Genomic DNA, 116,224 nt, shown 5'->3' with positions numbered 1-116,224 from the left:
TAGTTTGCGATTGATAGAATTTCATAAGTTTGTGAAAAAAAAATCATGAGATAGCTAGTAAATTCTAGACCTCATCTTTCGTTTTATTGTTTTTTTTTTTTCTTTTGCTTTGCAGAGGTGAGGCTGTGTGGAAGTGTCAACAGGTGAGTATCGGTTTGGTGCCTGCTGAGAGCAGAAATAGGCTTTAAAGTGGTGAAAATGGATAACATGTTTTTCTGCCTTGCAGTGGTCAACTTGGGAGCCAGCCTCCTTCCTCGAACCAGCTGTGCGACTTGGCATCTCTGATTATGCCTGCTCTTGATAAGTCTCCCTTGAACGGTGCACCTGAATGCCTGTCTTTGCAAAGAGTCCTGGTTCACTGACTGCACAAATCTGTCCGCTTCTTTCAAGGTCGCATCATCTCTTTCCTCTGACAACCTCGTCACACTGCTGACTTGCAAGGCGCCGAGCAGCATGAACAGCAGCGCAGGGACGTGGAAGCTTTTCTTCCAGAAAGTCGCGGGAGTTCTGGAGGCTGCTCTGTCAGCGTACTCCAACAAAGTGAGTGACAGCCCTGCTTTCTGGAACAGGAGATGAAGTGCTGCCTCTGAGCTCTACGTTGAGATATGTCCCTTTGCTTTCACAGAACCTCAGTGACCATCAGCCTGAGTCCCACGTTCTCGATGCCATTGGAGAGGTGAAAGTCAACAACTTCAGCGTCGCACAGCTGACAGATGTCAACCGTTACCGACTGGTTCCGGGGAAAGCTGAGACCATTCTTGCCAGCAGTCTCCAGAGACTTCCTTTCCTGTCTTAGCTCCAAGAACTTCAGTTGCGACACGTACCAAGTTGTGTAAGTATTCTCAGGAAATCCTGAAGCGGTAGTCAGGGGAGCGAAGTTGAGCATTCTTTAACGGTCGACGATCTTTTCCGAATTAGGGTGCAGGCTCTCAGCCGTCAAGCGTCCCTCATGGAGGTGGGGAAACAACAGGTCGTCTTGACTGATTTTATCCAACCCTTCCTCTCGAGAGATGACCTAACAGGTACTTAAAGTCCTATCACTGTCCTGAGTTGCCATCCGTCATGCTGTAGTTCCCTAGGCATCCTTCAACGTCTCGGCTTGTCACGGGTGTTTCGCCAGTTCAGTGGTGCTCTGTTTAATTCCCCCATTGTTCATTCCAGATCCTGCCTGTCTTGCCAAAACTACGAGCACCGCTGACTGGCTGGAGAAGAACTTTGGCAACTTCTCAGTCTACGCTACCTTGAAGGATTTGCAAAAGCTGAATGAAAATGTCTCCAGCGTGAGTAAACTTTGGCTTGCTCCAGCTGCCCATGTAAACTGTCATCATTTTACGAATGTATTTTTTGGTTTTGAGTGAACGGCCTCATCTGTGATATAACATCTGCTGTCCATGTTGTGCTTCAGTTTGAATCGTTGGAACTGCTGAGCCCTACCCAAGTAGCTGAACTGACACTGAGCTCCGGAGCGCTGAACGACACCAATCAGATCCACGCTGTGTTCGACCGCCTGGAGGATGGCGGCGCTTTCAAGAACGTGGAGGAGTTTCTGGAGCTAACAGCAACTTCTCAGGCAAGTCAATGAGTCAACGGGTCTGACAGAGGCCGCGTGGAAACCGCGAGGACCGCTATTTTAATGCATTGCCATTCACACTTCCGGTGTTGTGTCCCTGCAGATTCCCGATATCACCCCTGCTGTGAGAGACGTGATGATGAACCGAACCTTCGTAATCATTGAACTGAAGTTCCAGCAATTTGTGGCTCATGACTGGGAAGTGTGGTTCACCGTGAAGCTCATCCCTATCCTCCCCAGTTTCACCGCCGAAATGCTGCTTAAGGTCACAGCTGGCGTCAACTGCACCAACTACCATGTGATGTGAGTGATTCTAGATAATAGTTCTTTAAATGTTTTGATTTAAAACTAGCTCTTTCAGTACTATATTAGCATTTATTTGTTGATTAATTTCTCAGGCCTAAGAGTAGTTTGTTTGACAGGTTAAGTATATATTAAGAACGTATCTTAGATTTCTTCTCATTCAGATATTCCTTTTTTTTTTAATGGTTTTGGTCACAAATTGCATTTCAGTTTGTTTGCTTTTCTGTTTTCATTTTCCTGCCCCCACCACATTTTTATTTAAAGATGGTTTGATGTCTAAAATGGTTCAATTATATGTTGGATGGTAAATATTTATCAAAGAGTTGTCAAAAGAATCAGGTTGTTAGTGACTTTCACGTTTTTCACAGTGTTAAAGGACTAAATGGGGCTTATTTACAAATGCCTGTCAAAAGAAGAGAGGATGTTGCTGCAAATCTAGTTGTTTACCTCAAGCAGTCTGTGCAGCAGATCAGTCAGCCTGGTATGTCTCCTTTTTTCATTCAGATTTGTAATTTGCTTTGAATAATAGTGCCTGCTAAATGAATGAATCTAAATAAATGTCAACACTTAGCTTTGATGTTTTCATAATAAGTTAAACAATGCAACATTTTCAACTGAATTCTTCACTAGATGCAATTGTACTTTTTCTAAATGTTGTAGCCTGCAAGCAGGGTGTCCAAAATGACACTGACTGGCTGGTTCTGAACCTTGGTCAGTTTTTCACCTATGTGCCTCATTCTGACGTGGCCGAATTCAACATATCTAGGGTAAAAGAGAATTCAAATTATTCTTGCTACTAGACATTCTGTGTGCAGTGATGATGTTAAATACAGTGTGGAGGTTTCCTTCCCTAATAGAAGTAACAGTGCATTTTCTTACTGCGCAGGAAGTAATGTTTGGCTCTCTAACTGGTGAACAGAAGGTGGAGCGAATCTTGACACCAGGTCTGGTGGAGGATGAGTCTGCTGTTAGAGAATTGTTTGGATCTGTTGTGAAGTCTTCCGACCAGAACCAGTTGGATGCATTTTTTGAGAAACTCATCAGCATGTCTGCAGAGGTGGGAATGTCTTGTGCTGACTTTGGTGTTCATATCATGTTTAGTTGTTTGTTTTTTTGCCAAATAAATGGTGTTTCAGATATTCTAAATAAATGTATTATTTTGTAGTTTTCTCTACATTGATCATGACGATTAGCCTTACATTATAAATGTACTTTATTCTTATGAAAATACCTGAGATGGCTTGAAGAACACAGATAAATCATATATTGTTGCAGTCATGTGTTTATTGTCTTCATGTTTCCTCTTTCAAAATGTCTCTGTTAAGCTACAGAGATAGCTGAATTTATTTGTCCATATAAGGGTTTTCCTGTAACATCATAAGTTGGTAACACTTTAGAAAACTGTTCCATCATTAATGAATAACTACACAAGAACACATGAGTAATGCAATATTAGCACTCTAGTAACTACTAGTAACTAACAAGCAACTCTGATTAATGAATTAGTAAGTAATAGTGCTTAGTCGAATGTGATTAGTTCATTATTAGTTAATCAGTAACTATTTTTTTCATACCTCCCCAAAAACTACTAAGAACTACTGTATACAGGTTGATAATTAATATGAATAATGCATAATGTATAATTCATTCTAAAGTAAAGGTCATGGTAACCCACTAGTAATTACTCAAGTATTACCAGATTCTTCTGAAGGAATTACTAATTATTTGGATCAGTATTCTAAAGTGAAGATCATGATAACTCTCTAGTAATGACTGAAATCATTGTAAGCTTTTGAGGATTTTGTAAAGTATTCAATAGTAATTATTCAGGTGTTACTACATCCTTCTAAAGGAATTAGTCATTATTTGGATCAGTATTCTAAAGTGAAGATTGTGATAACTCCCTAGTAATGACTGAAGTCACTGTACTTTTGAGGTTTTTGTAAGGTCCTGGTTAGTAATTTATTTAGCTAGATTTGGTAACACTTAAATCATTACTAGTGGGTTACCGTGATCTTCACTTTAGAATACTGATCCAAATAATTAGTAGATTCTTCAGAAGGATGTAGTAACACTTGAGTCATTACTATCCAAAACCTTACATATATCTCAAAAGCTCACAATGACGTCAGTCAATATTAGGAAGTTATGATGATTTTCACTTTAGAATACTGATCCAAGTAATTAGTAGTTCATTTAGAAGGATTTGGTAATACTTGAGTCATTACTAGTGGGTTACTATGATCTTCATTTTAGAATTAATTATTCATTATGCATAATTCACATTAATTATGAACCTGTATAAAGTAGTTCTTAGGAGTTCTCAGGATATATGAAAAAAAAAAAATAGTAGTTATTGGTTAGCTAATAGTGAACTACCCCTCTCCGGGGATTGCCACCTTGTTGTGGTGGAGAGGCTTGCGTGGTCCTGTGATCCCAAGAGCGATACTGTCCGGAGCTATGCTCCTGGTAGGGTCACCCATGGCGGTAAGGTCAAGGGAGAGGTTCCCTGACAAAGAGCAATCCAACCAAGACCTCAACGGCAACACAGGCGGAGAATGATGGCTGGCCTTATGGGAGCATCACAACGGCTGGGAAGGCGGATGAAGGCTGCAGCAGAAAGATGCCCCCAGTTGTCTTGGACCCCATGCCATTGGATTCTGACCCCTTTCTGTCAAGGATCGTGTGGTGACTGTCTGTGCACCAGTCTCCCCACGTTAAACAAATTCACGCACAGACGTCCTCCTTGGGAAACCACCTTAACATCCTGGTCAAAGTCCTATGGTGACCAGAGAGTGGCGACGGGGGCAGGATTGTGAGATCTGGAAGCCCCTAGTCATAAACTGGCACATTAGGCGGTGAGTGTTAGACTCAGTCGCTGGGCTCTTGGAATGAGGCAGAAAGAGTCCTTCGGCAGCTGCACCCACGACTGAGCAGTCCTCTTTAGGATCCACTCTGCTCACCCCACATGGGGAAGGGGCTAGAAAAGGTGCCCTAAAAATAGCCTGCCTCAAACCTCCTGACTGGATTACCGCATCCAGAGGGATCACCATTTGCGGTCAGAAACACAAAACCATGGATTTTGGAGCCTGGAATGTGCGCACACTGATGGATAGTGCAACCAGTGATAGACCGGAGAGGAGAACCGCAATCATCGCTAGAGAACTGAAAAGATACCAGATTGACCTAGCCTCCCTCTCTGAAACCAGGCTAGCAGGCGAAGGCCAACTGAAAGAGGAGAAGGGTGGCTACACTTTCTTTTGGAAAGGAAAAGCTGCTGTTGAGCCTAGGATCCATGGTGTTGGAATTGCCATTAGGAACCAGCTCATCAGCCACCTCTATGAACTTCCTGTTGGGATTAGTGAGCGTCTCATGACCATCCGTCTGGTGCTTGCCAACAACCAGATAGCAACAGTTGTGAGCGCCTACGCCCCTACCTTAGACTCTGAAGAGGAAGTAAAAGAGACCTTCTATGCCTGCCTAGACGAGACACTGTCGAGAATCCCCAAGGAAGACAAGATTATTCTCCTTGGAGACTTCAATGCCAGGGTTGGCAGGGATCAACACCTCTGGAAGGGCACTATAGGAAAGGAAGGCATCGGAAACATCAACACTTGTGGAGTTATGCTTCTCAACAATTGTGTTAAACACGATCTCATCATTACTAATACTCTCGTTCGTCAAAAAAACAAATTCAAGGCATCTTGGAGACATCCCCGCTCCAAACAGTGGCATCTCATTGACTATGTCATTGTACGAGCTAGGGATGGTCGTAATGTGAATATCACAAGGGCCATGGTTGGTGCAGATGACTGCTGGACAGATCATCGCCTCATCCGCTCCACAATGTCAATCCAACTTAACAGGAAGAGGAGAATTTTTAAAAAAGCAGATCTGACTAAAACTGAACCTTGACAGCCTTGAAGAAACTGCCACTCTGCAGAAACTTCAGCCCTCTCTTGGGGAAAGCCTCCAACAAGAATACCCTGATGACATCGAAGGGCACTGGAGTCTGTTAAAGTCTACCATTCTTGCTACCTGCAAAACCATTTTTGGGTACAAGTCCAGAAAACACCAGGACTGGTTTGATGAGAATGACACAGAAATAGAACAACTCATCTCCAAGAAAAGGAAAGCCTTCTGTGCCTGGCGAAATCATGTAACCTGCAAGGCCAAAAGGCTGGCCCACTCCAGAGCCAAGGCAGATGTCCAAAGACGGGTAAGGGAGCTAAAAAACTCTTGGTGGACAGAAAGGGCTCTTGAAATCCAGAAGCTAGCAGACTCTGGTGATACCAGGGGCTTTTTCAGTGCTACCAAAGCCGTCTATGGTCCAAGCTATCGTGGCCTATACCCTCTGCGCTCAAAGGACGGTCAGGAATTGCTGAAGGACAATGAGGCCATTAATGCCCGATGGAAAGAGTATTTCCAAGAACTCCTCAACAGTGACAGCTCTACTGAAACTGATATTACCAAACATATCCCCCAGGGTCCCATCAGAGAAGACATGGGGGAACCTCCAACTATAATAGAGGTTCAAGATGCCATCAGGAGCCTTAAGAACAACAAGGCCGCCGGACCGGATGGGATTCCAGCCGAGATCCTAACGGAAGGTGGATTAGAGCTCCTGTACCACATCCACGCCCTACTCCTCAAAGTCTGGGAAAAAGAAGAACTTCCCTCAGAGCTCAGGGATGCTCTAATAGTAACCATATTTAAGAAGGGAGATAAGGCTGAATGTGGAAATTACAGAGGCATCTCGCTCCTGTCAACAACAGGTAAAGTTCTTGCTCGTGTTCTTGCAAACCGACTACTACCACTGTCTGAGGAAGTACTCCCAGAATCACAATGTGGCTTCCGCCCATCCAAAGGTACAGCAGAAACAATATTCACAGCACGGCAACTCCAAAAAAAATGCCGTGAACAAAGGCAGCCTTTGTATATGGCTTTTATAGACCTGACAAAGGCTTTTGACATGGTAGACCGCCAGGCCCTGTGGAGTATACTATCAAGGTACGGCTGTCATGACAAGTATATCAGAATACTGAGGCTTTTATATGACGGCATGGCAGTCACAGTACTTAGCAATGGCGGCTCCAAGTCTGGGCTTTTTACAGTGGAAACAGGGGTCAAACAGGGATGCGGCACCCACACTGTTTGCCATTTTCATTGCAGCCATACTCCACCTCATTGGCGAAGAGCTGCCACAGGGGATTCCAATCATGTACAGAACTGATGGCAGACTCTTCAGCCTTAACAGGTTTAAGGCCAAGAGTAAAGTCAACTACACCACAATTACAGAGTTACAGTGTGCAGACGATAATGTTATCGCCGCACACTCTGCAGAAGACCTCCAGGGCATTCTGAATGCTTTTGCCAAGGCGTACAGAGCCCTGGGTCTAAAATTAAACGTTAAGAAGACTCAGGTCTTACATCAATCTCCACCTAATCAGTTAGCCATCCAGCCAAACATAAAAGTGGACAACACCACTCTTGAATACGTGGACCACTTCCCTTACCTTGGCAGCATTCTTTCCTCAAAAGCTGACATAGACTCTGAGGTTAACCATCGCCTGAGTTGTGCCAGTGGAGCCTATGCCAGGCTCAGGAGAAGAGTCTTCGAAGATCGAGATTCATCAGCCCAAACAAAACTTATGGTCTACAGAGCTGTTGTCCTCCCCACCCTGCTTTATGGAGCCGAGTCATGGACCACCTACAGCAGGCATCTGAGAGCCATGGAACAATACCACCAAAGATCCTTACGAACGATTCTGAGGATCAGCTGGAAAGACAGACGCACTAACATCAGCATTTATACTACTATAATGCAGTATAAAACTTCAAAATTCCATATCACTTCGAGCAACTGGGAACACATTGCACTGGACAGAAGTTCCTGGAAGAAATGTGTGCAGGATGGTGCAGCAAATCATGAAATAGAACTCCGCCGTGTGGCAGAGACAAAGCGACAGCTTCGCAAGGAGAAAGATAAAAAGGCTCAACCATTGTCAACAATTACCACTCTTTCCTGTCCACATTGCACCAAAGTATGCGGATCGCGGATTGGCCTCTACAGCCATCTGAAGTCCCACAAGTAGACCCAAAAGAGAGGACAGTCATACTCGTTTCGAGTGACCGCTGAAGAAGGAGAAGGAAGAATAGTGAACTACCAGTTTCAACTTAGCGCTATTACTTAATAAATCGTTAATCAGATTTTCTTGTTAGTTAATAGTAGTTACTGCAATGTTAACAGTGCATTAGCCATGTGTTCCTGTGTAGTTATTCATTAACGACGGAACAGTATTCTAAAGTGTTACCCATAAGTTTTGTCTTTTCCATATTCAGCTATTCAAGAGTATATGTGACGTTTCAGTGTTGTGCTATGTTTTCAGAGAAACCTGTCAAGCATCAGCACTGCTGTGAGCAGCATCATTCTGAACATGACATTGATGGACCTGGCAAACAGATTTGAAACCTTCGAGCCGCAGATGTTTGCTTTATGGTTCCAGACGTACCTGCTCGTTTTCCTCCCTGGCATTGGTCCAGATAGTCTTTCTGTCATCCCCAGGACCATTGGCTGCGATTCTTACAGAGAAATGTGAGCACTGGTTGCTTTTGTATAGCAGACACCTTTCATACACCAAAATCTGCATCTAAATTTAGCTTGCACTGATTTTAGGGCAGTGTTGAGTAGCTACTTTGAACCCAGGTGTGTCTCAGTCTAGTTCAGTTGCCTGTGCGATGGCCAGGGTCAGTCAATAATTTCTAGGGATTTCACTTTGTGAGAATCATTACAGTGTGCATTTGCTCCTTGATATGACATGATAAAACAAACCAGATCAACTGAGTCATCAGTGTACCAATGTTTAGTGAATTTTGACCTTTCCAGCACATGGACTAGTGTCCACGATGAACTGTGGAATGAATTAAAAAAAAGAAACCCAGATTATGAAACACTACTTAATTCACTAGCCACATTAATGCTTTTTAAGTGACTACACTTTTTAATATGCTATACTGGTCATGTTATTTGTTGAATTTCAGTTTAGTGTTTAGTAATGTTTGTTTGGAAAAAGGTCTAATTTTAATAAGACATTTTCCACTTTGTCTTTGAGCTTGTGACTGAAACACTTCATTTTGGATTCCCTTGCCTTCAAAGTAAATGCCCACTGTTTTGATTGGCTGATGTCTCTGCAAAGGAAATGATCCAATGAAATGACTATAGTAAATAAGATTAAATTTGCTAGTTTCTAAAAGATAATTAAGCATAATTTGGCAAGAACCATATTTATAACCTATCTTAAGTGACTACAGTGGGGAAAAATGGACACTATCTACAAACATGTAAGGTTTATAAATCTGTCTCCAGATGATTATATTATACCATAACTAATATTATTTAGTGTTTATTTGATACGTGTGTACCTCTGATGGAGAGAGTGTCTGTTCTGGGTTATACAGAGATGTAGTTTTTCCACTCTGAACTTTGTGTTTGACAAAATGTTTGTAGTTCATCCAGTCATTGATTTATTCCTGTGTTTGCAGCGTGAAAGGCTGTGATAATGTTTTCAGCAGTCTCACACCGATTCAGATTGAGTACGTCTACAGTTTCACACAGGACTATCTCTCCCATCAGCCCAGCCAAGGTAACATGTGTGTGTGTGTGTGCGTGTGGGATTGTATGTTCGCATAAACAAGTATTAAATAATGTGTCTATGATATTGTCAGGAAACTCCTGCGTGCAGAGTACTAACAGTGACTCTGACTGGCTGCTGAAAAACTTCGGACAGTTCCGCATCATCGCCAACTTCACTGACTTTATCAACCTGAAAAGAGACTTTAATGGGGTAAGCAGAGAGACGACAGTTTGTGTGCTGTTATAACTCTCTTATACACTCAGATGCACAATGTTTACTACATTTTCAAATGAATACTTTTTTGCCAAAGCATTATAGCTAAAACATGTAATGACACGAAAAATCAACACGCAGTGTAACACTTTACTTGAAACCTTTATGTATAAAGCATTAGAAAGGGATTCATAATGTTCATTAATGTATTATGTCTTTTCATAAATAACTGTAACCAGAGTTAAAATGCATTGTAATGTTTGCAGATTCCTTGTGACATCTGAAGATGGTTGTTTATCATGCATTTTAATGAATTACATTAATAAAGGCATAATGAATAGATAAATATTCTAATGTAATATAACTGGGGTTACAGTTACTCGTGAGATCATATACCGAGTGCATTACGATGTTTAATTGATACATGAAAATAATTGTATAATATTTTGGTATATTTGGTTTTACATATATGGTTTTATAATGTATTAAAATAAGAATATACTATGTATAAAATGTATTAAAATAAGATAAGAAAAAAAGAATAAATACATAAATAACATAACTATATATAAAACATTATGAAAAAACCCTGAAAAAAAATATACATGGATAGTTTTGATTATATTGATTAGTAGTTAGTTTCTAAAAGATGAATTTTGTTGTAACTCATGGGTGAGTGTTTTCCTACAGTAACGTCTTCATTTGATCTGTTCTCTCTCTCAATTCCTTTCTCTGTCAGGTCGAGGCTGCAGAGTTTCTGACTCTGTCCCAGCTGGCTGAGCTTTGCTCCGAGCCGTCACGTCTCAGTGGACCAGCGGATGTTCAGACTGTGATGAATGCAGTTCAAACGCAGCAGCTTTCAGAGTTTTTTGATGTTCTTTCTCCAAACATCCAAGTATGTTGTGGAATTTGTTCTCTGCAGCTGTGAATATCCTCATCATTTGTTTTGTTATTTTAATCTGCATCTGTCCAGCTGCCTCAGTCTTGTCTTGTCTTGGTCTTCTGTGCAGGTGAATGAACAGGGCTACTCTGCGGAGGTGAAGCGGGTCTTCCTGCAGGCGGTGTTTGTGCGAGGCGATCTGTCGTCTGCTTCAGTCAGTGATTCAGAGCTGTCAGTCTGGCTCACGGTTCGACTCAGGCCGCTGCTGTCTGCCTTGAGCTCAGCAGACGTTCCGGTGTATTTTGGCATGGTCAGGGCTCGAGGCTGCAGCGTCAAACAGGAGGCGTAAGAGACTGTGTTTTTACATAACCTCCGTACATATAGCTCAGATGTTGAGAGAATATATTTATGCGGTTTACAAACAGTGAAAGTCAACTTTGTTTTTAGCATATTTCATGGCAGTGGATAAAAGACGGAAACTACAGTGGCACATAGTAGAAAAAAAACATGTAAAAATGGGCAATAAACACAGGCAATAGCATATACACAGAGTAAACACAATGTGTGTGTGTTTGTGACGCAGTGTCAGTGTGCTGGACTCTCAAAGAACTGCTCTGGATGAAAACACACAACGTCAGATCTATAACAACATCCAACAGCTACTCACAGGTAAAACACACACACATCAAACCGACTCACACACACACATCTATGCGTTTCTATTTATGTCATATTTGTTTATTATTTTAAGATTGCTATGGCTTTTTAAAAGTATTTTTATGATATGAGCCCTAAAAGTTCTTCATGTTTTGTGTTCATGCAGACGCTCCTCTTCGCTGTTATGTCAGTGGCAGTTTCTTCCTCTTCCTCAAGTCTTTCTTCCTCCAGTTTGGATTTCCAGACCTCAGCACCTTCCAGTCTCTGATCCCTGTGGACAGGAGGCCCGAGGTACATCAGCGTTCCTCTGTTGCTCGATCTTTCCATCGCAGCCCTTCTGATCTGTGCGTTTCCTCCCGCAGCTGCTGGGCTCCATCTCTACGGCCGAGCTGAGCGAGTTTCTGAACGCACCCCAAACCCTGGGAAACGGGTCAGGACTCTGCGATCTGCTCAGCCAGTACAGCCAGACCGCACGCTATCTGGAGACGGTAGGTCTCTCAGATGCCCTTGAGCTGTGTTCCAGCACGCACTAGCTGTCTACCTAGTGTGCTTACATCGTAGACACACTCCTGACATGAAGACAACACAGTTATGTTGCCATCCAAGATCTACGATGGCATTGCACATTTCCTTTGGATACGGCTGTAAATCATTGCAACAAGCTCAGTGGGGAGAAAATCAAGATGCTAGATAGAGTTGAGAGAGATTTTAAGAATCTTATTCATGTTATTCAGTGCTAAAAATGTGTAAAAAAGATTTCATATAATTTTGTAGAGGTTTGAATCTCCTCCCATTTCCCCTCGCTTTCTTCTGTGTTAGTCTTCTGAAACTGTGAGTGTAAAGGCTGGAAAACACTACATGACTTAAAATCTGAACAAATTTGAAAACACTAGACATCTTACACTTTCAGTATGAAAGGCTACAGAGGAAAACTGCTCATCACACACTAAATGACACAACAAACAAGTGACATGAAAAAAATGTGTTTTTAAATTGGCTCAAATGTTTTCGATATCCGAAATGAATGACTGAATGGAATCAGTCTAAATCTAAAATCTATCATACACTACACGGTTCTCTTTGTTAACTTAAACCTGCAGACTGCCTCTGACTTTTTTCAACTAGATTGCAAATCGGAGCAAAAGTCTGAGAGGTAGCCATATAGTGTATTCCAGCCTATAATCAGATCCCATGTGATGCTACCGTTTGGGGAAACACGTGTCTAGAGACATGTTTTTTAACAGTTTAAAATCTTTTAACATCACCGCTTTGCCATGTGCAAAAGACTGGAGCCCAACAGTTAAATGGAAAATCACGTGCTGTGAAGGTAGCTGCTTATTGTGCAGAATCATAATGAGTTGCCTGACGAGTATCCTCGGTGCAGTAGCACATATATGCTGTATTTACAGTTTTGAAGGAAGTTTAGAATTCTTCCTGGAAGACGAAGATTGCTCTCTGCAGTGCTCTCTGCGTCTCTATGTCCCGCAGGAGCCGCTGGGGTCTGTGGCTTTGGCCCGGCAGGTGTTGGCCTGCGTCTGGCCTGGAGTTCTGAAGCTGGAGATCCGGTCTGAGGTGGATCAGTGGTTTGACCGTCGGCTCGTGAGATACCTGCCTCTGCTCAGCTCCGCGCTCATCAGCCCTGCACAGCTCCGCGGCGCCGCCTGTCTGCCTTATAGGAAACTGTGAGTGCTTACACATCACTAAATACCTCCACAGAAACGCCTCGCTTTACACTAAACAATCGTCTGTGTGTGTAGTGTTTCAGTTCTCGGAAACAATTACAACTTCTCCAGAACTGACTTCACCCCAGAGGATGTTTACAGCTCCGTGAAGGTGTATCTCACAAATGGTAAGAACATGTACTTTGTATTTGTGTTTCAGAGGTGTAGAGCTGTGTGTGTGTGTGTGTGTGTGTGTTTGACAAGTACAATCACACCGGAACATGTAAATCTGCTGACCCAGAGAGAGCAGTTGTCATGTACAGATGTGAAACAGCTTCACAAACAGTCTTTTTGCACACAGTATTTTTATTTCTGTGTTACAAACATTCAAATAATCACAGAAGTACTGGGATAAGTGTATAGTTTGAATAAAAATACTGATGTTTAAATACAGTAAATCACCTTCTTTGAAGAGTAACTTGAGGCGTCTTTTAAAGATTATATTCATTACATTGTTAAGCCAGTGAGTGGTGATGTTAAAACATGTGTTTGTCATTGAATCATTTGTTCAAAAATCAGATTCATCCAGTAATGAAACAACTGAAATCTTTACGAATGAATCATTGAATTGTTCATTCAAACAGCTTTTTTATTTATATTGATTTGTTCAAATGAATGTAATTTTAAAACAAAAATAGAATTGTGGGAGAATTATGATCTCTGTTTTAAAAAAAAAAAGGTGATTCTCAATTTATCCAGACTCGTTCAGCTGTAGTACGTGAGTATGTTTAACTGTGTGTGTGTGTGTGTGTGTGTGTGTGTGTGTGTGTGTGCAGGTGGCTCACCGCGCTGCTACAACGCCTCCGATCCTCAGCTCAACTCCACAAACTGGCTTGTGAGCTACATTGGTGTCTTCATCAGATACGTCAATCTGTCTGATCTCGACTCCTTCGTGTCACCTGACCAGGTAACAGATGCACCACTTCTGTCACCTGCTGGAGTTTAGCTTCCCCGCCACTGTCACCTTTGACTTGCTTTGTTGGAGTTTAAAAGAAACCTATTATTCAGTCATATTGATAGATGTGATGCTGGCCCTGACAGTATTGGGTGAGATGAAAACTTAAACAGACCTGATCTTAATAATGGCATACTTGTTTTCTGTGGAGCTTTTTACAGCTGAAATCCCTGAGAATATTTAAACAACAGCTGAATACTCATCTCCTCCATCAGCATTTGACTGCATCCTACGAAGAAGAAAATCATTGCTTTCACTTTTCCTTAAGTCCTCCGTGTTCTAGCTTGTACTAATCTGAACGATGTCTGAAGCTTTACAAGCACTTGAGTTTATTTGCCTCTTTATGAAGATTTGCATGCTGTAATCTTCACTTATAAGTCTCTGTGGATAAAAGCATGTTCTAAATGAATTATAATTGATGAATTGTGCAACATTGACAACATTGGCTTGACACACACAAACATGCATATCTGAGCTTTCCAGTGACAGCGCTCTTGTGTTGTTCTGCAGATCGGTGTCTTCTTGGAAAACCCGGAGAACCTTCAGCTGCTCAACAGCACAGTGACAATCCAGTCCAGTATAGTCAGCTACTACACAACACAGCTGTACAGTCGGAACCCGTCCTTCAACCCCATCAGGTGCGCAGCTGGCCTAAGTCACCAACATGAACCACACTGCAAGAAAAGCTCATCTTACTTAGAAGTTTTGTCTTGGTTCTAGTCAAAATATCCAAAAATTCTTAATTTAGGATTTATTAGATAAGCAAAATAACAAGATATTTAGTCTTGTTTCCAAAACTAAATTAAGTGAATTTTACTTAAAATAAGTAAAATGATCTGCCAGTGGGGCAAGTAAAATACTCTTGTTTTACAAATATTTCACTTACCCCACTGGCAGATAGTTTTACTTGTTTTAAACAAAATGCACTTAATTTAGTTTTAGTTAATTTAGTTATTTTCCCTGGAAACAAAGACTAAATATCTTATGTCATTTTGCTTATCTAGTAAATGCATCCTAATTTAAGAATCTTTAGACATTTTGACTAGCAAGACTAGTAAATACTGAGTAAGATAAGCTTTTTTTTTTTTGCAGTGCATGTCTAAATCTCAGCAAATTCACATGTTCACATGTGTGTTTGTGTGTGTGTCTACAGTCTCCCAGGCCAGTTCCTGTGTGGAATCCCTTCATTTGCATTCGAGACTCTCGGAGCAGCAGACAGTTTGGTGCTCATCCAGCGGATCAACGTGTTCTGTAATGGAACCGAGAGCCCTGAGGTGATCAGTCAGTCTATTAATCAATCAATCAATCAATCAATCAATCAGTCAGTCAGTCAGTCAGTCAGTTGACCTCATTTGACCCACATCATCTTTGTTTCAGATCACGTCTGCTCTCACTGCCAATCTCCCTTCGCTCTCCTCCTCCACCATCCAGCTGCTGGGCAGTCAGAGCGTGGGCCTGACGGAGGCTCAGATAAGCTCCGCCTCCTCTGATGTCATCAAGGGTGCGCTCTCGACCCTCAGCGCCGTCGATGGCTGGAATCAGGGCCAAGCCAACGCAGTCATACAGGCTCTCATCAAGTCTGACTTTCCAGTGAGTCTGGAGCTGAATATCACAAGAACAGAAAAGCTATATAAAAACTGTTAACTGACATAAAATATGAAAGTAGTTAAGTATGAGTAGTTAAACCAGTGAACTTCGGGGTGTTTTTCAGATCAACACCGGCTCCTCGCTGCTGTCTCTCGGGACGCTCATCAAGGGCGTTCCGGCGGAAACCATCTCCAGCATTGAACCTTCTGAGCTCCTGGCCATATCCCAAAATCCCACATTCATCAGCAACATCCTCTCAGCGCCAGAAATCCTGCAGCTGGTTTATGTCATGAAGGTATGTGTTTAGCCAAGTAACGGTCACCTCTACATCTGAACCTTCTCTTAGATTCTCTCAACCTTTTCCTTCTCAGATCGCGTCTGTAGATGAAACTAAAGTCATCGAGAACGTTCCGGACGCGTTGGCTGGCTCGATCCCGCGCATTTTGTTGATCCCTCAGGAGTCTGTGAACGTCACCCTGATCAACCAGAAGCAGTGGACACAGGAGCAGGTGCTGACACTTCTCCTCTTCTTCTGTGTTTATTTCATATGACCTTGTTTTTACACTGTTTTAATGATGATGGAAGAGGAAAAACCATGTAAAATCCCAGAGCTCTGAACCCTTCTGCTGTGTTTGTTCCTACGATGGTGTTCGGGTCAAGTTGATCTCAGTTGGTTCCCATGCAATTCACCATCATGAAAAATCATGTAACAACAGAAAACCCGGTAACACATTGCAGTAAGGTTGTGTTTGTTAACATTAGTTGTCTAAATTAGTTAACATGAACTAACAATACATGAAAAATACATCTAAAGCATGTATTAAACTTCATGTCAATTTTAACATTTACTAATACATTAAAATCAAGGCTGTATCTGTTATTGATTGATTTAAAACATGAAAAAATAGTAGAAATGTGAAATTAAAACCGCCTGTAAGTGGCAGACTGTTAATTAGTGAGTCACTGAGATTCAACTGATTCGTTCAGAAACAAAGCATTTGACTGTGTTAATGAGTGAATCACCGAATCATTTATTCAACCGATTCTTTCAAATAGCTGATTCATTCAATAAGTAAACACCGTCCATTGCTCAGAGACGCAAAACAGTGCTGTGATCTTTGTTTGGAACTATTTTCATTGGCAAAATTGAGCCAAAACGAGCAATATGTCTAAAATGTAAGTCACTTATTGCTTCACGGAACTTAAATGAATATTAAATGTGTTATGCTGATATCTGGGGAAAAACGGTAGTCTTTGTGTGATATAGATTAAGGTAACTGTATTAAATTATATAAATATAAAAAGCATACAGAAGCATGTTTGCTGTCTACAATTTAGAATACCTTGAATTCTGAGTTTAGACTAATAAATCACGTACTTGCACTCTGTGTGTGATTTGGTGATATATCCTACTCGATAATATCAGATCGCACATCATTACAACAACACTTACCATATTATCACCGAAGATATACTGTATATCTGTTACGGGGCTGACGAGACGTGAGACGTATGGATCCATTTGCAGACTTTATTAGGCAGAGACGTGGTCGTACAGGCAGGGTCAAACAATGGCAAACAGGTATGGCAGAGACAAAACAAAGAGTAATCCTAGGGCAAGCTAAGGTCGACGATCGGCGAACAGAATCCAGTGGGCAAGGCAGAGAGATAATCCAGGGAACACGGGCGAGAATCAAACACGGGAAAACAAAGGCAAGGCTAGGCTAGGCAAGGAAAACTAACGGGACTTCGTAGAGCAGCGAAAATGCATACAATACTCGGCAACTGGGGAGAGAATGTCCAGGGTGAAATAGTGTGTGTGATCAGGTGTGCATGTGATTGGTGCAATGAGATATTGGTGACAGCTGTGATCAGAGTGGGATGATGGGAATTGGAGTCCATGTGATGTGTGGTGTGAAAGTCCATGTGGTGAGCGGGTGACCTCTAGTGGTGAGTGACCGGGAGTGCAGACCAGATTCATGACAATATCACACCCCAGACTCGACTTGAGTGGAAAATGAATCATTTGTTGTGCGCGCACTTGTTTGCTCATCATGAGCAAAGGTGTTTTAGGAGTCTAACTAACAAGAACCAGATTCGACAAACCTGCTTTCCTGCCGTCCGTGTTCTTCTGACTATTTTGTAGTAAGTATCAAATATGCTTCGGGGAAATGTATCGGAGTAAAAGTAAAAAGTTACAGTACTTTACTCAAGTAAAGTACAGATACTCCAAAAAAATACTTAAGTACTGTAACGAAGTATTATTACTTCGTTACATTACACCACTGTTTATATAAGTACTAGTAAACAGCTAAAATGCTAGTATTTTGCATGCTACTAACAACTAGATAATAGTGTTCCCGATTCTGAAGAGTTACTGTATTACTTAATCGACCTGAACATGAACTTACAAAGAACATATTGTTATTACCTAACTTTAACAAAGATCAATAAATAGTGTAACAAATGTATCGCTCATAGTTAGTTAATGCATTAACTAAGTTTACTCAATTGGAGCTTACTATTAAGTGTCTCTGAAAACCCGTATTGTAACTTGTCAGGGACTGAAAAATAAAAAATATGTGAGAAATGATTGATTTTTGACAAATTGCATGGAAACCTTTCTAGTCTTTCTAAAACAGTAGAAACTTTGCGTGCACGTTCACAACCCTGAATGAGAAGAAGTCACAATATTTCAAGAAGAAATGAATAGTTTAACCAGTGTTTCAGTCAGTTTAATGTGGATGAACGTGACCCCAACACAACAGGAGGGTTAAGAGTCTGTGTGTGTGTTTATACCTCGGGCTGATTTTCTGTGTGTCGCAGGCCGTGATGCTGTTCAGCTCCGTGGCGAGTGCCAGTAAGGACACTGAGGAGTAAGTCACTCATCACACTTCTGCTCATACACACACGGTACACATGCAGCAGGTGCTTTATGAGCGTTTGTCTCCCTCTGCAGGCTGTCTGAGGAGCTGCTGCAGGGTTTCACCTGCACGTCTGTCCGGTCGCTCGCCGAGACGAAGGTCAAGCAGCTGGTCAAAGCCTGCAGACGACGGCCGGGACGGCAGAAGGTCCAGCTGAAGGAGAGTCAGGTACACACCTTACTCACGTCCGCTCAGTGTTTACATCTGCATCTGTGAGGTTCACCATTAACGTCTCTAACTGTTGTGTTCTAGCTGATGTGCATGTACAACTACATGAAAGAGGAGACTTCAACAAGCTTCACAGATTTACCTTCTGACGTGCTGCTTTACTACAGGTGAGTACCTTGCTAATGAAAGTAATAATTGAATTATCCAAGGCAGAAAACAAACGAGTATTGCTATCGTACCAAATCTCAGCTGAGCAGAAGAATATCTCTCACATCTGTTTCACTCTTTCGCCATACTCCCGTCATTCAGATAAAATACTGAAAAGATGATTTTCTGGTCATCTGTGCTTTGGTTTGTCCATCTATTCGTTTGTGGTAATTTGTTGATGTTTGTCGGTCAGCTATGAGAAGGTGGAGAAGGTGAACTGCCGCTCGTATTTCAGCGCCGTGGGCACGGCAGATTACTCCATTCTCTCCAGCGTCCTTGACAAACAGAAGACTCTGTTCAACAACGCACGAAACTGTCTGGTGAGCAGCTCACACACACACACACACACACACACAGCACTTCCACCCCAGACTCTTGTAAACATGTGTATGTTGTCGTAGGGTATTTCGGGTCAGAGGCTAAGCAGAGATCACGTGGGGGTTCTGGGTAACCTGACCTGCACCCTCGACCCTGTCTACATCCAAAACTCTGATCCAGCCATCATTGAGAGCCTGAAGAACTGCCACGATCTCTCCGACGCTCAGATCAGCGCTGTGCAAACACTGCTGCTCTCAGGAGGAACTGTCTATGGGTGAGAAAAATCATGCAAAGAGCTCTTTATTTACAGATCAGTCATTCAACAAACTTTAGTTGACTGCAATCATTAGAGTTACTGAACTGCATATAAAACAAATATCAGAAAACTGTACTACTGAAAAGGGTTTGTTATGAGTGTTACTGACAATGAATTAAATAATGCATTTATGAAACAGTGCGTTTATGACTGTAAGGCTGTCTGTTTAGAGTAAAGCGCTATATAAATGAACTCTGCTGTGTTTCAGGAGCTCTTCTGGTTGGGATCAGCAGATACTGGAGCGCCTCGACACCCTGCCGCTGTACTTCACTGAAGACTTCTGGAGCCGCTTCAGCGCGGTACGGACACTTATTCTCTGACTTGCTCCTTCCCTCATTGGTTCCATATGTGTGAACTGCTGCTTTATTTATGTTTGTGTGTGTGTGTGTGTCTGTGTGTGTGTGTGTGTGTGTGTGTGTGACAGCCTGTGAAGAGGAAGTACATGAAGGCGTTCATGCCGTTTCTGAGGACGAGAAACACAGAGAAGCCGAAACTAAAGAAACTCTTTAAAAACTGCAACGCTGCGTTAGACGCTCGAAGCAGAATCGGGCGCTCTGCAGGTAAAACACACAAAAACAGTGTCTTATACGAATGATAACATATTGCAAGTTGTGCACTTTGTCATTACGATATTATGTGTAATTAAATTGAAAGTACATTATATATTTAAAGAATAATAGCTGCAAGCAGCAATGATGGAGTCGACCAGAAAATAGAATCAGAATCAGAAAGAGCTTTTATTACCAAGTGTGCTTGCGCATACAAGAAATGTGTTTTAGTGTCAAAAGCTTCCATTTCACAGAGACAACAACGACACACAGACAATAAAATGGTGTATAAATGGCAAAATGTTGTATAATATTGCGTCTAAGTTTTGACCATTGTGTGATCAAAAGACTTTGGAAAAGAAATTTGGTGAATAATTAAAGAGCATGGAGACAATGACAGGTTTCAAGTTTGGTTTAATACATCAAATCATTGCGAAGATACCGCCGGACCTCCTGCCTGCCATTTACGTCACCAGTTTTGGTATTTGATTGGCATTTTACAGTCAAATCCAAGATAAATTAAATAAATCACTGTGGATAAAACCTTAGAAAGGCATATGAAGTTCAGACGATCATAAGAATACATAGAGGAATGAAGCTGCTGTTGATTATTGCTTCAGGAAGCCGATCGGAGGAAGAAGTAGAAGAAGAAGAATAACCCTGAAAGAGCACAAACATCACGGAGACGTCTATTTGACGTCTGCATTTTCATCTGCAAGATGTATTTTTAGAGTGTTTGTTCATCTGCAGTACGTCTACAGGACGTTTCCTATCAGATGTCAAATAGATGTTTGTTAGACGTCCTTAAAATGTTTATGATTTAGAATGTATGTAAAACATACGTCCGATGCTTCCCAGATCAAGCGTTCTTTAACAGAGATCGCAGACGTACGTTAATAATAATAACCTCTGTGACATAAAGAGGAGTGTTTTCATAGCTGTCACACGGTTGTTTAAGGTGTTGATGTTTGTGTTGGTCAGACTGCACCGCGGGAAACATCACGGAAGCCACGATCGCAGACGGCTCGTTCCCCTTCGGCTACACCGCGGCCCAGTTCGACGCCTGTCTGACCGCCAGGGTCCTCGACGGTAACCTGGCCGCCGTCACGGAGAAGGTGGATGACAACAACTTCCAGAGAATCATTCTGAACAAGCTGAAGCAGGTGAGTGAGCTGGGGTCTCCGGCGGGTCTCGGCCGGATCGCTGTGTGATGCTGATGACCGCTGATGAATGTTGATGTGTTCCAGGTGTATCCGGCCGGACTCTCCGACAGCACGCTGCAGCTGCTCGCCTCTGTCTCACGGCAAGCCACGCTCGACGAGATCAGGACATGGAGCGTCACCAGGATCGACACGCTGTCCGCGCTGATGAGCAGAAACAACGGAGAATGGGACAAAGACAAGGTGTGTGTGTGTGTGTGTGTGTGTGTATTCGGTGACAAAATAGACATGGTTTGTGAAGTAAATTTGGGAACACTGTACAATATAGTTCCATATGAATTAACATGAACCAACAAGTCAAGTCAGCGTTATTTATATAGCACTTTTTTCAATGCAAATTGTATCAAAGCAGTTTTACAGTATTAAATGGGGAAATAGTGTGTCGTTCTCCTCTGGCCAGACAAAACCAGCAGTTTAAATCTATGCTGCAGCAGAGTCAGATTGAGCAGAGGACTCATTTGATTCCATTCTAATAATGGAAAACACTTTATTTTAAGGTGTCCTTGTTACACATTACATGTACGTACTATTATAATAACAATAAATTATGCATCATTACATGCAAGTAACCCGAAGCCAACCCCTAACCATATAGTAAGTACATGTGGTTAATTAATATTACTCAGTACTTAAATGTATAAATACACTGTAACAAAATAAAATGTAACTGAAAATGCTTCTTATGTTGGTTCACAATAATCTCAACCTTTACAAAGACATTATTAAACTCAAAAGTTAACAGTAGTTGATGCACTGTGAACTATGAATTATGAACCAACATTAACAAAGGTTAATGACTGCTGTAAAACATATTGCTCATAGCTAGTTCATGTTAACTAATGCATTAACTAATAAGATGTAATGTCAACAAATGAGACCTTATTTCAACGTGTTACATTTTTAATTTTCAATGTTTCATTTGTTAATATTAAATAGCATATAACTAAGATTGTTAAATGGTTTGGAATGTTTTTTTCTTTATTAGTTCATTTTAATTTCTACATTCTGCTAAATGCATAAATGTAAATGATTTAATGGACCTGCACTGACGTGAACTAACAATGAACAGTTATATATATAAATGTTAAATGTTATCAGTATATTAATAGCTAAGGCTATACAACTGTTATATATATAACAGCAGTTAATGTTATCATATATGGATAAATCCTGTAACAAATATAATACTAATTGTTAGTGTTAGTTAAGTGAAGTGTTGTTGTTAATGTTATTTTGTGCTTCATTTTGTTAGACATTCTGTAGACATTATAGTGAGCTTAATGTATGAAATGTTGGAAGTGATGAGCGGAGCTGGATAACCTCTGTGTGTGTGTGTGTGTGTGTTGTAGAGTAAGGAGGTGATCCTCAGGTATCTGAGTGTGGCTGATCACACTTTAGACACTAATGAGCTGAACATCATCGGCTCGAACATCTGCGCACTGAACATCTCAACACTTCAGAGCATCACAGCAAGAGCCCTGAGGTACTGCACACACTCAAACCCTCGCTCACACTCGTTTACCAGCTCACTTCATTCACTCATTCATGTCTCTCTCTCCTTGTGTGCAGCAATGCAGAAGGTCTGGATCTGTCCTCTTGTTCATATGAGCAGAAATCAGTTATGTACAGCACTGCCAACTCCTCGTTCAGAGCTCAACGCAGCAATGGCCCTATTTACTTCCACCTCATCGGCCCCTACCTCGGTAACACATACGCACGCACACACACACACACACACACGTGCACACACACACACACACACACACACACACACTCTCTCTCTCACACACACACACACAAACACACACTCACGCGCACACGCACACACACACACTGTCTCACACACACACGCACACACACTGTCTCACACACACACGCACGCGCACATACACACACACACACACACACACACACACACACACACACACAGATATCTCGTAGACTCAGTGGGTTTGAACAGAAGTCAACTCCTAACTCTAACCCACCCTTAATGTGTTAACTCTTAGTCCCACTTTTTATTCGTTGAACTGAAAATGACTTTTCCAACTTAAGCTATTATAAATCTTACATTCTTTGGAACACAGACTTAAGGCTTTACTTATAAAAACTTAAGACTTTACATACTGTATACTGCACTACATTTTAAATTTATTTTACAAAATGAGTGAAATCTAAAGTTGCTAGAAAATCAAAGCTACAAAACTAAAGATGTGTTCCAAATTTGAGGTTGATATCTTGGTAACACTTTATTTTAGGGTCTCTTAACTAGTTGCTTATTACTAGCATGCATATTGCTAGAATATTAGCCATTTATTAGTACTAATTAAGTACATACTAATGCCTTATTCTACATGACCGTATTCTACATCCCTAATCCTACCCAATACCTAAACCTAACAACTAACTTACTAACTATTAATAAGCAGCACATTAGGAATTTATTGAGGGAAAAGTCGTAGTTAATAGTGAATAAGTGTTCCCTATTCTAAAGTGTTACCGATATCATTATCTTTAAAATGAGCTTTCAGTAAGATTCTGATTGGGTGCAGTACCAAACATTTCCACCATATGAGCTGAGCAATCTGAACCATACATTTCAGTTTTTTTAGAAATAATATTGCAGTATTTGATTTGAATTCAACCTCAAACAGCATAAAGAACATGCGGAAAGCAGCCAGATGTGCGTTATACAGCAGTGATATTACGCAGCGCCTCAAAGTAGTCCCCAGCTAGGTAACTAGTTATGATATAGGTGGGGACTACTTTCAGGCGCTGCGTAATATCACTAGATTATTACGCCGGAATGAGAGTATAGTTCCTAGCCAAATCGGCCTAGAAAATGTTCATTTTCCGTCAGTCTTAGTACACGATTTAACTACAGAAGAGTCAAGCTTTAAATAGGACAAATATTGAAACTCTTTGGTCATTTTTGAGCGAGATGCTAATGGTCTAATCCGATTCAATGATCTAAGCTAAGCTAAAAGTGCCATCGCCAGACCCGGAGATCGGCTGAATGGATTCAAAAACGGTAAAACTCAACTGTTTAACTCTAGGGGAGTTGTAAAATTTAAGTGTTCCTTTAAGACATGATGCATCATAAATGGATAATCTGTCTTTATTTTAAACATTTTAGACAGAAAACGAGAATGGATATCATCCTTAGCACTATTACATGAAACCTAACCAAAGGATCTATTGAGGTTCGCATGATTTTACATGTGCATTGCTTTTTCATAATAAAGTGTATGTGTGTGTGTGTGTGTAGGTGGCGCTCCGGTTGAGGACGTGAGGGCTTTGGCCTCTTCTAACATCACTCTGGACATCAGCACCTTCAGGAGCCTCAGCATACCTGTTGCCACGGTAACACACGCTCTCTGTCTCTCTCACACACTCATGTTTATGCTCCTCTCAGTGTGGATGTGAGTGTAACTGTATACCGCGTGTGTTTCAGGGGCTGAGCGTGTCTGACGTACGAGCTCTCATGGGTTCGGATGTGGCCGAGCTGAAGGTGTTTGAGGAAGACTCTGTGGTCCAGGCCTGGATCTCCTCACAGCTGCAGTCTCAGTTAGACACGCTGAACGTGGGTCTGCTTGGAGGCCGAGCCGATCCGAGCACATCTGCACCCGTCACTGTCCAAAACAACAACAGCAGCACGGCTAACAGCAGCGGCAGCGGCACGCACTCAACGGCTCCCAGCCAATCAGCTGCAGCCACTGTCACCGCACAGGGTAAAGCCACACCCACTCTCTCTGATCCACTCAGCATCAGACCCGTGTGTGATCACTAATGACGTGTGTGTGTGTGTGTGTGTTTCAGGATCTGCATCAGCTCTTCGTCTCGGTCCAGGCCTCTGGCTCCTCGTGTCCTGCGTCTGGCTTCTGATCTTCACATGATACATAATACAACATCTGTAATCAAAAATCTATGAAATCATCATCAGAAATCTGTTAAATCAACACAAGTGCTCCATTAGATCAATATCACTATATCAATAATGTAATATCAGAAATGAATGAGAGCAATATTCTATTAATATCAGTACTTACTAATAGTTGATTTTTGTGTCTCTCTTGTCTTTATAATCATATTTGCTCTGAAGTTATTTTTAATTGAATTTGATAAAAAAAACAATCTGTGAACTTATTTAAAACATTTCTAGTCTAATAAGAATATTTATGCATTATCTGACAAAAATGAAGGAAATTACAATTTTGTTAAATTAATGTGATAGAATATCAAATTATTTTCTGCCTTGATAGTAAAATATAATTTTCACATTCACTGTTACTGTAAAATTGTTATTTTTTGTCTTCAATAAAATTAACATGCATCTTATGATTCCTGATAGATCTGTGAGTGTACATAGGTATATTGATATTCCGCTCATACGTGTGTGTGTGTGTGTGTGTGTGTTTTGTGTGTGTACATACTTAACCATATTTTGTGGACAAATCGGTACATAAAAGTGAGATGAACCTGACAAAACCTATTGGCTCGTTTTCACTGAGAGGTACGGTTCAATCTTGCCTTTCATCGGTTTCCCAAAGACCCTGACAGGTGATTATTCACAAAAGTGTAAAAATATTGTATGTTTTGAAGTGAGGCGTTGCGCTGTCTTATGCACCTGCTAACTTTAACTGTTCTTAGTCTAGTAGTAAACCGAAATCCTTTTAGGAACCGCAGGTCATATAGAAAACATAATAATGATTTATATGGATGACACTAAGTTATAATGCGCTTATGCAACTTTACACATTTACTATTCCAGTAACTTAGGTCTGAAATATATACTGTACGTTTTAATCCCCTGGAACACACTGCAAACATGATGATCTAGAACATGATGCATTGCTGTGTGTACGTTATTGTTGTCATCGTTCAGGCTGTATTTCAGCTTTAATGCACGTTTTTTTTAAACAAAGCAGCTGATATTTGGCACAGCGACAGCTAGAATCTAGAGGACTGCGAGTCGCTTTCACCCCAGAATGGGCCGCTGCTGCAATGGAACGTTTTATTGGCTTTCACTTCTTACAGCACCGCTGATGCTAAAGTCGCTGTGCAGTCGACCGGAAATGACTGCGCTGAGCTTATCTAAAACCAGGAGGTAACTGTGCATGTGGTCAACAAAAGTCGGGAAGAAAGGGGTTCACTTTTTGTCACTTTAAACAGATCTTGACATTTTATCCCTCCAGGTCTTACCAAGAATAACCATCTAGTGTGAAAGGCACTTAGCTCTTTATATCTGTGGGTCAGTGCCAAGTTAAAGACTCGTGAACATCTCTGCTGTGGGTAGTCCAGCATTCAGCGCAAGGACACGGCCTTGTTTCACACCTCAATTTATGGAGAATTCATCTGATAGATCACCTTCAAATCATACACGGCCCAAGTGAAGGGTGGCAGGACTGTAAAAGAGCTTCTCTGTCGACGGAGTCAAAAGCTTTAGTCAGATCAATAAAAGCTGCTTCTGTTCTCGGGACTTTTCTCGTAACTGACTTTCTGCAAAAGTCATGTCTGTTGTAGAGCTTTGGGTCGGAAGCCACATTGAGACAGCTAACAGATGACGACGAGTCAAAATGACACAGGCCAAGACTATATATATATATATATATATATATATATATATAAAGCATGATTGTGCAGAAATGCTGCTCAGTAAAGTCATGAAAGTCTTCAGCTCTTCCTGCTGCGGTGTTTCTGTAGAATCAGAAGAGGGCGCCGCATGTTCATGCTCTTATCAGAGTATATTTACATTACATTTAATCATTCATCAGAGGCTCTTATCCACAGAAGACAGTAGAATCGTGAGGTGACAAGTCCAAGTTACTCTAACACTGGATTTTTTAATGAACAGAAAAAAATGGAGTAGAGATGGAATAGAAAGTGCTAGTATTAATTGTTGTTGTTAAAGATGTGTCTTTAGCATCTTTTGTAAATTATAGTGAAGAAATGTGTGTTAAAGGACTTACATGGATTATTCAGTAACAAAGAGTGTTTGGCCAGTGAAGTGCTTCACCTCTGGCTGATCGTTCAGTGTAATGAAATACATATTATTTATGAAATAAAGACTATTTTCAGCTGTTCTTAATCAGGTTCAGTTAGACAACAGATGTCAAATATCTTCATATCTTCAGCATCAGCTGCATGATCTCAGCACAGATCCCTGTTTCTCCGCTTCTCGTTCAGTTTTGTCCTTCCAGGTCGTCTGTGTTATTCCTCCTTCTGCAGTCCACACAGAAAGATCCTCAACAACTCTCACAAGCTGATTTTATGAACCGTGACCTATTTATAAATATGAGGTGAAACACAGGCCAAATTCATAAAATCATATTTGACTGTGGTTAAACATGAGATTGCGGTAATGGTGCGTGCCAGAAGATTGCTGATCCGCACCAATCAGGAAACACTGTGAGAAAATAACTGGAGCACTGGCCTGAAGCTATATGAAAACACACCCTGAATGCAACATAACACGCTTGAGATTAAACTTCTGCCACATGCAGAAAAATACCAACAGCACGCATGAAATTCAACCGAAGCTGTTTTGACTCGTCATTTCAATGGCAGGGTTTGTCAACCAGACGGCTGTTCTTGACCAGGTTAACCGCACATTTCAACACCAGTCAAAGGCTTTCAAACAGGAAGATTTTTATGTTTTTAAAGTCTCGTCTGCTCACCAAGCCTGCATTTATTTGATCCAAAGTACAGCAAAAACTAAGATTTTGAAATATTTTTATTATATAAAAAAAAAATTTCTATTTGAATATCTACATATATTCGTCGACATATTTTAATGTGTAATTTATTTCTGTGATGCGCAGCTGTATTTTCAGCATCATTACTCCAGTCTTCAGTGTCACATGATCTTCAGAAATCATTCTAATATGCTGATTTACTGCTAAAAAACATTATTATTATTATTATTTTTATTATCATGTTGAAAACAGCTGAGTAGATTGTTTTAGGTTTCTTTGATGAATAAAAACTTCAGAAGAACAGCATTTATTTGAAATAGAAATATTTTGTAACATTATAGATGTCTTTATCATCACTTTTGATCAATTTAAAGCATCTTTGCTTAATAAAAATATTAATTATTATGACCCCCCCAAAAAAATAAATAAATAAAATAAATAAAAAATAAATGAATAAAATCATTCTGACTCCAAGTTTTGAATGTTATGTTGTATAATGTTACAAAAGCTTTTTATTTCAGATAAATGCTGATCTTTGGATCTCTCTATTCATCAAATAATCCTGAAATGAACTGTTTTAAATACTGATAATAATAATAATGTTTTTTAGCAGCAAATCAGCATATTAGAATGATTTCTGAAGATCATGTGACACTGAAGACTGCAGTAATGATGCTGAAAATACAGCTGCGTATCACAGAAATAAATTACAGATTAACAGATTATTACACAGAAAGCAGTTACTTTAAATAGTAAAAATATTTCACAATATTACTGCTTTTGCTGTATTTTGGATGCAGGCTTAGTGAACAGAAGAGACTTCTTTAAAAAAAACAAAAACATTAAAAATCTTACTGCCCAAAAAGGAATCTATTATTGTACCCGTGCCTAAGAATAATGTACCACAATGTTTAAATGAGTTCAGGCCAGTAGCACTTACCTCTGATTATGAAAACATCTGAGAGGGTTGTGAAGGATAAGCTTTTGACCGTGATACAGGACAATGTAGATCCGTTTCAGGTCGCCTACAGGCCCGGTAGGGGTGTTGATGGTGCAATAAGTACTCTATTAAATATGATTTTAGCACATCTTGAGGGTGCAAAGACTTTTGTACGATTAGTTTTTATTGATTTTTAATTGTATCCAGCTTCATATCTTAGCAGAAAGGTTAAATAGGGTTTATAATATTGATTCTGGGCTGATATGTTGGCTGCTGGATTTTTTAACTGATAGGTCTCAACATGTGAAAGTAAACGGGGTTCTATCTTCGACCGGGTCACTGCAAGGATGCGTTCTTTCACCTCTTTTATTTGTGCTTTATACTAATGAGTGTCAAACGCAACTGGAGAGGCGTCATATCATTATGTTTGCGGATGATTCAGTGATTGTTTCCCTTTTAAACAGTGAGGATCTTGATCATGGTCCTGTACTGACAGATTTTATCATTTGGTGTAAATGGTCCTTTTTGGACATCAATGTATTTAAAACTAAAGAGATGATTAAAGATTTTAGGAAGGATCTCTTCTGTGGTTATTAATGATCATGTTGTTGGGGTTGTACATCAATTTAAATACCTTGGTCCTGTAATAGATGGAAAGCTGACCTCTGAGGCTCGTGTGGATGCTGTGTGTAAGAAAGCCCACCAGCGTATGGTCTATCTGCGGAAGCTTTGTAGTTTTAAAGTGGACAGTACTTTCATGGAGATGTTTTACTCTTGTTGTATTGAATCTGTCATTACTTTCTCATTTGTGTGTTGGTATGGGTCACTTAATGTTAAAAACAGAATCAGACCGCAGGTATTGTTAAAGTGTGTGGTAAGATTGTTAGCCAGGCCAGGACTTTGAAGAAGGCTGAGTTAATTATGAATGATCCCAGCCATCCCTTGCAGAATGTTTTTAAGTGGCTTCCTTCCTTCCTTCTCTGGGTTCGGGCTATATTCCGAGCTTGGAGCCCTCCCTCTGGACAGCAGGCCAGATATGCTTACTAATTGCTCAGTCATATTATGTGTTAGTGTGAACTCGTGAATTGCCCTTCGGGGATAATAAACTTGACCTTGAACCTTGAACTTTTGACTTGTAGTGAATGTGAATTAAAATCATACGCATATTGCAAACCATATGTGTACATAGTTGATGATTGATTAATATACTTGCTGACAATAGGTTATTTTTAAAATATTGAACAAATGAGAGCAGCATTGGCATTGCATTCTTCAGATTGTGGTGTTGTGTGCAAATCAGCTGCATCTTTGTGTGTGTCCTGAGACAGAAAACACCAGCAAACCAACAGAAGCGGTAAATACTTGAGTCTTTCTATTTAACTTTAGGACAGACAACTGTTCACACACATCTCAGTGATAGAGTCTCTACAGCAGACGTCCGAGTGAAGCTGCAGTGCAAACGAGTGTGTTTTCACAGAACACGAGAAGGTCTGAAAGCATCGGCCTCATTTCCACACAGCCTTCTGTAGCTGGTTAAACCAGCCTGCTAGTGGTTAATAAATGTGACCCTGCAGCACAGAAGCAGTCATAAGCAGCACAGGTATATTTGTAGCAATAGCCAACAATACACTGTATGAGTCAAAATTATCCATTTTTATTTTATGCCAAAAATCATTTGGATATTAAGGTCATGTTCCATGAAGATATTTTGTAAATTTCCTGCAATAAATATATAAAAACTTCATTTTTGATTTGTAATATGCATTGCTAAGAACTTCATTTGGACAACTTTAAAGGTGATTTATTCAATATTTAGATTTTTTTGCACCCTCAGATTCCAGATTTTCCAAATATTGTCCGATCCTAACAAACCATACATCAATGGAAAGATCATTTATTCAGCTTTCGTGTGATGTATAAATCTTAATTTCGAAAAATTGACACTTAAGACTGGTTTTGTGGTCCAGGGTCACAAATAAGGATTTAGTGAAATACTTCCTCATTTCAGGACGTCCTATCACATGATCTGCCACGCAGTTTCTCATTTCTTTCAATTCCAATTCCATTTTCTTTTGGGATTCAGAGGTGGTACTTGTATATATATGTGTGTGTGTGTGTGTGTGTACACATGGGATGGTGTATACAGTATGTGTGTATGCTAAAGTGAAATGTTGAGTCTGATTTTATTTTTAGATTATTATTATTATTGTTCTTGTGCAATTTTTTTTTTACTGTGTTGGATTTGTTATGATGTGTTGTGAAGCCAAGACAGATTTACAAATGTGGACAATAAAGAGGCTAACTAACTAACTTGTTAATTAATGGGCCAGATGTCTTGCAGTTACCTGTTGTCTCTCTCTTTCTGTGTCTGTCTGTGTCTGTGTGTGTGTGTGTGTGTGTGTGTGTGTTCATATCTCTCTCTCTCTGCTGTGGGTGGAGTCTGGTGAATGGTAGTGTCTGCAGGCTTTAACACACACTCACTCAGTGTAACGTCTTCATGACAAACACACCTGGCAGGTAAGCTCTGTGATTTCTCTTTATGTAAAGTGTGTGTTCTGAGGTTTACTGCGCTGAAGCTGGTGTGTTACCTGTGTGTGTTGTGTGTTGTGCTGTTACTCTGGTAATACTCCTCTGAGAGTGTAGTGTGAGTTTTAATGATTCTGACTCAGCTGCTTAAAACCTGTAAAAAAAATCTCTTCTTGATCGAATCTGATCTGATATCTTTGTTGACTGTGATGTAGATATTTTATATGAGATGAGCTTTGAACATTTCAGTAACACTTCACAATAAAACCCCATTAGTTAATATTAGTTAATGCATTCAGCGAGCAATTCATTTCTTACAGAATTTATTCATCTTTGTTAACATAGTTAATGAAAACACAACTACTCACTGTTAGTTCGTTAGCTCAGGTCAATTAAATAATATTAAATGATACAACCTTTGATTTTAAGAATGTATTAGTAAACATTTATATTAACATTAACTGTTTTGTAAGTATTGTTCAGTGTGAGTTCATGTAATTTAAAGTACATTTTCATTTAGTCATTTAGCAGATGCTTTTATCCAGAGTGACTTACAAATGAGGACAACAGAAGCAATCAGAATCAACTAAAGAGCAATGATACGCAAGTGCTATAACGAGTCTCAGTTAGCTCAACGCAGAACACATAGCAAGGTTCCTTTTTTAAAATGACATAATAAATAAAAAGAAAACAGATAGAATAGAAAAAGAATAGAGCAAGCTAGTGTTACAGGCCTTTTTGTTTGCTTTCTGTTAATTGTAAAATAAATAAAAGGAAAACATAGAATACGACAAGAATAGGATGGCACAATAACACAAGCTTCTAGAGGGCACATAAATAATACAATAAAGTGCATAATACATAAAGTACTTAACTAAAGTAGTGTAACTACGAACGTTTCGTATGGCTCACTTGATATTTGCACAGATTTAGGTTGAAAATCATGTGAGAGTTTGGCCTGGGAAAGATCAAGTCAAACATTAGCAGAGTTTTCCGTCATGAGCCGATCGTGATTTAGATCTGGAATCAGGAGAACTGAGACGTGACCGAGACGTCTCAGAAGTGTTTTGTAATCTTTCACATGTTATATCGTGGGAATAAGCACTGACATCTCATGCATATGAAGCAAATGGAAATTATATTTGAATCAAGAGCACTTTTGAAACTTACATTTTATTAATAGTTTACAGATTTACAGAAGTAGAAACGTATTACACTTATCAAAACGATCCAAGTTTAGAGCAATTACTAGATATTGGTTCCTGTTGCCAAAGTACATTGCTGAACATCCTTTTGTGATCATACAGTGCCTATAAAATGTATTCATAACCCTTCATTTTTTTTCAAAATGAAAATGTTGCTGCCTTATATTAAACTGGTTTAAATTACTTTTTTCCACATCAATCTACACTCCATACACTATAATGATAAAGTAAAAACCAGGTTTTTAACATCTTTGCTAAAATGATTCCATTGCACAAGTATTCATACCCTTATCTGGGACAATTGAAATTAAGCTCAAGTAGATGTTACTACACTTCGAGTGAAGTTAACCTGTGGCAAATTTAATTGAATGGGTATGATTTGGAAAGGCACACATGTCTTAATAAAAGGTCTAACAGCTGATAATGCGTATCAGAGCAAAAACCAAGCCCTGAGGTCAAAAGAACTGCGTGTAGAGCTCAGAGACAGCATCAGGACCGCTGCTGGACAGATGGGTGCCCTAAGCAGAAGAGTATTGTTGTGTACCATCCCTCGAGAAAGAAAGAAACTACTATAAGCGGTCTAAATAGAACTTTAATCAAATTTAAAAGTGAATGAATAAATGTTATTTTATTTTATTTTATTATTTATAAATTACAGTTGTAGCTCTAGACAGTTAACAATGGCTATGGTTTTATTAATACAGTTGTATGGTCTCAAGCATTTAGAAATCACACAAAATGAAATTAAGCAGTTTCAGTACGATAACCATGGGTAATATTGGTAAGTGATGTCCACATGTTTTTGTTGAAGAAATTAAAGAGGCTGTAGCATTTCTATCGCTAAAAGGTGGCCAAACAATAAAAAAAAAAAATAAGTGGATATTTGAATTAAATGTTTGGTTGATATTAAACAAGGATTTGATATCCTGTAAGTGTAACAACAGCAATTACCAGGCCTTCGGTGCCCTTTGCAGGCATTTATAATAATGTAAATTGTTTATTTTGAATTACATTATGTATTTTAACAGTGCTATTCAGTGAAACCGTATGATTATTATTAATTAACCAATCACTTTGTTGTTTTTATATAATACATTTTAAGTTATGGAAACTAGAATATTAAGTAAGATGTGTTGTTGGTGGTGGAGAAATTGTTACTGACATTAAAACACATTATTAATGTCAACAGCCAAAAATGTTTCACAGGATTATGAAAGCATAGTTACCTGAAAGTGATGCACGAACTTCATCTCTGCGCCGGACTGCACTGATGTCTTTTCTCCCAGGTATAGCCTAGTTGTCCATCGATTATGATGATCATTTGTATTCAGCCGCAAACATGAGGCGAGCGCGAGCGCAGATGTGGGAATGGTGCGTCACCTGTGCTTATACTGCCTACTGCGTTCACCAACAAATTCATTATTATATATATATATATATATATATATATATATATATATATTTATATAATGTTCATGTTTAGATTATTATTTATGTATATGTATATGTTAATATTAATATAGAACGAAAGCAACTGTGATGGTGCCCCCCTGGAGTTGGTGCCCAACACAAACTGTGTACTCTGCGTATAGGGAGAACAGGATTAATCTGAACAGGATTATGCCAAGCCACACTTTTGGGGAAGAGTTCAGAAAAAAAAAATCTGCAGCATTGAAGGTTCACAGAAGCATGTAGTCTCTGTTACCCTTAATGGAAGAAGCTTGAAACAACCAGGACTCTTCCTAGAGCTGGCCTCCTGGACAAACTGAGCAACTGATGGAGAAGCCTTGTCTAGACTGGTGACAAAGAACCTGATGGTCACTCTAGTTGAGCTCCATGATCATATACACAGATGGGAGAAACCTACAGAAGGACAAACATCACTGCAACACCCCACCGATCTGGGCTTTATGGCAGTGTGGCCAGACTCAATCCTCTCCTCAGTTAAGACACATGTGACAACACACTTGGAATTTACAAAACAGCACCTAAAGGACCCTCAGACTGTGAGAAACAAGATTCTCTGGTCTGATGAACCTCAATTCCATGCATCATGTTTGAAGGAAACCAGCTCTGCTCATCACCTGCAGAGTACCATCCCAAAAGTACAGTGTGCTGTGGGCAGTTCTTCAGCGGCAGGGACTGAGGGACTCGTCAGAATAGAAGAAAAGCTCAATACACCAAAATATTAAGATAGCGTTAATGAAAACCCAGTCCAGAGCATTCACAACCTCAGACTGGGCAGAAGGTTCACCTTCCAACAGGACAATGACCCTAAGCACAGCAAGAGTGGCTTATAGACAACTCTGTGAATGCCTTTGAGTGACCCAACCACAGCCTGGGCTTGAACCCAAACAAATATTTCTGGAGAAACCTGAAGATGTGCGTCTGCCCCAATCCAACCTGACAGAGCTTGAGAGGTGAAGAGGTGAGGAGAAGAATGGCAGATAATTGCCAAATGATGATGTGCACAGCTTATCGCATCATACCCAAAAAGTACAAGCTTTCCTCAGACAAGTACTGAGTTAAGGGTATGAATACTAATACAATGCACTTTTTTCAGTTTTTGATTTTTAACAAATTTACGAAGTTGTGACAATTCTGTTGGAGTGTAGATTGTTGTGAGGAAAAAAGTAATTTAAAGCAGTTTAACATGCAACATAAAAAAATGAATACTTTTTTTTATAGGCCCTGTGTGTCACTCTCAATTCAATCACACAGTTCATATCCATTCACACACACACACACACATATATATATATATATATATATATATATACACACACACACACAATACACAAGTAAATATAAGTAAAGTTTCTTATACTTCATGGTTTCCTTCCTTCCCGATACACACAGGCTTGTATTTGCACTTCATGTTTCATGAGTCAATCACGAGCATGAGAGACAGAATGTCATTATTTTTGTGTTTGATTGTTCTGTTTTATGGGATGACATTTGTCTTAAAGTGTGACTCAGGAGTGTGTTGTTGAACCTCTTCAGTATGAATGGCTGCGGTGATCACCTCGCTCGACCGGTTTAACCAGCTGTGGCTCTGTTGTGTTCTGAGTGGAATGACAGAGATGTGTGAGAGAATGTGCTGCTGTTTTGTGTTTGTAATCCAACACACGACGCCACGCCACCCGCAGATAACACCTGACACATTCAGCCTTTGATTTCTGTCTGCATTCACATTAACAGCTGAACTACATTCTGAGGTCCCGTGTTTTATTTAGAATTAATAAATTATATTATATTATATTATATTATTAAAGATTGTAATATATTTTAACATTTTTGAAAGAACTGTCTTTTGAAAAAAAAAAAATAATAAAAAAATACAGCAAAAACAGTAATATTGTGAAATAATATTACAGTTTAAAACAGCTGTTTTCTGTGTGAATATGTGTGAAACTGTAATTTATTTCTGTGATGCGCAGCTGTATTTTCAGCATCATTACTGCAGTCTTCAGAGTCACATGATCTTCAGAAATCATTCTAATATACTGATCTGCTTCTCAAGAAACATTTCTGATTAATTGTCTGATTAATCTTTGATGAATAGAAAGATCCAAAGATCAGCGTTTATCTGAAATAAAAAGCTTTTGTAACATAATAATAATAATAATAATAATAATAATTCCTTACATTTACAAAGTGCTTTACATTGTGGGTGGGGGGGGGGGGGGTATTCTTATCCATATTACATATATACTCCTTATTATATACTATACCATTGAAAAGCTTGGATTTCTGATTATCAGTGTTAAAAATAGTTGTTTGTTTTTATTTTTATTATTACTGTTTTTACTGTATTTTTAAACAAATACATGTAGTCTTGGTGAACAGAAGAAACTTACTGGAATGTTGATACATGTTTGAAAAATACTTTTAAAAAAAAGGTATTAAACCACATATGCAAGTGTGTGTGTGTGTGTGTGTGTGTGTGTGTCATTTCAGTGTTGTTTTTATCCCTTCTTCATACGGCTGTAAAATCTTTCTTCTACTGTATGTCGTAAGATGAAAGCTTAAGACTAATGAAACTCCTGCTTTCAGTCATTAGGTTTAGCGGTCATCTGAGAAATAAGCATTTCATTCATCTGGTGTTGTGTCTGTTTGTCTAAGAGCTGAATTTCACAGGAGCGTCTACGGGAAGCAGATCAGTCCTCATGAGAAAGCCTCTTATTTTGCTGCTCCTGTACGTCGGAGCGATGGGTTTCGGTGAGTCCACAATTGTCATTTATGTTTAAACTGATTAATGAAAAACAGCACTCCAAACAACAAAGAGTCCATGATATGAGTGTGTGAGAAAATGCACAGGACGGTTATTTTATTGAAACACTCTTAGTTCATGCTCTGGAATACCTGATTGTGATCAGTGGTGTCTTTCAAATACTTGTCTATAATGATGTTAATAAATTAGTTTATAATTTTCTCACTCAATGTGCTAGTTTCACGTCTGACTGTGCTTCTTCTCACAGAACTGAATCATAAGACTCTGATTAATATGTGTGGACTTTATTTGGTAATAGCTGTGTAATACACAGGTTAAATGCAGGCTTGATCTCTCTCTGTCAGAGTTCATTTAGCCACAATGTCCAGCTTACTGTACATTACGACAGATGTGAGACGTGACTCTGTCTGTCTCTGTTTTCAGGCAGCGTTTGTTCAGCAGTGCAGAAGTGAGTGAAGCCCTTCAGATCTTTACATTATGTAACCTACAGAAACTTTTGAGACAAAAGAACCCATCCAGAATGCAGTCTTTCTTGTGTTTTATGCTGTTGTTGTGAAATGACTTAACATTTCTTACTTTCATTCATCATCGTGACCTATAGCTCACTTTCCATTCAGCTCCATCTCCTCCCTCTGCCCACATTAATCTCATCTCATTTCATGATTTACAGTCAAACCAGTGGAACGAGTGCTGGACTTACAGCAGAACAATGCACTGATGTGAGCACGCACACACACACATACATACACACGCACGCACACACACACACAGACTCACACACACACACACACAGGATATTTTTAGATTGTTCATTGTTGAGCTAAACACACAAATTCACAATGAACTAAACAATAATGCAAGGTGAGCGAAATGTTATAAAGAAATCTAATGCCATTTTATAACATTAAAATAAATAAAATGACAGATATTTCAGAGGTGACAGAATCACTAACCAAAGCATTAACAAGACAATAGCAGAACAACACTGGACATAGACACAAACAGACTGATTAGACACCAATCCTCCAGACAGAAACATGAAACCAAAGGCAACATGATCACTCTTTCTGAATAAAAGTAGCCTAGACAAAAACAAGATCATAGACACAATGAAAGCCCACCACTCCCACCAGTCACTAGAGAACGCCTGTGGAACATGTTAATTACTGTATAGACAAAACAAAAAACAGTGTTAATGTTCAATTAATCTGTAATGAAACAAATTCAATTTTTAGCTGTAAAGTAGCTCTACAAAAGAGAATAGTGTCGTTATTCAGATCAATTCAGTTCTGTTCTGATAGTGTCAGTGCTGTTAAATCAATAACATGACTGGAAATTAAGTATCTTTTAAAAGCTGCTGTCCAAGCAAGGAACCCAAACTCCAGCCTGAAATATAAGCTTTTTCAATGCTATTTGAGCATTCGTTGCTGGTTTTAAATATGTAAGTTAAACATGAGTGTGGGAAGCAGTATTGCAATTTACGGTCGCAGAGTGAACAGACTTCCTTTGAATGGGACTTGAACCCACATTTGATGCTGTCATGTCACACTCTCATTCTCAATCTGTGCTGTGTTTAGTTGGACGGTCCCACGCGGAGCTTCCTGACGTGTGCCGGCGTCCCATCAGAGCCTGACACAGACCACATCCTTCACCTGAAGGCACTCATCAGCGCCGCACTGGACGTCTACTCCTTCATGGTACACACACAAACACACACAGACACACATATCCCATGAGCCTTCACTGCTGTGGCCCCGCCTTGACACTGTCTGTCTCGCAGCGCTCCAGTGTGGCCGGCGTGCCGGTCGTGGATCTGTCGGGAGGCATCAGTCTGAACGAGGATCACGTGATCAGAGCGTGGCTGGACATCAAACTCACTCCTCTGCTGTCGTCCGTCTCCAGAAACTTCCTCACATGCCTCAGCAACAGAAACTTCAGCTGCAGCGCCTACCAGACTGTGTACGGCAGCATTTAAGAAACTGAGGTCTTTATTTCCTTGTGCATGTGTGTGCCGTATCTGTGACTGCTTGTATGTTTTGTTGTGTATAGTGTAAAGGAGTTGAGTCAGCATTTCTCCGGTCTGGATCCAGTGCGACAGAAGTGGATCTATTCTTTCTTCATGTACCCGTTTCTCTCTAGAAACACATCCTCAGGTATCGCTTCACCTCTAGCACTGGTCATGTTTGTGTTCTGTGAGGGTTTTGGGCAGGTTTGAGTAGTCTGATTGTATGTTGTTGTAGGCTGTGTAGATCCAGAGGACAGCACTGAGGACTGGCTCTTGAAGAACTTCGGCTCGTTCTCGGTCATGGCTCAAGTGCGTGACTTCACGTCCATCAACATGCTCTTCAGCGGGGTAGGAACACTCACTCTCGCATCTGATGTTATCCTGATGGTCATTCGATGGCATCCTTAGCTCTGTGCTGATGTCCTGGAGATGTTCTGAGGTTCTTCCCTGTCTTGTCAGCTGGAGGTTTTGCACCTCTTGAGTCCAGAACAGAAGGCAGAGCTTCTCCTTCATCCGGAGGTGGTGGGCTTGACAGACGGCTCCCTCGGCCTAGTGTTTCAGAGTTTGCGTTCCACTCTGATACCCTCTGAGGATCCATGGCCTTCACATAACGGCACAGCGTATTATATGAACACCGTTCCATCCGCCTCACTTCAAGACCCTCTTGGACAGGTAAGAATCATGCCAGTCACAGTCTCACAGACGCAGATCAGGGCTCGAGATCCATTTTCCTGCAGAGCTCAGCTCCAACCCCAATCAAACACACTGGAATGAGCTAATTAAGGTCTCCAGGATTACTAGAAAGCTACAGACGGGTGATTTTCATCAGGGTTAACCCTCAATCATCCTTCGGGACAAATTTGGGCAAAATCATTTTATTTTGTTTTCTTAAAAATTGTTTCCTTAATCTGAGCGGTTCAAGACTTGGCTACTTTTCCTAAGTTTGCCACCTGAACACACACACACACTCACACACTCACAAATAGAGGAGTTGATTCAACAAAGTTAAGTGGTTGAAAAAAAAAAAAAAACTCCTAAATTTCTCCCATAGGAAATTAATGGAAAATACTAAAATTCAAAGCATTGTTCTTATTTGTTCAATAAATCCAACACAATGCAGATCAAACACATGTATAAATGAAAGGGTGAGCCTATACAACATTCTCAATGTGTCAAACAATCTCTCTCTCTCACATGCCCACAAAAAAACCATTGAAAACTACTGCCAACTAGTGTCTATTGATATTTTTGATATTTTGATATTTTTTATATCATCATAAGAAGACTACCAGATGTCACCAAAGTCACCAAATTTTTAGGTTTTGGCTGTCTGAAATTATGGAATTATTTTTTTTTTACTGAAGTAAAAGAAATATTAAATATAACATAAAAATAAGCATATTTTACATAAAATATGGTACTTTTAGATGTAAATAAATAATTAAAAAAACACACTAAAAATCACAAAAAAATGCATAAATTGATAGATTTTATTTTATTAAAGATGCTGATCTTACATTTATTGGGGGGGAAAATGGGATCAATGAGTTGCCCAGCCCTGATGTAGATGAGCAAATAAGTAGATGTTTAAGAGACCATAATATGCAAATCTCCTGAGATACTGAATGATTAATCCAGTCTGATGTGTGGCTTCAGGCGCTGAATGGATTCATGACGGCATTCAGTCCTGTCGGGAGTTTTGTTAGACAGTTTGTGTCCTTGACGAAGCAGGTAACAGCACACTCGCACATTTAGTAAGGCATCATAAACCAAAAACCCACCTCCTGAATTCTGCTGTCTGTATCTGCTCTCTTCCTCAAGCAAAACTTGAGCAGCATGCGGAGCACCACACTGGTGCAGGCCATGATCAACCTGACGCTCGCCGAGCTCGCCGCTCCCTTCAAGCAGAATTCCAGCCAGCAGCTGGTCACGTTTGACCCTGTGAACATTAACGACTGGTACACGCACGTGGTTTCTCCCATACTCCGGCGATTCCTTCCTCCTGGCCAGATAGAAATCCACCCCAACCTCACGGCTGTCTTCCATAACCAGTTGTGAGTTTACTATGCGAGTACTGTCATAGTTATCCAGAAGATTTCTCTGATGGAGTAATGAGAATGCTCTGATGTGGTTTGGCGTGTTTTCTTTAGCTACATTGAGACGGGAATGGGAACTGGAGCCCAGAATGAAAATCAGGACATCTGCAGCGTCTTTATTGATAACAGAACGTGTGGGGTAAGCTAAATGCTTGCTGGAAACATACACATTATTCCAAGCATGTTCTGTGCTGGCATGGCATTATGATTTCATGTCTTTCTAGCTGACGGACCTGGTGGAACATGTGGCCACGGTCCTGCACTGCGCAGCACGCTCAAACCTCACGCTCAACGAGGAGACGCTCTCGAGTGTCCTCCTGCATCTCTCCCAGAACCTCAACGCTCTCCTGCAGCAGCTATCCATGACCGTAAGTCCTGCCAGATCTCACATCAGCTGTGTAGAAACCAGTATTTGATATAATTCCTGTTTGCATGTTGTTTCTTGCCCAGAACTTCAGTTCCCAGAGTTCCCCCTTCAGTGACATCCTGGACCAAATGGTTCATGACACCTTCACGATGAGCAACTTGCAGGATGAGTCGTTTGTGAGATTATGGTTCCAGATCAAGTTAAAGCCTCTTCTCTCCACACTCACTCCAGAATATCTCACGTGCCTCAGTCAAAAAGAGTTCAGCTGTCAAACCTTCCAGATACTGTACGTCCACTGAAGGCATTGCTAATCCCACCTGATTAACTCTGTTCTCAGCTGACCTCCACGCTCACCTGACATTCATGTTGAACTTCAGTGTTTCAGAACTCAGCGACAACATGTTCCTGATGTCAGAAGAAGGTTTGCAGGATGTTTACCAGCATTTCATCTCATCCTTCCTGAGCCGACAAAATGTTTCAGGTACATCTGTCTATCTATATGTTTATCCATCCATCCATCCATCTATAAAAATATGTTGTCAACATGTTTTCAGGTGGCTGCCCTGCGGAGAACAGCAGCATCTGGGTTACTCTGAATCTTGGTGGATTTTCACATTTTGCTACGTTGAGGGAAATGTACCAGCTGAACCGAGACTTCAACGCTGTGAGTTATACCCACAGTCCCACTGACAAGAATATCTGCTGCATTTCAGCTTGTTTTATTCTGTTTCTCTGTTTAAAATTTAGCTCTATTCATGACCTTCTCATGTGATTGATGAATTGGATTCCTTTTCGATTATTTTTGTTAAAAGAAGTGTTTTCTTTGTGTATTTCAGATAGATGCACTGCTGGTTCTCTTCCCAAGACAGACAGCTGAACTCATAGTTGAGTATTTTGCAGGTCTCCCAGAGAAAAACATCATCATAAACATGGTTTTTGATCACATCCTGGTTTCTCCTGAAGACCGTGGTCTAGTTGAGATGCTTGAATATCTCATCATGCTCGCTGGCCAGGTAAGACCATCTCTGCAAAAGACTGTGTGTTTGTAGACAGATTGCAGCACATACAATTATTTTGGAGTAAGATTAATTATTTCTCATTTTGTTTTGATATCAGATGGGTTTGGAGTGCTCGTCTTACCAGCAGATGTAAGTAACACTAAAACACTGCTTCTATTACTGAACTGCTTCAGTCACAGTTTCACATGATTTCTCTCTCTTTCAGAGTTCAGAGGCTGCAGGAATCTGTGGTTCCTCCACACATGATGCAACACATCAAGAACTACACGAGTCAGCTGGAACACATGGCTCCTCCTGGTACAGATGCATGCACACAAACAAATCAAATTAAAATTATGGAACTAATTATCTAAATATCTTAAGTGAATTTAGTCATCAATTTAGACTATGATATAGCTGTAACTGAGACACACATTTTCTATAATTCTAAGATTTTACTGTTGTGTCTTTAACAGGCTGTTTTCCACCACCTGTAACAGTAAGAAACAAAGTTTTAATCTCATTGGATATGCTATTTTTATATTTTTTTTATATTTTCGTAAACATAAAAGAAAATAACTTCATAACCCATTACTGATTTGTGGTCATGTCATTTGCAGTGTATTTCAACATCAGTCAACGGTAAGTTTAATATTGTTTAAGCTGTAAAGTACCAAAAGAAACTAACCAAACCAAAATGTGCTCTGTCTGTTTTTCTTAATTTCCTTTTATGTTACTTTTACAGAGACATCAATTTGTAATGGAATCAGCAGGTACTGTTAATTTTGGACTTTTCACTGATAAAAAAATATTTTTACTAATAAAAAGTTTAAAGTAAAACTTTAAACTTAAAAAACAATTAAAGTAAATCAAAATAATGAGAAGAGTTTATCTACCCCACAGTAACGAGACTCTCCTGTCCGCTGGACTCGTGAGCGCCCCCTGTAGTGTGGACCTGCAGCAGTACGCTTGCTCTTCGGTAAGAAGACCACGAACAGCAAACTCAGTTCAAATGAGCTGATGCTGATGATCATCTACGAATCTACATCCCTCCAAATGTGCAGCAGTTTCTGGAATCACCATAATGTTTCCTGAACGTCGATGTCCACTGACGAGATCTTCTGTGTTTGTAGATCACAAGCTTCACTCCTGAAAGCCTGGCTGGGCTCCTGAAGTGTCAACTATCCAGCAGCAGAAGTTACTCCAAGGAGATCTGGAAACTCCTTTTCACCAAAGCAAATGATGTTCTGGACGGAGCCCTCGTCATCTTCTCCAGCACAGCGGCAAATATGGTAAATAGGTCTTGCACATCACTCCTCTAGTGTTCACTGGAAGATTGACTGGGAATATGACAGTAATTGCTCCTCATTACATCATCAGTCTCAGCCAATCAGAGGTGATGTCGTGTCCCAAGTGCTGGATGTGATTGGAGAGCTGAGACTGGAGCGCATCAGTCCTGACCAATGGAGTGACGTCACTTTCATCAGCATGTTGTTGGGTCAATATCTGAAGCCGTTTTACCGTTCGCATCACCATCCCTACTGCAGTGCACTAGCAGCAAAACCTCAACTGCCAAACTTACCAGCACATGTAAGAGAAGCATTTCCTCAACAATAGCTCAGGACTATCAGGAGCTGTTAAGATGCTTGTTTAACTTTATTCTCAAACATTTCTCAGCCTGTCAGAGGTCACACTTGTCAATGAGACCCAAGGAAGAAACATGGCGGACTTCTTCATCCTGGCCTTCCTCAGAAGAAACGCAACAGGTGAGGTGGAGGTTCACTGATGTTTCAGGCTTCATGTGGAGGTTCTGGAGTTCATGAAGGTGATTTTACTGTGTGTGCTGTGTGTCAGATGCGGGCTGTGTGTCGACTGCTAACAACAGCGCTGAGTGGCTGCAGAAGAACTTTGGCTCGTTCTCTCAGTTCGTGTCTCTCAGAGATCTGCTCTCCATCAACGGACTCTTTAATCCCGTCGTCTTCACATCTTCACATGTGATTTCATCAAAGAAGATTGACACAAATAACACCAACAACACTTTACCCTTCACTGATATTCTCTTGCTCTTCTGTGTGTCTTTAGTTGGAGACCCTGGACAATCTCACTCCAAAGCAGGTGGCTGGACTGATGGCTGATAATCTGCCTGGTCTTCCAGAGAAGGAAGTCATCATCAATAGAGTGTTTGATCATCTGCTTGTGTCTCCTGTGGAACGAGGACTTCCTGATGTTCTCCAAAACCTGCTCTTAATCTCACAGATGGTAACATTTACACAGTTGTTCTCAATGGCTCTCCATCAAACCCTAATCAGATGCACCAGTGTTTTGCTTTTGCATGTGGATTGTCTTAAATGAGAATGTAAAGTAAATGCACAGTGGTCAAAGAAGTGAGTCTGATGAATCAAGTATGTGATGATGGCACTGATGCTCGTTTGTGTTTCCACAGACCATTATTCCGTGCAGCTCCTACATACTGATGTAAGTGTATTTGGTACGTGATATTGAGTGTCTGGTGTCGCTTGTGCTGAGATCTGCTATAATTCTGTGGTTCTTTCTCAGATTTCAGAGGCTGTTTCAGGCTTTACCTTCCCTGCCGACAGAGATGGAGACTCTGGTCTTCCACATAACTGGAGAACTCAAGCAGAATGGAGCAAGAGGTGATTCTTGATCTTCATCATCTCTCACTGACGACTCATCTAGAAGATCAACGTGTTTCTCATTACTTCTTCTGGAATTAATGAATTAATGTTTGTCTTATTTTCAGACTGCTCACTTCCTGAACCTCCAACAGTAAGAGTTTGTTTTTAACATCAGTTCCTTCTCAATCTTGTTCAGTCCTACAGGATTCCTCACTGTCATTCACTCTTCAATACCTTTTTACAAAACTCAGAACATACAGAGATAAAAAACAACAACCTTGTTTTACATTGTATCTTTTATTTTGTTCTGTCTTTTATCTTCTGTTGCAGTGTTTGATCACACCTGTGAATGGTAAGTGCATTTCTACATTACACCTGTTTGGGATGTTGAACCAATCAGCCTGTGTAACGGAGTCTGAATGAATGCTGTGATAAACTGAACCTGAATCCTTGCATTAGCCAACATCCATAAGCACTGAGGCCAAAGTTTCGGAGATTTCGTCTCTATTGAGCGTACTGTATTAGGCTAAGCTTTAAGCATTGTTATTTTGATACGAAACAAAGTCTCAGAATTGCAATTATGGCCATTTTATTAGGAAATTCAATCAACGAAAACCGCTTTGGCGTTCTTCAATGTGGCATGATAGATCGCTGCAGCCATCTCAGACCAAGCAAAGTGTCAGCGCAAAGTGCTTTCACTTTACTACTAGTGGGTGCTCGCCTGTGCGTAAACAAACGCATAGCAAAAGACTCGTGACAGTCTCATTTTTGTTCTGGAGGCTGATGATCCCGCTCTGCTGCCACACTGGATGCACTCGCCACCAACTGGACAGGGGGGTAATTACAGTTACAAATTAGAGTAGATCACCCTAAGTGTAATCTGTCAAAGTGATGGACGGCCTTCAGATTTTTCCGTCACTGCCAAACAAATTCCGTAAATGATGGACAATTTTCGTTAACGTGACCTCTAGTGCCCTCACACCTTCGGTTTTCAATCAAAACAATGCTAATCGCAAGTAGCCTGTTGGACAAGTAAACTGAAACCGATAAATATCTTGAACATGTTATCAAATCCATTTATTATCCTTTCTATATTACTAAAAGTTAAATCCCAGTAGTTTACAAGACTAGTAGATTTTGGGAAAGGAATTCGGAGAGAATCAAAACAAGATTTGCTCGGAGCAAGTTTTGTTTGTCAAGTTTCTACTTCTATTATTTTCTCTCAACATTTTTGCTTGTAACATTTATATTAACTGGTGTTGTATTGTTATAAATGAGATCCAGTGGCACTAATCAATGTTTTCTGATGGATTTAACAGCTACCAGAGTTTGTTCAGGAGTCAACAGGTACGAGCAAAAACACTCTTTTCTCCACTTTGACACTGTGACATCATCTGTCAGACAGGAAGTGCTCATGAAATTCTGATGTCTTCCACAGTAACGAGACTCTCCTGTCCGCTGGACTCGTGAGCGCCCCCTGTAGTGTGGACCTGCAGCAGTACGCTTGCTCTTCGGTAAGAAGACCACGAACAGCAAACTCAGTTCAAATGAGCTGATGCTGATGATCATCTACGAATCTACATCCCTCCAAATGTGCAGCAGTTTCTGGAATCACCATAATGTTTCCTGAACGCCGATGTCCACTGACGAGATCTTCTGTGTTTGTAGATCACAAGCTTCACTCCTGAAAGCCTGGCTGGGCTCCTGAAGTGTCAACTATCCAGCAGCAGAAGTTACTCCAAGGAGATCTGGAAACTCCTTTTCACCAAAGCAAATGATGTTCTGGACGGAGCCCTCGTCATCTTCTCCAGCACAGCGGCAAATATGGTAAATAGGTCTTGCACATCACTCCTCTAGTGTTCACTGGAAGATTGACTGGGAATATGACAGTAATTGCTCCTCATTACATCATCAGTCTCAGCCAATCAGAGGTGATGTCGTGTCCCAAGTGCTGGATGTGATTGGAGAGCTGAGACTGGAGCGCATCAGTCCTGACCAATGGAGTGACGTCACTTTCATCAGCATGTTGTTGGGTCAATATCTGAAGCCGTTTTACCGTTCGCATCACCATCCCTACTGCAGTGCACTAGCAGCAAAACCTCAACTGCCAAACTTACCAGCACATGTAAGAGAAGCATTTCCTCAACAATAGCTCAGGACTATCAGGAGCTGTTAAGATGCTTGTTTAACTTTATTCTCAAACATTTCTCAGCCTGTCAGAGGTCACACTTGTCAATGAGACCCAAGGAAGAAACATGGCGGACTTCTTCATCCTGGCCTTCCTCAGAAGAAACGCAACAGGTGAGGTGGAGGTTCACTGATGTTTCAGGCTTCATGTGGAGGTTCTGGAGTTCATGAAGGTGATTTTACTGTGTGTGCTGTGTGTCAGATGCGGGCTGTGTGTCGACTGCTAACAACAGCGCTGAGTGGCTGCAGAAGAACTTTGGCTCGTTCTCTCAGTTCGTGTCTCTCAGAGATCTGCTCTCCATCAACGGACTCTTTAATCCCGTACGTCTTCACATCTTCACATGTGATTTCATCAAAGAAGATTGACACAAATAACACCAACAACACTTTACCCTTCACTGATATTCTCTTGCTCTTCTGTGTGTCTTTAGTTGGAGACCCTGGACAATCTCACTCCAAAGCAGGTGGCTGGACTGATGGCTGATAATCTGCCTGGTCTTCCAGAGAAGGAAGTCATCATCAATAGAGTGTTTGATCATCTGCTTGTGTCTCCTGTGGAACGAGGACTTCCTGATGTTCTCCAAAACCTGCTCTTAATCTCACAGATGGTAACATTTACACAGTTGTTCTCAATGGCTCTCCATCAAACCCTAATCAGATGCACCAGTGTTTTGCTTTTGCATGTGGATTGTCTTAAATGAGAATGTAAAGTAAATGCACAGTGGTCAAAGAAGTGAGTCTGATGAATCAAGTATGTGATGATGGCACTGATGCTCGTTTGTGTTTCCACAGACCATTATTCCGTGCAGCTCCTACATACTGATGTAAGTGTATTTGGTACGTGATATTGAGTGTCTGGTGTCGCTTGTGCTGAGATCTGCTATAATTCTGTGGTTCTTTCTCAGATTTCAGAGGCTGTTTCAGGCTTTACCTTCCCTGCCGACAGAGATGGAGACTCTGGTCTTCCACATAACTGGAGAACTCAAGCAGAATGGAGCAAGAGGTGATTCTTGATCTTCATCATCTCTCACTGACGACTCATCTAGAAGATCAACGTGTTTCTCATTACTTCTTCTGGAATTAATGAATTAATGTTTGTCTTATTTTCAGACTGCTCACTTCCTGAACCTCCAACAGTAAGAGTTTGTTTTTAACATCAGTTCCTTCTCAATCTTGTTCAGTCCTACAGGATTCCTCACTGTCATTCACTTTTCAATACCTTTTTACAAAACTCAGAACATACAGAGATAAAAAACAACAACCTTGTTTTACATTGTATCTTTTATTTTGTTCTGTCTTTTATCTTCTGTTGCAGTGTTTGATCACACCTGTGAATGGTAAGTGCATTTCTACATTACACCTGTTTGGGATGTTGAACCAATCAGCCTGTGTAACGGAGTCTGAATGAATGCTGTGATAAACTGAACCTGAATCCTTGCATTAGCCAACATCCATAAGCACTGAGGCCAAAGTTTCGGAGATTTCGTCTCTATTGAGCGTACTGTATTAGGCTAAGCTTTAAGCATTATTTTGATACGAAACAAAGTCTCAGAATTGCAATTATGGCCATTTTATTAGGAAATTCAATCAACGAAAACCGCTTTGGCGTTCTTCAATGTGGCATGATAGATCGCTGCAGCCATCTCAGACCAAGCAAAGTGTCAGCGCAAAGTGCTTTCACTTTACTACTAGTGGGTGCTCGCCTGTGCGTAAACAAACGCATAGCAAAAGACTCGTGACAGTCTCATTTTTGTTCTGGAGGCTGATGATCCCGCTCTGCTGCCACACTGGATGCACTCGCCACCAACTGGACAGGGGGGTAATTACAGTTACAAATTAGAGTAGATCACCCTAAGTGTAATCTGTCAAAGTGATGGACGGCCTTCAGATTTTTCCGTCACTGCCAAACAAATTCCGTAAATGATGGACAATTTTCGGTTAACGTGACCTCTAGTGCCCTCACACCTTCGGTTTTCAATCAAAACAATGCTAATCGCAAGTAGCCTGTTGGACAAGTAAACTGAAACCGATAAATATCTTGAACATGTTATCAAATCCATTTATTATCCTTTCTATATTACTAAAAGTTAAATCCCAGTAGTTTACAAGACTAGTAGATTTTGGGAAAGGAATTCGAGAGAATCAAAACAAGATTTGCTCGGAGCAAGTTTTGTTTGTCAAGTTTCTACTTCTATTATTTTCTCTCAACATTTTTGCTTGTAACATTTATATTAACTGGTGTTGTATTGTTATAAATGAGATCCAGTGGCACTAATCAATGTTTTCTGATGGATTTAACAGCTACCAGAGTTTGTTCAGGAGTCAACAGGTACGAGCAAAAACACTCTTTTCTCCACTTTGACACTGTGACATCATCTGTCAGACAGGAAGTGCTCATGAAATTCTGATGTCTTCCACAGTAACGAGACTCTCCTGTCCGCTGGACTCGTGAGCGCCCCCTGTAGTGTGGACCTGCAGCAGTACGCTTGCTCTTCGGTAAGAAGACCACGAACAGCAAACTCAGTTCAAATGAGCTGATGCTGATGATCATCTACGAATCTACATCCCTCCAAATGTGCAGCAGTTTCTGGAATCACCATAATGTTTCCTGAACGCCGATGTCCACTGACGAGATCTTCTGTGTTTGTAGATCACAAGCTTCACTCCTGAAAGCCTGGCTGGGCTCCTGAAGTGTCAACTATCCAGCAGCAGAAGTTACTCCAAGGAGATCTGGAAACTCCTTTTCACCAAAGCAAATGATGTTCTGGACGGAGCCCTCGTCATCTTCTCCAGCACAGCGGCAAATATGGTAAATAGGTCTTGCACATCACTCCTCTAGTGTTCACTGGAAGATTGACTGGGAATATGACAGTAATTGCTCCTCATTACATCATCAGTCTCAGCCAATCAGAGGTGATGTCGTGTCCCAAGTGCTGGATGTGATTGGAGAGCTGAGACTGGAGCGCATCAGTCCTGACCAATGGAGTGACGTCACTTTCATCAGCATGTTGTTGGGTCAATATCTGAAGCCGTTTTTACCGTTCGCATCACCATCCCTACTGCAGTGCACTAGCAGCAAAACCTCAACTGCCAAACTTACCAGCACATGTAAGAGAAGCATTTCCTCAACAATAGCTCAGGACTATCAGGAGCTGTTAAGATGCTTGTTTAACTTTATTCTCAAACATTTCTCAGCCTGTCAGAGGTCACACTTGTCAATGAGACCCAAGGAAGAAACATGGCGGACTTCTTCATCCTGGCCTTCCTCAGAAGAAACGCAACAGGTGAGGTGGAGGTTCACTGATGTTTCAGGCTTCATGTGGAGGTTCTGGAGTTCATGAAGGTGATTTTACTGTGTGTGCTGTGTGTCAGATGCGGGCTGTGTGTCGACTGCTAACAACAGCGCTGAGTGGCTGCAGAAGAACTTTGGCTCGTTCTCTCAGTTCGTGTCTCTCAGAGATCTGCTCTCCATCAACGGACTCTTTAATCCCGTACGTCTTCACATCTTCACATGTGATTTCATCAAAGAAGATTGACACAAATAACACCAACAACACTTTACCCTTCACTGATATTCTCTTGCTCTTCTGTGTGTCTTTAGTTGGAGACCCTGGACAATCTCACTCCAAAGCAGGTGGCTGGACTGATGGCTGATAATCTGCCTGGTCTTCCAGAGAAGGAAGTCATCATCAATAGAGTGTTTGATCATCTGCTTGTGTCTCCTGTGGAACGAGGACTTCCTGATGTTCTCCAAAACCTGCTCTTAATCTCACAGATGGTAACATTTACACAGTTGTTCTCAATGGCTCTCCATCAAACCCTAATCAGATGCACCAGTGTTTTGCTTTTGCATGTGGATTGTCTTAAATGAGAATGTAAAGTAAATGCACAGTGGTCAAAGAAGTGAGTCTGATGAATCAAGTATGTGATGATGGCACTGATGCTCGTTTGTGTTTCCACAGACCATTATTCCGTGCAGCTCCTACATACTGATGTAAGTGTATGTGGTACGTGATATTGAGTGTCTGGTGTCGCTTGTGCTGAGATCTGCTATAATTCTGTGGTTCTTTCTCAGATTTCAGAGGCTGTTTCAGGCTTTACCTTCCCTGCCGACAGAGATGGAGACTCTGGTCTTCCACATAACTGGAGAACTCAAGCAGAATGGAGCAAGAGGTGATTCTTGATCTTCATCATCTCTCACTGACGACTCATCTAGAAGATCAACGTGTTTCTCATTACTTCTTCTGGAATTAATGAATTAATGTTTGTCTTATTTTCAGACTGCTCACTTCCTGAACCTCCAACAGTAAGAGTTTGTTTTAACATCAGTTCCTTCTCAATCTTGTTCAGTCCTACAGGATTCCTCACTGTCATTCACTCTTCAATACCTTTTTACAAAACTCAGAACATACAGAGATAAAAAACAACAACCTTGTTTTACATTGTATCTTTTATTTTGTTCTGTCTTTTATCTTCTGTTGCAGTGTTTGATCACACCTGTGAATGGTAAGTGCATTTCTACATTACACCTGTTTGGGATGTTGAACCAATCAGCCTGTGTAACGGAGTCTGAATGAATGCTGTGATAAACTGAACCTGAATCCTTGCATTAGCCAACATCCATAAGCACTGAGGCCAAAGTTTCGGAGATTTCGTCTCTATTGAGCGTACTGTATTAGGCTAAGCTTTAAGCATTGTTATTTTGATACGAAACAAAGTCTCAGAATTGCAATTATGGCCATTTTATTAGGAAATTCAATCAACGAAAACCGCTTTGGCGTTCTTCAATGTGGCATGATAGATCGCTGCAGCCATCTCAGACCAAGCAAAGTGTCAGCGCAAAGTGCTTTCACTTTACTACTAGTGGGTGCTCGCCTGTGCGTAAACAAACGCATAGCAAAAGACTCGTGACAGTCTCATTTTTGTTCTGGAGGCTGATGATCCCGCTCTGCTGCCACACTGGATGCACTCGCCACCAACTGGACAGGGGGTAATTACAGTTACAAATTAGAGTAGATCACCCTAAGTGTAATCTGTCAAAGTGATGGACGGCCTTCAGATTTTTCCGTCACTGCCAAACAAATTCCGTAAATGATGGACAATTTTCGTTAACGTGACCTCTAGTGCCCTCACACCTTCGGTTTTCAATCAAAACAATGCTAATCGCAAGTAGCCTGTTGGACAAGTAAACTGAAACCGATAAATATCTTGAACATGTTATCAAATCCATTTATTATCCTTTCTATATTACTAAAAGTTAAATCCCAGTAGTTTACAAGACTAGTAGATTTTGGGAAAGGAATTCGGAGAGAATCAAAACAAGATTTGCTCGGAGCAAGTTTTGTTTGTCAAGTTTCTACTTCTATTATTTTCTCTCAACATTTTTGCTTGTAACATTTATATTAACTGGTGTTGTATTGTTATAAATGAGATCCAGTGGCACTAATCAATGTTTTCTGATGGATTTAACAGCTACCAGAGTTTGTTCAGGAGTCAACAGGTACGAGCAAAAACACTCTTTTCTCCACTTTGACACTGTGACATCATCTGTCAGACAGGAAGTGCTCATGAAATTCTGATGTCTTCCACAGTAACGAGACTCTCCTGTCCGCTGGACTCGTGAGCGCCCCCTGTAGTGTGGACCTGCAGCAGTACGCTTGCTCTTCGGTAAGAAGACCACGAACAGCAAACTCAGTTCAAATGAGCTGATGCTGATGATCATCTACGAATCTACATCCCTCCAAATGTGCAGCAGTTTCTGGAATCACCATAATGTTTCCTGAACGTCGATGTCCACTGACGAGATCTTCTGTGTTTGTAGATCACAAGCTTCACTCCTGAAAGCCTGGCTGGGCTCCTGAAGTGTCAACTATCCAGCAGCAGAAGTTACTCCAAGGAGATCTGGAAACTCCTTTTCACCAAAGCAAATGATGTTCTGGACGGAGCCCTCGTCATCTTCTCCAGCACAGCGGCAAATATGGTAAATAGGTCTTGCACATCACTCCTCTAGTGTTCACTGGAAGATTGACTGGGAATATGACAGTAATTGCTCCTCATTACATCATCAGTCTCAGCCAATCAGAGGTGATGTCGTGTCCCAAGTGCTGGATGTGATTGGAGAGCTGAGACTGGAGCGCATCAGTCCTGACCAATGGAGTGACGTCACTTTCATCAGCATGTTGTTGGGTCAATATCTGAAGCCGTTTTTACCGTTCGCATCACCATCCCTACTGCAGTGCACTAGCAGCAAAACCTCAACTGCCAAACTTACCAGCACATGTAAGAGAAGCATTTCCTCAACAATAGCTCAGGACTATCAGGAGCTGTTAAGATGCTTGTTTAACTTTATTCTCAAACATTTCTCAGCCTGTCAGAGGTCACACTTGTCAATGAGACCCAAGGAAGAAACATGGCGGACTTCTTCATCCTGGCCTTCCTCAGAAGAAACGCAACAGGTGAGGTGGAGGTTCACTGATGTTTCAGGCTTCATGTGGAGGTTCTGGAGTTCATGAAGGTGATTTTACTGTGTGTGCTGTGTGTCAGATGCGGGCTGTGTGTCGACTGCTAACAACAGCGCTGAGTGGCTGCAGAAGAACTTTGGCTCGTTCTCTCAGTTCGTGTCTCTCAGAGATCTGCTCTCCATCAACGGACTCTTTAATCCCGTCGTCTTCACATCTTCACATGTGATTTCATCAAAGAAGATTGACAAAAATAACACCAACAACACTTTACCCTTCACTGATATTCTCTTGCTCTTCTGTGTGTCTTTAGTTGGAGACCCTGGACAATCTCACTCCAAAGCAGGTGGCTGGACTGATGGCTGATAATCTGCCTGGTCTTCCAGAGAAGGAAGTCATCATCAATAGAGTGTTTGATCATCTGCTTGTGTCTCCTGTGGAACGAGGACTTCCTGATGTTCTCCAAAACCTGCTCTTAATCTCACAGATGGTAACATTTACACAGTTGTTCTCAATGGCTCTCCATCAAACCCTAATCAGATGCACCAGTGTTTTGCTTTTGCATGTGGATTGTCTTAAATGAGAATGTAAAGTAAATGCACAGTGGTCAAAGAAGTGAGTCTGATGAATCAAGTATGTGATGATGGCACTGATGCTCGTTTGTGTTTCCACAGACCATTATTCCGTGCAGCTCCTACATACTGATGTAAGTGTATGTGGTACGTGATATTGAGTGTCTGGTGTCGCTTGTGCTGAGATCTGCTATAATTCTGTGGTTCTTTCTCAGATTTCAGAGGCTGTTTCAGGCTTTACCTTCCTGCCGACAGAGATGGAGACTCTGGTCTTCCACATAACTGGAGAACTCAAGCAGAATGGAGCAAGAGGTGATTCTTGATCTTCATCATCTCTCACTGACGACTCATCTAGAAGATCAACGTGTTTCTCATTACTTCTTCTGGAATTAATGAATTAATGTTTGTCTTATTTTCAGACTGCTCACTTCCTGAACCTCCAACAGTAAGAGTTTGTTTTAACATCAGTTCCTTCTCAATCTTGTTCAGTCCTACAGGATTCCTCACTGTCATTCACTCTTCAATACCTTTTTACAAAACTCAGAACATACAGAGATAAAAAACAACAACCTTGTTTTACATTGTATCTTTTATTTTGTTCTGTCTTTTATCTTCTGTTGCAGTGTTTGATCACACCTGTGAATGGTAAGTGCATTTCTACATTACACCTGTTTGGGATGTTGAACCAATCAGCCTGTGTAACGGAGTCTGAATGAATGCTGTGATAAACTGAACCTGAATCCTTGCATTAGCCAACATCCATAAGCACTGAGGCCAAAGTTTCGGAGATTTCGTCTCTATTGAGCGTACTGTATTAGGCTAAGCTTTAAGCATTGTTATTTTGATACGAAACAAAGTCTCAGAATTGCAATTATGGCCATTTTATTAGGAAATTCAATCAACGAAAACCGCTTTGGCGTTCTTCAATGTGGCATGATAGATCGCTGCAGCCATCTCAGACCAAGCAAAGTGTCAGCGCAGTGCTTTCACTTTACTACTAGTGGGTGCTCGCCTGTGCGTAAACAAACGCATAGCAAAAGACTCGTGACAGTCTCATTTTTGTTCTGGAGGCTGATGATCCCGCGCTCTGCTGCCACACTGGATGCACTCGCCACCAACTGGACAGGGGGGTAATTACAGTTACAAATTAGAGTAGATCACCCTAAGTGTAATCTGTCAAAGTGATGGACGGCCTTCAGATTTTTCCGTCACTGCCAAACAAATTCCGTAAATGATGGACAATTTTCGTTAACGTGACCTCTAGTGCCCTCACACCTTCGGTTTTCAATCAAAACAATGCTAATCGCAAGTAGCCTGTTGGACAAGTAAACTGAAACCGATAAATATCTTGAACATGTTATCAAATCCATTTATTATCCTTTCTATATTACTAAAAGTTAAATCCCAGTAGTTTACAAGACTAGTAGATTTTGGGAAAGGAATTCGGAGAGAATCAAAACAAGATTTGCTCGGAGCAAGTTTTGTTTGTCAAGTTTCTACTTCTATTATTTTCTCTCAACATTTTTGCTTGTAACATTTATATTAACTGGTGTTGTATTGTTATAAATGAGATCCAGTGGCACTAATCAATGTTTTCTGATGGATTTAACAGCTACCAGAGTTTGTTCAGGAGTCAACAGGTACGAGCAAAAACACTCTTTTCTCCACTTTGACACTGTGACATCATCTGTCAGACAGGAAGTGCTCATGAAATTCTGATGTCTTCCACAGTAACGAGACTCTCCTGTCCGCTGGACTCGTGAGCGCCCCCTGTAGTGTGGACCTGCAGCAGTACGCTTGCTCTTCGGTAAGAAGACCACGAACAGCAAACTCAGTTCAAATGAGCTGATGCTGATGATCATCTACGAATCTACATCCCTCCAAATGTGCAGCAGTTTCTGGAATCACCATAATGTTTCCTGAACGTCGATGTCCACTGACGAGATCTTCTGTGTTTGTAGATCACAAGCTTCACTCCTGAAAGCCTGGCTGGGCTCCTGAAGTGTCAACTATCCAGCAGAAGAAGTTACTCCAAGGAGATCTGGAAACTCCTTTTCACCAAAGCAAATGATGTTCTGGACGGAGCCCTCGTCATCTTCTCCAGCACAGCGGCAAATATGGTAAATAGGTCTTGCACATCACTCCTCTAGTGTTCACTGGAAGATTGACTGGGAATATGACAGTAATTGCTCCTCATTACATCATCAGTCTCAGCCAATCAGAGGTGATGTCGTGTCCCAAGTGCTGGATGTGATTGGAGAGCTGAGACTGGAGCGCATCAGTCCTGACCAATGGAGTGACGTCACTTTCATCAGCATGTTGTTGGGTCAATATCTGAAGCCGTTTTACCGTTCGCATCACCATCCCTACTGCAGTGCACTAGCAGCAAAACCTCAACTGCCAAACTTACCAGCACATGTAAGAGAAGCATTTCCTCAACAATAGCTCAGGACTATCAGGAGCTGTTAAGATGCTTGTTTAACTTTATTCTCAAACATTTCTCAGCCTGTCAGAGGTCACACTTGTCAATGAGACCCAAGGAAGAAACATGGCGGACTTCTTCATCCTGGCCTTCCTCAGAAGAAACGCAACAGGTGAGGTGGAGGTTCACTGATGTTTCAGGCTTCATGTGGAGGTTCTGGAGTTCATGAAGGTGATTTTACTGTGTGTGCTGTGTGTCAGATGCGGGCTGTGTGTCGACTGCTAACAACAGCGCTGAGTGGCTGCAGAAGAACTTTGGCTCGTTCTCTCAGTTCGTGTCTCTCAGAGATCTGCTCTCCATCAACGGACTCTTTAATCCCGTCGTCTTCACATCTTCACATGTGATTTCATCAAAGAAGATTGACACAAATAACACCAACAACACTTTACCCTTCACTGATATTCTCTTGCTCTTCTGTGTGTCTTTAGTTGGAGACCCTGGACAATCTCACTCCAAAGCAGGTGGCTGGACTGATGGCTGATAATCTGCCTGGTCTTCCAGAGAAGGAAGTCATCATCAATAGAGTGTTTGATCATCTGCTTGTGTCTCCTGTGGAACGAGGACTTCCTGATGTTCTCCAAAACCTGCTCTTAATCTCACAGATGGTAACATTTACACAGTTGTTCTCAATGGCTCTCCATCAAACCCTAATCAGATGCACCAGTGTTTTGCTTTTGCATGTGGATTGTCTTAAATGAGAATGTAAAGTAAATGCACAGTGGTCAAAGAAGTGAGTCTGATGAATCAAGTATGTGATGATGGCACTGATGCTCGTTTGTGTTTCCACAGACCATTATTCCGTGCAGCTCCTACATACTGATGTAAGTGTATGTGGTACGTGATATTGAGTGTCTGGTGTCGCTTGTGCTGAGATCTGCTATAATTCTGTGGTTCTTTCTCAGATTTCAGAGGCTGTTTCAGGCTTTACCTTCCCTGCCGACAGAGATGGAGACTCTGGTCTTCCACATAACTGGAGAACTCAAGCAGAATGGAGCAAGAGGTGATTCTTGATCTTCATCATCTCTCACTGACGACTCATCTAGAAGATCAACGTGTTTCTCATTACTTCTTCTGGAATTAATGAATTAATGTTTGTCTTATTTTCAGACTGCTCACTTCCTGAACCTCCAACAGTAAGAGTTTGTTTTAACATCAGTTCCTTCTCAATCTTGTTCAGTCCTACAGGATTCCTCACTGTCATTCACTCTTCAATACCTTTTTACAAAACTCAGAACATACAGAGATAAAAAACAACAACCTTGTTTTACATTGTATCTTTTATTTTGTTCTGTCTTTTATCTTCTGTTGCAGTGTTTGATCACACCTGTGAATGGTAAGTGCATTTCTACATTACACCTGTTTGGGATGTTGAACCAATCAGCCTGTGTAACGGAGTCTGAATGAATGCTGTGATAAACTGAACCTGAATCCTTGCATTAGCCAACATCCATAAGCACTGAGGCCAAAGTTTCGGAGATTTCGTCTCTATTGAGCGTACTGTATTAGGCTAAGCTTTAAGCATTGTTATTTTGATACGAAACAAAGTCTCAGAATTGCAATTATGGCCATTTTATTAGGAAATTCAATCAACGAAAACCGCTTTGGCGTTCTTCAATGTGGCATGATAGATCGCTGCAGCCATCTCAGACCAAGCAAAGTGTCAGCGCAAAGTGCTTTCACTTTACTACTAGTGGGTGCTCGCCTGTGCGTAAACAAACGCATAGCAAAAGACTCGTGACAGTCTCATTTTTGTTCTGGAGGCTGATGATCCCGCGCTCTGCTGCCACACTGGATGCACTCGCCACCAACTGGACAGGGGGGTAATTACAGTTACAAATTAGAGTAGATCACCCTAAGTGTAATCTGTCAAAGTGATGGACGGCCTTCAGATTTTTCCGTCACTGCCAAACAAATTCCGTAAATGATGGACAATTTTCGGTTAACGTGACCTCTAGTGCCCTCACACCTTCGGTTTTTCAATCAAAACAATGCTAATCGCAAGTAGCCTGTTGGACAAGTAAACTGAAACCGATAAATATCTTGAACATGTTATCAAATCCATTTATTATCCTTTCTATATTACTAAAAGTTAAATCCCAGTAGTTTACAAGACTAGTAGATTTTGGGAAAGGAATTCGGAGAGAATCAAAACAAGATTTGCTCGGAGCAAGTTTTGTTTGTCAAGTTTCTACTTCTATTATTTTCTCTCAACATTTTTGCTTGTAACATTTATATTAACTGGTGTTGTATTGTTATAAATGAGATCCAGTGGCACTAATCAATGTTTTCTGATGGATTTAACAGCTACCAGAGTTTGTTCAGGAGTCAACAGGTACGAGCAAAAACACTCTTTTCTCCACTTTGACACTGTGACATCATCTGTCAGACAGGAAGTGCTCATGAAATTCTGATGTCTTCCACAGTAACGAGACTCTCCTGTCCGCTGGACTCGTGAGCGCCCCCTGTAGTGTGGACCTGCAGCAGTACGCTTGCTCTTCGGTAAGAAGACCACGAACAGCAAACTCAGTTCAAATGAGCTGATGCTGATGATCATCTACGAATCTACATCCCTCCAAATGTGCAGCAGTTTCTGGAATCACCATAATGTTTCCTGAACGTCGATGTCCACTGACGAGATCTTCTGTGTTTGTAGATCACAAGCTTCACTCCTGAAAGCCTGGCTGGGCTCCTGAAGTGTCAACTATCCAGCAGAAGAAGTTACTCCAAGGAGATCTGGAAACTCCTTTTCACCAAAGCAAATGATGTTCTGGACGGAGCCCTCGTCATCTTCTCCAGCACAGCGGCAAATATGGTAAATAGGTCTTGCACATCACTCCTCTAGTGTTCACTGGAAGATTGACTGGGAATATGACAGTAATTGCTCCTCATTACATCATCAGTCTCAGCCAATCAGAGGTGATGTCGTGTCCCAAGTGCTGGATGTGATTGGAGAGCTGAGACTGGAGCGCATCAGTCCTGACCAATGGAGTGACGTCACTTTCATCAGCATGTTGTTGGGTCAATATCTGAAGCCGTTTTACCGTTCGCATCACCATCCCTACTGCAGTGCACTAGCAGCAAAACCTCAACTGCCAAACTTACCAGCACATGTAAGAGAAGCATTTCCTCAACAATAGCTCAGGACTATCAGGAGCTGTTAAGATGCTTGTTTAACTTTATTCTCAAACATTTCTCAGCCTGTCAGAGGTCACACTTGTCAATGAGACCCAAGGAAGAAACATGGCGGACTTCTTCATCCTGGCCTTCCTCAGAAGAAACGCAACAGGTGAGGTGGAGGTTCACTGATGTTTCAGGCTTCATGTGGAGGTTCTGGAGTTCATGAAGGTGATTTTACTGTGTGTGCTGTGTGTCAGATGCGGGCTGTGTGTCGACTGCTAACAACAGCGCTGAGTGGCTGCAGAAGAACTTTGGCTCGTTCTCTCAGTTCGTGTCTCTCAGAGATCTGCTCTCCATCAACGGACTCTTTAATCCCGTCGTCTTCACATCTTCACATGTGATTTCATCAAAGAAGATTGACACAAATAACACCAACAACACTTTACCCTTCACTGATATTCTCTTGCTCTTCTGTGTGTCTTTAGTTGGAGACCCTGGACAATCTCACTCCAAAGCAGGTGGCTGGACTGATGGCTGATAATCTGCCTGGTCTTCCAGAGAAGGAAGTCATCATCAATAGAGTGTTTGATCATCTGCTTGTGTCTCCTGTGGAACGAGGACTTCCTGATGTTCTCCAAAACCTGCTCTTAATCTCACAGATGGTAACATTTACACAGTTGTTCTCAATGGCTCTCCATCAAACCCTAATCAGATGCACCAGTGTTTTGCTTTTGCATGTGGATTGTCTTAAATGAGAATGTAAAGTAAATGCACAGTGGTCAAAGAAGTGAGTCTGATGAATCAAGTATGTGATGATGGCACTGATGCTCGTTTGTGTTTCCACAGACCATTATTCCGTGCAGCTCCTACATACTGATGTAAGTGTATGTGGTACGTGATATTGAGTGTCTGGTGTCGCTTGTGCTGAGATCTGCTATAATTCTGTGGTTCTTTCTCAGATTTCAGAGGCTGTTTCAGGCTTTACCTTCCCTGCCGACAGAGATGGAGACTCTGGTCTTCCACATAACTGGAGAACTCAAGCAGAATGGAGCAAGAGGTGATTCTTGATCTTCATCATCTCTCACTGACGACTCATCTAGAAGATCAACGTGTTTCTCATTACTTCTTCTGGAATTAATGAATTAATGTTTGTCTTATTTTCAGACTGCTCACTTCCTGAACCTCCAACAGTAAGAGTTTGTTTTAACATCAGTTCCTTCTCAATCTTGTTCAGTCCTACAGGATTCCTCACTGTCATTCACTCTTCAATACCTTTTTACAAAACTCAGAACATACAGAGATAAAAAACAACAACCTTGTTTTACATTGTATCTTTTATTTTGTTCTGTCTTTTATCTTCTGTTGCAGTGTTTGATCACACCTGTGAATGGTAAGTGCATTTCTACATTACACCTGTTTGGGATGTTGAACCAATCAGCCTGTGTAACGGAGTCTGAATGAATGCTGTGATAAACTGAACCTGAATCCTTGCATTAGCCAACATCCATAAGCACTGAGGCCAAAGTTTCGGAGATTTCGTCTCTATTGAGCGTACTGTATTAGGCTAAGCTTTAAGCATTGTTATTTTGATACGAAACAAAGTCTCAGAATTGCAATTATGGCCATTTTATTAGGAAATTCAATCAACGAAAACCGCTTTGGCGTTCTTCAATGTGGCATGATAGATCGCTGCAGCCATCTCAGACCAAGCAAAGTGTCAGCGCAAAGTGCTTTCACTTTACTACTAGTGGGTGCTCGCCTGTGCGTAAACAAACGCATAGCAAAAGACTCGTGACAGTCTCATTTTTGTTCTGGAGGCTGATGATCCCGCGCTCTGCTGCCACACTGGATGCACTCGCCACCAACTGGACAGGGGGGTAATTACAGTTACAAATTAGAGTAGATCACCCTAAGTGTAATCTGTCAAAGTGATGGACCTTCAGATTTTTCCGTCACTGCCAAACAAATTCCGTAAATGATGGACAATTTTCGGTTAACGTGACCTCTAGTGCCCTCACACCTTCGGTTTTTCAATCAAAACAATGCTAATCGCAAGTAGCCTGTTGGACAAGTAAACTGAAACCGATAAATATCTTGAACATGTTATCAAATCCATTTATTATCCTTTCTATATTACTAAAAGTTAAATCCCAGTAGTTTACAAGACTAGTAGATTTTGGGAAAGGAATTCGGAGAGAATCAAAACAAGATTTGCTCGGAGCAAGTTTTGTTTGTCAAGTTTCTACTTCTATTATTTTCTCTCAACATTTTTGCTTGTAACATTTATATTAACTGGTGTTGTATTGTTATAAATGAGATCCAGTGGCACTAATCAATGTTTTCTGATGGATTTAACAGCTACCAGAGTTTGTTCAGGAGTCAACAGGTACGAGCAAAAACACTCTTTTCTCCACTTTGACACTGTGACATCATCTGTCAGACAGGAAGTGCTCATGAAATTCTGATGTCTTCCACAGTAACGAGACTCTCCTGTCCGCTGGACTCGTGAGCGCCCCCTGTAGTGTGGACCTGCAGCAGTACGCTTGCTCTTCGGTAAGAAGACCACGAACAGCAAACTCAGTTCAAATGAGCTGATGCTGATGATCATCTACGAATCTACATCCCTCCAAATGTGCAGCAGTTTCTGGAATCACCATAATGTTTCCTGAACGTCGATGTCCACTGACGAGATCTTCTGTGTTTGTAGATCACAAGCTTCACTCCTGAAAGCCTGGCTGGGCTCCTGAAGTGTCAACTATCCAGCAGAAGAAGTTACTCCAAGGAGATCTGGAAACTCCTTTTCACCAAAGCAAATGATGTTCTGGACGGAGCCCTCGTCATCTTCTCCAGCACAGCGGCAAATATGGTAAATAGGTCTTGCACATCACTCCTCTAGTGTTCACTGGAAGATTGACTGGGAATATGACAGTAATTGCTCCTCATTACATCATCAGTCTCAGCCAATCAGAGGTGATGTCGTGTCCCAAGTGCTGGATGTGATTGGAGAGCTGAGACTGGAGCGCATCAGTCCTGACCAATGGAGTGACGTCACTTTCATCAGCATGTTGTTGGGTCAATATCTGAAGCCGTTTTTACCGTTCGCATCACCATCCCTACTGCAGTGCACTAGCAGCAAAACCTCAACTGCCAAACTTACCAGCACATGTAAGAGAAGCATTTCCTCAACAATAGCTCAGGACTATCAGGAGCTGTTAAGATGCTTGTTTAACTTTATTCTCAAACATTTCTCAGCCTGTCAGAGGTCACACTTGTCAATGAGACCCAAGGAAGAAACATGGCGGACTTCTTCATCCTGGCCTTCCTCAGAAGAAACGCAACAGGTGAGGTGGAGGTTCACTGATGTTTCAGGCTTCATGTGGAGGTTCTGGAGTTCATGAAGGTGATTTTACTGTGTGTGCTGTGTGTCAGATGCGGGCTGTGTGTCGACTGCTAACAACAGCGCTGAGTGGCTGCAGAAGAACTTTGGCTCGTTCTCTCAGTTCGTGTCTCTCAGAGATCTGCTCTCCATCAACGGACTCTTTAATCCCGTGCGTCTTCACATCTTCACATGTGATTTCATCAAAGAAGATTGACAAAATAACACCAACAACACTTTACCCTTCACTGATATTCTCTTGCTCTTCTGTGTGTCTTTAGTTGGAGACCCTGGACAATCTCACTCCAAAGCAGGTGGCTGGACTGATGGCTGATAATCTGCCTGGTCTTCCAGAGAAGGAAGTCATCATCAATAGAGTGTTTGATCATCTGCTTGTGTCTCCTGTGGAACGAGGACTTCCTGATGTTCTCCAAAACCTGCTCTTAATCTCACAGATGGTAACATTTACACAGTTGTTCTCAATGGCTCTCCATCAAACCCTAATCAGATGCACCAGTGTTTTGCTTTTGCATGTGGATTGTCTTAAATGAGAATGTAAAGTAAATGCACAGTGGTCAAAGAAGTGAGTCTGATGAATCAAGTATGTGATGATGGCACTGATGCTCGTTTGTGTTTCCACAGACCATTATTCCGTGCAGCTCCTACATACTGATGTAAGTGTATGTGGTACGTGATATTGAGTGTCTGGTGTCGCTTGTGCTGAGATCTGCTATAATTCTGTGGTTCTTTCTCAGATTTCAGAGGCTGTTTCAGGCTTTACCTTCCCTGCCGACAGAGATGGAGACTCTGGTCTTCCACATAACTGGAGAACTCAAGCAGAATGGAGCAAGAGGTGATTCTTGATCTTCATCATCTCTCACTGACGACTCATCTAGAAGATCAACGTGTTTCTCATTACTTCTTCTGGAATTAATGAATTAATGTTTGTCTTATTTTCAGACTGCTCACTTCCTGAACCTCCAACAGTAAGAGTTTGTTTTAACATCAGTTCCTTCTCAATCTTGTTCAGTCCTACAGGATTCCTCACTGTCATTCACTCTTCAATACCTTTTTACAAAACTCAGAACATACAGAGATAAAAAACAACAACCTTGTTTTACATTGTATCTTTTATTTTGTTCTGTCTTTTATCTTCTGTTGCAGTGTTTGATCACACCTGTGAATGGTAAGTGCATTTCTACATTACACCTGTTTGGGATGTTGAACCAATCAGCCTGTGTAACGGAGTCTGAATGAATGCTGTGATAAACTGAACCTGAATCCTTGCATTAGCCAACATCCATAAGCACTGAGGCCAAAGTTTCGGAGATTTCGTCTCTATTGAGCGTACTGTATTAGGCTAAGCTTTAAGCATTGTTATTTTGATACGAAACAAAGTCTCAGAATTGCAATTATGGCCATTTTATTAGGAAATTCAATCAACGAAAACCGCTTTGGCGTTCTTCAATGTGGCATGATAGATCGCTGCAGCCATCTCAGACCAAGCAAAGTGTCAGCGCAAAGTGCTTTCACTTTACTACTAGTGGGTGCTCGCCTGTGCGTAAACAAACGCATAGCAAAAGACTCGTGACAGTCTCATTTTTGTTCTGGAGGCTGATGATCCCGCTCTGCTGCCACACTGGATGCACTCGCCACCAACTGGACAGGGGGGTAATTACAGTTACAAATTAGAGTAGATCACCCTAAGTGTAATCTGTCAAAGTGATGGACGGCCTTCAGATTTTTCCGTCACTGCCAAACAAATTCCGTAAATGATGGACAATTTTCGGTTAACGTGACCTCTAGTGCCCTCACACCTTCGGTTTTCAATCAAAACAATGCTAATCGCAAGTAGCCTGTTGGACAAGTAAACTGAAACCGATAAATATCTTGAACATGTTATCAAATCCATTTATTATCCTTTCTATATTACTAAAAGTTAAATCCCAGTAGTTTACAAGACTAGTAGATTTTGGGAAAGGAATTGAGAGAATCAAAACAAGATTTGCTCGGAGCAAGTTTTGTTTGTCAAGTTTCTACTTCTATTATTTTCTCTCAACATTTTTGCTTGTAACATTTATATTAACTGGTGTTGTATTGTTATAAATGAGATCCAGTGGCACTAATCAATGTTTTCTGATGGATTTAACAGCTACCAGAGTTTGTTCAGGAGTCAACAGGTACGAGCAAAAACACTCTTTTCTCCACTTTGACACTGTGACATCATCTGTCAGACAGGAAGTGCTCATGAAATTCTGATGTCTTCCACAGTAACGAGACTCTCCTGTCCGCTGGACTCGTGAGCGCCCCCTGTAGTGTGGACCTGCAGCAGTACGCTTGCTCTTCGGTAAGAAGACCACGAACAGCAAACTCAGTTCAAATGAGCTGATGCTGATGATCATCTACGAATCTACATCCCTCCAAATGTGCAGCAGTTTCTGGAATCACCATAATGTTTCCTGAACGTCGATGTCCACTGACGAGATCTTCTGTGTTTGTAGATCACAAGCTTCACTCCTGAAAGCCTGGCTGGGCTCCTGAAGTGTCAACTATCCAGCAGAAGAAGTTACTCCAAGGAGATCTGGAAACTCCTTTTCACCAAAGCAAATGATGTTCTGGACGGAGCCCTCGTCATCTTCTCCAGCACAGCGGCAAATATGGTAAATAGGTCTTGCACATCACTCCTCTAGTGTTCACTGGAAGATTGACTGGGAATATGACAGTAATTGCTCCTCATTACATCATCAGTCTCAGCCAATCAGAGGTGATGTCGTGTCCCAAGTGCTGGATGTGATTGGAGAGCTGAGACTGGAGCGCATCAGTCCTGACCAATGGAGTGACGTCACTTTCATCAGCATGTTGTTGGGTCAATATCTGAAGCCGTTTTACCGTTCGCATCACCATCCCTACTGCAGTGCACTAGCAGCAAAACCTCAACTGCCAAACTTACCAGCACATGTAAGAGAAGCATTTCCTCAACAATAGCTCAGGACTATCAGGAGCTGTTAAGATGCTTGTTTAACTTTATTCTCAAACATTTCTCAGCCTGTCAGAGGTCACACTTGTCAATGAGACCCAAGGAAGAAACATGGCGGACTTCTTCATCCTGGCCTTCCTCAGAAGAAACGCAACAGGTGAGGTGGAGGTTCACTGATGTTTCAGGCTTCATGTGGAGGTTCTGGAGTTCATGAAGGTGATTTTACTGTGTGTGCTGTGTGTCAGATGCGGGCTGTGTGTCGACTGCTAACAACAGCGCTGAGTGGCTGCAGAAGAACTTTGGCTCGTTCTCTCAGTTCGTGTCTCTCAGAGATCTGCTCTCCATCAACGGACTCTTTAATCCCGTACGTCTTCACATCTTCACATGTGATTTCATCAAAGAAGATTGACACAAATAACACCAACAACACTTTACCCTTCACTGATATTCTCTTGCTCTTCTGTGTGTCTTTAGTTGGAGACCCTGGACAATCTCACTCCAAAGCAGGTGGCTGGACTGATGGCTGATAATCTGCCTGGTCTTCCAGAGAAGGAAGTCATCATCAATAGAGTGTTTGATCATCTGCTTGTGTCTCCTGTGGAACGAGGACTTCCTGATGTTCTCCAAAACCTGCTCTTAATCTCACAGATGGTAACATTTACACAGTTGTTCTCAATGGCTCTCCATCAAACCCTAATCAGATGCACCAGTGTTTTGCTTTTGCATGTGGATTGTCTTAAATGAGAATGTAAAGTAAATGCACAGTGGTCAAAGAAGTGAGTCTGATGAATCAAGTATGTGATGATGGCACTGATGCTCGTTTGTGTTTCCACAGACCATTATTCCGTGCAGCTCCTACATACTGATGTAAGTGTATGTGGTACGTGATATTGAGTGTCTGGTGTCGCTTGTGCTGAGATCTGCTATAATTCTGTGGTTCTTTCTCAGATTTCAGAGGCTGTTTCAGGCTTTACCTTCCCTGCCGACAGAGATGGAGACTCTGGTCTTCCACATAACTGGAGAACTCAAGCAGAATGGAGCAAGAGGTGATTCTTGATCTTCATCATCTCTCACTGACGACTCATCTAGAAGATCAACGTGTTTCTCATTACTTCTTCTGGAATTAATGAATTAATGTTTGTCTTATTTTCAGACTGCTCACTTCCTGAACCTCCAACAGTAAGAGTTTGTTTTAACATCAGTTCCTTCTCAATCTTGTTCAGTCCTACAGGATTCCTCACTGTCATTCACTCTTCAATACCTTTTTACAAAACTCAGAACATACAGAGATAAAAAACAACAACCTTGTTTTACATTGTATCTTTTATTTTGTTCTGTCTTTTATCTTCTGTTGCAGTGTTTGATCACACCTGTGAATGGTAAGTGCATTTCTACATTACACCTGTTTGGGATGTTGAACCAATCAGCCTGTGTAACGGAGTCTGAATGAATGCTGTGATAAACTGAACCTGAATCCTTGCATTAGCCAACATCCATAAGCACTGAGGCCAAAGTTTCGGAGATTTCGTCTCTATTGAGCGTACTGTATTAGGCTAAGCTTTAAGCATTGTTATTTTGATACGAAACAAAGTCTCAGAATTGCAATTATGGCCATTTTATTAGGAAATTCAATCAACGAAAACCGCTTTGGCGTTCTTCAATGTGGCATGATAGATCGCTGCAGCCATCTCAGACCAAGCAAAGTGTCAGCGCAGTGCTTTCACTTTACTACTAGTGGGTGCTCGCCTGTGCGTAAACAAACGCATAGCAAAAGACTCGTGACAGTCTCATTTTTGTTCTGGAGGCTGATGATCCCGCGCTCTGCTGCCACACTGGATGCACTCGCCACCAACTGGACAGGGGGGTAATTACAGTTACAAATTAGAGTAGATCACCCTAAGTGTAATCTGTCAAAGTGATGGACGGCCTTCAGATTTTTCCGTCACTGCCAAACAAATTCCGTAAATGATGGACAATTTTCGTTAACGTGACCTCTAGTGCCCTCACACCTTCGGTTTTCAATCAAAACAATGCTAATCGCAAGTAGCCTGTTGGACAAGTAAACTGAAACCGATAAATATCTTGAACATGTTATCAAATCCATTTATTATCCTTTCTATATTACTAAAAGTTAAATCCCAGTAGTTTACAAGACTAGTAGATTTTGGGAAAGGAATTCGGAGAGAATCAAAACAAGATTTGCTCGGAGCAAGTTTTGTTTGTCAAGTTTCTACTTCTATTATTTTCTCTCAACATTTTTGCTTGTAACATTTATATTAACTGGTGTTGTATTGTTATAAATGAGATCCAGTGGCACTAATCAATGTTTTCTGATGGATTTAACAGCTACCAGAGTTTGTTCAGGAGTCAACAGGTACGAGCAAAAACACTCTTTTCTCCACTTTGACACTGTGACATCATCTGTCAGACAGGAAGTGCTCATGAAATTCTGATGTCTTCCACAGTAACGAGACTCTCCTGTCCGCTGGACTCGTGAGCGCCCCCTGTAGTGTGGACCTGCAGCAGTACGCTTGCTCTTCGGTAAGAAGACCACGAACAGCAAACTCAGTTCAAATGAGCTGATGCTGATGATCATCTACGAATCTACATCCCTCCAAATGTGCAGCAGTTTCTGGAATCACCATAATGTTTCCTGAACGTCGATGTCCACTGACGAGATCTTCTGTGTTTGTAGATCACAAGCTTCACTCCTGAAAGCCTGGCTGGGCTCCTGAAGTGTCAACTATCCAGCAGCAGAAGTTACTCCAAGGAGATCTGGAAACTCCTTTTCACCAAAGCAAATGATGTTCTGGACGGAGCCCTCGTCATCTTCTCCAGCACAGCGGCAAATATGGTAAATAGGTCTTGCACATCACTCCTCTAGTGTTCACTGGAAGATTGACTGGGAATATGACAGTAATTGCTCCTCATTACATCATCAGTCTCAGCCAATCAGAGGTGATGTCGTGTCCCAAGTGCTGGATGTGATTGGAGAGCTGAGACTGGAGCGCATCAGTCCTGACCAATGGAGTGACGTCACTTTCATCAGCATGTTGTTGGGTCAATATCTGAAGCCGTTTTACCGTTCGCATCACCATCCCTACTGCAGTGCACTAGCAGCAAAACCTCAACTGCCAAACTTACCAGCACATGTAAGAGAAGCATTTCCTCAACAATAGCTCAGGACTATCAGGAGCTGTTAAGATGCTTGTTTAACTTTATTCTCAAACATTTCTCAGCCTGTCAGAGGTCACACTTGTCAATGAGACCCAAGGAAGAAACATGGCGGACTTCTTCATCCTGGCCTTCCTCAGAAGAAACGCAACAGGTGAGGTGGAGGTTCACTGATGTTTCAGGCTTCATGTGGAGGTTCTGGAGTTCATGAAGGTGATTTTACTGTGTGTGCTGTGTGTCAGATGCGGGCTGTGTGTCGACTGCTAACAACAGCGCTGAGTGGCTGCAGAAGAACTTTGGCTCGTTCTCTCAGTTCGTGTCTCTCAGAGATCTGCTCTCCATCAACGGACTCTTTAATCCCGTACGTCTTCACATCTTCACATGTGATTTCATCAAAGAAGATTGACAAAAATAACACCAACAACACTTTACCCTTCACTGATATTCTCTTGCTCTTCTGTGTGTCTTTAGTTGGAGACCCTGGACAATCTCACTCCAAAGCAGGTGGCTGGACTGATGGCTGATAATCTGCCTGGTCTTCCAGAGAAGGAAGTCATCATCAATAGAGTGTTTGATCATCTGCTTGTGTCTCCTGTGGAACGAGGACTTCCTGATGTTCTCCAAAACCTGCTCTTAATCTCACAGATGGTAACATTTACACAGTTGTTCTCAATGGCTCTCCATCAAACCCTAATCAGATGCACCAGTGTTTTGCTTTTGCATGTGGATTGTCTTAAATGAGAATGTAAAGTAAATGCACAGTGGTCAAAGAAGTGAGTCTGATGAATCAAGTATGTGATGATGGCACTGATGCTCGTTTGTGTTTCCACAGACCATTATTCCGTGCAGCTCCTACATACTGATGTAAGTGTATGTGGTACGTGATATTGAGTGTCTGGTGTCGCTTGTGCTGAGATCTGCTATAATTCTGTGGTTCTTTCTCAGATTTCAGAGGCTGTTTCAGGCTTTACCTTCCCTGCCGACAGAGATGGAGACTCTGGTCTTCCACATAACTGGAGAACTCAAGCAGAATGGAGCAAGAGGTGATTCTTGATCTTCATCATCTCTCACTGACGACTCATCTAGAAGATCAACGTGTTTCTCATTACTTCTTCTGGAATTAATGAATTAATGTTTGTCTTATTTTCAGACTGCTCACTTCCTGAACCTCCAACAGTAAGAGTTTGTTTTAACATCAGTTCCTTCTCAATCTTGTTCAGTCCTACAGGATTCCTCACTGTCATTCACTCTTCAATACCTTTTTACAAAACTCAGAACATACAGAGATAAAAAACAACAACCTTGTTTTACATTGTATCTTTTATTTTGTTCTGTCTTTTATCTTCTGTTGCAGTGTTTGATCACACCTGTGAATGGTAAGTGCATTTCTACATTACACCTGTTTGGGATGTTGAACCAATCAGCCTGTGTAACGGAGTCTGAATGAATGCTGTGATAAACTGAACCTGAATCCTTGCATTAGCCAACATCCATAAGCACTGAGGCCAAAGTTTCGGAGATTTCGTCTCTATTGAGCGTACTGTATTAGGCTAAGCTTTAAGCATTGTTATTTTGATACGAAACAAAGTCTCAGAATTGCAATTATGGCCATTTTATTAGGAAATTCAATCAACGAAAACCGCTTTGGCGTTCTTCAATGTGGCATGATAGATCGCTGCAGCCATCTCAGACCAAGCAAAGTGTCAGCGCAAAGTGCTTTCACTTTACTACTAGTGGGTGCTCGCCTGTGCGTAAACAAACGCATAGCAAAAGACTCGTGACAGTCTCATTTTTGTTCTGGAGGCTGATGATCCCGCTCTGCTGCCACACTGGATGCACTCGCCACCAACTGGACAGGGGGTAATTACAGTTACAAATTAGAGTAGATCACCCTAAGTGTAATCTGTCAAAGTGATGGACGGCCTTCAGATTTTTCCGTCACTGCCAAACAAATTCCGTAAATGATGGACAATTTTCGTTAACGTGACCTCTAGTGCCCTCACACCTTCGGTTTTTCAATCAAAACAATGCTAATCGCAAGTAGCCTGTTGGACAAGTAAACTGAAACCGATAAATATCTTGAACATGTTATCAAATCCATTTATTATCCTTTCTATATTACTAAAAGTTAAATCCCAGTAGTTTACAAGACTAGTAGATTTTGGGAAAGGAATTGGAGAGAATCAAAACAAGATTTGCTCGGAGCAAGTTTTGTTTGTCAAGTTTCTACTTCTATTATTTTCTCTCAACATTTTTGCTTGTAACATTTATATTAACTGGTGTTGTATTGTTATAAATGAGATCCAGTGGCACTAATCAATGTTTTCTGATGGATTTAACAGCTACCAGAGTTTGTTCAGGAGTCAACAGGTACGAGCAAAAACACTCTTTTCTCCACTTTGACACTGTGACATCATCTGTCAGACAGGAAGTGCTCATGAAATTCTGATGTCTTCCACAGTAACGAGACTCTCCTGTCCGCTGGACTCGTGAGCGCCCCCTGTAGTGTGGACCTGCAGCAGTACGCTTGCTCTTCGGTAAGAAGACCACGAACAGCAAACTCAGTTCAAATGAGCTGATGCTGATGATCATCTACGAATCTACATCCCTCCAAATGTGCAGCAGTTTCTGGAATCACCATAATGTTTCCTGAACGTCGATGTCCACTGACGAGATCTTCTGTGTTTGTAGATCACAAGCTTCACTCCTGAAAGCCTGGCTGGGCTCCTGAAGTGTCAACTATCCAGCAGAAGAAGTTACTCCAAGGAGATCTGGAAACTCCTTTTCACCAAAGCAAATGATGTTCTGGACGGAGCCCTCGTCATCTTCTCCAGCACAGCGGCAAATATGGTAAATAGGTCTTGCACATCACTCCTCTAGTGTTCACTGGAAGATTGACTGGGAATATGACAGTAATTGCTCCTCATTACATCATCAGTCTCAGCCAATCAGAGGTGATGTCGTGTCCCAAGTGCTGGATGTGATTGGAGAGCTGAGACTGGAGCGCATCAGTCCTGACCAATGGAGTGACGTCACTTTCATCAGCATGTTGTTGGGTCAATATCTGAAGCCGTTTTACCGTTCGCATCACCATCCCTACTGCAGTGCACTAGCAGCAAAACCTCAACTGCCAAACTTACCAGCACATGTAAGAGAAGCATTTCCTCAACAATAGCTCAGGACTATCAGGAGCTGTTAAGATGCTTGTTTAACTTTATTCTCAAACATTTCTCAGCCTGTCAGAGGTCACACTTGTCAATGAGACCCAAGGAAGAAACATGGCGGACTTCTTCATCCTGGCCTTCCTCAGAAGAAACGCAACAGGTGAGGTGGAGGTTCACTGATGTTTCAGGCTTCATGTGGAGGTTCTGGAGTTCATGAAGGTGATTTTACTGTGTGTGCTGTGTGTCAGATGCGGGCTGTGTGTCGACTGCTAACAACAGCGCTGAGTGGCTGCAGAAGAACTTTGGCTCGTTCTCTCAGTTCGTGTCTCTCAGAGATCTGCTCTCCATCAACGGACTCTTTAATCCCGTGCGTCTTCACATCTTCACATGTGATTTCATCAAAGAAGATTGACAAAATAACACCAACAACACTTTACCCTTCACTGATATTCTCTTGCTCTTCTGTGTGTCTTTAGTTGGAGACCCTGGACAATCTCACTCCAAAGCAGGTGGCTGGACTGATGGCTGATAATCTGCCTGGTCTTCCAGAGAAGGAAGTCATCATCAATAGAGTGTTTGATCATCTGCTTGTGTCTCCTGTGGAACGAGGACTTCCTGATGTTCTCCAAAACCTGCTCTTAATCTCACAGATGGTAACATTTACACAGTTGTTCTCAATGGCTCTCCATCAAACCCTAATCAGATGCACCAGTGTTTTGCTTTTGCATGTGGATTGTCTTAAATGAGAATGTAAAGTAAATGCACAGTGGTCAAAGAAGTGAGTCTGATGAATCAAGTATGTGATGATGGCACTGATGCTCGTTTGTGTTTCCACAGACCATTATTCCGTGCAGCTCCTACATACTGATGTAAGTGTATGTGGTACGTGATATTGAGTGTCTGGTGTCGCTTGTGCTGAGATCTGCTATAATTCTGTGGTTCTTTCTCAGATTTCAGAGGCTGTTTCAGGCTTTACCTTCCCTGCCGACAGAGATGGAGACTCTGGTCTTCCACATAACTGGAGAACTCAAGCAGAATGGAGCAAGAGGTGATTCTTGATCTTCATCATCTCTCACTGACGACTCATCTAGAAGATCAACGTGTTTCTCATTACTTCTTCTGGAATTAATGAATTAATGTTTGTCTTATTTTCAGACTGCTCACTTCCTGAACCTCCAACAGTAAGAGTTTGTTTTAACATCAGTTCCTTCTCAATCTTGTTCAGTCCTACAGGATTCCTCACTGTCATTCACTCTTCAATACCTTTTTACAAAACTCAGAACATACAGAGATAAAAAACAACAACCTTGTTTTACATTGTATCTTTTATTTTGTTCTGTCTTTTATCTTCTGTTGCAGTGTTTGATCACACCTGTGAATGGTAAGTGCATTTCTACATTACACCTGTTTGGGATGTTGAACCAATCAGCCTGTGTAACGGAGTCTGAATGAATGCTGTGATAAACTGAACCTGAATCCTTGCATTAGCCAACATCCATAAGCACTGAGGCCAAAGTTTCGGAGATTTCGTCTCTATTGAGCGTACTGTATTAGGCTAAGCTTTAAGCATTGTTATTTTGATACGAAACAAAGTCTCAGAATTGCAATTATGGCCATTTTATTAGGAAATTCAATCAACGAAAACCGCTTTGGCGTTCTTCAATGTGGCATGATAGATCGCTGCAGCCATCTCAGACCAAGCAAAGTGTCAGCGCAAAGTGCTTTCACTTTACTACTAGTGGTGCTCGCCTGTGCGTAAACAAACGCATAGCAAAAGACTCGTGACAGTCTCATTTTTGTTCTGGAGGCTGATGATCCCGCTCTGCTGCCACACTGGATGCACTCGCCACCAACTGGACAGGGGGGTAATTACAGTTACAAATTAGAGTAGATCACCCTAAGTGTAATCTGTCAAAGTGATGGACGGCCTTCAGATTTTTCCGTCACTGCCAAACAAATTCCGTAAATGATGGACAATTTTCGGTTAACGTGACCTCTAGTGCCCTCACACCTTCGGTTTTTCAATCAAAACAATGCTAATCGCAAGTAGCCTGTTGGACAAGTAAACTGAAACCGATAAATATCTTGAACATGTTATCAAATCCATTTATTATCCTTTCTATATTACTAAAAGTTAAATCCCAGTAGTTTACAAGACTAGTAGATTTTGGGAAAGGAATTCGGAGAGAATCAAAACAAGATTTGCTCGGAGCAAGTTTTGTTTGTCAAGTTTCTACTTCTATTATTTTCTCTCAACATTTTTGCTTGTAACATTTATATTAACTGGTGTTGTATTGTTATAAATGAGATCCAGTGGCACTAATCAATGTTTTCTGATGGATTTAACAGCTACCAGAGTTTGTTCAGGAGTCAACAGGTACGAGCAAAAACACTCTTTTCTCCACTTTGACACTGTGACATCATCTGTCAGACAGGAAGTGCTCATGAAATTCTGATGTCTTCCACAGTAACGAGACTCTCCTGTCCGCTGGACTCGTGAGCGCCCCTGTAGTGTGGACCTGCAGCAGCACGCTTGCTCTTCGGTAAGAAGACCACGAACAGCAAACTCAGTTCAAATGAGCTGATGCTGATGATCATCTACGAATCTACATCCCTCCAAATGTGCAGCAGTTTCTGGAATCACCATAATGTTTCCTGAACGTCGATGTCCACTGACGAGATCTTCTGTGTTTGTAGATCACAAGCTTCACTCCTGAAAGCCTGGCTGGGCTCCTGAAGTGTCAACTATCCAGCAGAAGAAGTTACTCCAAGGAGATCTGGAAACTCCTTTTCACCAAAGCAAATGATGTTCTGGACGGAGCCCTCGTCATCTTCTCCAGCACAGCGGCAAATATGGTAAATAGGTCTTGCACATCACTCCTCTAGTGTTCACTGGAAGATTGACTGGGAATATGACAGTAATTGCTCCTCATTACATCATCAGTCTCAGCCAATCAGAGGTGATGTCGTGTCCCAAGTGCTGGATGTGATTGGAGAGCTGAGACTGGAGCGCATCAGTCCTGACCAATGGAGTGACGTCACTTTCATCAGCATGTTGTTGGGTCAATATCTGAAGCCGTTTTTACCGTTCGCATCACCATCCCTACTGCAGTGCACTAGCAGCAAAAACCTCAACTGCCAAACTTACCAGCACATGTAAGAGAAGCATTTCCTCAACAATAGCTCAGGACTATCAGGAGCTGTTAAGATGCTTGTTTAACTTTATTCTCAAACATTTCTCAGCCTGTCAGAGGTCACACTTGTCAATGAGACCCAAGGAAGAAACATGGCGGACTTCTTCATCCTGGCCTTCCTCAGAAGAAACGCAACAGGTGAGGTGGAGGTTCACTGATGTTTCAGGCTTCATGTGGAGGTTCTGGAGTTCATGAAGGTGATTTTACTGTGTGTGCTGTGTGTCAGATGCGGGCTGTGTGTCGACTGCTAACAACAGCGCTGAGTGGCTGCAGAAGAACTTTGGCTCGTTCTCTCAGTTCGTGTCTCTCAGAGATCTGCTCTCCATCAACGGACTCTTTAATCCCGTACGTCTTCACATCTTCACATGTGATTTCATCAAAGAAGATTGACAAAAATAACACCAACAACACTTTACCCTTCACTGATATTCTCTTGCTCTTCTGTGTGTCTTTAGTTGGAGACCCTGGACAATCTCACTCCAAAGCAGGTGGCTGGACTGATGGCTGATAATCTGCCTGGTCTTCCAGAGAAGGAAGTCATCATCAATAGAGTGTTTGATCATCTGCTTGTGTCTCCTGTGGAACGAGGACTTCCTGATGTTCTCCAAAACCTGCTCTTAATCTCACAGATGGTAACATTTACACAGTTGTTCTCAATGGCTCTCCATCAAACCCTAATCAGATGCACCAGTGTTTTGCTTTTGCATGTGGATTGTCTTAAATGAGAATGTAAAGTAAATGCACAGTGGTCAAAGAAGTGAGTCTGATGAATCAAGTATGTGATGATGGCACTGATGCTCGTTTGTGTTTCCACAGACCATTATTCCGTGCAGCTCCTACATACTGATGTAAGTGTATGTGGTACGTGATATTGAGTGTCTGGTGTCGCTTGTGCTGAGATCTGCTATAATTCTGTGGTTCTTTCTCAGATTTCAGAGGCTGTTTCAGGCTTTACCTTCCCTGCCGACAGAGATGGAGACTCTGGTCTTCCACATAACTGGAGAACTCAAGCAGAATGGAGCAAGAGGTGATTCTTGATCTTCATCATCTCTCACTGACGACTCATCTAGAAGATCAACGTGTTTCTCATTACTTCTTCTGGAATTAATGAATTAATGTTTGTCTTATTTTCAGACTGCTCACTTCCTGAACCTCCAACAGTAAGAGTTTGTTTTAACATCAGTTCCTTCTCAATCTTGTTCAGTCCTACAGGATTCCTCACTGTCATTCACTCTTCAATACCTTTTTACAAAACTCAGAACATACAGAGATAAAAAACAACAACCTTGTTTTACATTGTATCTTTTATTTTGTTCTGTCTTTTATCTTCTGTTGCAGTGTTTGATCACACCTGTGAATGGTAAGTGCATTTCTACATTACACCTGTTTGGGATGTTGAACCAATCAGCCTGTGTAACGGAGTCTGAATGAATGCTGTGATAAACTGAACCTGAATCCTTGCATTAGCCAACATCCATAAGCACTGAGGCCAAAGTTTCGGAGATTTCGTCTCTATTGAGCGTACTGTATTAGGCTAAGCTTTAAGCATTGTTATTTTGATACGAAACAAAGTCTCAGAATTGCAATTATGGCCATTTTATTAGGAAATTCAATCAACGAAAACCGCTTTGGCGTTCTTCAATGTGGCATGATAGATCGCTGCAGCCATCTCAGACCAAGCAAAGTGTCAGCGCAAAGTGCTTTCACTTTACTACTAGTGGGTGCTCGCCTGTGCGTAAACAAACGCATAGCAAAAGACTCGTGACAGTCTCATTTTTGTTCTGGAGGCTGATGATCCCGCACTCTGCTGCCACACTGGATGCACTCGCCACCAACTGGACAGGGGGGTAATTACAGTTACAAATTAGAGTAGATCACCCTAAGTGTAATCTGTCAAAGTGATGGACGGCCTTCAGATTTTTCCGTCACTGCCAAACAAATTCCGTAAATGATGGACAATTTTCGGTTAACGTGACCTCTAGTGCCCTCACACCTTCGGTTTTTCAATCAAAACAATGCTAATCGCAAGTAGCCTGTTGGACAAGTAAACTGAAACCGATAAATATCTTGAACATGTTATCAAATCCATTTATTATCCTTTCTATATTACTAAAAGTTAAATCCCAGTAGTTTACAAGACTAGTAGATTTTGGGAAAGGAATTCGGAGAGAATCAAAACAAGATTTGCTCGGAGCAAGTTTTGTTTGTCAAGTTTCTACTTCTATTATTTTCTCTCAACATTTTTGCTTGTAACATTTATATTAACTGGTGTTGTATTGTTATAAATGAGATCCAGTGGCACTAATCAATGTTTTCTGATGGATTTAACAGCTACCAGAGTTTGTTCAGGAGTCAACAGGTACGAGCAAAAACACTCTTTTCTCCACTTTGACACTGTGACATCATCTGTCAGACAGGAAGTGCTCATGAAATTCTGATGTCTTCCACAGTAACGAGACTCTCCTGTCCGCTGGACTCGTGAGCGCCCCCTGTAGTGTGGACCTGCAGCAGTACGCTTGCTCTTCGGTAAGAAGACCACGAACAGCAAACTCAGTTCAAATGAGCTGATGCTGATGATCATCTACGAATCTACATCCCTCCAAATGTGCAGCAGTTTCTGGAATCACCATAATGTTTCCTGAACGTCGATGTCCACTGACGAGATCTTCTGTGTTTGTAGATCACAAGCTTCACTCCTGAAAGCCTGGCTGGGCTCCTGAAGTGTCAACTATCCAGCAGAAGAAGTTACTCCAAGGAGATCTGGAAACTCCTTTTCACCAAAGCAAATGATGTTCTGGACGGAGCCCTCGTCATCTTCTCCAGCACAGCGGCAAATATGGTAAATAGGTCTTGCACATCACTCCTCTAGTGTTCACTGGAAGATTGACTGGGAATATGACAGTAATTGCTCCTCATTACATCATCAGTCTCAGCCAATCAGAGGTGATGTCGTGTCCCAAGTGCTGGATGTGATTGGAGAGCTGAGACTGGAGCGCATCAGTCCTGACCAATGGAGTGACGTCACTTTCATCAGCATGTTGTTGGGTCAATATCTGAAGCCGTTTTTACCGTTCGCATCACCATCCCTACTGCAGTGCACTAGCAGCAAAAACCTCAACTGCCAAACTTACCAGCACATGTAAGAGAAGCATTTCCTCAACAATAGCTCAGGACTATCAGGAGCTGTTAAGATGCTTGTTTAACTTTATTCTCAAACATTTCTCAGCCTGTCAGAGGTCACACTTGTCAATGAGACCCAAGGAAGAAACATGGCGGACTTCTTCATCCTGGCCTTCCTCAGAAGAAACGCAACAGGTGAGGTGGAGGTTCACTGATGTTTCAGGCTTCATGTGGAGGTTCTGGAGTTCATGAAGGTGATTTTACTGTGTGTGCTGTGTGTCAGATGCGGGCTGTGTGTCGACTGCTAACAACAGCGCTGAGTGGCTGCAGAAGAACTTTGGCTCGTTCTCTCAGTTCGTGTCTCTCAGAGATCTGCTCTCCATCAACGGACTCTTTAATCCCGTACGTCTTCACATCTTCACATGTGATTTCATCAAAGAAGATTGACAAAAATAACACCAACAACACTTTACCCTTCACTGATATTCTCTTGCTCTTCTGTGTGTCTTTAGTTGGAGACCCTGGACAATCTCACTCCAAAGCAGGTGGCTGGACTGATGGCTGATAATCTGCCTGGTCTTCCAGAGAAGGAAGTCATCATCAATAGAGTGTTTGATCATCTGCTTGTGTCTCCTGTGAAACGAAGACTTCCTGATGTTCTTGACCTGCTGTATATTTTCTCCATAGCGGTGAGAAGTGTTTCAGTGATTAGGCTGGAGGTCTTCGGCAGTTTCTAGAACTGTGTATATATTAGGCAGTTGAAATTTGGCACCCTCAATTGGGAGAGTCTTAACATTTATTTAGCCAAACAACAGCTCAAATTTACTCATCTTTTGATCCAATGATGTAGAAACACAATGCTTTATTGAATTACACCAGTACTTGTATACATTTCACCATTTTTGATTTGAGGTTTTTTTTGTTTGTTTTGTTTTTGTTTTGATGTTGCAAACAAACCTTTCTGTAATTCATCTGTAGCTGATCCCTTTGTAGTATCATATTGTGCTATTAAGCTTTCAATCACTCTTGTGTTATAATGTTTGTTCTACTGTGCTCATCCATGTTATTGCTGCTTACAGTTATATTTCTCTGAATGGAAATAAATGAGTTCTTCTGATTTTCTTTTGTAGAGTCCATTCAGCTGTCAAACCAACCAGATAATGTAAGTGTTTGTTTATTAATAACCATCAGATTCAGTTGCATTAATGAGCACATCTTCTTGACTAATTCTGTTCTGATGTGAATCAGCTTCACGAGGCTGGAGCAGATCTTGAGCTCAGGAGCGGGTGATCTGGAGCCCATCATCTGGACGAGTGTTTATAAGTTCAGCCGCACAGCTCCTGCAGGTCAGCGGTTTATCATCTGTGTTCTGTCAGCCGTTATCTTCTTTTCTCTTCTTCCTTATTAATGCTGTTTCTGACTTTCCTACAGACTGCGTTCTCCTCCCAGTTGTGAATGAGGTGTGTTTATTTCAAATGAATTACTTTAATTTTTGCTTGTACAGAATCCCAAACACACTTTTAGTCTGTTGTGTACATTTAACGCTGCATTTGTCTTTTCTTCTGCAGTGTCCCGTGACTCCATTTAACGGTATTCAGTGATTCCTGTTCATCACTAGGAGCAAAGCATCACTATTATTTCATGATCATGTGTGAGTGTACAGTTATGTGTTGATGTTTTCCTCTGTTTGTGTGTGTTTCAGAGACTCGGGTGTGCAGTGGAGTGGACAGGTAGTGTAAAGCTTTGATTTCTGCTTCATGTTCCTGTTTTGTTTTTCCCAGCTTTGTCTAACTGTGTCCTCTCTGTCCAGTTCTGCATCACAGCAGTGCTTGAGCAGTAGACTGTCGTGTGACTTCAATATCATAGTACACGCGTGTGCCCCGGTAATCACACATGAGTCTATTTCCCAGAATGCAGCTCTATGATCAGGCGTGAAACGGTGGTGTAAACAGGTGTGTTCACGTGTGTGTTCAGGTGCTGAATGTGAGTGTGGAGTATCTGGTCACACTACTGGACTCTCATCTGTCTGTGGATGACACGAGCTCCGCTGAGAGCTGGAAACTCCTCCTGACCAGAGTCTCACACCTGCTGGACGTCGCCCTCATCCAGCTCTCCAACCAGGTACAAAACGGACTCATTCCTGTCTGTGTCCACTTCTCATTCAGAACACGGTTATTATAGTTAACTACAACTAAATCTAAAACCACAAAAAACATGGTAGCATTTTACAATAAGGTCCCATTAGTTAACTGTAGTTTGTTCATTTCATAACATTAACTAACAATGAGCAATACATTTATTACAATATTTATTGATTTTCTTTGCAGCTGTTCATTGTTAGTTCAGGTAATAATATTAAAAGATCCAACATTTAATTTTACAAATGTATTAGGAAATGTTGAGATTAACAATAACTAAGATTAATAAATGCTTTTGTTTGATCGTTCATGGAACCTTGTAAAGTGTCACCAAACGCACGTTTGTTGCTTGAAATAAAATAAATGTTAACTGAAATAAAATATAAAAAAATGCATATATGTTTCATGTAGTCGCCAAAGCAATTTTTTTTTTTAGTTTAACTTGAGATGATAAAATAACTAAAATTATCTGAAATAAACTTAAATAAAATAAAATATGAAAACTTAAAAATCGAAATAAAAACTAAAATTGAAATAAACTAAAATAAAATATTTAAAAAAAATTTACCTACTGTAGTTGAGGTCCGTGTACTTTTGCGTCCATTTGTTTATCGTTTTTTAACCCAGACCAAAAAAAAAGAAAAAAGAACGGTTATTGTATTTTTAAATGCTATGCTGAAAACCAAAACTGAAATTAGAACTGTACACACAAAATGTTACCCGAAAAAGTAAAATATTGACTTCTTTTCAGATTTTTTTAAATGAATTTTTGCACTTTTAAAAAACATTTGCACAAATTATAGAAAAATGTCGATTTTAACAGTTTTTCTTTGGCCAAATTTAGTAATGCTTCTCCTGCACGTTCAGTTGAGAACTAGAGCCATCTTTGGAACAATGTAGAGACTTAATACAAATATGATTTTTAAAATAGACATAGCAGAATCTTGGGAACATTATCATCATGAAATTATATACTGGGATATAATTTTGTCAAAATGTTGTGTGCTATCTGGGTCACGGTATCGGAGAGGACCATGCATGGTTGCTCAAAGTACAGTATCGTGTTAGAGCTCTACACACGGTTTAATATATGGGGTAAATATAGAAATATACAGATACAGGCAGGCCTGGTTCTTAAATCAAATCACTGAGGGTGCTTCTGAAATCATTTGAAAATCTGAAATCATTGTCTTTTTTCCCCCCTTCTCCCAAATCAGATTAGCCTACTGTTTCAGCTATTAAAATAGTTCAGTTTTATATGTAAAGGGAAAGTGATTATATTTTGTTTCGTTTTTTTATTAGGCTAAGTTCATTTAGAAAAACATTTGGAGTATTTTTTCTTTTTTTTTTTTTGTTCGTTAAATAATATTTTTTTCTTTCTTAAAGTAACGACCAAGCGGCCAGCGGCGGACCGGCAGACCGATCATAGCCTGTATTTGATCAATATAGCCTTTTCAAATCATCACGACTTGCCTAAAATAAAATCTATAGATATAGCCTACTGAAACAGTTCAAGCATACAACAATGTTTAAACATTAAACCTAGATAAATGTGCGCTGCATCCAATAGTTTGTGCGGAGAGTGGAAGTTAAAGCGCAGGACATGGAGGCGCCAGCGCAAATAAATTGCATTTTTTTCAATGGAAACAACTTATGCCGTAATTTTTTGCTCATAAAGGTAAGAGTAATACATCATTTGGAACTGTAAAGGGTCTACTTTTATTTGTGTGCACTCACAATATCAAGAAAACGTCGTGCTTTTAAGAAAACAATCATGCGCTTTCTGCCGTCCCAGTCAACAATTTGATCTCACAGCGATGTCACCATGATCTCACAGGATACTCGTGATGAGGTCACAATGTGAGGTAACAGAGAGCTAAAAGTGTAACCTCACAGCGCCCTCACTGTGTGCTCATACTAATGTGAGGTCAAAGTGCACTCACTGCACAGAGACTAGATACCCAGCATGCACTGCAGCACGAAGCTTTTGATTGTCACGATTGTTGAGACTCATACACCGATTCTTGATGTCTCTCTTTGTGTTTAAATGACACCATAGATCAAAATGTTTATGACTTATGCTTCTAAAATCATTCATAAATTATTACATGGTTTAACCCTATACTGTATAATCAAAAAGCTGTTATAATTAAAACATTCAGATTTATAACACTTCACAAAGACTGCATGCTGAATCTAGGTGACGATTGTGTTGTTATCAACAACAAATCAATATCACCTGGTTGCAGTCTCTTTTTGGTATTCCTTGCCATAACAAACACAGTTACAGCAGCCCAAAAAAATATAATGTTATAAAGTCAAGGGTCAAGAGCCCAACTAAAGCAAACACTACTCACTTTGATGGTAACATCAAACGAAACAATAAAACATCTAATTCTCAATAAGCGCTTTTGTAGATATCAGAAATAAAGTCAGTCTGGTTAGTAATGAGTGGAGCAGTTCTCTGCTGAGATCATGAGAGATTTAATGTCTTCTTTTATTTCAGTTGATTTCATCTAAGGCTGTGTCTGGAAGTCAGTTGTATGTTTGGAGAAGGTTCTTATAACAGAAATCTGTTAGCTGGGCGTGCACTCATGAGCTCATCATGTGATATCTGTGATATCACTGTGTTAGTGTTGAGAAACAGGAAGTAGAATGTACCCCCGGTGACTGATATTTGAACTGCCTCCTCTCAACCTGCTCAACATTTTGAGTTCACAATGAGCTCATATATTACTCACACTGTGAGGATCACCGTATGAGAATGGTGTGATGTCACTGTGATCATCCCGTGACCTCACGTGTTGACTGGGGTCTCCTCTTGAACAGGAGCGCTTCACAAAAATGAACCGAAAGTCAGAGAATTGGCTACATGCCTCACAGACATGATAAATATATCTATATATAGAAAGCTTTAAATTGCTATTTAACGAAATAAATCAAATCGATAACAAAAACTCTTTCATCATAATCCATGAAGATGCACTTCTCTCTAAATGCGCGTCTAATGAGGAGATGTCGAGTCAGGATCATCATCTTCATCTTTGCGACTCTGACTCAGAAAACACTTTATTAGTAAATAATTCAAATATCTCCTTACTATTTCCCCCGGACACATTCATTATGCTGGGGCTTTGCGGCAAGCTTCAGCATATTGCGTGTGAACGCAGAACTCTTCAGCTGCTGCTGCGGGACTCTAAACACCGTCGAGCCGCTCTTCACAGTCGCGGCACGGTCTCGTGTTGTTTCCACCAGCGCGGCAATTTTTTTCATCACTAGTTGATGGATGTCTAAAATATAAAAATAAGGAGGAGCCTAAAACAGGCCCGAGGCCCGGCCCGCGTCTGAACTATGACCTGAAAATTGGCCCGATTGAAGCCCGGCCCTAGAGGCGTAAAAAAGTAGGGGGCCGTCGGGCCCGAGCTGAAATGCAGGGCTCTAGCATTCCCCCTCGGTAGAAATCACGGGGGCTGAACTGAACTAAAAGCATGGCCACTCAGGAAATCAACATAAAATGTCAGTTATCTTATTTCTAGCTTTAACCAATGTCCCTTGTCTTTGCTTTAACTGACCTTCTCTTGCTTTCGTTTCGTTCCCTCCTGTAGAACTTGTCCAGGATACAGTTATTTGCAAAGAAATGGGCTATCTAATGTGTATTTCATACATGTTTTCAGGCATGAAAAATTATTAAGATCATAAAAATATTGAAGCTAAATGTTTTCATAAAGCAGTTATGGTAGCTATGTCAGTGAGAGGGTGCGTCTGTATAGAAACACTCAAAAAAGGTAGAAATTAAACTTAGCATTTACTTTATACTTTATATCATTTTTGGGATTTTTAATGAAATAGGAATTTTGAATAATGAAAATTAGTTTGTTCCTGCTTATTCTGTTCATCAGAGTTTGAACCATTATAGAAGAAACCGCATTTTCCGTATTTCATTTCTGGGTTAAAAAACGAAAAATGAATGGACGCAAAAGTACACGGACCAGTTGATCGGGTGACATCTTATTTTAGTTTTACTTGAAGTAGAAAAATAAATAAAAATAAAAATGAATAGCAAAAAAAAAAAATTTAATTAAATTACATAAACACACAACAAACAGTAAACTTTACTAAATTACAATTAAAAGGAAAACCGAAACTATAAAAACAAATTCAAAATATTACTAAAAACTTTAATAGTATATCTATGACATTAAAATAACAGATTCAGAATCATTCAGTCTATAGAACATGTTATCACTGCTTCAAAAGTGATTGTAAACAGAACTGTGCACAGAAATCCTGCATTTATTCATTCTGAATCATGAACAGAGATTGTATGTTGAACCCCTCTATGTAACGGTGTTTGATTCTATTGCTGGTGCTGATGATCTTCTGTGTGCAGTCGGTGTGGTGGAGCAGCAGCTCTGCTTCAGTGGTTCTGGACGTCCTGCGGGAGCTTCGGCTGGACAGACTCGGATGAGAGCGCCGTCGCTCAGTGGCTCGATGAACACCTGCGGCCGTTCCTGCCGAGGGCATCCGGGACCTTCCTGCAGTGCCTGCGCAGCCAGAACTTCAGCTGCCAGAGCTTCCAGACAGTGTAAACGGCCCAGATCTTCCTCACTTTCTCTTGAAATATTCAAAACCAGTCAAAAATACTGAGTGAGCAGTGTGTGAATATCTCAGTGTTTGATGGATTTGAGTATCAGTGAAGCAGTTTAGTTTAGGAGTCTGAGTGATATGATATTGACATGCGTGTGTGTGTGTGTGTGATGAAGGGTTGGAGCGTTCGATGCAGGATTTCTCCACATGACTGACTTTCAGCGCCGAACAGCCGTGTCACACTTCATCATCCCGTTGCTCTCGAGAGCAGGTACTGAACCGACGCTCCTCTGTCCAGGTCAGATCAGCTCATTAATAACACTGTATTGCTGTGATGTGTGTGTGTGTGTGTGTGTGTGTGTTCAGGTGCGGTGTGCGTGTCCAACGACAGCTCTCAGTGGCTCATCAGTAACTTCGGCCAGTTCTCTGCTCTCGTTCCTCTGAATCAGCTGATCTCGCTCAACCCGCAGTTCAACCCGGTACAGTCACTAAAACACATTCACAGCACAAACAGTCTCTGCATTCATCAGGATTCACTCTAAAACATGGTAGTGTTACCTGAGAAGCAAAACTGAGTAAGATACATTATTTTTTTAAGCATAAACTGATACGCTGATGTGGGCGTGGCTCTCAAACTTAGATGAGCATGAGCTTGCGGTCGGAGTTTAAGGCGGGGCTTGATTCTGTGCATCAGTTGCTGATTGTGTGTTTAGATGTGGGCGTGGCTCTCCAAAATGTAGGCGGATCTGAAGCATGCAGGAGATTGTAAGAAAGGGGAGGAGTTTAAGTGGATTAAATGAATGGAGAAATCTGACGTTTCACTGGAAGGTCCAGTTATGACATTCTCATTAAACAATACTGTATTCATAAGAAAATGAACACATGTACAAACAAATTGTTCACAATAAGATCTGCATTTAGAAAATGATGTGAATCTACCTTGAATGCAGACTTTAACACAAGAAATGTAATTCTAGATGGTCTCAGAACAGGATACAGTGTCTTCCACAGTTTTGCTTCTCAAGGTATTTTACTGAAAAACCTGAGGAAGTGTTCTTGAAGTTTTAACTTGGTTTCTTCTCTGTTTCCAGATGAGCGGCCTGCTGTATCTCTCTCCAGAGCAGCTGGTCGGCCTGATGTTTGATGATGTTCCTGGTCTTCCAGAGAAAAGTGTGGTCATCAATGCCGTGTTCGATCACCTGACCGCATCTCCACAGAGAGAGAGGATCGTGTCCACGCTTCCCATCATGGTGGAGTCATCAAAGACGGTAAAGGAGTTTTTCAGTGCACTTTTGCATCTGTTTCTCATTGCTGTCCCACCATTGACCCCCGGATGTGCTTCTTTCTGACAGAGGAACGTCTCCTGCGCGTCATATCAGATCATGTGAGTCTCGTCATGCTCTGAATGTGTTTCATGTGCTGAATCTCACGGTCTCATGCTCACGCGTCTGTCCATCTGTTGGCTAGTTTCCACCGTCTGGATCATCTGATGGTCAGCGTGCCGGTGGACCTGGAGTCAGTGATTCTGAGGAGTAAATCAGCTCTTCTTCAGAACGTGCCGCAGGGTGAGTCCAGAGCACTTTGACTATTATGAGACGTTTGTTTTAAGACGCACACACACACACACACTCATGAGTGTCTCTCTCTCTGTGTCTCAGGTTGTGTGAGCTCCAGCAGACAGGTGAGTGTCGACGGTGCCTGGGGAAAAAGACGTGCGCTTAATTGTATTGATTGTGCAGTTGTAGTGTACTTCAGATCTTAAAAGTCTATTTAAAAACAAACAAAAACAACTGTACTTAAACAGAGATGCTTTCATGACCATGTTTCTCGACACACTTAAGTACACTTTTAAACTTTTAATTTGTAAACAAACTTTCAGTACATTTAAAAGTGCATTTCAAAACATTATGGTTTAATAATCTTTTGTCATGCTTTAAAGAAGTACACTTATTTTGATGTGTTGACTAACATACTAGAGCACATGTAAAGTACTTGATTATAATTTTTGTGTTATTTAATAACTACTTCATCATTACAACTATATTTAAATACATGATATACAAAATGACATTAAAGTGTATTTAGTTGATCATAAATTCAGCAGTACTTTAACCATATTTCAAAGACAGTGAAAGTAATAATGAAACTACATACTCTATAAAGATGTACTTAAGTGGGTCAAAAAATAGTTCAACTGTAATGCATTGGAAATAACCTGCAGGTAAGTGTCTGAAAATATTACATTCCCTTTGCGCTTGAGTGTATTATTTGAATTGTATTATTTGCATAATAAGTACTCTTTTTAAAAGTATGCTGATGATGTAAGCTCGTGTGATGCTCACGTGTGTCTCTTCTGTCTCCTCCAGTGTGGCGCCACACCAGTGAACGGTTAGTGATCGTCTCTGTTTGGTTATATCTGTCTGTAATCATGTGCTATGTGAGCTGACTCTCTCTCTCTCTCTCTCTCTCAGAAACGACAGTGTGCGGGAGCGTCAACAGGTGAAAACACCTTCAATATGATTTTAGATCTCAAACAGACAAACTTTCAACTGATTATTTAAAGAAATGATAAGCTGATTAATTGATTATCAAAATAATCTCTAGTTTCAGCGCTAAATCTGATTGGCCACGTGTGGAGTATCAGTGTTCTGATTGGCCGGTTGAGGTGTTTCTGTCATACTCATAAGTGTGTGTGTGTGTGTGTGTGTGTTCAGTTCTGCTCTGTCGGCGTATCTCGGCTCGTCTCATGATGGCAGTCGGCTCTGTGAATTCGGCATCACACAGTACGCTTGTGCAGGGGTACGTGAAACACACCATACACAGACGTGTGAACACACACTCCGTCTCTGTAAACATGTGTTTAGTGTGTGTGTGTGTTCAGTTGACAGATCTGAGCTCACAGGACCTAGCGACAGTGTTGTCATGCGGTCTCAGCAGGAATGAGAACGTGTCCGAGGAGACGTGGAAGCTCTTCACGCAGAAGGTCAACCCTGTGCTGGGTCCAGCGCTCGACCTGCTCGCCATCACGGTACACGACAACACACTCACCGCTGTCCACTTATACACAGTGCAGGAGACAAGAAAGTAACATTGAACTGTGTGTCTCCATCAGAGGCTGAATAAGTCCCGCCCTGCAGTGTCATTCTTGAATGTGATTGGAGAGGTCACTCTGAGCTCCTTCAGCTCCACCAATCTGAAAGATGATTCGTTCGTCCAGCGCTGGTTTAATTCTAGGCTCCGCCCATTTTTACCCCACGCCTCCGAGATGTTCCTGTCCTGTCTGTCCACCAGAGACTTCAGCTGTGACACCTACAGGAGCGTGTGAGTTTCACACACACACACTATACACACACGTCATATGTTGACACAGCTCTGAGGTTTGGTCTCTTTCACAGTGTTGGGAGCTTCAGTCAGAGTTTTGACATCATGTCCACTGACACACAAGCTAATGTCTACGTCGACTTCATCAAAGTCTTCCTCTCTCAGAACAGCACTGCAGGTTGGTTGGTTGGTTGGACGGACACGCACGCACGCACGCACGCACACACACACACACACACACCAGGTTTGTAGCGAATGCTCAGCTGTGTTGATCTGTGTTTAGGGTGTGTGAACGTCTCTCAGAGCAGCGGTGATTGGCTGATCAGCAGCTTTGGACATTTCTCTGCTCTTACCACAGTCACTGACCTGCAGACGCTCAACCCCAGCTTCAGTGTGGTACGAACACACTCACACACACACACACACACACACACACGTAGTGTGTACAGATGCGTGTGTTGACGTGTTCCTCTGTGTTTGTGCAGTTGACACTCTGGGTCTGCTGAGCTTGAGGCAGTTAGTGGAGGTGTCCAGCTCTCCTGGATTCCTGTCCAGCGCCGCTGCGGTCAACAATCTGCTGCTCTACGTGCCGGACGCTCAGTTCACTGCGTTCTTCTCATCACTCTCCACTACGTTACAGGTGACACACACACACACACACACACACACACACACACCTAACACATACTATTCATCAACATACTCTCAGCCAGTCACAGCTCAGATGCTCTGCTCTTCTCTCTGATTGGCTGCATGTGGTGTATCTGGGTTCCAATTGGCTGATTAATCGGTTATCAAAAAGAAACCTCATAATCGTCATAATCATAATTTGTGCTGTATGAATGTGGAATAACATGTTTTCCCCAATAACATAAAGAAAATAAAATCTGTCTTTTTTTATCCAATTAATAGATTATTCACAGATGCAACTGGTCAATTAATCGATTATTAAAGTAATTGTTAGTTTGTGGTGCATAAATGTGGAATTATGTTTTTCTCTCCAACAAATCAAAGTAAAATTTGGCCTTTTACTCACTAAATTGATTATTCACAGAAACAACTGTCTGATTAATCATTTAAAAAAGAATCATTTATTTGAAGTCCTAGTTCTGATTGGTCATCGGAGGTGTATCTGTGTTCTGATTGGCCATTTGTGGAGTATCTGTGTTGTGATTGGCTGTCTGAGGTGTATTTGTGTTCTGATTGGCCGTCTGAGGTGTGTCTGTGTTCTGATTGGCTGTGATCTGTGTCTGTCAGATGCAGAGCGTGGTTCTCCCGTCCCCCGTGCAGGAGGCGTTTCTGCAGCAGGTGTTTGACAGGGCCAATCTGACCACCTTACCAGACTCTGATCTGCAGATCTGGATCCTGAACATACTGCCTTCCTTCGTAGCCAACATCACCGTTCAACACGTGACGTCCTACTTCAGCGTCGTCCAGCAGAGACCCTGTCCCATCAGCCAGCAGGCGTAAGACTCTCTCTCTCACACACACACACACACTTACTCACTCACAACCCGTCTGCATGCTCACTGCTGTTTGCTCTTCCAGGGTTCAGCTGTTGAACTCGTCCAGCTCCACCTTCCAGCCGGAGACACAAGATCAGATCTACCAGCTGATCCTCGGCTCTCTCACAGGTGTCCATCCATCCATCCATCCATCCATCTATTCATGTGTTCATCCCTCCATCCACTCACCTATCATCCCTCTATCTCCACAGGCCCTGCCCCGCTGCGCTGCTATGCTAACCAGAGCTACTACGCTTTCCTGACCTCCTCCTTCATGAGTTTCCAGTTCCCCAGTCTGACCACCTTCCTGTCACTGATGCCGCCGGCTCGCGTGCCAGAGGTCAGAGATCACACCCCCTCCATCTGCCGATTACTGATCCAATATAGAGTCCGTGAACGACTTGCTGAAGATTATAATAGTTTCTTTAAATCGGTGTTACTCAACCATGGATCTGGAAGATGATTAAAGGGGAGCCTCTGAATGCTATTGTGGGCAATGGGAGTCAATAGGTTGAGAACCGTTAAATGTGCACCAGATCACTAAGCGCACCTTTAACTCTTCGTAATGAGTTATATTAAGTTGTGCTGTTGTTTGACGTGTGTGTCGTCTCACAGCTGATGGAGTCGATGTCCCCAGCGGAGGTCAGCAGTCTCCTGAACCGGCCCAATGCTGTGGATGATGTGACCCAAATCTGCCCACTTTTCAGAATTTACCCAAAAACGCCCCAGTACTTACAGACGGTATGGACATCTTTCACTCATAAACTAATGTAATAATCCTCTAGATTTAAATTTGATAATATAATAATCGTATATTAGCCGCTCCTGAATTACTCTCATTTACTGTGAAGTGACCAAAGCAGCACAGGTTCACAGTCCTAACTGTGATGTGGTAGCAGTAAATGAAGAAGCGTCTCTGTGTCCCGCAGGAGCCGCTGTTGCCCGACGGTTTGGCCCGGCAGGTGTTGTCCTGCGTCTGGCCTCAGGTTCTGAAGGTGGAAAGTCAGTCTGAGGTGAATCAGTGGTTTGATCTTCGACTCGTTCAGTACCTGCCTCTCCTCACCTCACAGTTCATCGCTCCAGACGTCATGCGAAACGCCTCCTGTCTCGCCTTCAAGAAGTTGTGAGTAGCTCGTTTTCCACACGTACATTGTGAATCAACAAATACAAGCCTAAAGAACAGTCACATTACAGAAATTCTGGAGAGATTTTGCACACAAAAAAGTCCATTGTCTACTCTCAGTTGCGTAGTAATGTATGACGCATGGCTCACACAGAAGTCCCTTTCAATCCAAGCAGCTTTGCGTAGGTGATTTTGAGTGACCAACATGAAACTCCACGATTTCTAATAGAATGAATGGATTTCAGAGCTATGGTTAATGTGACTGTACCTTTTACTACTATGTGATTCAGTAGCATAAAGACTTTGTTCATAACTCCAGAAACAAACTACAAATCAACTTTGTTTTGGACTGATTTTGTTCAAAATGATGTCATGTCAGTTTGTTCTTAAATTTCACTATAATCATTTTGGGCCTCAACCTGAGCTGCTCAATGTAACTAGTTTTCCTCTAAAGACATCTAATGATGGCAGATTTTGTGCGCTTCTTTGTTTAGTGTTTCAGCAATGGCTACATACAACTACACCGCAGCTGAGTTTTCTCAGAGCGACATCTACGACACCATCCTGGTCTACCTCAACTCCTGTGAGTCACTTTGACTGACTGCATGATTGATTCTGCTGTGCGGGGATAATGAGCGTTTGTCTGATGATGAGCTGCATTTGTGTTTGTGTTCTCAGCTTCTGATTCAACTCCGAAATGCTATAACACCTCCAACCCCGATCTCAACTCCACCGCCTGGTTCGCAGACTACATCTCCGTCTTCTTGAGCTTCATCACACTGGACGACCTCCTCAAGTTTGGCTCGATTAAGGTGTGTCAACCTGAAGAACTCAGATCTGTTTTCTGTTGTTTGTATCCGTTCATCTTCTACTCACCCTCATGTCATTCCAAACTCAAAAACCAGTTTGTTTTTCAGCCGTTCCTAGTGAACCTGGAGAACCTGCAGCTCTTCAGTCAGATCAGCGTTCCTGATGACGTCTTGGAGTACTATGTGACTCTGCTGTTCGAGATGAATCCGTCCTTCAGTGCCTACTAGTGAGAGACGCTAACAACACTCCCAATAATCAGCCTTAATCGCCTCTTACTGAACTACACTCTTAAAACTGAAGGTTTCAAAAGGATGATCTCACAGTGATGCCATAAAGAAGAACCATTTGGGTTTCCCAAAGAACCTTTCTGTCAACAGCTCTTAGTAGAGCCATTTTTTCTTAGTGTGAAGTGTAGTTTCAGAACCCTTTTCCATTATAAAGTATCTTTTGTGCGATGGAAAGATTCCATTGGATATTAAAGGTTCATTTTTCAGAGTGTACATGATAAGTCATTTAAATCCATCATGAGCCGCTCTCATCAAACCAAGGCTAGTTTAAATCTCACATAACACACTTTTGTTGTTTTGTCTGAAGTTTGGCAGTCAGTTACTGGAAATCCTTATTTACAATACTATCATTTGAAAAATTCTGCTGCTGAAAAGGCTGGTTTGGTTTGATGGTCTCGGCCACTTGTCTGTTGAACAATCTCAACTAACTTAGATCAGTTTAGACCAGTAAACCAACCAAGGCTTGTTAACGTTTGCTTGTGTTCATTCATAGTCTTCCTCTGAAGTTCCGCTGCTTGGCTCCTGCGAGCTCCTTCCTTCAGCTGAGTCCGGAGCAGCTGAAGAACATCTCATCCAGCATCCATCAGAACTGCACTGACGTCCTACCTGAAGTATGTACAGGAGTGCTGGAGTGTTTATCAGCAGAAATCAGCTCTGTCTGAGCTAAACCCATGTGTGTGTGTGTGTGTGTGCGCAGGTGTCGGCGGCTCTGGCGAGTAACGCGGAGGTTCTGACGGTGAACGCCATCGAGGCTCTGGGTCAGTCGTCCACGGGTTTGAGCACGGCTCAGATCAGCGGCGCCGGAGGGGACGTGCTGCTCGATGCGCTCACTGTGCTTAAACTCGTTGAGGGCTGGAACCTCGATCAGGCCATGATGATCATCCAGACCCTGCTGTCGTCTGGAGTTTACCAGGTACACACCACCAACACCTCTCAAAGCCCACCGAATCACACGTCATGTGCCTCTCAGGAACACACAGTAGTGCTGCTTCATTCCTGAGTGAATCAGTGTTGTTGAACGAACGGTTTGAATCAAAGATTCATTGACTCACTCTTAAAAACAGTCACTTGTTTCATTCCTAAATGAATCAGTGTTGTTGAACAAATCATTTGAATCAAAGATTCACTCAATCATAAAGACTTTTCTTCCTGAAATGTATTAAAGGGATAGTTCACCCAAAAATGAAAATTCTGTCATTAATTACTCACCCTCGTGTCATTCCAAACCCGTAAGACCTTCGTTCATCTTCAGAACACAAATTAAGATGTTTTTGATGAATTCTGAGAGCTATCTGACCCTCCATAGACAGCAAGGATCCTCACACGATCAACACAGTTGTCAATGTATGTGATACCGTCCATAATGGCATTATAGGGTGAGGCAGAGGAGATGAATTCTTGAATAAAGTCGCTATTTTTGTGTTCTTTGCACACAAAGTATTTGTGTAGCTTCGTAAAAGAACCCCTGATGTCACATGGATTATTTTACTGAGATCTTTGCTACGTTTCTGAGCCTTGATCGTGTTAAGATCTTTGCTGTCTATGGAGGGTCAGATAGCTCTCAGAATGCATTAAAAATATCGCAATTTGTGTTTGGAAGATGAACAAAGATCTTACGGGTTTGGAACGACATGAAGGTGAGTAATTAATGACAGAATTTTCATTTTTGGGTGAACTATCCCTTTAATAGTGTTGAACATGTATTATTGAATCAATGATTAATTCATAAACACAGTCACTTATTTCAGTCCTGATTGACTCAGTGTTGTTGGACAAAATGTTTGAATGAAAGATTCACTAAATCTCAAAGAATTTTCTTCCTGAAATGTATTGCTGTTGTTGAACATGTTGTTGAATCAGTAATTTATTCATAAAGACTGTCAGTTGTTTCAGTCCTGATTGAATCAGTGTTGTTGAACTAATTAGTTGAATCAATGATTAATTGAATAGAAAGACAGTTGCTCGTTTCATTCTGGAATGAATCAGTATTGTTGAACAAACCAGTGATTCATTGACTCCTTTGTACAGTTTGATTCGCTTATGTCTGTATAGTTTAGATGTACTAACACACGTGTGTCTGTGGCAGATTAATAGTGTGGCCAGTCTGCAGAACTTGGGTTCGCTGATCATCGGTGTTCAGACATCAATCATCAGCCTAATCTCGGGAAATATCTTTCTTGAGGCAATTAAATCTGAATTGTTCGTGACCAACGTCATCGGCGCACCTGTTATCGTCCAGCAGACCATCGTCAGCCAGGTAACTCTCGCTCACATTCACACGTCTCCGCTTGGTCTCAGCCTCGTCTCGTGACGTCTCTCTCTCTCCGTCTCTCTTTAGATCATCTCTGTCAGCAGCTCGTCCGACAGCGTCATCACAAACGTTCCTGACCTCATGGCCACAGAAATCCCACGCGTCTTCCTGCTGGGCGTGTCGTCATCATCTGCGGCTGCGCAGACCGTCAACCAGAAGAAATGGAAACACGAGCAGGTGCTGGAGGCATCTACATAATAAGCCCAAATGTCATTATTATATGTTAAATGATAATAATGACATGGTTGAATTTCTCTTCCTCTCAGGCCGTTTTGATCTTTGAAACCGTTGCTGCGCAGTTCAGCAACCCGGAGGAGTGAGTGAAGAGTTTTATTAGTCAGATTAGATGTTGTAGTTTTGACCATGTTAATGTGTGTGTGTCTGTGTGTGTGTGTGTAGCATGTCTTTCCAGGTGCTGCAGGGCTTCACCTGTTCACGAATCCAGAGCTTCAGCTCTAGTAAAGTCATGAATCTGATCCGCGGCTGCAAACGACGAGCCAATCAGACGCTCGTCCTGCAGGAGTCACAGGTGAACAAGCACACTATGATCCACATTCTGCAGAGCTTCATGAAACCTTAAAAAACCAGACTTTGATCAATCTGCTCTGGTCCGCATCAGACCCTTCAGCTTCATCATTTATTCAAGAAAAATATTGACCAGTATCATTTTCCAATGCTGGTATTTTCAAATTCAACATCCACAAAACATCACCAGATCCATCAGATCCATCAGATCCATCAGATCCATCGTTAATGCTGATGTCAGAATCAAAGTTATTCTGATGATAAAAATCAGTCAAGATTTGACAGCAAAAAGACACGTGAAGCGTTTGTACAATTACACTGAAAGAGCTTTTACCGGATAAAAAAAAAAACTAAACTATTAATCAGACGACAGAAGACATGGAGTAGATTGTGTTAAACATGTTTAACCGCAAATTTTGAGCATGACCGTCTTGAATTGAATGCATCAAATATAATACAGTAGAATTAATAGGCTGGTTTGCATCTTTGAATATAGCAAGTTTAATATCTTACTGAGTAATTGTTTTGATGATGTGCAGGAGAATCAGTGTGACGAGTGTGAGCGTGTTTGTGTGTGTGTTTCTCCTTCAGCTGACCTGCATGTATCACTACATCAAGAGCGCCGATCTCGCCGCCTTCTCCCAGTATCCCGCTGAAGTGCTCGTCTATTACAAGTGCGTCTGAAGCACAAACACACACTCATGCCGTCAGTCTCAGGGACAGGGAGTTCATGAAGATCGTCATGTGTTTGTTTGTCTGTGTTTCAGCTACTCGATGATCAACAGATCTCTGTGCCGCTCGTATTTCTCCTCTCTGGGAACGGCCAGCTTCTCTGTTCTGTCCAGCACACTGTCCTTCAAGAAGCAGACGCTGTTCAACAACGCCAGGGACTGTCTGGTAATCAAAACAAAGTTTTTAGATTCATTAATGCACTCAGAAAAAGATTTGAGCTTACATTTAACATTTATGTGTTTGAAATGCATATACAATTCCTGTGCATTCATATGTGCATTTAAACTAAAATATGCATATGCATTTAAATATGATGCATGTTGGTGAGACACATTTTAATGAAGCAGGTCAGATTTCTGCACTCAAAACATTATGCTGTTGTTATTAACTATGAAAAATAGTAGTTAACATTAACTAATTATGAAAAATACTTCCAAAACGTTTATTAATCTTAGTTCATGTTAATATTAACATTTAGTAATATTAAAACTTTTATTAAAATCAAAAGTTGTATCTGTTAATATTACTTAATGGACCTGAGCTGAGCTAACTATGAACAGTTACCAATGTACTGCTCATGGTTAGTTAATGCATTATCAAATGTTCACTAATGGGACTTTATTGTTAAGTGTTAAAATGTATGAGATTTTATATATATATATATATATATATATACAATTTTTTTTTTTTTTTAATAAAATGAAAACTAAAAGACTTTCAAATCACATGAGCCAATATTTTATTCACAATAGAACATACAGTAGATAACACAACAAATGTTTAAATGGAGAAATTTTATGCTGCTGTGGTGTTTGGTCTGTTTCAGGGAATCTCAGGCTTCAGGATCAGCCGGGATCAGCTGGATGTTTTGGGCAGCATGTGCTGTTTTCTGAGCGGTGATTACATCCAGAGCTCGGACTCGTATGTGCTGGAGAAACTCAAGCAGTGTGTGGATCTGTCGGCTCAGCAGATCTCTGCGCTGGAGAGCGTCCTGCTGGGAGGAAACACCAGCTACGGGTACAAACTCACTCACACACACACGTATGTCACACGGATCTCCTGTGCGTTATACGAGCTCTGACTGACACCAGACCTTCCTCTCAGACCCTCAGGCAGCTGGGACAGAACCACGCTGGAGAACCTGGGCCTCCTGCCGCTGTACCTCACCGCCAACATCTGGAGCAAATTCTCACAGGTGCGACCGCAGGAACCGCTCCAGTGACAGGAACAAAGGGCTGTGTGTGTGTGTGTGTGTGTGTTCCAGCCATAACTCTCTGTGTGTGTTTGTCAGGCCAACAAGCAGAGGTTTCTGAAGACCTTCATTCGTGACCTGAAGAAGAATGATAAAGCTTCAGAGATGAAGCTCCTCAACATGATGAACGAGGTCAACAAAATCTCACGAGTCAGAATCAAGAGATCTGCTGGTGAGGATCACTGCAGAAACACCGCAGAACCGCTGTTACACTAATGTTTGGGGTCGGTCAGATGTTTCAATGTTTCTGAAAGAGTCTGCTCACCAAGGCTGCATTTAACTGATCAAATATACAGTGAAATATTATTACAATTTTTTTTTTTATGTGAATATCTGTCAAAATGTAATTTATTGCTGTGATCAAATCTGAATTTTCAGCTTCGTTACTCCAGTCTTCAGTAGGGTCACGATAAATCTGCTGGTGATTCTCTCTTGCATGGATTCTGAGTTTAGTGTTTAACAGCAGATGGCACTGCGTGCTTTAGAAACAGCTGTATTCTGCTTGCTTCCAGCTCCTTACACACACACCACTTCAACCTAAAATAAGCATTCGTAAAGTTTGAAAAGGTTGAAGTGAATTACAAGAGAGTTCACAGTGGGCTGTGTTTCCATTAATCCTGCGTCATAAAAGCATAAAAGTTAAGGTGCAAGTACATTTAACCACTTAGATGAACACACAAGCACCCTTCTTTGTTGAGTGTTCGAGCACCATCTGCTGTTAAAAAGTTAAAGAGTTTGATTAATCGTGACACCCCTGGTCTTCAGTGTCCCATGATTCTTCAGAAATCATTCTAATATGCTGATTTGCTGCTGATTATTAGCAATGTTGAAAACAGTTGTGCTGCCCAATATTTTTGAGGAAACCTTGATACATTTTGTTTTTTATTTAATTAAATGAGCATGTATGATATATTTGAAGCTGTATCCGTGTGTTCCTGTAGAAACAGCATGCACTGTGGGACAGATCCAGCAGACTCAGGTGTACAGTGACATGTTTCCGTTTGCGTACGACGTGCTGCAGTTTAACGCCTGTTTGAGCGTCCAAACGCTGAAGGACAACCTGGAGGCGGTGACCGATCGAGTTTACGAAAGGAGCTACCAGCGGATTGTCCTGGACAAACTCAACCAGGTAAAACACACTCCTGAGCACTGCTGTACCTGCTGTCAATCACAGTGTTGCCATAGAGACATGTGTGTGTCCCGCCCCTCAGGCGTATCCGGGCGGACTGTCTGATGGGGTGCTGCAGGTTTTAGGCCCCGCCTCCCGTGCGGCCACACCCGATGACGTCAGAAAGTGGAACGTGACGAAGATCGACACGCTCTGGTCTCTGATGAACCAACGCAACGGAGACTGGGACGCAGAGATGGTACTGTGTGTGTGTGTGTGTGTGTGTGGGTGAGTGTACAGCAGAGGTGGAAAGAGTACGAAAATATTTTACTCAAGTAAAATTTAATTAATGTAATGGTACTTTTACTTAAGTACAAGTAAAAGTACCAGTCTAAAAATCTACTCAAGTAAAAGTAAAAAGTAGCTCATTTAAAATTAACTCAGAGTAAAAATTACTTGTTAACAGTGGGTGTCAAACTCAGTTCCTGGAGGGCCACAGCCATACACAGTATAGATATAACCCTAATTACACACATCTGATCCAGCTAATCTAATCATTTAGGCTTATTTGAAAACTACATGGTATGTGTGTTGGAACTAAACTCTCCAGGACTGCGGCCCTCCAGGAACTGAGTTTGACACCCCTGGGACAGGCCTATAAAGCTCAAACTAGTTGTTTTTAATTAAAGGAATCAGTTATTTAGAATAATAAGACATTTGGGAAACACCCTCATGTTGCTCAGAGACGCAAAATAGTGCTGTGGCTGTGTTTGGGGTTATTTTTGTTATCGAAGTAGAGCTAAAACAGGCAATATGGTGACTAAAACGCAAGTCTCTTAATTAACTTCTTGTTTATTGAATTGTTGTAATGAAGAAAAAAATTTATATGTAATCATGCTGATTTTTGGAGAAAAACGGCACTCTTCGTGTGATATTGATTTACTATATGAAATGATATAAATATTCCGTGATCATTTTAAATGCATTTTAACACACTGACTCACGCAGTGAAAGAACGCAGTCTAAATGCGCACGCACTGGTCTACTAGACTTCAGGCACTCTTTAGGAGTGTTTTGTTTGGTTTTTGGCTAAATACTGATAATGTCAAATTGCACATCGTTAGAACAACAATTATGATATTATCGCAGACGATATATCGCATACCCTTGCACCACTGTCTTTTTGGCTAATTTGAGCAAAACCTTTTGCTAAACTGCCAAAGCTTCATTTTAACCACCAATGCAATGATGCAAGTATTTATACTTACCTCTACATGCTTGCGAAGGGTTGATGTCGATATTTATAAGCTGCTAGTTTGGTTTCCCTAGGCAAACAGCTTACACTGAACTCCTGGCCATGTTTATGCACTATTATGCACTTCATTTCCTTCGAGTTCAGCTTCAGCAGAATACGACGGGGTTTGGTTTTCAGCTGGGTTTGCACCATTAACGCCTGTCTTGTCCGTCTTTGTCTTTTTCTGATTTTAGCACCAGTTTGTTCTCCTGCCCTTTATTTACTGCATTAGTTTCCAGGGAGGGATTTTTTTTTTTTTTTTTACTCAGTAATTAATGTGTTTTAAAAATGTAGCAAAGTACAATACTTCAAGCAAAATATACTTAAAGTAATTTTTTTAATCTGTAATTTTACTTTTACTTGAGTAGCTTTTTTGTGTACTTCTACTTTTTAATTACAGTAACGCGAGTACATGTAATTCGTTACTTTCCACCTCTGGTGTACAGTACTTCAGTGTGCTGTTGTGTGTGTCTCTCTCAGGTCCAGCTGCTGGTCAGTAAGTATCTGAGTGTGAATGGAAACACCCTCGGCACTAACGAGCTGAACGCGCTGGGAGGAACGAACCTGTGTGCGCTGAACACGAGTGTGCTGAACAGCATCACGGCCGCCAGCGTGGAGTGAGTACACAAACACACCAATTTAACCATGTCTTGGGGACTAATTTGTACTCATCATTCAGATAAACTGGACAAAATCTCTCAAAACCTCATTTTGGGGACGCCCTCATTTAAAAAAAAAAAAGTTAAGTTAAAAAATAAAAAATTGCTGGAGTTTTTCTGTCAGGGTTAGATTGTAATATTTATAACTAGCTCTATATGGAAATAATAGAAGTACATCTCCATATAGACAAGTTTGTGGCTGTGTGTTTTTAAGATTTAGAAACTAAATGTGTGTGTGTGTGTGTTTGCAGGCGAGCTTCTGCTTTCTCTTTGACCAGCTGCAGCTCAGAGAAGAAGTCTGTTCTGTTCAGTATCGCTCAGAACGCATTCAACGCTACAAACACACGCAGTACAAACACTGTCAGCATCACGACATACCAGCTGCTGCAGAACTACCTCGGTAACAACACACACACTCACAGACACACATATGCATCACACTGCTGCTGTCAGGCTGATCTTCTGTGTGTGTGTGTGTTTGCAGGTGGTGCTGATGTGACGTTCGTTCGTACTCTTGTGAACTCCAGTGTGAACATGGACGTGCTCACATTCATGAGTCTGAAGCAGAGCGTCATCAACGTGAGTCTCCTGTCAATCATTCATTTCAATCATGAGAACAGACTCTGAACTCAGTGGTGGTTCGTGGGCTTTTCTCTCCAGCTAACGGTCTGCTCGTCCTCATCTGTAGGTGTGTTATGTTCGTGAATGCTGATGCGCTGCTGTGTTTGTGTGCAGGTGCTGATCGTGCCTGAGGTGAAGAGTCTGTTGGGTGTGAATGTGGCCGATCTGAAGACGTATGAAAGCGCAGCACAGATACAGGAGTGGATCGGGCTTCAGCTGCAGTCGGATCTGGACACGCTGCAGATCGGTGTGACGGGCGGCAGGAACTCCACCGTCAGCGCCACCACTACCAGCAGCAGCAGCACTAAAGCACCGTCAGCCCAGACCAGCACCACAGGTACCAGCCACACACTGAGCTTCTGAGAGATCAGTCAGTGGTTTCTATAGAGTGTTTGTCAGGGTTCTGTCATAAATTTCCAGGAGACGATCATCGAGTTTTCAAAATCTCCATTTTTATTCACTGCCCCATATTCTGCCCCCAATGGTGCAGAAAAAATGGGAACTCACTCATACACAGAATAACGAACGAATGAACTATCAGTACAACTGAGCTCTGGGCCTTAGATGTTTCTCCAGGGATCCCTCACCAGAACTGCCCCGGCCATCGAAAACTGAACCCCTTTTAACAAATCAGACCAAACCATTTTATAATTACAGGGGGTCTCACAGGATCTTAATTCACAAATTTAGTACATCATAAACAAAATTAATGTAATATATACAAATAAACTTTATACACTTATGAAATTACATTCAACAAAACAATAACAGAAATAAACTAAAACACAAAAATAGACTTTATACATAACATCCAAACAAACCCCAAACCCAAACGGTTCCCCAAACTACATTTCCCATAATTCCTAACAAAAAATATAAAGGACATCAGGAAATGCCGCGCTCGTTTGATACCAGGCCTTTGCTCCAGGCTGCAGTCATGGATCCCGGCTGAACCACGGGTGAGATAAACAATTCAAATAATTAAATAAATTTAAACCCATTTCTGTGTAGTTGTGATTTTATTCCATCACTAGCGTGCTCTTAGTTCTTTTAATACTAGCATAAAGAGTCAACCTACACCTCTAACACAAAATATTTTGGGTAAATAAAAGAAAAACTAAAGTAAATACACCAATTTATAAACAAGCAGACAAACAATAAAAATAAACCAATTGAAATAAAATATGTACCAAGTGTGGCCTTAGCCATCACAGTGTTCTATAGAGAGGTTGATCTATTTATACACTAAAATCTATTCCTCATACATGACGCACTCTAGCAACAGCAACCGTTAAACAGTGAGTTTCACCAAAAAATAAATAGTAACACAATCATAGAGCACAAAACATTTCACATAACAGCAAAAATATAGAACCATTGTCTTGACAACAAATATTAAGAACAATAAGTTGCATAATACATTTATAACATTAAAACTAGCTTCATTTTCAAAAAAAAAAACAGTCCGTTATATCCGTGAAGGTAGGGTTAGGATCTGTGAAGGGAAAGAAACTGCATGTTTATTAGATCTGTGTGGCAGCAGCGTAATACGCAGTAAATGAAGTAATAAATCCTCTGCTCTCTTGTCTCCTCTGAGGCTGGGACTCTAAACAGTGTTCTGTGCTCATCTGTGCAGCCAAAGACAAGTGCTTTTCTTCAACTTTCGCCATGGCATTAGAACTGGTACACTGTTGTCTGGTACACCTCAAAATGAGGCGCTGTGGGTGGAAACGTGCAGATTAAGGGGCGGTAATATTGTAATAAAAATATTATAATGAGAATTCACTATTCACAGAGGGAGTGAAATCTGACGCGTTGGTTTACCAAAACAGAAAATGTGAAAGATTAACCCAGTAACTGTGTTGGTAGATGCACTAGGGACCTGATTATATCACACATTTTAGAGTAGCCTTTTATTGTGGCCAGCCTAAGGCACACCTGTGCAATAATCATGCTGTCTAATCAGCATCTCCATCCACCTCACAGCTGTGGCATATCAAGAAGTGCTCACTAACACAGATTTAGACAGATTTGTGAACAATATTTGAGAGAAATAGGCCTTTTGTGTACATAGAAAAAGTCTTAGATCTTTGAGTTCAGCTCATGAAAAATGGGGCAAAAGTGTTGTTTATAATTTTATTCAGTGTAGTTTTATTTTGTTCACTTGTTATACAACAGATGTTACATAAATATGATGATACTGGATTTTTAGAGGACAGAAATGAAAAAGTCTTTAATGTACAATAGTTTTGAACCTATAAATCCACTGCTAGAGAAAACAGTGAAGAGACTGAGACAAATCCTCGTGGGTCGAGTTGTGCTGTAGATGCTGAAATCAGCTTCATTTCTGTCAGTCCTGATCCACTCATTCTGTCCAGTCCATTCATCTTCTGTAAATGTTCATCTGCTGATACAGAGCTCACATCTCAACATCTGTGTCTCTCTGCAGCTGCTGGATCCAGAGTCTGGTCACCTGTCTGTCTGCAGCTGCTCCTATTGGCTGTTACCATGACGACACTGAAGCTGCTGCACTGATGACATCATCTCTGTACTTCCTGTCTCTCGTATTTAAAGAGTTTCTGCACTTTAACTTTCAAGAACTGACATGAACTATTTCTGTCTGAAATTAATTAATAAATCAATCTGGATTGCTGTGGTCACATCTGCCTCGATCATGTGACGTTAAAGATTTGACGATGAAGTCTCAAAAACCTCTCTATAAATAAAAGTTAGAAATACAGTAGTTTTTGTTTTACATGAGAGAGACAGACTGAACCCTCCATGAAGATCAACACACTGAAGCTCAGGTTACTCCAGGAGAACTCAAATTGTAATGAATGTAATGTAATACTTTGTATTGATAAAAGTATGCTTGTTATCCTAGTTCTCAGTTTCACATTTAATCCTAGATTATAAATATTCCTATTCTCTCTTTTTATTACTAGATGAGTTTTATTTCCTTCTCTGCATATTCTTTTCTATTCTTTATATTACACACACCATACTGAACTCTACTGTGTGAGTAGAGTACTGGTGTGAATTCTAGCACACACACAGAACTGCGCAGAACTGATGATAGTTTTAGGCAAGCAACTGATGAAGAACACCACATCCAGCACTCACCTCTTACAGACATTGGCATTGACATGGTCACTTGTTTCCCTCACGATTACATGCACCTGGTTTGTCTGGTCTCTTAGACTTGTGGATCAGCACCATTGGTCCCTTGCACTGTCGCATATCATCCATTCAAGCTTCCATGGTGTCAGATAGACTTCTTGCACTGAGAAGCTACATTCCAAGTGAGTTTTCTCGAAGGCCTCGGGCACTGGCAGATCGATGTAGGTGGAAAGCAACAGAGCTACGTCAGTTCTTGTTATACACTGGTCCAGTTTTGCTGAACGGTCTTCTACAGCCTCAAATCTACGACAACCTCATGCTTTTGTCTGTAGCTGTGTACATTTTGGAAAGTCCAAAATTTAGTATGGAGATGATTGACTTTGCAAATACTATGTTGCTTTCATTTGTTGGACTCTATGGCCAGCTTTATGGTGAAGAGTTTTTGGTTTACAATATTCATGGCCTGGTGCACTTCAGTGAAGATGTCAAAATCCATGGCAATCTCGATACAATATCAGGTTTTCCCTTTGAAAAAAAGGCTTCAATAAATTTACATGACAGACTTGGGTTATTTTCTTTCTGTCTGGAGTTGCGATTTCATAATTAAGATCGGACAGTACACGCACAACAGTATATGATCCCACAAATTTCACACAGAACAGAGAGCCCACTAAAGGCAACAATGCCAAAACAACTTTTTCATCTTTATCTGCGCCTCTTCCAAATTTTTCCATGCTGCTTGACCAGCTAACAACAAACGTCTTTTAAAACCATTTACATATTCAAACAGACTTTTTGGTGGCTGTTTACCTTTTAACTGATCACCCACTACGGCAAGTGGACCGCGCACCTTATGCCCAAAAACTAATTCGTTGGGACTAAAACCCAAACTAGACTGCGTGACCTCCCTTGCGGCTAACAAAGGCCATGGAAGTCCTTCCTCCCAATCTCATTTTAATTCAACGCAATACGCACGCAAAAGAGACTTAAGCGTTTGGGGAACCCGTTCCAGCGCTCCCTGACTTTGAGGATGGAATGCGCTGGAACGGTGATGTTGAACTCCCACCTGCTTTAAAATTTCCGTGAACATTTTAGAGGTGAAATTCGTTCCCCGGTCACTTTGAATGACCTTAGGGATACCGAAGATTGAAATGAATTGAGAAAGGGCTTTCACAACGGACCGAGTAGTGATGTTACGCATCACATAAGCCGCTGGGTAGCGAGTACTACTTTGACACATTACAGTCAAGAGAAATTTACTTCCCGACTTAGTAGACTGTGTTGGTCCGTTACCTTCCTCTAACATAGGGGTCTCAAACTCGCGGCCCGGGGGCCAATTGAGGCCCGCGGGATGATATTTTGTGGCCCCCCTACTTGACATCAATGTTTAGTGTTAGTGCGGCCCACACGTTGTACTCAAACGCACCTTTTTGCTGAGTCTTGCCGCGCTTTTATTTTTTTATCACTTACAGTGTTTCCCCTACCATTATTTATTAAACAAACTAATTAGCCTTGTTATGTTATTTATCTTATTTACACGACGGCGTGCCATTTCTGTCTCTACGTTACATGGTCGCGCTCTCTGTATCGCGCACACGGCGGAGTTCCGCCCCGGTTCGCACACACACACAAACGTAAGCGCACACAGAAGTGAGCACACTCCCACTCCTATTTGTAAATATTAAGCCGCAAAACGTCTATTTAAATATGACTTCTGCGTATCTCTGTGTTAATGTATGGCGCGTTTGTTTACTCATACAGAAGCGCGCGACGCTTGCGGTGATATTAACTTCTGTCGTCTCACTAAATGAGGACATAAATACATGAACAACATCTCCAGAACTGCTCTGAGAGTCACTTCATGAGCATTCGAGTGTTTCATTTGAGAAAAACTATCCTCATATCATATACACAGAAATGTAAAGGTATTCACGGCAACCCGTCAAAATAAAAGTTCGGTTTTACTTGAAGACATTGGGCAGAACGGAAAATGCTGCAAAACTCACACTCCCATAGTCCCTTCCCCATTGACTAACTGGGACTGCAAAATAATCTTTTGCAAAGGAACAGACAACATTTGGAGTGTAATCCCTTGGATTAAAACTTTCTTTCCAACATATGAACTGGATGAAAATGGCAGAATGGAATCCAAAAAACAGTAATTATTCTATTCTAATTCATTTCTGAACAATTCCTTTGTCATGAACAGATTTTGCGTACTGCGTACAGAAGGCGCATGCGGCAAGCAACTCGTTAAAAGCACAGGAGCAGAATTTTTATTCTTACCACATCCCCGTTTGCTTTTATGTACGGGACATTCATTCTTCCAATGTCCGACTTCCAGACAATAACGACACATAGAATCAGATATCACCCTCTGAGAAGGTGAACTTCGATAACTCCGTTGCGATTGTTTAAGGTGAAGATTTCCATTACCCCGATTCCCATAACTAAATCGATTCTTGTGAGTCAGAATGAAATCATCTGCTAATGATGCAGCTTCAATGGCAGTGCGAGGTTTATTTTCGTTAATATACACTGCAATTTGATTGGGAAAAATGTTTTTTTAGCTGTTCAATAAGCATCATCTCGCGCAGCTCATTAAATGACTGTACGTTATGTGGCCACCAGGGGTCTTTTCCGCACCCTCTGTACTACTACTCAAGTAGATCAAAGACCCATGATTATAAAAATAGTTAGTTAAAAAGAACTACCTGGTTTCATGCAAGCCACCCTAATTAAAGGACGCAGATGGAAGCTGGTGTGTCAAAAATATACATTTCTTTATTTCACAATAGTTCAATAATTCAAACGATTTAAAAAATGACAGCTGAAATACCTCATGAAACTTCGATCAAAACACCAAATGGTCAAGAGTGTGTACGGAGTTTCCCTTCCGAGACGTGTCAGAATTTTAAAGTACACCACACGTCACTCTTAATAAATAAGTTAATAAAAATACACAGGTAGAATAACCCAGTTAAATATAATACACGTGATTCACAGCAATCTCCCGTCTTCACGCCACACGCACACCACTGCAGACGTTTGTCTCTATGGAAAACTACACGCTACCCAATAAGTATTTCAATTAAAAGAACCCCACAGAGTATACATCAGGTTATCAGAGGGACACAAAACAAAACAAAAATACAATGTAAAACAAGAAAAAGAACTCTCTCTCTCCTCACATGCCCCACGGGCGTTCGGCAAACACTATGTTGTAAATTATGGTCGGCAGTTTGTATATCTAAAATGACTAGGAAAAACAGTGACTGGACTCGTTTCCTAAATAGCGAACAAATGTTTGCACGATGTGTCCTCACCACAATCTCACACTGCGTTACTGTGACAGAAAATAGGATGTGTCCGCACCACAATCTCAAACTGCGTTACTGTAGCAGTTTGCCTAGAACAACCGATTTGTCCACCGGCCAATCTCCAGCCTCAAACAACGACAACAGCACTGGTTTGAACTCGCGCTCCTGATGCTTTCATTCCCCACGCTGTACCAACACGCTATGCTGAAACGCTAGCTTGGCTTGTCGCTCTGTGACTACGTCACACTAAATAACCGGCTGAGCAATGAAGCGCTCAGAGGTGGCGTCTACTGGGTCCTAATGTCCTACCACATTCACATATTACATTCACCCCCCTCGTAGAATGTCACCGTCCCGGTGACAGAAAAAATAAAGTCAACACCAGGGTCTAAACACAACATGTAGTGAATTGACTGTGGGGTGAGTTGTAACCTCCTCCCTACCATCCCCATTTCTTACGGCCGCACGAGGGAGATGAAACCGATTAGAGTGCTGGTCTGCTGTTAGTCGTGTGGTTCGTCGCATTGTTTTAATTGATGTTTGTTCTTCTTCCTCCGACCTACCACGCTCATGGTCTTGACTCAATTCCATGGAATCGGAACTTGGACTAGCAGGTTGTTCATATAGCTGCCCGGATACCAATGGGGCTGCAACACATCTCTGTCTTTCTGAATCATGTGGATTCCACGGTGCACACACCCCCAAGTCAAATTCTTTGTCTATACTAGAGTCAGGACTGAGTGCCGCATCACCCTTGGGCACATCTCTAGACAACTCCACATCAATCGCACATGGGTGAGGAGAGCCGGAATCCATCGGCAATGGACACAATTCTTGTCGATGGATATTCCGCTCTGGGCCCGACTGACCCTTAGGCTTGATCTTATATAATACCCCAACCTCATCCAGACATCGTACTACTTCATAGACAACAGGCTCCCACTGGTCTTGGATTTTATGGCGACCAGGGGGATGACTTCGCCTGTACACAAATGAACCACTAGGCAAAATTGGCAAAGGGACAAAATGATGTTGTGCTCGTTGGCTTACTCTGAGTTCGATTGCTTCAGTCTGTTGTGCTGCTGTGAGGTTTGTGTTTGTAGCTCCGTGTACCTTCGCTTTTATTGAATCTCTACCTTACTTTCAATCCCTTTTGTCTAAAGTGATAAAATATAACTTAATTCTCACCATATTTCTGGTGTTATCTTTCAAACTAATCTAACTAATTTGATCGTTCGCCTTTAAAAACCGCGAGTGCAGCTTGTTAGCCCGTTAGCTTGTCACTTGCGGTTCCATTTCATTCTATTCGCGCCTATTATTATTTTATTTTTCCTCGCTCCGTTTTCACGAGCTCATCAAACAACAGTGGTAAGTGGTAAGTTAAGTTGGTATCATTCATCAATCAAGGTGAGTAATGGCTTCTTCTCCTGCTATTGTTGTTTGCACTGTCTGCCACATGTATAGTTTATCTGTCTCTGTCAGCAGCGAGGGATTCACATGTGATAAATGCAGGGAAATAGTTAGGCTGACAGAGAAGGTTTTAGAACTAGAGACACGCATCCAAACTTTAGTTGAGGACAGTAAGAATGTGAGGGCTGTAGATACTGCTTTGGATGCGACTAGCTCAGGAGTCCTGTACATTGTTCGGTTTCGGTTGAGCCCGTGCAGCAGGGCAACTGGGTGACAGTGAGGCGGCATAGTCGCGGGTCAAAACACCACTCTTCCGTTCCGATCAGAACATCAAACAGGTTCTCCCCACTCAGTGAAGCACCCACTGAGAAACCTGATGAAAGTGCTCTAGTTATTGGCGATTCTATTGTACGGAACGTGAAAATAGAGACACCAGCCACCATAGTCCATTGTTTACCAGGAGCCAGAGCGCCTGACATCTTGGCAAATTTAAAAGTGCTGACTAATGCTAAACGTAAATTCAGTAAGATTGTTATCCACGTCGGCGCTAATGATGTTCGACCGCCAGTCGGAGATCACCAAAAATAATGTTAAAGAGGTGTGTGAACTTGCAAGTACGATGTCAGACACTGTAATATGCTCTGGTCCGCTCCTGCTTACCGTGGTGATGAGATTCATAGCAGACTGTCGTCACTTAATGGCTGGATGTCTAAGTGGTGCCCGCAAAATAACATAGGCTTTATAGACAATTGGAAGAATTTTTGGGGCAGACCTGACCTGTTGAAAAGAGATGGTGTTCATCCCTCCTGGGGTGGTGCCGCTCTTCTCTCTAGAAATATGGCACATAGTCTTAGAGTTTGTACTTGACTAACTGGAGCCCAGGTCAGGAAGCAGACAGACTGGCTAAACCGATCGTCTGCTAGCCGCCTCATGTCACCAAAGGCAGTTAACTCTCAGCACATAGAATCTTTTCATCTAGATATCACGCTATAGAGACTGTGTCTGTTCCCGAACTAGAAAATACAGAAAACATCCAAACCAAAGTAATAGTAACAATTTAATTGATGTTCAACAAATAAAAACCGATATAATACAGATAAACACATGATAAAGCTTGGCTTATTGAATATTAGATCCCTTTCTTCAAAAGCACTTTTTGTAAATGATATGTTCACTGACCATAAACTAGATGTGCTTTGTTTGACAGAAACCTGGCTAAAACAAGATGATTACATTACTTTAAACGAGTCTACACCCCAAGATTACTGTTACAAACATGAACCGCGTCCAAAAGGTAAAGGGGAGGTGTTGCTACAATTTATAGAAATATTTTCAGTATCTCTCAGAGGTCAGGTTTCAAGTATAATTCGTTCAAGTAATGGTGCTTCATATAACGTTATCCAAAGAAACAAGTGTTAATGATAAATCCCTGTGATGTTTGTACTGGCTACTGTATACAGGCCACCAGGGCACCATACAGACTTTATTAAAGAATTTTCTGATCTTCTATCGGAGTTAGTACTGACTGCAGATAAAGTCCTAATCGTTGGTGATTTTAATATCCATGTTGATAATGAAAGAGATTTGTTGGGATCAGCATTTATAGACATTCTAAACTCAATTGGTGTTAAACAACACGTGTCAGGCCCTACTCATTGTCGAAATCATACTCTAGATTTAATACTGTCACATGGAATTGATGTCAGTGGCGTTGAAATTTTACAGCAGAGCGATGATATCTCAGATCATTATCTAGTCTCCTGTATATTCCATATAGCTAAAGCTGTAAAGCCAACTTCTTGTTACAAATATGGTAGAACCATCACTTCTACCACAAAAGACTGCTTTATAAATAATCTTCCTGACTTATCTCAGTTCCTCAGTATATCCAATAGCTCAGAACAACTTGATGATGTAACAGGAACTATGGACTCTCTCTTTTCTAGCACTTTAGATGCGGTTGCTCCTTTACGCTTAAGGAAGATTAAGGATAAGAGTCCAACACCGTGGTATAATGAGCACACCGCGCCCTAAAGAGAGCAGCCCGGAAAATGGAGCGCAGCTGGAGGAAAACTAAATTAGAGGTATTTCGTTTAGCTTGGCGGAAAGTACCCTATCCTACAGAAAAGCATTAAAACTGCTAGATCTGATTACTTTTCGTCTCTTCTAGAAGAAAACAAACATAACCCTCGGTATTTATTCAATACAGTAACTAAATTAACGAAAAATCAAGCATCAACAGGTGTTGGCATTTCCCAAGAGCATAGCAGTAATGACTTTATGAACTACTTCACTTCCAAGATCGATACTATCAGAGATAAAATTGTATCCTTGCAGCCGTCAGCTACAGTATCGCATCAGATAGCGCACTATAGATCCCCTGAGGAACAATTTCATTCATTCTCTACTGTGGGAGAGGAAGAATTGTATAAACTTGTTAAATCATCTAAACCAACAACATGTATGTTAGACCCGATTCCATCTAAACTACTAAAAGAGCTGCTTCCAGAAGTCATAGATCCTCTTTGGCTATTATTAATTCATCATTGTCATTAGGATATGTCCCCAAAACCTTCAAATTGGCTGTTATTAAGCCTCTCATTAAAAAACCACAACTTGACCCCAAAGATCTAGTTAATTACAGACCGATCTCAAATCTCCCTTTTCTGTCAAAGATACTAGAAAAGGTAGTATCCTCACAATTATATTCCTTCCTAGAGAAAATGATATCTGTGAGGAATTCCAGTCAGGATTTAGATCGTATCATAGTACTGAGACTGCTCTCATTAGAGTTACAAATGACCTGCTTCTATCATCTGATCGTGGTTGTATCTCTTTATTAGTTCTACTGGATCTTAGCGCCATGCTCGACACTATCGACCACAACATTCTTTTGAATAGACTAGAAAACTTTGTTGGCATTAGTGGAAGTGCCTTAGCATGGTTCAAATCGTACTTATCTGACCGCCATCAGTTCGTAGCAGTGAATGAAGAGGTATCATATCGATCACAAGTGCAGTATGGAGTACCTCAAGGCTCAGTACTAGGGCCGTTACTTTTCACGCTTTATATGTTACCCTTGGGAGATATTATTAGGAGACATGGTGTTAGCTTTCACTGTTATGCTGATGATACTCAGCTCTATATTTCTTCGCCCGGTGAAACACACCAAATTGAGAAACTAACGGAATGCATAGTCGATATAAAAACTGGATGACAAATAATTTTTACTGCTAAATTCTGAAAAACAGAGGTGTTAATTATCGGACCTAAAACCCCACATGTAATAACCTAGAATATTATCTAACACTTGACGGCTGCTCTGTCAATTCTTCTTCATCAGTCAGGAACCTAGGTGTGCTGTTCGATAGCAATCTGTCATTTGAAAGCCATGTTTCTAGCATCTGTAAAACTGCATTTTTCATCTCAAAAGCATATCTAAATTGCGACCAATGCTCTCAACGTCAAATGCAGAAATGTTAATTCATGCTTATGACCTCAAGGTTAGACTATTGTAATGCTTTATTAGGTGGTTGTTCTGCACGCTTGATCAACAAACTACAGTTAGTCCAAAATGCAGCAGCTAGAGTCCTTACTAGAACCAGGAAATATGACCATATTAGCCCGGTTCTGTCAACACTGCACTGGCTCCCTATCAAGCATCGGATAGATTTTAAAATCTTGTTAATTACTTATAAAGCCCTGAATGGTTTAGCTCCTCAGTACTTGAGCGAGCTCTTATCGCATTATAGTCCTCCACGTCCGCTGCGTTCTCAAAACTCTGGCCGTTTGATAATACCTAGAATATCAAAATCGACTGCGGGCGGCAGATCCTATTTCTATTTAGCACCCAAACTCTGGAACAGTCTACCTAACACTGTTCGGGAGGCAGACACACTCTGTCAGTTTAAATCTAGATTAAAGACCCATCTTTTAGCCTGGCTTACACATAACGCATTAATACGCTTCTATTATTCAAATCCGTTAAAGGATTGTTAGGCTGCATTAATTAGATCAACCGGAACCGGGAACACTCCCCATAACACACGATGTACTCGTTACATCGTCAGTTGAATGGCATCTACGCTAATATTTGTTTGTTTCTTTCCTAGTCTGTTTCTCAGTCCGTATCCGATCAGATGGTGGATCAGCACCAAGAGATGATGTCTACAGCCCTGATCGTCAGCGGAGACCAGGACACCCAGATGACCCCCAGAGATATATCCCTAGATATATCAACCAAAAATAACAAAATAACTAAAATATAATAAAATACCTAACTACATAATACTACTATTGTTAGAAATTGCAACAAAATTAAAATAGAAATATAAACTTTTGAACTGCGGGTTTCGTCTGGTCAGAGGAGAACTGGCCCCGACTGAGCCTGGTTTCTCCCAAGGTTTTTCTCCATTCTGTCACAGAGGAGTTTTGGTTCCTTGCCGCTGTCGCCTCTGGCTTGCTCAGTTGGGGACACTTAATTTCTAGCGATTATCGCCGATTTGATTGCACAGCTACTATTTAAACTAAACTGAGCTAGACAATGACATCTCTGAATTCAATAATGAAATGCCTTTAACTGAAAATTGAGTGTTTAATCTTATCATTATACATTACTGACACTCTATCCTCCAATTTGATACTGTTAAGTGCTTTGACACAATCTGCATTGTAAAAGCGCTATATAAATAAAGGTGACTTGACTTGACTTGACTCGAGAAGCGGCTGCAGCTTCCAATTGCGTTCGTGCCTTAAGATAGATTGATGTTAAATGCATCTGATGATCTCGAACCCAATCTTCTGCTGTCCCACCCGATGTCACCTCCTCGGTTAGTCCCAGAAGCGAATCTATAGGAAGGAAAGGCTTTCTCCCAAACATCAACTCATAGGGAGAAAATCCTGTAGAGCTATGCACTGAGGTGTTATAAGCAAACAATAACTGGGGCAAATGATGAGGCCATCTCTTTTTCTGTTCTGGGGGTAAAGTGCGCAACAAGTCGCGCAATGTCCGGTTGAAGCGTTCACATTGCCCATTACCTTCTGGATGGTAAGGGCTAGTACGTGACTTCTCAATTTCATACAACTGGCAAAGGCGTTTCAGTAACTCTCCCTCAAAGTTTCGTCCTTGATCTGAATGGATCCGTTTTGGGACACCATAGATATAAAACCATCGTTCCGTAAGAATTCGAACGACCGTCCCAGCTCTCTGGTCTGATGTAGGATATGCCTGTGCAAACTTAGAAAACACATCTGTCACAACGAGGAGATTCTCTCTACCATCACTAGCTCGTTCAAGCGTGGTAAAGTCAATGGCCACAATCTCTAGGGGTCTAGAAGCAAGTAGACTGCCCATAAAAGTTCTCACCTTTGGCTGTACAGCTTTGGCTGCCAGGCACCTAGTATACTCTTGACACCAACGTTCAATATCTTGACACATAAAGGGCCAGTAACAGCGTTGACGTACAAGGGGGGTAGTACGTTCCACCCCTTGATGACCGTGATGGTCATGGAGATTAATAAGTACCGTGTTGTCCCGAATAGAAGACGACCCTGATTATAAGACGACCCCCCTTTTTCCAGATGTACCTGTTGGAAAAAGGCTTTTTGAAAATCAATTATTTTATTTTTTTTCTCTCTCTCTCTGTAAAACACATTTATTCTTAAATTATTTTCATATTGCATATTTTTCCAATTCTAATTTTTGTTTTGAAAGTATGGTAAAATGTACCAACAATGACATTGGAAAATTTTGATATACCATTGAAATAACAGGTAGCCCATCTGAACAATTAGGCTATCCAACTCATAGTAGCCTACCAAAATGTTATTATCAGTAGACGTGAAATCTTATTGTAGTCTTCAAATCTGGGTACTGTCTTATGTTTTAAAATCACTTACAGAGGAAGTTTGGTCCCATCATGCTAACATGACAGTCACGATCATGCTGCTGTAAGTTTTTCTTTTTCATTTGTTTTCATTCGCGATCTTTACAACACACATTACATTACATATTTCATGGCACACTCGTTTTATGCGTTTTTGGCGCCACCTATTGTTGTGGGTGTATTATTGACTTGTCAAAGTCTAGACCCTGAATATAAGACGAACACGTTTTTTCAGATGTATTTCCAAGGAAAAAACATCGTCTTGTATTCGGGTCAATACGGTACTTCACTTCTCAGCCTCTGTGGTAACAGCAACTGTAACACTTCCTCTCTACCCCCAGGGACATGACTCCGCCGATACAAGACACGCTGCTGTTCTTGGATTCTATTCCACTGGCGAACCATTTCCAAGACTGCTGGAGATTCCTTTGTCCGCTCCAAAGCTGAGGGGACCCCACCACGTTTCCAGTACACCAAGAAAGCCTGTATCACTAGGTCTTCTGCCTGTAATACTTGCAGGTCTGCTTTACCTCTTGCTGGAACTGCCTCAATAACGGATGTAAAAGCAGACAACTGCTGATGGTGTTTAATACGAGCTTGTTCCACATCATCGGGAACCGTGATACCAGGAGCAACTTCTCCCATAGAACTTGGCAGCGGGGCAGGAGGCAAGCGAGAGAGTGCATCTGCATTCTTATTAGATGTCCCAGGTCTATACATCAGGGTGAAATCAAAGAGTGCCAGCTGCGATGCCCAACGTTGTTCTATGGCACCCAATTTAGCAGTACGGAGGTAACAAAGAGGGTTGTTGTCTGTGAAGACTGTAAATTTAGAGCCAAGAAGATAATCTCTAAATTTTTCCGTTACCGCCCATTTAAGTGCGAGCAGTTCTAATTTCATAGCTAAATAATTTGTCATATTCCTTTCAGTAGGTCTGAGCCCACGGCTTGCATATGCGAGTGGCCGACGTTGCCCTCCTTCTTGTTCCTGGGACAGGACTGCCCCCAGCCCCAGGTTGCTAGCATCCACCTCTAGAACAAATGGTCTAGTAAAATCTGCATACCCCAATACTGGGGCCCCAATCAGCTTCTCCTTAAGAGTATGGAATGCCTGTTCGCAACTCCAGTCCCAGTGATCACCCCAGGAGCTATTTGATCTGGCCCTAGCTCCTTTACTGGAAGGCTGTAACTTTGCTACTAATTTGTGGAGAGGGGCAGCATACTTTGCAAAATCTTCCACAAACCTCCTGTAATAAGAGGCAAAACCCAAAAATGACCGTAGTTCTACGACAGTAGATGGAGTCTTCCACTCTTTAACAGCACTGATCTTTTCAGGGTCAGTGGCGACACCAGATGCGGAGATGACATGCCCAAGGTACTTTACCTCTGGCTGGAAGAAGTGACATTTTCTGAGCTTAAGTTTCAGGCCATTCTGTTGCAACCGTTGTAATAGCTCCAACCTATCTAGATGATTCT

General features: G+C 41.4%; 7 protein-coding genes and 3 long non-coding RNA genes across 10 annotated transcripts; all 10 read left to right on the top strand.

The window, feature by feature from the left end:
- Positions 1-2,216: 2,216 nt before the first annotated feature.
- Positions 2,217-25,556, top strand: LOC131544563 (uncharacterized). Its single transcript, XM_058782886.1, has 33 exons — positions 2,217-2,354; positions 2,534-2,640; positions 2,760-2,930; positions 8,263-8,468; positions 9,416-9,516; positions 9,599-9,717; positions 10,460-10,615; positions 10,731-10,945; positions 11,184-11,269; positions 11,424-11,548; positions 11,620-11,745; positions 12,746-12,939; positions 13,015-13,106; positions 13,755-13,885; positions 14,444-14,571; positions 15,087-15,207; positions 15,311-15,523; positions 15,645-15,815; positions 15,892-16,029; positions 18,347-18,396; positions 18,480-18,612; positions 18,697-18,779; positions 19,013-19,139; positions 19,221-19,411; positions 19,662-19,752; positions 19,878-20,013; positions 20,983-21,164; positions 21,249-21,404; positions 22,571-22,704; positions 22,791-22,924; positions 24,487-24,581; positions 24,673-24,949; positions 25,038-25,556. The coding sequence occupies exons 1-33, from the start codon at positions 2,273-2,275 to the stop codon at positions 25,112-25,114; spliced, it is 4,548 nt and encodes a 1,515-aa protein (XP_058638869.1). The 5' UTR covers positions 2,217-2,272; the 3' UTR covers positions 25,115-25,556.
- Positions 25,557-36,707: 11,151 nt separating this feature from the next.
- Positions 36,708-37,521, top strand: LOC131534728 (uncharacterized). Its single transcript, XR_009269429.1, has 3 exons — positions 36,708-36,805; positions 37,242-37,266; positions 37,489-37,521. It is a non-coding gene; the product is annotated as an uncharacterized LOC131534728 (long non-coding RNA).
- Positions 37,522-38,270: 749 nt separating this feature from the next.
- LOC131535950 (uncharacterized) lies at positions 38,271-45,343 on the top strand. The gene is made up of 29 exons (XM_058768508.1): positions 38,271-38,309; positions 38,396-38,515; positions 38,599-38,777; positions 38,868-38,971; positions 39,059-39,171; positions 39,283-39,495; positions 40,480-40,554; positions 40,645-40,877; positions 40,974-41,058; positions 41,144-41,287; positions 41,370-41,572; positions 41,664-41,767; positions 41,841-41,950; positions 42,123-42,299; positions 42,403-42,434; positions 42,511-42,602; positions 42,761-42,783; positions 42,905-42,926; positions 43,030-43,057; positions 43,188-43,263; positions 43,418-43,576; positions 43,665-43,798; positions 43,962-44,050; positions 44,139-44,278; positions 44,367-44,543; positions 44,728-44,759; positions 44,841-44,938; positions 45,046-45,071; positions 45,251-45,343. The coding sequence occupies exons 1-29, from the start codon at positions 38,271-38,273 to the stop codon at positions 45,341-45,343; spliced, it is 3,120 nt and encodes a 1,039-aa protein (XP_058624491.1).
- Positions 45,344-46,128: 785 nt separating this feature from the next.
- Positions 46,129-46,973, top strand: LOC131526542 (uncharacterized). Its single transcript, XR_009267489.1, has 3 exons — positions 46,129-46,434; positions 46,589-46,747; positions 46,836-46,973. It is a non-coding gene; the product is annotated as an uncharacterized LOC131526542 (long non-coding RNA).
- A 47-nt stretch (positions 46,974-47,020) lies between these two features.
- Positions 47,021-58,573, top strand: LOC131535947 (uncharacterized). Its single transcript, XM_058768497.1, has 42 exons — positions 47,021-47,045; positions 47,133-47,221; positions 47,310-47,428; positions 47,539-47,715; positions 47,900-47,931; positions 48,013-48,110; positions 48,218-48,243; positions 48,423-48,444; positions 49,409-49,436; positions 49,528-49,603; positions 49,758-49,916; positions 50,005-50,097; positions 50,181-50,215; positions 50,303-50,391; positions 50,480-50,598; positions 50,709-50,885; positions 51,070-51,101; positions 51,183-51,280; positions 51,388-51,413; positions 51,592-51,613; positions 52,580-52,607; positions 52,699-52,774; positions 52,929-53,087; positions 53,176-53,318; positions 53,474-53,562; positions 53,651-53,790; positions 53,879-54,055; positions 54,353-54,449; positions 54,557-54,582; positions 54,761-54,782; positions 55,750-55,777; positions 55,869-55,944; positions 56,099-56,257; positions 56,346-56,438; positions 56,521-56,555; positions 56,643-56,731; positions 56,820-56,938; positions 57,048-57,224; positions 57,409-57,440; positions 57,522-57,619; positions 57,727-57,752; positions 57,931-58,573. Exons 2-42 carry the CDS (start codon positions 47,176-47,178, stop codon positions 58,021-58,023), a joined length of 3,456 nt encoding a protein of 1,151 aa, XP_058624480.1. The 5' UTR covers positions 47,021-47,045; positions 47,133-47,175; the 3' UTR covers positions 58,024-58,573.
- Positions 58,574-58,910: 337 nt separating this feature from the next.
- On the top strand, positions 58,911-61,588 carry LOC131535942 (uncharacterized). Its single transcript, XM_058768486.1, has 12 exons — positions 58,911-58,951; positions 59,043-59,118; positions 59,273-59,431; positions 59,520-59,612; positions 59,695-59,729; positions 59,817-59,905; positions 59,994-60,112; positions 60,222-60,398; positions 60,583-60,614; positions 60,696-60,793; positions 60,901-60,926; positions 61,105-61,588. Exons 1-12 carry the CDS (start codon positions 58,911-58,913, stop codon positions 61,195-61,197), a joined length of 1,038 nt encoding a protein of 345 aa, XP_058624469.1. The 3' UTR covers positions 61,198-61,588.
- A 493-nt stretch (positions 61,589-62,081) lies between these two features.
- Positions 62,082-67,539, top strand: LOC131535935 (uncharacterized). The gene is made up of 24 exons (XM_058768473.1): positions 62,082-62,122; positions 62,214-62,289; positions 62,444-62,602; positions 62,691-62,783; positions 62,867-62,901; positions 62,989-63,077; positions 63,166-63,284; positions 63,394-63,570; positions 63,755-63,786; positions 63,868-63,965; positions 64,073-64,098; positions 64,277-64,298; positions 65,265-65,292; positions 65,384-65,459; positions 65,614-65,772; positions 65,861-65,953; positions 66,036-66,070; positions 66,158-66,246; positions 66,335-66,453; positions 66,564-66,740; positions 66,925-66,956; positions 67,038-67,135; positions 67,243-67,268; positions 67,447-67,539. Exons 1-24 carry the CDS (start codon positions 62,082-62,084, stop codon positions 67,537-67,539), a joined length of 1,992 nt encoding a protein of 663 aa, XP_058624456.1.
- Positions 67,540-68,324: 785 nt separating this feature from the next.
- Positions 68,325-69,169, top strand: LOC131541343 (uncharacterized). Its single transcript, XR_009271479.1, has 3 exons — positions 68,325-68,630; positions 68,785-68,943; positions 69,032-69,169. It is a non-coding gene; the product is annotated as an uncharacterized LOC131541343 (long non-coding RNA).
- A 47-nt stretch (positions 69,170-69,216) lies between these two features.
- LOC131535927 (uncharacterized) lies at positions 69,217-75,164 on the top strand. The gene is made up of 23 exons (XM_058768461.1): positions 69,217-69,241; positions 69,329-69,417; positions 69,506-69,624; positions 69,735-69,911; positions 70,096-70,127; positions 70,209-70,306; positions 70,414-70,439; positions 70,618-70,639; positions 71,606-71,633; positions 71,725-71,800; positions 71,955-72,113; positions 72,202-72,294; positions 72,377-72,411; positions 72,499-72,587; positions 72,676-72,794; positions 72,904-73,080; positions 73,265-73,296; positions 73,378-73,475; positions 73,583-73,608; positions 73,787-73,808; positions 74,777-74,804; positions 74,896-74,970; positions 75,125-75,164. The coding sequence occupies exons 2-23, from the start codon at positions 69,372-69,374 to the stop codon at positions 75,162-75,164; spliced, it is 1,617 nt and encodes a 538-aa protein (XP_058624444.1). The 5' UTR covers positions 69,217-69,241; positions 69,329-69,371.
- On the top strand, positions 75,066-104,696 carry mslnb (mesothelin b). Its single transcript, XM_058768452.1, has 64 exons — positions 75,066-75,283; positions 75,372-75,583; positions 75,671-75,759; positions 75,848-75,966; positions 76,077-76,253; positions 76,438-76,469; positions 76,551-76,648; positions 76,756-76,781; positions 76,960-76,981; positions 77,953-77,980; positions 78,072-78,147; positions 78,302-78,460; positions 78,549-78,760; positions 78,848-78,936; positions 79,025-79,143; positions 79,254-79,430; positions 79,872-79,903; positions 79,990-80,087; positions 80,173-80,201; positions 80,310-80,331; positions 80,444-80,471; positions 80,552-80,624; positions 80,716-80,912; positions 85,270-85,464; positions 85,643-85,737; positions 85,833-85,945; positions 86,558-86,734; positions 86,819-86,850; positions 86,934-87,031; positions 87,125-87,147; positions 87,833-87,854; positions 87,938-87,965; positions 88,181-88,265; positions 88,348-88,494; positions 88,579-88,787; positions 88,862-88,965; positions 89,071-89,178; positions 89,273-89,427; positions 90,045-90,253; positions 90,336-90,421; positions 90,505-90,632; positions 90,908-91,033; positions 91,222-91,415; positions 91,910-91,998; positions 92,094-92,227; positions 92,333-92,451; positions 93,006-93,123; positions 93,210-93,425; positions 94,599-94,769; positions 94,851-95,000; positions 95,090-95,139; positions 95,223-95,352; positions 95,940-96,022; positions 96,116-96,245; positions 96,907-97,097; positions 97,185-97,275; positions 97,372-97,504; positions 98,274-98,461; positions 98,544-98,699; positions 100,215-100,351; positions 100,645-100,793; positions 100,878-100,972; positions 101,129-101,351; positions 103,464-104,696. Exons 1-64 carry the CDS (start codon positions 75,281-75,283, stop codon positions 103,547-103,549), a joined length of 7,290 nt encoding a protein of 2,429 aa, XP_058624435.1. The 5' UTR covers positions 75,066-75,280; the 3' UTR covers positions 103,550-104,696.
- The last annotated feature ends 11,528 nt before the right edge of the window (positions 104,697-116,224 follow it).

The sequence above is a fragment of the Onychostoma macrolepis genome, chromosome 01 (genome assembly GCF_012432095.1).
Source record: "Onychostoma macrolepis isolate SWU-2019 chromosome 01, ASM1243209v1, whole genome shotgun sequence".
NCBI classification, from domain to species: Eukaryota; Metazoa; Chordata; class Actinopteri; order Cypriniformes; family Cyprinidae; genus Onychostoma; species Onychostoma macrolepis.
The sequence above is the reverse complement of the archived record's forward strand: the minus strand, read 5'-3'. Positions and strand labels throughout refer to the sequence as shown.

Excerpts from the sequence above, each read along its gene's own strand:
- LOC131535927 (XM_058768461.1), top strand. The coding sequence starts at position 69,372 with ATGGCGGACTTCTTCATCCTGGCCTTCCTCAGAAGAAACGCAACAG. Across the intron at positions 69,418-69,505 it reads CCTCAGAAGAAACGCAACAG|ATGCGGGCTGTGTGTCGACT; the intron begins GTGAGGTGGAGG and ends GCTGTGTGTCAG. Across the intron at positions 72,295-72,376 it reads GTCCTGACCAATGGAGTGAC|CAGCAAAACCTCAACTGCCA; the intron begins GTCACTTTCATC and ends GCAGTGCACTAG.
- LOC131535942 (XM_058768486.1), top strand. The coding sequence starts at position 58,911 with ATGGATTTAACAGCTACCAGAGTTTGTTCAGGAGTCAACAG. Across the intron at positions 59,730-59,816 it reads TGCCAAACTTACCAGCACAT|CCTGTCAGAGGTCACACTTG; the intron begins GTAAGAGAAGCA and ends AACATTTCTCAG. Across the intron at positions 60,399-60,582 it reads TGCTCTTAATCTCACAGATG|ACCATTATTCCGTGCAGCTC; the intron begins GTAACATTTACA and ends GTGTTTCCACAG.
- LOC131535935 (XM_058768473.1), top strand. The coding sequence starts at position 62,082 with ATGGATTTAACAGCTACCAGAGTTTGTTCAGGAGTCAACAG. Across the intron at positions 63,285-63,393 it reads TCAACGGACTCTTTAATCCC|TTGGAGACCCTGGACAATCT; the intron begins GTGCGTCTTCAC and ends GTGTGTCTTTAG. Across the intron at positions 66,071-66,157 it reads TGCCAAACTTACCAGCACAT|CCTGTCAGAGGTCACACTTG; the intron begins GTAAGAGAAGCA and ends AACATTTCTCAG.
- LOC131535950 (XM_058768508.1), top strand. The coding sequence starts at position 38,271 with ATGAGTGTGGGAAGCAGTATTGCAATTTACGGTCGCAGA. Across the intron at positions 39,172-39,282 it reads TCAACATGCTCTTCAGCGGG|CTGGAGGTTTTGCACCTCTT; the intron begins GTAGGAACACTC and ends CTGTCTTGTCAG. Across the intron at positions 41,573-41,663 it reads TGTCAAACCTTCCAGATACT|TGTTTCAGAACTCAGCGACA; the intron begins GTACGTCCACTG and ends GTTGAACTTCAG.
- mslnb (XM_058768452.1), top strand. Across the intron at positions 76,649-76,755 it reads CAAGCAGAATGGAGCAAGAG|ACTGCTCACTTCCTGAACCT; the intron begins GTGATTCTTGAT and ends TCTTATTTTCAG. Across the intron at positions 88,966-89,070 it reads CTCTCAGAACAGCACTGCAG|GGTGTGTGAACGTCTCTCAG; the intron begins GTTGGTTGGTTG and ends ATCTGTGTTTAG.
- LOC131535947 (XM_058768497.1), top strand. The coding sequence starts at position 47,176 with ATGGCGGACTTCTTCATCCTGGCCTTCCTCAGAAGAAACGCAACAG. Across the intron at positions 51,414-51,591 it reads CACTTCCTGAACCTCCAACA|TGTTTGATCACACCTGTGAA; the intron begins GTAAGAGTTTGT and ends CTTCTGTTGCAG. Across the intron at positions 55,778-55,868 it reads GTTTGTTCAGGAGTCAACAG|TAACGAGACTCTCCTGTCCG; the intron begins GTACGAGCAAAA and ends TGTCTTCCACAG.
- LOC131544563 (XM_058782886.1), top strand. The coding sequence starts at position 2,273 with ATGCCTGTCAAAAGAAGAGAGGATGTTGCTGCAAATCTAGTTGTTTAC. Across the intron at positions 18,613-18,696 it reads TCCAGCTGAAGGAGAGTCAG|CTGATGTGCATGTACAACTA; the intron begins GTACACACCTTA and ends GTTGTGTTCTAG. Across the intron at positions 21,405-22,570 it reads GAGAATGGGACAAAGACAAG|AGTAAGGAGGTGATCCTCAG; the intron begins GTGTGTGTGTGT and ends TGTGTGTTGTAG.